Source organism: Aphis gossypii, chromosome 2, assembly GCF_020184175.1.
Source record: "Aphis gossypii isolate Hap1 chromosome 2, ASM2018417v2, whole genome shotgun sequence".
Taxonomy (NCBI): Eukaryota; Metazoa; Arthropoda; class Insecta; order Hemiptera; family Aphididae; genus Aphis; species Aphis gossypii.
Window position 1 is genome coordinate 63,181,220 of NC_065531.1, and position 118,699 is coordinate 63,299,918.

The 118,699-nt window shown below is 26.9% G+C and overlaps 8 protein-coding genes and 2 long non-coding RNA genes across 19 annotated transcripts; 3 read left to right on the top strand and 7 right to left on the bottom strand.

Annotated features, from left to right (window-relative positions):
* The first annotated feature begins 2,603 nt into the window (after nt 1-2,603).
* On the top strand, nt 2,604-7,577 carry LOC114120297 (longitudinals lacking protein-like). Its single transcript, XM_027982166.2, has 4 exons — nt 2,604-3,237; nt 3,338-3,532; nt 4,349-4,495; nt 7,020-7,577. The coding sequence occupies exons 2-4, from the start codon at nt 3,347-3,349 to the stop codon at nt 7,062-7,064; spliced, it is 378 nt and encodes a 125-aa protein (XP_027837967.1). The 5' UTR covers nt 2,604-3,237; nt 3,338-3,346; the 3' UTR covers nt 7,065-7,577.
* Nucleotides 7,578-8,717: 1,140 nt separating this feature from the next.
* Nucleotides 8,718-16,451, bottom strand: LOC114120303 (AN1-type zinc finger protein 2A). Of its 6 annotated transcripts, none has more exons than XM_050202340.1 (6): nt 16,300-16,451; nt 10,963-11,005; nt 10,704-10,878; nt 10,483-10,637; nt 10,337-10,412; nt 8,718-9,239 (listed from the first exon to the last, which is right to left on the bottom strand). In XM_050202340.1, exons 1-6 carry the CDS (start codon nt 16,433-16,435, stop codon nt 9,144-9,146), a joined length of 681 nt encoding a protein of 226 aa, XP_050058297.1. In that variant the 5' UTR covers nt 16,436-16,451; the 3' UTR covers nt 8,718-9,143. The 6 variants fall into 6 exon arrangements, with proteins under 6 accessions (XP_050058297.1, XP_050058298.1, XP_050058301.1 ...); XM_050202341.1 differs by having other exon boundaries at nt 16,329-16,432; XM_050202344.1 differs by having other exon boundaries at nt 10,704-10,901; nt 16,329-16,431.
* A 2,260-nt stretch (nt 16,452-18,711) lies between these two features.
* On the bottom strand, nt 18,712-24,084 carry LOC114120306 (enolase-like). 4 transcript variants are annotated; one of them, XM_027982175.2, is made up of 10 exons: nt 23,848-24,084; nt 22,644-22,730; nt 21,968-22,079; nt 21,727-21,906; nt 21,281-21,435; nt 21,096-21,220; nt 20,738-20,975; nt 20,468-20,660; nt 19,100-19,333; nt 18,712-19,002 (listed from the first exon to the last, which is right to left on the bottom strand). In XM_027982175.2, the coding sequence occupies exons 2-10, from the start codon at nt 22,712-22,714 to the stop codon at nt 18,871-18,873; spliced, it is 1,440 nt and encodes a 479-aa protein (XP_027837976.1). In that variant the 5' UTR covers nt 22,715-22,730; nt 23,848-24,084; the 3' UTR covers nt 18,712-18,870. The 4 variants fall into 4 exon arrangements, with proteins under 4 accessions (XP_027837976.1, XP_027837977.1, XP_027837978.1 ...); XM_027982176.2 differs by lacking the exon at nt 22,644-22,730 and having other exon boundaries at nt 23,848-24,083; XM_027982177.2 differs by lacking the exons at nt 22,644-22,730; nt 23,848-24,084 and adding an exon at nt 22,155-22,289.
* A 4,231-nt stretch (nt 24,085-28,315) lies between these two features.
* On the bottom strand, nt 28,316-29,029 carry LOC126549943 (uncharacterized). Its single transcript, XR_007603916.1, has 3 exons — nt 28,946-29,029; nt 28,802-28,871; nt 28,316-28,574 (listed from the first exon to the last, which is right to left on the bottom strand). It is a non-coding gene; the product is annotated as an uncharacterized LOC126549943 (long non-coding RNA).
* A 102-nt stretch (nt 29,030-29,131) lies between these two features.
* LOC114120286 (uncharacterized) lies at nt 29,132-73,287 on the top strand. Its single transcript, XM_027982149.2, has 8 exons — nt 29,132-29,291; nt 50,694-50,878; nt 54,470-54,640; nt 55,136-55,308; nt 57,805-58,118; nt 59,144-59,255; nt 61,045-61,424; nt 71,878-73,287. Exons 2-8 carry the CDS (start codon nt 50,743-50,745, stop codon nt 72,215-72,217), a joined length of 1,626 nt encoding a protein of 541 aa, XP_027837950.1. The 5' UTR covers nt 29,132-29,291; nt 50,694-50,742; the 3' UTR covers nt 72,218-73,287.
* Nucleotides 50,762-51,113, bottom strand: LOC126549944 (uncharacterized). The gene is made up of 2 exons (XR_007603917.1): nt 51,041-51,113; nt 50,762-50,897 (listed from the first exon to the last, which is right to left on the bottom strand). It is a non-coding gene; the product is annotated as an uncharacterized LOC126549944 (long non-coding RNA).
* Nucleotides 73,288-76,781: 3,494 nt separating the features above from the next.
* LOC114120302 (uncharacterized) lies at nt 76,782-78,445 on the bottom strand. The gene is made up of 3 exons (XM_027982170.2): nt 78,305-78,445; nt 78,090-78,211; nt 76,782-77,079 (listed from the first exon to the last, which is right to left on the bottom strand). The coding sequence occupies exons 1-3, from the start codon at nt 78,317-78,319 to the stop codon at nt 76,857-76,859; spliced, it is 360 nt and encodes a 119-aa protein (XP_027837971.1). The 5' UTR covers nt 78,320-78,445; the 3' UTR covers nt 76,782-76,856.
* A 1,365-nt stretch (nt 78,446-79,810) lies between these two features.
* Nucleotides 79,811-81,932, top strand: LOC114120280 (cytochrome c oxidase subunit 4 isoform 1, mitochondrial-like). The gene is made up of 4 exons (XM_027982144.2): nt 79,811-79,964; nt 80,051-80,314; nt 81,334-81,526; nt 81,624-81,932. The coding sequence occupies exons 2-4, from the start codon at nt 80,051-80,053 to the stop codon at nt 81,761-81,763; spliced, it is 597 nt and encodes a 198-aa protein (XP_027837945.1). The 5' UTR covers nt 79,811-79,964; the 3' UTR covers nt 81,764-81,932.
* Nucleotides 81,933-83,258: 1,326 nt separating this feature from the next.
* Nucleotides 83,259-95,757, bottom strand: LOC114120279 (protein EFR3 homolog cmp44E). Of its 2 annotated transcripts, none has more exons than XM_027982142.2 (14): nt 95,181-95,757; nt 87,323-87,390; nt 87,114-87,241; nt 86,904-87,054; nt 86,679-86,831; nt 86,504-86,610; nt 86,097-86,246; nt 85,533-86,025; nt 85,277-85,449; nt 84,850-85,210; nt 84,622-84,778; nt 83,921-84,051; nt 83,674-83,835; nt 83,259-83,606 (listed from the first exon to the last, which is right to left on the bottom strand). In XM_027982142.2, the coding sequence occupies exons 1-14, from the start codon at nt 95,269-95,271 to the stop codon at nt 83,469-83,471; spliced, it is 2,463 nt and encodes an 820-aa protein (XP_027837943.2). In that variant the 5' UTR covers nt 95,272-95,757; the 3' UTR covers nt 83,259-83,468. The 2 variants fall into 2 exon arrangements, with proteins under 2 accessions (XP_027837943.2, XP_027837944.2); XM_027982143.2 differs by lacking the exon at nt 95,181-95,757 and adding an exon at nt 87,650-87,948.
* A 17,231-nt stretch (nt 95,758-112,988) lies between these two features.
* Nucleotides 112,989-116,063, bottom strand: LOC126549836 (E3 SUMO-protein ligase KIAA1586-like). Its single transcript, XM_050200224.1, has 2 exons — nt 115,878-116,063; nt 112,989-115,001 (listed from the first exon to the last, which is right to left on the bottom strand). Exons 1-2 carry the CDS (start codon nt 116,061-116,063, stop codon nt 112,989-112,991), a joined length of 2,199 nt encoding a protein of 732 aa, XP_050056181.1.
* Nucleotides 116,064-118,699: the final 2,636 nt, after the last annotated feature.

Here is a 118,699-nt window from a genome sequence, read left to right on the forward strand (position 1 = left end):
AAAGATAATTTAAAAAAAAATTATTTAGCTGTTAGCTCTAGAAATACAATTAATTTAAATCAATTTATTAAAGTTTATAGGGCCCACGTAGTAAAAAACTAGTAAACCAAAATGTAATATTTTAACATCAACATTTTTTTAAAAAAAAGCTCTACCTATAAAAATTCGTTAAAAACATAGTTGTTACTATTTGAAAAAAAATTGATTTTAATGTTGGTACAACTACTTACATAAACAATTTTAAATTGTTATAAAAAAAAAATGGCTATTTATAAATTTTAACTTAAAATGTCCGTAATAATTTTTATATAGGTAGTAATTATTAAAAGTTTCAGCCATATGAGCGTACCGAATTTTTTACTCGGTGCTATCATTAATTAATGATTATAAAAACAGTGGAACCTCGATAACTCGAACCTCTATAAAATTCAATTTTTTTTATGCCCCCAACCAATTGATCGAGGTTCCACTGTACTTGTATTTATAATCAATAGTGCTACCTATATAGAAACATGGCTACATTATAGATCATTAGTATAGGCCATACAGTGTCATTTATAGTTTTTAAGAAAATTAAAGTCATTGATTATAAAATGATTAAATTATATTGTTTAATCAATGAAATAAAATCAATGAAACGCACGGTTACGATATTATGCTAAAAAAAATGAATAATCACAACTCCGGTGTACCTCAATTGCCTATTCATCACGCCCTGTTATCATAAATGTATATTCGTATAATAAAATTGAAAGATTTGAAGCATATTGTTTAAAATATATTAATAGAATTACCTATAGGTAGGTATATTATATAATATATAAGATGCAAAATATTTTTACAAGCATAAATTATATTATACTTTTCAATAAAACAATAGAAATATATAATTTTGTATAACTGGTTGTACTCTCCTTAAACATATTATTATTATATAACTATTGACTTAAGATATAGAGTAGATATTATAGTCTAAGACCAACACATGAATATAATATGATTACATTATTATAATATTTATAATTGTTGTGAATCATACGTGAATCATGTCGCTAGATTATGTAAGTATATTCACAAAATTCGAGAATAATCATTAATCACCATATAATGGTTATTATTACATATTATATATATATTTGTCCTTCAGTAATTGATATAATTATTATTGGTTTTACTATTACATGATACCTATATTATTACCATTGTTGTACTCGTATTAGTAAACATAAATCATTTGAAACTGCGGTATAAACTAAATATGTATAATGTATAACAATAACATTATATTATATTATAGAGCTGTTTTTTTTTTCAGGTAGATGGTAGATGGTAGATGGTAACAATTGTACAGGTACAAAACTGGACACTTATTCATTAAATTATGTGTGAAGAGTCCAACTTTCAAGTTGTATTTGTTGTTAAAAATAATCCAAAGACACCAAGTTAAAGAAACAATATAGGTACCTATATTAAAATTCTATGAGTTTTTTTTACACATAAAATATCATAGACATAAATATAATTTTAAATTTTAAAGGAGAAGGGTCAATTTTTTTTACAAGTAGAGACACGTAGCCCGTTCACACTATCTCCTTTAAATTGTATTCCGAAAAACTTAAAATATTTTCAACGTGTAATAAATTAAAATCTGTAATCTGATTTTCAATCAATTTTCCTTAAAACTTAACTATTAAACATTTCGAAAAATTACTTCTCTAAAATATCAAAGTGAAGCGATTTTTTATTTTTTGAGATAGCTATAGATGATTTTTTGGGCTAGTATATATATCTACCCGAAAACGTTAACAAAGAATAAAAATATCAATATAAAACCATTGCTCTTCATTAAGAATCTAAAATACTACTTTGACTTAAATTTAATTTAGACAGATAATAAATACATATTATTTATTTATTTTTAAAAGGCTTTTCAGCCTTGAACAAATTATTTAGGCGAGGGGTTAATCCCAGTAGTCCAATTACTTTTGGCAGTTTAATGTAATTACGACTTCTTCAGCAGTGATCAGCTATTATAATATACTGATATCTGTTTTTCAAACTAAATTTTTTTCAAAATAATCTATAGATAGGGGAAGTACAGACATGTACTATACGTGTGTGGAAAATTGAATATTTCGTCCCTGTGAGGTTGTGAGTTGTGACCAAATTTGACGATAGCTTGACGCAGCGAAATTCAAATAGGAACTCAATTTGTGCTGCTTACAACTGGTATGTATGAATAGACAATGTATACATTATGTATTATAGTATAATAATTATAACAAAATTGTAAAAAATTTGAAAAAAAATTAGACCGCGGTGATAGATATAGCAGTGTCGCCAACGCAACTACGATAATGCAATTTTCCACGTGAAAAATCGGACGTCGTACAAAGGTCACCCGAAAACCGTGTAAAATATTAAACGAGCGATAATTAGGTATTCGTCCCGTCAATCTCCCAACAAGCTCGGCGACGCCTAATGGAAAGCACCCCCGCCGAACGCCGGAGTTCCGGTGAGCGAGAACTCAAACTCAAGTCTCGGCTGCCACGGCCCCCCCCCCGACGACGAGCGTAGTCAGCCGTCACGATTTCGCACGTCGCCGCGCCGTAACGAACGACAGGTACGCGCCGCAACGGCTACCTGCGGTGGCGGACGCTTTCGACCGGCTCGACGACGATGTCGCCGCGCGTTTTCCCCGTCCACGGCCAACATATGTCGCTCCGCCGCGCCGGTCGGCCATTCACCGCCTACGTCGTCCGAGGCAGAAAATAGCGCGCGCGCACCCGCAAACACGCGCACCGTCAGGCTCACGCACCCGCAGTCACCGACACCCGTAACGCGCTCGTCAACACGTCGGGTCAACGTTTTTCGCGTTTTGTTTATCTCTCCGCGATATTATAATATTACATTCTACACAAATAATATAATATTATTATTATTATTATTATTATGCGTTTCTGTCGTTTCTGACACGGTTTTTATCGCCGCAGTAGACGAGACACGTCCAAGTCCAACGTCGTCACAGTCGCGCGCGCCCCCGACGGATTTGGATATATTACGTTATCGCGCGTCGTCCATTATTCAAGTTCAAGTTCGTACATGTCCTGGTGCACCGAGTGACGTTTATTAGGGACAAACTGCGAGGATCAGTTCAGTCGTCGTTCTCGAGCTCGCTGATCCTTTGACCGTCGCACCGCCGTACTCGTTGTCGTCGAAGATTCGAACCGCAATAAGGTAATTATTATCATATAATAGCGCACGGATACGATGTCGGGGAATGAGCGACACCGATCGGTAATGATACGCCAACTGTCGGTGATTGATTGTTTTCCAGTGTGTTATAATGGCAGACCAACAGCAATATTTCCTGAAATGGAACGATTACCAGAGCAACATGGTGTCGTCCTTCAAACACCTGAGGAACGAGAAGAGCTTCACGGACGTAACACTTGCTTGCGAAGGACAGACGTGTAAGGCTCACAAAATGGTGTTGTCGGCCTGCAGCCCTTATTTTAAAGCTTTGTTAGAGGTAAGTCCCGTCGCTTAAGGTTATTGTGTTCTTGTGGTTCAATGTCTGTCTCTGTCCACGGTTCGCAATATTGTAACAGCTTACGATCACATAAGATTCATTAGAATGATAAACGATTAAATGATTAACGTAAAAATAATTCAATATTATGCATTCCATATTAAGATGATTGTGTATGGTTCTTTACAAATTGTCTTGATTAGAGTATGGTCTTATAGGTTTTCTGTTTATATCAGTTTTATTTCTATTTTAGATTATATCGTCAATTACGACTAAATTAGGTAATCTTTAATACCTATGGAACTCGTTGTTGATAGTATCCGGTTTTAATAGTTTTATAATATATTGATTTTATACTGTTAATTATTTTGAGTAGATATAACAATTTTTGACTAACTAAATTACTCTAATTTGAAATCTAATTAATAGGTACCTTCCATGGTAAACTAACTTAATCAAAATCTATTAAATGAAATAACAATAGTTGTTCATAGTATATAAATTGATTTAAATTATTATAAAAAATATTTTTTAAGTACCTATAGGCTATAATAATACTTTTCAAACCAAAGTAATATTTGAATTAGTGTTTAAATTGGCTATAATTTCTAAACAATACATTTGTATGATATTTAAATGGTATTGACATATGTTTCTACTTTTAATAGCCATACTATAATAACAATATGAAATACATAACATCAATTTGTGACATTATTTTAAAGAAAATTATATTTAAAGTATAAAATTAGTAAAAGTAAGATTTAACCAGTGTATAAATTGAATAATTTACACCTGTTTAAAAATTTTATTTAGGAAAACCCATCAAAACATCCTATTATAATACTCAAAGATGTACCATTCAGTCATTTGCAATCTATACTGGAATTCATGTATGCAGGAGAAGTTAACATAAGTCAGGAACAACTGCCAGCTTTTTTAAAGACAGCTGATCGGTTGAAGGTAAGTTAATATTTTTCATATAATTTAATGTCATTATAATAAAGAGAAAGTTTAACAACAATATATTACATTATAATAATTATTAATAACTAATAGTTAATTAATTATCATAACTTGTAAACACACATAAATACTTACATAATTTCGTCAGTAAATGAAATTTAAGTTTAAAAAGCATTTAAATCATATTATCTAATAATATTTTATTTTATAATTTGATCTAAAAATTTTATCACAAATTTCTATTATAATGTTAATAACCAGGAAAATCATTCTGCTATATAGTAGGTTTTGAGTGTACTTTGTCGTTGACCAGTTCACTGATACAGATTTTATTTTTAAATTCAATTCAATTATTAGATTTTGAATTTGTTTAATGAGTTAATTCATTATGTCGATTATCTATTGTTTCATTTCCATTATTTTGACTATTTTCGAGTACTGTCTGACTCATAACTACTAGCTCGATAAATAAAATAAAATAAACTATTTTTGTTTAGAATCTTTCCCTAAGTATAGTTCTTTATAATATGACTGTTGTTAAATTCATGGTAGCTTGAAGTAAATCATTTTCTTGAAAGAATTCAAAAATATCTTTTTCATTACCTACTTAATACACATAAATTCATGAGATTCATCATTTCAATTAATAATAATAAATAATAAAAATAATTTTAAATGTCAGTTAACCAAATATCAATTGTGATACCACAAAAATCAGCTGACACGTTTTTAACAACTTGGACGACTGAATTGACAAATTTTGTGGTATCAGGCAATAGTTGAGATAACGGATAAGTACCAATAATAATTGTATACAAAAAATGATTCTGAGTATAGATGGTTTGTGCTATTATCTATTTCTAAAGAGAATTCTTTATTCTTTATTAAATATGTTACTCTATTAATTATTATGTTATTAAATATATTCAAGAACTATTTCAACCTCTGATGCATTACTTCACTACTCATGGACACATCGGTAATATTTTTTCTGCTCATTTCAATCGGTACATTATTCTCTAATAGTATGCCAAGTCAACAGTTTTCGTTCAGTATTGTTCTAATAGTTGTTGTAACAACATGGGAGAGTATAATTTTATCTCTTGCTGCCTGTGAGTTACAAAGCGTAATTCATTTAAGCGTAGCTCAAATTCATCGTCAGTTATGTACTGTTAAAGTAATACAGTGATGACTGATGAGTTATGGTTTAGTGTGTGTGAATGTATGACTGATGTAGACAATTTAACAGACACATAAATGTACATTATAAAGGGGGAACCAAGGGTGTAAATCAATAGTGACTGAAGACGTGGTTATCAAGTTGACCAGTTTGTTCGATTTTAAATCTTTCAACATGATTTTCCGAAATTCTTCATCACTGTATTGTGATATCCTGAAAAATGTCGCCGAAGTGCCCGTGTGTAGTGAATTGTAACATAACAGAGGTTGATTTTGAGACAGCCCTCTTATTTAATATTATTATAAATAATTGTTTTGAATTTTGTATCAGTATACCAATGTACCATAATATAGAATGGTATGAGTAGGTTTATTATATAAATAGCTTAAAATAGTTTACTTATTGACTGTACTTTTACCCCTTAAGATGTTGTTATTCATTTATTTATTGAGTACATTAAATATTAAATTTCCACGACATTGAACTTTAAATCCCCATAAAAATATGTGTATATACTTCCAATATTTTAATATTTTATATAAAAACTATTTATAAGGCACTTAATATTATATTTTTTAAATAATTTTCATTTTTGAATTACTGCAAAAAAAAAAATGTTTTTGGTCTAAAACTAGTTTTTTATAACTATTTCTGATTTTCTGTATTTTTTTTTCTTTTTCCAATTGTTTTAATAAGTATTGAACATTTTTCACTCGTAGGTATTTGATAATACCTGCTAATCAATCTAATATTATAAATAGTTTATTGTGTGCGTAGAAGTGGATAGGTTTTGTGTTAGTATAGATCAGTGGTTTTTAAACTGGGTGCCGTGGTACACCAGTGTGCCGCGGCTTTTCTATAAATTATCTATTGCATTGAATTGTGATATAAGAAAAAAAATTAATGATAAATTCAAAACAATATTGTTCATCTAAAAAAGGTTAGTGTGCCGTGGAAATTTTTTGAAGTGTACAGTGTGTCATGTATAATAAAAGTTTGAAAACCACTAGTATAGATAGACACATTTTATGAAAACAGAAAAAAATTAACAATATGAAAAGTGTGTCATAAATCAATTTATTTTCCTTTTACCATTTTAATACTGTTCAATTCCTAATTTTTTTTCAATAATCTACCAAGTTTATATTATAATCGTCATAATAAATAAGAATTTTATTACTTCTTTTCTTATTATCCTATGTATAATTTCAAAAATTAAAACAAATGGTGCTATTCTATATTAAATCTTGAAAGAACCATTTCTATTATAAACTATAATAAAAGCTAAAATATTTATTTTAATAACTTTGTTATATTAATATTATTTTTTTTTTTTTTTAGGTCAAAGGTCTTGCAGAAGCTCCACAAACTATTAAAAAAGATTAGTATCTACTCAACATTTGCTAAATATGTTTTTAATTACTTTAATCTTTATTAGCATATTAATGAAGAGCCCAAAAATTCGCATTATTTTTCCTTTCCTTTTTTAATGAATTATTATTTTATTTGTATTTACTTATATTATACATTTGTCTATACATTTTACAAAAGTACAATTAAAAGCCAAAAATAACAACAAAAATTAAAATATTTTAATAACAATATTTATTTTATAGGAATAAACTCATAAGTATAGACATTATGTGTTAATATGTAGTTGCAATATGTAATTTTTGTTTTTACGTATGAAAAAAAAAAAAAAAACAAATCAACGAGTTCTGTAAATATTATACTTGTCTTGTATATTTATCATGAATTACAATTATTATTATATATTATTTTAATAGAACATTAGTCTATGTTAATAATTGAAAAAAAAATGTATAAACCTTAATTGGACATTTTATAATGAACACAATAAATTTAGGTAAAATATATATGTGGTTGACGTCTTTGTAATTTTGTTTATTTTTTTTTTTTTGTTAAATAATTGAAATTTTAAATTTCATATATTTAAAATAAAACAACTTGCAGTGTGCCTAATTTCTATTAATTATTACTAGTTGGACACCAGTAAATAAACATACCAAGTTACTGTATATTTGTGTCCTCTTTATCTTGGAGAATTTCAAAACTATTATAGTTTTAACATCATTTAAAAAAAAAATGATTGAAAAATCACAAATGTTTTTGTTTGTATCGTTTAAAGAACTATTATTGAACTGATTTTTAAACTTAACTTTATTTTCTTAATATTTAAATGTTATACTGAAGAAATTAATTAAAAATTAAAATTAAAAAACCGGGACGAACATCTTAGTTTAAATTTGTTTGAAACCCAACTAAGTTACGTCTCATGCCTAACAATTCCCAAGCACCAAATATCCTGTCTAATTAACCGGAACAAAAATCCTAGATTTAATCAAATTGGTTATTAATATGGTTCAGAAATTATCTTTCTTGAAATTAAACTAATATTATATAATTTTGTTTGAACAATGGAAGAGTAAATAAAAATAATCTTCTATTAAATATTATTCATAGTTTAGTGTAAAGTAAGAGAGTTAAATACTTGTCAGAGTATGTACTAAAACTCGTCAGTTTTAATTTAAATAACATGTGTCATTAAAAATATGTTAGTATGTATAAAAATTGGTCAATCAGTTGTGTAGTTAAGATTTTTTTAAAAATATACATTTATAAAACATGATGTATTCAAGATTTTTAATATTATACATGAAAGGGAGTTCTAAATGTTCAGTTGTACAGTCGATAGCTATATATTTTTGAGATGCATTTTTTTCCACTAAATACTTGATTCAACAATGAAGTAAAAACATTTTTGTATCTCGTGTACCATTAAAATTTGGCCAACATATCTTGGGTACGTTTACTGTAGGGTTCTTACTCCTATTACAGATGATAGCCTTTAATTTAGATTTGTTTACCTAGACTTAAATTGTAATAATTTTTCAAAACATACATAAAATATATTTTATTATATTATTCAAAACATTCAGAGAATGTTTCAATTCAATAATTAACTTCAGAATTTTGTTAACAACTGTTGCCTTATGCAATACATTTTTAACATAGATGTAATTTTAATACCCGTTTAATATTTGTAAAAAGAAAAAAATACATATTATATATACACAAAAATACCATCATATTACAACATTTTCAATTATTTAAATTTGTAAGTAAATTAATAATAAAGTAACAATTTTATTCATTTTTAATATTTAATGTATGGTAAATTTTAATTGAAGAAATTTAAAATTAAAATATGAACACCAACAAGGACGGAGTATTTTTTCAGGTTATTCAGTTTTATGAAGTGGGTTGATTTTAAATGGTACAGCTTAAAATACACAATCATAATATTAACATATAAATAAAATATTTCACTATGATACATAAGATAAATGTCTGGAATGTATAATAATCTTATAAAATTTAAAGTTTTAAAAATATTAATAAAAATATGATATTTTGTGCTTAATTTAATAAAAATTAACAATTTTATGCGACAGAACATCTTGCTTGAGGACTAGTGGTATTTTCGTTAGTCATACGTTCAGACTCAGCTAAGGCTTTAGCTAATGCTTCATCTTCACTCTGAAAAATTAAATATTCATATTATATATTTATTTGGTATTATACAGATAGTAATGTTACAATTGTTTTATTAAGGAAGTTATTTTAAATTAAAGGGCTGGGAATACGCATTTTCACCTATTAAATGTAATACACATATTGGACATTGTTATACACTTATTATTTAGAATAACCATAAAAGTTAATAAATAATTAAGACAAAATGTACTGTGTTTGTTATCACCAGATGATTGTGTCGTACTGTATGATATTTTTTAATTACCAAATACAAAACTTTAAGATAAAAATAAATAATAATAATTTATTGTTTAAAATTATTAGAAATATAATCAATAATAATTATTGTTTTATATTTACATGTAAAAATAAGATAACTTTCTTAAATTCCAAAACACGTTCAAGACTACAGCTTAATTTGGAAAGTTGTTTAAAAAATCATGTTATCATAATATTTATTAGATAGATAAACCGGTCATAAGAAAATTAACTTAGTCATACATTTTTAAGGATTACAATAAATTTTTATTGTAAAAATTGAATGTCAGTATTTAAATATTGCGGGAAATAGAATTTATTCAAGTTAATTTATACTGATATTCTTAAATAAGCTAATTACATTAGTATATATCATACTAAATTAATCTACTTATAAGATATCAACATACATTGATAATTAATATAGACATTCTAGACTACTGACATAAAGAGATGTCTAGACATCTAGTTTAAAATTGTATACAGCATATTAGTGAGGAGATAACAAGTGCCAACCAAAATGTATAGAGCAGATAAGTAATAAAATTAAAATTGTAATTAATGATTATTCTTAAAAAAATTGTTGTAATTAAAAAACAAAAACTTGTTTCTTTAAAAAATTTAGTTCTGTGGTCTTTCATTTCATAATATTTGGTAAAATATATCAACTATATTGTTAAAGAAAACTAAAATGTAATTGTAGTTTTTAGAAAGATAAATAATTTTGAAAAAAATAGAAAACTAAAAAAAAAGAAGGGGTGACTATTTTAATTTTTTAATCGACTGTGGTACATTTAATTGAATAATCAGTACTATTATGTAATAATATCCTTTCAAGTTACCATATTTCCCTGTATTGCAGATGCAGTGAAAGCTTTTTTTATGATTCCACTGGTTCCAAATATATTTTTAACATCCCTATAAATAAATAGTAAATATATGATTTAAAAAAATATTAATTTTAACATAAAACTAAATATCTACTTACGTCACTTTTCTTTGGACAGATTTTGCACTACCAGTGCAACCATGGTCTAAAGGATGACGATGTTTAAAACAATGATTTTGACGACATTCACTACATACTAAAGGCACAGCTTCCTTGCCTCGACATTTTGTTACCGTGCATCTATTTGTGAACACCTATAAAAACAATTATTTGATCCTAGTAATTTATATTTATTTAGATGAGCAACTGTAAAAAAATACCTTTCTACCCTCAGTAAACCGACAGTCATTGTCAATATGTTGCCCAACAGTAAAATCTGGTTCTTGACCCCGTGGTATAGGTACTGGTTTGTTGCACAAAGGACACATGGGTACTTGTACATTTTTTTTGTAAGCAGATTGACATTGATGGCTGCTATAGCTCATGTGATCAGAACTGTGGCATCAGAGATAAATCATCTTATAAAGTTAATCATAGATAAAAAAAATATATACTCAACATTTCTAGAATACTACATACCAAAATATACCCGAACAGGCATCGCATTTAACTGGCAGGAAATCTAAATTAAAATAAAAAAATGTTTTTATACAAAATTAGAAAAAGATTCAATTACATTTCATAATTTTAAATTTATGATTGCAATGTAATACCCATAGATTTTAAGCAGTAATATGTTCTAAAATATGTAACACAATGGTAAAATAATGTATATTAAATCACAAGTCTCTAACTTCTCAAGTTATATTTTTAAGAAGAATTAGGTAGATCCGCTTATTTTGAATAAAATAAAATAATGTTATAAGGTCGTTACACACATTGTACAACTTGAACAGTTGATTTTTGATTGACACTTAGCTACAAAGTTAAACTACACAAAGAATTTTTATTAACTAAAATATTAATGGCGAACATGACACTTTCGAAGAAGAATAAGCTTACTATATTTATAAACGATAAAACTATGGACAGAAGTAAAACCAAGAGAAATTAATACCGACATTGGCAAGATTCTATCAAACTAAGATATAGATGTTTATTAAATCAGAGAATTACGATTTCCTTTATGTTAATCTTTGACTCACCAAAACGTTTACACGTCTCTTTGCTGCAGTTCTGACCTAAGTGTGGGAATTCCATAATGGCACAAACGAAAAAGTTACAAATAAAAAACAAGAACAAAGATAGTCGTCAAACAAGGAACTCCGAAGCACTATTCCGCGTTTTTAGTGAACCCGTACAGCAATATGACAGAATGAGTATTGTGCATTTGTATTTGGTGCGCTTTATATCAACCGAACATTCCCACTACCCCAGTTCTTATGAGTCATAATATTATTATTGACTAGCTACGGAACTAAGGAAGGAGACTATTCAATACCGACTGAACTGAATGAAGTACCTATTTACTACTTACGACAATACGCGCAATTCGCACAGTCATTATCATTAATATGTTGAATCATGATACCGCGCAACACGACATACAAAGATTACAGGCATATCAGCAAGATAAACAAAATTCACTATCGCAATTTCTGCTGCTGACGTCACGTTCCCGCCGTTTTCGTATTATGGTTCAGTAATTAATTTTATGGAATCAAATGCCGTGCTAACCGTACTAAAGACAGTTCTAAATTCATTTTTCTTTAATCAAAACAGCCGAATCAAACTTGCAAAATATATATCGTAATATTATACCACAATGAAGTTCCAATGCAATGTAGTATATCTAGCTTCAAATAAAGATACCGTGATCGAATATTGTGATATAGGTACCGTGGTGTAAGTAAAATGTTGTGCTTCGTTGACACTCATTAATTACACGAACCGTACGAATATATCTATAATATATATAAAGGAAAGTGTACTTTAATTAGGGTTGCCAACCGATCAGTTTTCGCTTGGACAGTTCAGATTTTCTGGTTCCTGTCCAGTGTACAGTTATACCTTTCAACTGGACGCCATAAATTATGAAATGTACAAAATTTCAACTACAGTTTGTCTTGTCAAAAATTTTGTGAATTTTTGGAGATAAAAAGTGATCATATATTTATAAAGGCGAAAAAAGCGAGAAAAAATACAACTTTAAAATATCAAAGTAGCACTTAATTAATACCTATATTAACTTAATTTATTATATTATATTAATTATTTATTTATTCATTTATTTAATTAATATACATGTTATATTAAATACTTTTATTTATTTATTGTATTACCTATCAGAACTAGAGTAATAAACTAATAAAAAAATTATATTCATGATAATAAATATTTATATTAGACTAAAAAAAAAAAAAAAAGTCGGCAAGTGGGTACCGCTCTGCTGTACATTAGAGGTTGGGGTGGACCTCGGACTAGGGTAGGTTAAATTTGAATGCAATGATAGGAATCATTGTATACGAAAAACGATTCTGAACGAAGATGATTTGTCAGCCTAGGATATAATTTCTAGTGGTTGGTGAAAAAGGTGGTTTATGTTTTAATGGCCTGAATACAACAAAATTTAAGTTCTTTTATAATAATTGTAAGCTAAACTTATGAAAAACCTTGTATTAAATTTTCAACTCTTAGCTACGTATACAAAAATTTTTATGAAATATACCTACAAAATAATTTGCAAATATTCATAGTTTTGACGAATTTTTGTCAATATTTGAACTTCAAATGCTAATAAAAAAAAATTGTGCCTATGTATTCTTATAATTCTTTAATCACTATAAGAATAACTTATGAGGAACTTTGCATTAAATTTTCAAGTATTTTGATAAGGCCAAAAAATTTTATCGACTTCAAAAATATTTTTTCAGAAAAATTGAAAATTTCAGTTGTCTATAAATAGCTCAAAAAAAGTCAAAAATATCAAAAATCGTTTGAGGTTAAACTGTTATTTAACGCGGTTTTGTAAAAATTTAAATTTCAAACACTCATAAAAATTTTTTGTCTGAATCCGGTAGAGTTTTTTTTACAGATATTTGAAGAAAAATGTATGGAGAACCTTGTACCAAATTTTCAAAACTTAGTTATAAAAGATAAAAAATTTATGATTTTTCAACTTCAAAATTACTTGCAAATTTTGCGTTTTCGACGATAGGTAGGTACTATAAATATAATACTATGATGCAGACATGCAAAGTAAAATTACAAAATATAAAACAATATTATTCAAAAAATCATAAAAAATGCGTACTTAGGTGTATACATAATAAAATGTATACCAAATCAAAAAAGCGAGCAAGTAGTTAACCGCTCTGTTATATAATAGCTAGATGACATTTGGAAATTTCCATATTTTCAGCATATTTTTTGTTATAAATGTTGATGAACAATTATTCACTCATTAAAAATTATTGAATATTTAATACAGAGCTGCTCGTAAGTTTTTCATTTATCAATAAAAAGTTTTGAAAATTTAGTGTCATAATACCTTTTTTTATAAGCGATTAAATTTAAAATGTTGATAAAATTCGTCTTAGTGAATAGTGACCAAGGTATACTCAAACATACAACAAAAATTGTATAGCTATTCATTTTTTGGAAATAATTTTCAGGATAAAAAGAAGATAGAAAAACTATCTTTCACTATGGTGAAAATGATATGAAAAATTAATACCTAAGAATAAAAATGTATATAAATCACATGAAGATACTATCAATTTATTATAACTTCATAATTAATATATTATAAATAGAGCTCGGATAAGCAACAAAAAAAGCACACGATTGTTTTAAAAATATACAAAAAAAGAAGCATGGGTATTAATTTATTTTTTTAAAAAAAAAAAACAAAAAAAAGTATGACCAAAAATTAACATGAACTAGGTATAAAAATGAATAAGAAAAAATTTGAAAAATTAATTTAAATTAAAAAAAAGTCGGCTAGTGGGTACCGCTCTGCTGTACATTAGGGGGTGGGGTGGACCTCGGACTAGGGTAGGTTAAATTTGAATGCAATGATAGGAATCAATGTATACGAAAAACGATTCTGAACGGAGATAATTTGTCAGTCTAGAATATTTAACGTTAGATATAAACATTTTATGAATTTTGAACTACAAAATAATTTGCAAATATTCATGATTTTGACGAGTTTTTGTCAAAATTTGAACTTCAAAGGCTAATAAAAAAAAAATTATGCCTATGTATTCTTATAATTTTTTTATCGCTATAAGAATAACTTATGAGGAACTTTGTATTAATTTTTCAAATATTTTTACTCCGCCAAAAAAATTTTATCGACACTTCAAAAAAAAATTCTTAGGAAAATTGAAAATTTTATTTGTCTATAATTAGCTCAAAAAAAGTCAAAATATTTTGAAAATTAAATCACGTAAAGAAAATGACAATTTAAATAACTGGTAAAATTTTTAAGTATTTACGACTTATACTATTTGAATAACAACAAATATCAAAAATCGTTTGAGGCTAAACCGTTATTTAACGCGGTTTTGTAAAAATTTAAATTTCAAACACTCATAAAATGTTTTTGTCTGAATCCGGTATTAAAAAAAAAACACCCACATCATTGTAAAATCATACATCCATCACTCCGTTCAGAATCTAAAAGGTTTTCAGTCAGATGTCCAGTTTTTAAAATTAAAAAAGTTGGCAACCCTAACTTTAATAATAATCAACGCCTATAGCCGGAAACGCTGAAGCTATAAGTATGAAATTTGGACGGTAGGTTTCTTTTGTGATGTAGACACCCACTTAGAAAGGATTTATCAAAATTTTGATTTTAAAAGGTTGAAATTGGTAAAAATATGTTAAAAATAAAATAAGTCAGCTCCATCTATAAAAACCACGAAATGGCACATTATTGTATCTTATCGACCGTAGAAAAAAAAATTAATATAACTGAAACTTAAGGATTAGAAATTATAAGCTTAAGTACATCTCGCGAACTCTGCAATCTACCATAGAGAGCACGGATTTTAAAACGATAAAAAAACTAAAAATAAGCAATAAAGCTGTCTAAAACTTCCAAAAAAGCTATGAAAAAGTATCAAAAATAGGTTTTAAAAAATATATTTATCACAAAAAAAAAAAAAAATATTAAAATTATTTATGAGTTAATATGATTACTTTTAAAAAAAGGTAAGTATTATAATAAATTTACTTACAAGCCTGCTTCTATAAACGATTTCTACTGTATATAAATACTTAAAATTAATCAATTTAATATTTTAATAATAAAAATCCAACAACTGCAATAAAAGAAACATACATTGATTATTATTTATTCAGTAGCAGGTAATATTAGAGATCAATTAATTCTTATTTGAAATGCTAAATTGAATATTTTAATATAATATAGTGTAGAATGTATTAAAAATGTCCAAAAAATCACAAAAAAAGCAAATAAATAAAATAAAATGTCGTCTATAGTAGTATAGTAGAATAAATCAAATTTGTAGCTGACATAGCTTCGTTTTAAAGTAATAAAGGCAAATGCCTTCAAAATACGTACTCTAATCATTAAAGTCTCACATTCAACGCCAAGCTTAATGGCTACAATATAACCTAACTAATAAATGTAAAATCTGAACAACGATAGATCGAGGCTTGCAATTTATACATTGTACATTCGTACCACAAATTAAGTGTGCAATAAGAAAGAATTTTACAAAATTCGCATTTAAAGTGGTGCTTGTACGAGTTTTTTGAGATTTAAAATGGTCAATGTGACAATGTCTAAGTTCTGAACACCGTTAAACCCAATATTAAATAACAAATTAAACAAAGTTTGAATCATATTACAGAATTGGCACTTTTAACGGGCAAAGAAGTGTATAGTACGGGGTAAGCTAGTATATAATAATATATTAAAATAATTGTTTAGAGTGTACTAACCTATACTTAAGTAATCGCCCACGACCCACCTCAGTAATAGAATCGACGATGAATTAATTATTATTGTCGACGTACATGAGATGTGACAAGTGACAACGACTCGGTGCTTTGAACGGTTCCGCGGGACTTGAAGCATACATCACTGCGTTCAAACTACGACTGACGAACTTAGTCTTGAGACTCGAGTAGCTGAGATAAGTTAAAACGCATTTAATAATAATAATAAATTAATAACCAATAGAAAAATAGTATAATAAGTCTTCAGCGCGCTGATTGGCTGTATGATGCGAAAGCCCACAAAATACCATACCCAAATGTTATTGTTTAATAATCATTATATTATTATTATTATTATTATATAATAAATATATATTATTTATTTATATTTTATTATAATATATTTCACGAGTGTAAAAATAATGATATTAGTGTGAGAAAAAAATTGTTTTTATTATCTTTAAGTATATTTATGATAATTTATAAACATCTTTACTTACTAGATATTATTTTACTTAAGTATAACTTATATCTTATACCGTATAAGGTATGTAGTTAAACTTTATGTCCTTAGGGCTTAGAGCATTTTATGATCGAAAATAGCTAAGCCTATATTATGAGACATAGAAACAGCCCCACAATTTACAAACAACTATCCAAGGGGGCAGAGCACGCGGGCGACAGCTAGTTTATATAGGTATATTACCATTCATATAATAGAATACAAGACAGTAGTGTAAAAAGTTTGGTGGTGTTCCAGAGCATTAGAGCAAAACAGACTACATGGGTGAGGTGGTTGTTTTAAATACTTAAAAAAACTTCACTTCAGTTGTATAGTTCGAAAATATTTCGTCGTACATCACCATCAGCATCAGTGTCCCCGACAATCTACAGTTGGTGGTAGAGACAATATAGGTACCTATACAACATAGGTGTACCTAACAGGTATAATCATGCGTCCAAGACTGAAATTGCCTTCCCGCGCGAGCCACACATACTATTTTTTGTCATGCTAAATTTATGCGTCATGCAAGGAGGTAAATATATATTTAGTCATGATCAAAAGTACCTATATGTTTTGTAAGGATCGTGGTATATATTTCAGTTTCTGATTGTCCATTTCGGTGCAGAAGTGACAAAAAAGACTTTCCGTTAGTTATATGCACTTATGCGTAACGGATAAAAAGTAAAAACAATGTGGAACTTGTGAAAGACTTGCCGGCCAAGGATATGGCGGAAATCAATATCGTGGTAGAAGACCTGGAGGTTGCAGAGCTTGACCCGTCGTACCGAAACATCAAAATCACTCGGAGAGTGGTTTGCGGCTGCGTGGGAAAGCGTTAAAGCGTCTTGCATTGCGCCAAGGCACTATAAATGTATATATTCCATAGTGTCTTAGTTGCGCTTGTGCTACGTACGTTGAGACGACATTCGCAGGAACTACCTTTCCTCCTTCTCTTCACCGAAGACAACTGACAGGACAACAGCGACACAGAGCGAGCAACGGGAAGTCAGGGGCGAAACCTGATATGGGAAAAGGTACGTCGAACTCTATTTTTCATCCAGAGGCGGCGAGGCGATCCGTAGTCGGCCGTGTCGTGTTTCCGGTGGTCGCTGTCAATTCCGCAGCTTCAAATCTTGGCCTCGCCTGCCACCTGGTGATTGTCGCATTGGGCGCCCGAGCCAAACGAGCCCACGGTCCTCGTCTTCCCGTGGGACCGGTCGTGAGAATGCTACAGACCAGTGATCTATAGTATACTCGCATCTTGCATCAAAACCTTTCTAGTTTATTGTGTTGTCCTGCCGATGTACTTTTTTACCCCTTTGTTCTATTTTTATTACTTGTTTTTCTGTTTTTCATTGTTTAAATTACCTTTTGTTCATACATGTTTTTTTTATTTATCAAAATTATTAACCTTTGCGTTGAAAACGTATTTATTTATTTATTGTCTTTTATTTTAATATTATCAGCAATAACTACTAAATATTGTTCAACTCATGTTTGTTTTCAAAAAAGGAATTTATTTTTTATTTATTTATTTCCTGAATGTTTTGATTTGTTTGTTAAAATGTTAAATATACATGTTATAATTGTGTTTACAAATAATTATTGTTTTTATTTCATATTTTTGAGTATATAAATCAGTTGTTAAAAAAAAATGACTTTCAAGAGATTAAAATGAAGAAGCAGCTAAAGTAGGTTCAATAGTTTGTAGTTAACTAACTAGTACAAAGTCACTGGGAAAACTGTTTGAAAAATGACGTTTAAAGTTTTTTTTTTTTTTTAGTGGACATACAGATATTATTGGTCCATTATAAAATCTAAATTATTCATTAATATAATATATTATTATGAGCTACAAGGTACTGGGTTAGATTAAATTCGACCTATTAAAAAAAAAAAATAAATTTAAATTCATTATAACATTTTTTATAATCAATATTATATAAACTTAATTAAAATTGTTTTTATACAATATGATTCTATACAGACAAACTGGTTTTTTACAAAAATAAATTTTCTACATAAACTTTAAGATAATTGGTTGAACATTTTACAAATATATTTTATAGTTAATTGCAAGCTTGTGGATTACGGAAATTCTTTCCAGCATACTTGGCATTGCTGCCCAGTTCTTCTTCGATACGAAGTATTTGGTTATACTTGGCAAGACGTTCAGAACGGCAAGGAGCTCCAGTCTTAATCTAAAATTATTATTTAATTATGAATAATAAAAATATAAAGGATAGTATAGTCAGATTCTGACAGTATAAAACCTTTTGTTGATATTTAAAAACTTACTTGTCCTGTACTCAATCCCACAACTAAATCAGCGATGAATGTATCTTCAGTTTCGCCTGAACGATGAGATACCATTGTACCCCATCCATTATTTTTAGCTAACAAATGTGCATCAATGGATTCAGTAACAGTACCAATCTGGTTGACTTTAAGCAACAAACAGTTGCAAGCTTTTTTTTCTACTGCTTCAGCAATACGTGTTGGATTGGTTACAGTTAAATCATCACCAACAATCTTTAATATCCACAAATCAAAATATATTTAATATTGCAAAATAATAAATATTATAAAACCTAAACAATAATACATTATTAAACAAAATAAAGGTTTAATTTATTGCATTTAGAATAAGGTATAGAAACTACTACCAACAATTATTTAAAACAAATAATTATTTTTCCATAGACCATACATGTACATACTACATTTTATCAAACATTTAAACTTAACCCCCCCCCAACTTATTTTCAATTATGTTATATTATTTAAAGAAAATTATTTTAAGTTAATATTAATTATACCAAAGATGTACATACATTTATGCATTATAAATATTAAGTATTTTTTCTGCATTTGGGTTTGTCATTCTCTTATTAAAAAACATGTGATATTAGGTTTCAGACTGGATCCCTTCAAGTTTATGTTAAGTATTTACAACTGAAATACTGAATAGGATTTTGTTTTTATTTACTGTCAAACAGTATGATGTCATACTAATACGAAAATAATGATATTTAATATTTATTAATATTATTTTGTTTGATAATATAAAAAATTGCTAACAGTTAGTTAATTAAAGTTAGTAGGTACATTCCAAAAGAGTTAGTCATGTACTCAGGTCAGAAGACAAATCTGTGATATTGACTAATTTTAATTTATATTATTCTTTTCATTTATAAAAGTGAGTTACAATAATGAGAAGAGAGAACTAAGAAATGGCTAAAAATATTATTTATAAATTTGCACAAATACCTAGAAAAATATATTTAAAACCATTCATTTTTAATTTATATTTTTTTACTTGATAATACATATTATTAAATCATATTATTTAATAATTTATTCCATTGTTACAATATTACTATTAACTATATATTTATATATTGATGTACCTATAGGCTATTTTATATTAAAACCATAAACATTTTTGTTGATTGATTTCATATTGTTAAAATCAATTATCTTTAATGTTGTAATTTATAATTATATTTTATATTAAATTAACATATGACTTGTAGATATGGTGTGCAGGTAAACAATTTAATGCTCCCCAATTTAATACTAAATGTACTAAATGTGTGCCTATGCTTCTTAAAAATTATTTAAAATTGAAATCTAATCTTTTTGAATAATACATAACTAATTTACTTGGATGTCAGTAGAAGAAGTAAGAGTAGACCATGCTTCCCAATGATCTTGATCAAATGGATCTTCAATTGAAACTATTGGAAACTCTTTAATAAATTCTTTGTACAAGTTTGTTAAAGCTTCAGTTGAGATGATTTGACTTTTATCTTTACTGTCTGACTTATTTTTGAAATCTAAGTCATACTTTCCATCACTGCATTTATCATAAAAGTTAAATAGTATACAATTAAAGAAATAATAAAAAAAAATTAACAACATTAATTGACCTACACATAGAACTCAGAAGCAGCGACATCCATTCCAATTACAACTTTTCCTTTGTATCCAGCATTTTCAATAGCTGTTTCGATTAAGCGCAAACCTTCTTTATTTTCAAGAATATTTGGAGCAAAACCACCTTCATCACCAACTGCTGTAGCATCCAATCCAAATTTTGCTTTGATAACATTCTTAAGATTGTGGTATACTTCAGATCCAATTTTCATAGCTTCAGTGAAAGAACTTGCTCCTATTTATAAATATTTGTTTAAAATTAAGTTAATTACAGAAAATGAAAGTTGAACAAGTTAATATATAAAAATAATAAACTTTGATGCTTAGTATTTATATTAATATTTTAGTTAATTACCAGTAGGCAAAATCATAAATTCTTGCATAGCCAACTTATTTCCTGCATGAGAACCACCATTAATAACATTAAAAGCTGGAACAGGCAAAATAATTTCTTTGTTTCCAGCTAAGTCAGCAATATGTCTAAAAATGTCAAAATAATTATGATTAATTTTTAAAATAATTGAATATTTAAATATTTACTTGTAAAGAGGAATGCCTTTCTTGAAAGCACCTGCTTTAGCTACAGCTAATGAAACTCCCAAAATAGCATTGGCACCAAGCTTAGATTTATTTGGAGTTCCATCCAATTTTAACATAATATCATCAATAGCTCTTTGTTCAGTAACTATGAGTCCCTATAAAAAAAATAAATAATTATACTATTAGTTAATAGTAAATTATTAGTTTATAGGTCTATAGTAGGTCTATATTCCAGGGGAATGAATCTGGTAGGGGAAGGTTGAGCATATGATAAACATTGTTTCCATTTATTATTACTATTATTAATAATAGTTGTAATTAATTAAACAAAACTATATCTTTAAAAAAAAAAAAAAACACAAAATTTAAACTAATTTAAATTAACTCAGCTACATGAAGATGTTATAGTAATATGTTAGTTTAATAATTAAATAATCTTTAATTACCGCTTTAATGAGAGCAGGAGCAATGATGTTGTTTATGTTATTAACAGCAGTATTTACACCTTTACCAAGATAATTGCACTTCTCATTATCACGAAGTTCTAATGCTTCATATATACCAGTACTAGCACCAGAGGGTACTGCTGCGCGGAAACATGGTCCATTGTCAATGGTTAGGTCAACCTATTTATGAATTATTAAATATATTCAATTTGGTAATAGAACTATAAAAATAAATATTTACTTCGACAGTGGGATTACCCCTGGAATCAAAAATTGAACGAGCCACAATCTTTGAAATAGGCATGTTGTTTTTGTTACAAGAAACTTGGTTGCTGTTTGAAGTTTGCAAATGTCTAAGTACAATAATTAAATGATTGGTTAATACAATTTTTTAGGTGTTCAAACACTTCAAACTGATAATAAATTACACATTTATACTCTGTTCAAAATAAGAAAGGCTTGTGGTAGCCAGCTTCTGCACATGGGTGTAGTTTCACTAAAACTGGATCGGTTGAACTGAGTCGGTAGAGTAGGTAAATAATGGTAAAGAACGACCGCTGGCAACAAAAATTGGTTGCCGCCGCAGGCGTTTCTTATTTTGAATAAAGTATATATAGTAATATTAGAATGGCCAAATTGCCATATATTGATATAAATATAATATTTATCATTGATACAAAAAGTTATAAAAATGAATAATATAATTTTAATTTCAATATACTAAAATTAATAATTATGAAGTCATAAATTAATAATAATCAAAATAGGAGTCCATTTTATTAAAAATTAATTAATGCTACTATGAAGATTAAACTAAAACTATGTGGTGAATAAAATTGATAAATTTAATTTGATAACCAAAATAAAAAAAAAAATAAAATAAAGGACTATTATTTAGGAAAAGGAAACATACAAACCTAGAAAGTATTAATTTTAAATAAGAATAATTCTGCTTGAAGTTCAATAAATATTTACAAGGTGCCATCATAAATAAATTTTGAATTCTGAGGACAAAATAATGTAACCATCAAAATACATTAATATTTTAATTTTTAAAGGATTAAAAACAACACAACTTATGTCATATTTGATATTATATACATAGGACATAATTTATAGGCAAGTTGTAAGTGGTATATTTTATTTTGTAAAAATATTGCATACTTGAGAATAATTTAGTACTCAATATTTAGATATTAAGTATTATATGTTATTTTTTGAATCAAACTGAAGAAAATGTTACCTATATTAAATATAAATAAAACAGTATATTATATTATGTTGAATTCCATATTGCAACAAAGCCTCTAATAACATTTCTAAAAGCTTATAAGAATATTTTCTTTTATTGTCAAATAAATAAGATTGATTTTATTTTATCAAAATATTATTATTTAATAGTAGAGTACTGGATGTCCTTATGTCTCCTAGCAGTCCCTTTGATACACACAAAAAAAATATTGGAATATTTATAAATTATGTGTATAACTATTACAAAATTTGTATTTATCATTTAGATATAACTTGCATTCAAATAGATAGAAGGTTTAATTTTCTTGTTAATTTGTTATTACTTATTAGTAATCATCATGTACAAATATCAACTACAATAACAAAAAATCTTAACATCAAAATATAAATTTATACTTAGGAGTTAAATGAAGATCAAAAATATGAACTCCACAAATGAATCGAGGTTGAATCTAATAACCTTAAATCATCTTATTTTTCTACCTGTAACTATACCGCTCAACAAAATTAACTAATACTATTAAACTTATCATACAACAATACAATCTTTAGAATTTCAGTGTAATGTATAAATACATAATAATACATAATCGGAGTTTAAGCTATAAATATGACCAAAACTAGACACAATAAACTATATTATAATAATATACCTATATGAGAAATAAGATAAAAGCTATATCACAATACATATATTAAAAAAGTTTGAATAGACAAGTATTGCAAGTAAGTATAATATGCATATCATTTTTATTTATTAGACAATTTGGACAAGACTGCAGTGACTAGTGATGGTATTAAAATATAAATAGTCTTAACTCTTAATAATACTAAAAGTAGGTACTTTATTTATATTATTTGGATACTTACTGGTGGATGGCAGTAAATAGCGACTTGCTGATGAATGAAATAACGTTAAATCTCAGTGTCGGGTGGAAATGTAATATATATATTGTATAATACTTAATACTATAATATGGGAAATTGAGAAATGCTCTGGCCGACTTTTTATCTATTTTTTATGATCTGTATCAACCTTCGGCCATAGAAACTATAGACTTATAATATTATAAGTCTATGGATATAATACTAATACACGCGCCTTATCAGTTATCATATACTTGTACGCACGAACTACTACATATAGTAGTTCGTGCTTGTACGTCTTGTACACTGTACAGCATGTAGCCCACATGTTTAGTTCTATGACGTCACTTTTGGTCAAAACAAATAATTTTTAATAATAATTAAGTACGAATATTAAGTAGGTAATAACCGGTCACCCGGTTTTTGTAAATTTGTAATTTACTATTTTTATAATGGTAAAACGGTAAATTAAATATGTATAAAATATATTATAGTATAATGTAAATATTAGTTGTAGATATAATAAATATTAGTGTACCTATGATATATTTTAATACCTACTTAAGTATTTATTTATTTAATTTTTTTTTTCAAAATTATATTATACAGTTTTAAATAATTATCCAAAAGTTTTAAATAGGTAATTGACATTGACTTCTGGCGTTTTTGCAATCATCAATTCTATTGTTCTCTATTTTTTACCGTTTTTAGCAGTAAATGCAATTTTTTGATCTTAATGTCATTATTTTATATTTTAAGATCATTTAACTAATTTTTAGTCGTTTTTGTACAATGTGGGGCGTTTTCTGGAATTTGTTCAACAAATAGTGAATTTTAGCAACACATATTTCATGGAAGTTAAAATAAAATTTTTAATAATTTTAGAAATAGGTATTATATAGCTTATTTGTGCATATTATATTAAAATTAAAAAGCTTTTAAGAATATTTTAGTCTTTTAATGGCATAATAGTGTAGGTACTATTTTGTGATTTTTAGTAGGTACATGTGAAACAGAAATTATATTACCTGTTATAAATATATTAAGTTTGTACGTATAGTACCTAGTTTAATGTTTAATAATTACTACCTATGAAACAGCCAACAGGGTATTCTGTATCAGAGTTTTCATTTAACTTTGAAGTTTGAAATTAATTTTGTCAGGAGTGTATTCCGGATCCTTGCCGCTGTCGGCTGTCATAATTATCTACATCTATCTGATTCTGGATTGCATTCAAAATCGTTATCTGCAAAAATAAGTTCCACCGATGTATAGGTAATTGTTTTAAAAAGGGATTTTTATTATATAAATAGGTACTTAAAAATTATAATATTTTTCGTAACCCTTGATAATACTACAAATAAATGCAGTGGCATATTTTCAAAATGTTTCTGGTCCAAAACCCCTGAACCCCCTCTCCCTAAATACGCCATCGAATAAATGAATATTTACTAACAAATTTAATATTAATCTTTTATATTATTATTATCGGATTTATTTTTACATAAAAAATGAACTTTTTATAAAAAGAATAATTAATTAATCTTATCTTACAATATTGTTTTAAATAAAATTAAATAAATGCAACGAGGAGCTGTGCTCAACGTTATTCGTCACGCGCATATGTATCCTAAAATTTTAATAAAGTATCTCTAATTACATTAAGACCGATAATAACATTAAGACATTAAGGTACCGAATTTAAAGGCGTCATATCATATGTATCACAATATGCCCATCAAATGAATAGCAAGTCAAAATACAATATTAAATCTGCTGGTCAATATTTATGAATCATACAACATCAATATCTTTGAAAAATAGCTTACTTAACTTGTATAATTGCATTGTAATTTTCTAATATTTAAGATAAAAAAATTGTAGCAAGACATGGGTGTTTTGATTGCCTATATCAATAAAAAACACAACGATGTATTAATATTATTCATTACTAGGGTTCGAATTTTAGAGCATAATAACTAATAAGCAACTAAAAAGCACAAGATTGTTTTAAAAAAGCAAAAAAGAAGCATATTTTTTTTTTTTAAAAAACAACCAAAAATTAAATTATCTAGTCATTAAAATGAATAAAAAAATTAACTACCGTCTACCACGCATTTCTCTAGATTTTCAGTAGTTAAACTGACTCGATTGTCTGACAGAATATTTTTATACGTAGAAACCGAACTTCTATTTATCTTTCAATTTACTTAGTACCTATATAAAATAATAAAACATAAATTAATATTTTGAAGTTAGGTATAAGTAAAAATTAAAAAATGCCCATTTGATTGACGAAATAGGTATACAGTAAACATTTTTATAAAATGCAAAAATCATTATTAAATCATATAGGTCCTTACTCCTTATATACATGTTTTTATTTAAAATTTAAAATATGTTTATATGTTTATGTTAGGTACGAGGAAAGTGGAGGAATATACCTAAACTAACATTGTCCGGGCTCTGTAGGTATTGAATATATTTAAAAATTAAATAAACCTATTGCTGAAGAATTAATATTTTTATCTAAAAGTTATTCGACAATTTGACAATTCGTCATGAATAAATTGAATATTATTTATTATTATTAAATTATAGTTATTTTAAAAGTAATGTTATAGGCACACAGGCCACAGGGATAATATTTTATTATTTTATTTATTATCTCATATACATGATACATTATTACGTATAATGGCACTATATGAGTTACAAAATCGACCAGATTTTTTTATTTACACAGGTTGGTCTTACATAATGTTAATGTATTTTTGTATATTTGTGTTTATTGTATTGCAAGTACACCTATAATAACATTAGCCAATCAAATTAGAACATTTTCTTGTTAATTTTCTTAAAGAAATTTATACTGATGGTACCTCATTAGCCTGGATAAACACATGGGCGCCCATTGGTAAAATTTTAGGGATGAGGGTCAAAATAAAAAAATTCTCAAATGTAAGATATAGTCAAGATTTAATGCTATTTTTTCATATAAATGTAAATATGCCATTTTTTTTAACTACACTTTTTACTCAGTAAGTACGATAATTTTTTTTTTTGCATATTTCCATCCATCATAAAAAATATATAGGTAATTAAAAAAAAATAATCAAAGAGTATTTTTTTTGATGATTTTTTTGTGATCGTGGATATCACGTATTTTTTATGTATTTATACTTTTTTATAAGATTTTTTGGAATAACTTTTTAAGAAAAAAAATACGAGAATATTCGAATTAACTTTTGTATTCAGTGCTTTAAAACACACATTTCCGGGAAAACAAATTTAAACTGCATTTTCTCTGAAAATTTAAAACACAATAGTTGTTTATATATCATTTAGGTAACATAAGTATATTATAGGAAATGAATAACATTATAGGTACATATTATAGTAATTAATCAAATAATTACTTACCAGCGTTATCAATAAACGAGAACGATGTCACGCTTGCACTTGTGAAATAATTCAAATAAAATGTCAAAATATTAAAATAATGTGGTCATCATGAGCATAATGCTCAACGATGAAATGACTGCGAAGTGTGCATTTCAATTAGACCACAGATCTATGAATTGGTCAAAGGAAATCCACGGATGTTAATACTTAATTTTATATAAAAAATTATATTATTATTCAATGATAACAATAATACTCGTATATCAATATACCATAACAGTAAAACACGTATTTTTCATAAGCCGTATAGTTCTTTATTATAAATAGCATGCTAAATAAAAACACGTAGTAATTAATGAAAAAATAAAATATTATTAGATAAATATTTATTACGTATGATAGTAACTATATAATATGAGTATTCTGAATCGGATGCGTTTTATGGATATTCAAAAATGTATAGGTAATGATAAAAAAAATATGAATCTATTATTTTAAATAGAATATTCATTTCATCAGCTATGTTAGAATAAGTAACAAATATTTTCCTACGAATATTCTTTTAAGATCAATATTTTACCATGAATATATTGTTATAAATCTTCTACGAATGCGGAATGTTCACGAAATAATTACCTATATATGATTCAAATGTAATATTAATAGAATTAACAAAATTGAAGAAAGATTGTCCATGATATGAATGTTACTTGGGTTAATCCCCCCCCCCAATGGGCACTTATGGATAAACACCTTTTTTACATATTGTGAATTGTTTCCGGCTGTAGAGTTGATGAAGTCTACCCTCTTTTATTCTAATTTCATATAAATTATTTTTTACTGTAAAAAAAAAAATAAATACTAATACAAAAGGTATTTTATAATTTTAAGATTAATTACCATTTATCAGAAAGTATTTCTCCTAGTATATTGACCAAAGATTACATCTAACTCAATTCACATAATGAATTTATATTTTTACATTTTTTTCTTATTTTACTGTAAAAGTGATCTACATTTAAATTTTTTAAATTTCTTAACTTGAACTTTAAGATTTTTAGCAGTATTTTTGATCGATTTAAAGAAATTGATTCTATTCTCGATTTTATCATTTGATCGTTTTCATCTTTTTCAAAAAAAAGTTGTTTTGTACTATCCTGATCATTTCCATCAATTTTTTCGTTTATGTTTTCGACAACAGATCCACAGCAAAGAGCTTTTTCTAAGTCTTCCTCTTATTTTAATGTAGAGATTAAATCTCTTGGAATTTGGATTGATTTTAGACAATTTTAGATGATGTTCCAAAATTTGAAGTTAATATTTTGCTATTTATTTAAATAAAGAATAACGATTTTAGTTATTTTGTTGTAATTCAAAATTATAATCTGCAGGGGTATACAACTTTTAAATATAAATATAAATAAATATGAGTGACCCACCTAGTTTTTTGAAAAATATCATTGAATTATTAAACATTCAAAAATATTTTTTAATTATTTTGTTTCTACTATACGTCTATACGCTTCTACTATTTAGTTATAGACATACTTACTAAGCATATCAATTTGTTTGATAAATATTAGTTATTACGGCGTATATCAAGTGTCAATTGCCAAGCTAATCTATAATAAATTAATAATTTTAATAAGTACAAGGTACCTTATAATACACATCAATTAGGTTTTCGGTACTTAACTAGGTAATATTTAAGTCTGTCAGCGAATTAAATCGCGCAATTTTATTTATTCCAGCATTATCTTGCCGGTTGGCAGTACTGAGGTGACCGACCGGTTGTATGTGGCGCGCATCCGTGCCCCGTGAGCCTTTCGACGACGGTCTCTCCCGACGTCATCGTTTTGGCTGCTTGGGCAGTGGCACGGCTCACTCCCGGCACTCAGTCAGTTGTTTTCCAACGTTTTTCGCGCGTTGACTGTTTTTGGTGTCCAAACGGTTAGTTGTGACGAGTGCGATATTAATATAATTTTTGCCGAGTGCTTAATTTTCCGATTAGATTTCAAGTATTAAAAAGCTGCATACCAGACGTAAGTTCAACAATATTTACTCATTTTTTATAATATTTAGGTATTTTATAGTATAATATGAATATCGATTAGGTACATTAGTGTAAATATTTTATATATATTTGAAACCCAGTAATGTAGTAAACTAGTAAGTTATAGTAGGTAATCTACAATTATACACGTCAATGTAACTTTTTCATAAGATGCTGAAATTGATGTATATATTATAAAATATTTATATATAATATATATTTATGAAGAGACGTTAAATAATATACTTATAAATAATAAGACTATATTTATATTATATAAATGTAATGTTGTGTGTTTTGGAGGTACCTACCAATAATTATAATATAGTTATTACCTACTTAAGACTTTTTTTAAAAACATAAAAATACTAGGTAGTGATTACTAATAGGTACCTACTTATTAGTTATTAGTTAGGTACTAAATTTATAAAAATTTTTTAGTGTACAGATTACTTTTTTACTATTTAATGTCCAAGGAATGTAATTCTATTTTGATAACATAATCTTTTTTTTTACAAAAATTGTCTCGATTCATCCATCATTATTTATACCGACGAGTGTAGATTTTAAATGATAAATAAATTATCTGGGTAATAATAAAGTTTAAAGTTACATTACATTTCATAACTTATCTGAGGAATAAAACGCAAAATAGATTTATTAGGATACTACAGTATTACATTATTAGAGCAAAGAGCATCGATGTAGGGAAAATTTGTGCAAATTGAAGAACAAGACATTTTAATTAATTAGGTATGTTAAAAAAGAGAGATCAGGCTAATTAAATAACAAACGATTTAAGTGAAAAGATGAAGTAGGTAAACACCACCAACGATGAAGTGTAGAAACTGTAAATGAACTTGAATGTGTGATTTAGTAGCGATATTGGTTTTATTTAATGGTTCTCAATTAGCGAATAAAATCATTAAGCTTTACAGGGTAGATAACATTAATACATATTCATTTTCTGTAAGTAAAAATTTAAGTTTTTAAGAGTTAATTAATTTTGTTAATAACATTCAAAATAGTTATTAGTTTATCACCAAATAATTGATTAGTAAATGTATTAGACACTCAGTCAGCAGCTACCATCCACTATTTTTTGGAGGTTTCGACCAACATTCTTATATACGCTTATCGTGTGTGCGATGTGCCACTGGTAGACTGATATTTTTTAATAGAAACGAGTATAAAGTATAAAGCCTTGATCTCTTACGTGTTATTTTTGTAATTTTACTTGACTATATCTTTCTATTCTGATACTTTATAAGGAATTATTGGAGACCTTTAAAAATAAATATACTTATACATTATGTATGTCTGAGTTTTATATGCATTAGGTAATTATTTGATTTTTATTGATTTCTTTGATGAATAATAATTTAATTAATAAAAATTTCTCAAAACTATGAGTATTTGAATAATATGAATTTATTTGTTCTCTAATACACCTATTAATATTATAATACATAATTATAACATTTAAATTAAAGTTATAAATTTAAGTACAATAATACATCAACCAATATTATTTTTGTTTTTTGTTTAAGATCCGAAACTGATATTTATATATATATAATATTAATATGTATAATGCTTTATAGTACTTTTGCTGGTGGGTTGGTGGCAGTCAAGCAGGTTATTTTGTAAATATTACGTACCTATGTAACAATAAAATAAATAAAAATATTCATGTGTGAGAATACGACATTGAACTTGCCAAAAACAATCAACATGATTAGTTATTAGTTATTACGTATTACATATTGTTATCGATTTGAAATTTTACATCATAGGTAGATGATATTTATCTGAAAATAGAACTGGGAAGGCTCCACTGGTATATATATATATATTATTTACAAAAAAAAAAAAATCTAAACAATTAAGTTATTATTTGGTATTATTAATTTTGTTCACAATAATAATGTAAAAACAATTTGGTTTCAAGTTTTTATTTCCATGGAAACGTGTAAATGCCCAGGTGTTATATAAAGAGGGTTACCTAATGGGCTACTATTACTATTACTTATATTCATATAGAAGTAAATTAATTCTAAACAAAGGGACCATAAAAACGCGTGTTTTATATTTTTTGATTAAACATGTTTGGTTATAGGATATTTTTTCAACTTGTGATCTTAGAGGTTCTCAATCATTAGCTGCCAAATATTTAGAATTATAAATAATTTTGTAAAGTTTCTAACAAATTGTTGTTGGTCTTAATACATTTTGGTTGAATGCTTGAAGTACCCAGTCGCGTATTTCACGAAGATGTGGGACAATGTGGGGCTATATGGGCAATCAAACCCTCCCAATCATGGGCCAAGTAATTTGTTTGCATATAAATATAACGTATAATTTATGTAAAGACAAAATTACGAAAATGTATAAATGTGATCGTATAATTTATAAATTTTAACAAATTAATGGAGAAATATTGATTTCATAATTTAGTAAATATTGTTAACTGTTATTTGAGTTGTATAATTTTACTTACGTTTCTCAAGAGGTGTAAAATATTTTAGTACAAAATGGATCAGTAGTTATGAGTCAAAAGCATAAGCTGATTTATAAAAAAAAAACCAGTGTACTTATGCGTAGAGTATAATATCTTAAATATTAAATGTAGTATCTTACCCCTTACATAGAATTAAGTCAAATACGCCACTGGAAGCAGCTAGTAGTTAAGCTTCCCCTATAAAAAAAGTGATTCACCAAGTATGCTTTCTTTTCAATAATGCAGTTATTCAAAATCTTATTTTAATTGAATGTATATTAAATATTTTTATGTATTTTAAGACCATATTTTCAAATTCTCGAAATTGTTTGCACTACATAAGAAGTGTCTTGTGAAGACTGAAGATACAAAATTCGGTTTTTCTATTGTAAATTATTTACTTAATTTGACAAAGTATAATAACAGCAAGTTCAGTTAAAACAATATAGGTTCTAATTTTTATACATTTAAAATTTAGGTTGATAATTAATTACCTTTTACATATAATAAAGTGTTTTTGATATTGAGAAAAAAATGTATGCCCTAATTTTGTTATTATAAATTCTCAAAATATTAGTGCTTATTACTGCTAACGAAAATATTTTAAATACTTTTTAAGAAATTATATTTTATAATTAATTCAAAATATTTAACAATTTTAATTAAAGTAACTAAAATATAGTTGTGCTTAATCTTATTTAGGTATAACTATGTTGATATATGTATATATTATGTCCACCTTTATTTTTTACACACAGTATAATTTTCTAAATATCAGACAAATTTTAAGGTCGATTATCGCGAATCAATTCATATAATTATAATTAACACCCCTGAAACTCGCAAATGTTGTCTCCATCTTCATATCTTAATACGGTAACATATGCTAAATTGCTAAATATAATACCTTACATTCTATAATAACTCGCTTAAAAATTAAAACATCATAAAATCCAACGTGAAATTAGGACAATTTATTAATAATGTTATTCTTTTTAAATTTTATTATAGCTCAATGCTTTCTTAGCTACACACAATTGAGTTTGTTGAACGCGAATTTGCCATATTGTACGTTTGTAAGACGAAGATAACACATCATGCTGGTGTGACCGCTCTTTAAATAAATAATTGAATAATTATTATTAATTTTATGATCAACATATCTGGGAAATTTTTTTAATATATTATATTACTTTTAGTAATTACTACTTAAAAACTAGGTATTAATAGTGGTATAAATAAACTTTAAATAATTTCAGAAATAGGGGTTGACCCATCGTGATCTGTTATAAGAATCGTGTTCCGTATGCAATTATTTATCAATTATTATTATTGGATTTAAATTGAACACATCCATTATTACAATTACTTACTCAATATAATCGAAATATGCTACAACTTTGACGGTTTTTTTTTTTTTAAATATTTTGCTATTATTTAATTTTACTACAAATTACAAAAATTGCTTCATATATTATTATGTATTTTTTACTTATTATTCTTATATTTTCAATAAGAATAATTTATTGAATTATTAAATACTTCGATAAAATATCTAAAGTATATCTGGTATGTTGTAATATTGTTTTAAAGTAAATTATAATAAAAATAGGTACCAAAATCAAAATAATTATTAAATATTCTTTTAACAATTAATATATGTTTATTTTATAAGCTATTGTTCTATTATTTGTTGGAAAAAAAAATACCTAAAAACATTGAAAATATTAATAAAATGTATCAAATATATTAAGATATAATTTATTAATTACTATAATAATTAAATTATACCATGAAATTTGATTGAATATAAAATGGTAGAATTAATATATCTTCATCAATCATACAATGGTGGAGTCGGTGGAGATGGTGGTGAATATACGTAAACAGTGACCTTGCCGCGCCCTAAAGCTTTATTGATTTTGTTGTTAGAGCAAAATGAAAGCTGCGCCGCCACCTCCTTCCCAGAGTTATTTATTTTTTAATAGGGATGTTTTGCACATGTGATGCTGCTAACCGTTTCTTTTAGTTTATTGGTTGCTATTAAGTACCTACGACTTACTACATAGATTATTTTTTTTATTTTGCTATGGTAAAACATAAAATATCTATACTTTTTTTTTATTTATATGATTTTTTATTATTTATAAAATTAATTAATACCTACTTACATACTTTTATATTACAAGTTTTACATCGGTGATCTTATTTTTCAATTGTTTTTAAAAACTATTATACATTTATTTAAAGTATAATTTTAGTGTTCTGTCATATATAAATAGCTTAAAAATATATAATATCTAATATTATATACTATTAGGTATAGCTTATTTATGTATAAAAATAATAACCATTAATTTGTTTGAATATTTTAAATGTAATAATTTTAAAAGTAATAATTTTAATAAATATCTGCTAATGATGTATGTATATATTTTTTATATATAAGCTTGGCAAGAAAATAAGTAAAGTAAACAAAAATTTGTTGTTTGCAAAAAAAAAAAATCAAGAATCAAGGCTTTAATATGTAAAACTAAGTAGTTATCTACATTAACTTAACTTTAAGTTCCACTTATAAGTTACCATGTATTGTATACAGTACAATTGTATATGGGGGGTGGAGGGTATATTTATATTTAATATACAATTAAATTGTATACATTTTTAATTAGCTAAATATATTTTATGATAAGTTGTAAAAATATAACAATTTAATGATTCACTAAACTTTAATAGAAAGGTTTAGTCCACTAAACCATATTTAACTGTTTAAGTGTGTATTAGTTTACTATTCATTCGTTAAATAATTAGTGATTATTTATGCATCCCATCAATAGAAATGTTGACACTGAAATGTAGTTATAATTTTTAATAAACTTTTGGATACTAAATTCATACTTTTTTTTTAAACTAAGTCGTAATATAGCAAAATAATAATACAATTTATAGTTTACGTTTTCCTTGTAAAATATATGTTTGATGGAATCCCTTTTCAATGAAGAATTTCTGTTTATTTTCTGATTAAAATCGCACACATAATGACTTCTCTATAATAAAAAAAAAACTAAAAAATTGAAAGAAAGATTATAACTTGTCATTTTTTTTAGATAATGCATGTATAGAACTAATGAGTTTATAATGTGTTTTCTGTATAGTAGTAAATTACCTACGTTCTATTTGATTTTACAAGCTAGTGTTTATAAAATTTTGATAATTTAATTTTTATGTTATAAAAATAATAATTTAATTACGACGTGGTATATTGTGTATAAATTATATATAATATATATAAATTAACATTTACGTTTAGGTATATACATATCTTAAGTAGTATAAAAAAATCTCAAGAATTTAAAAAGATTACCTTAAAGTATACTTAAAAACATTTCTAAAATCAGAATTTGATTAAATTAATTATTAAAGGAAATAATACGAATGAGTTTGGTGAATCACATTATATAGAAAATAAACATTACTTCATGTAAACAATATACATTTAATTTTTTTTTTTCAGTATATTTTAATTGTTTTAAAATTTGTTTGTTTATTGAATAATTTAATAAATAATAAATATATTATTTATTATATATTTAATGTTTATCCTTATCATTAAGAAAAAAATTCCATATTAATTAGTAAGTACAAAATGAATAGGTAAAATAAATTAATCATTTTCCTATGTTAGTTATTAGGTATTATTCATTAGATAACATTAACTGCGTGATGTATGATCATCATTAGTGTGTAAACTATAAGAATGCGTGTATAGCTTATGGTTACTATATTTTACAACTGTACCAAAAATATACAGCTTGATGGTTTGCTAGACGAATTCGACCGAAACTAATTGTCGGCACATTATTACACATTATTATATTGTTGTATGTTATCCAAAAGGTATACGCAACGACAACTGTAATAGAATGATGAAATATAATGCGTTTTATATGCGCTATTATAACGAATTTGTGCTGATCTTTGTCAGCATCGAGATTTCTATAACATAGCACCACCTTCAGTGTCCGTGACACGATTCGTGAGAGGACAGTTGAACCATACTACTTATAGGTATTTATGTTTGTATGAAAACATGTACATAGGTACCTACAAGTATATGACAACGAACAGGGAATAACAAAGTGCTGAGAGAGATTAAAAACGACCAGTATAATTATCGACCGTTGGATGTATTATAATGTCCAGGTCATTAAAATCCTAGAACAATGCGCAAAACTGACTGTGTCGTTCCGGTGGATTGGACGTGTTCAAATAATGTAAAACCCAGCTTCAATGGTAGTAGGAGAGGGAACCAAACTGGTGAAAGCAGTGACATAAATGAGATTTCCCGTTGACTTTTGTGGTGCTTTTGATGAACATCTAATATCCTAGCATGAATGAATAGATAATGTACTATTAACTTATATTAATTATTATCTATATCATTTTTTGCAATATATTTTTAATATTTTTAAACAGTATGAATATTTTAAATAACTATAATACAAAAAAAAAAAAAAATAACTAGAAATAAATTATTGTTGTTAATTATTAAATATAGGTAGGTAATATTAATAATTTAATTTACATGCATTATATTTTATTCATATAATATTTATAATATTATGTATATTGTATAATATATACATAGGTTTTCGTACGTAGTTAGTAAATTAAATAATATTTTTTCACTTTAAGTATTTTTAAATATCCATCTACGTGAATTAATTTCAAAAATAATTAGAGATTCAAATATTGTTTGCAGCTGTTCTCGTACATAATATATTTCAGATAGTGTATTATATTATCTATGGCGCGACGAGACTCCGTTATGCTGTAACGGATATATATTATACCGTCGCGATGTATAAAAAAGTACAGGATATAAAAAATAGTTCCTGTTTTTGTAGATGTTATATTGTTGTTATAGTTTAAATATATTACATTCGATAATTGTTTTAGTTACTTGATTCAGAAATTAGTTAGTCATTAAAAAAATTGTTTCGTCTTCAAAATAAGTGTAGTATTTTTCACTTACGTTTTAAAACAAAATTAAATCTGGGTCACCGTTTTACTGTAATTAAAATATTAATTTTATATGCCAATAGATAATTATTAAAGTTAATTGAATTTATTAAATTTGATTGAATTACTGTTGAGAAAATATTAGGTTATGAAACATTATTCTTCCTTTGATTCAATACGAAATAGCATATTATATAATTATTAATAATCATTCTAATTACTGTCAAATTATAATTTATTGTCACACTATTTATTTTTGAATACAAAATAAATCGTCAAAATTATTTTGATTTTTTATTTTCCATTAAAATTATGATAGGTAGGTATACAATATACATTCTAAACTATTATTTATTAGGTTTACACTGTAACAAAGATTGATGTAGTCCTAGTAAGACTCCGTGTGGTCTTATGTATATACAACCTTTACGTATTCTCTTCCCACTTGAGATGCTTCATCAACCAACAACTACACAAACCTTGCGAGTATTCAACATTGAATTAAAATATTGTCGTCACCTTTTCTTCTTTCTTTCTTTCTTCTTATCCATTACACAAAGATAGTGCAAAGAATTCATAGCAGAATCATTATACTCTGAAATCGTTTTTGTGTTAATAATTTCCATTTATCTTCGTATTAGTTATCCACCTAAAGCATTTCAAGTGCATCTGCTCTGAGAAAAAAATTTTCCCATTGAAAATACAAGACGTGCATTATTCCCTTTGTTGGTCTATATTTGGTATTTTGGTCTGTTGATAATTGATTTTTTTTTTTTAATTTAATAATCTCATAAATGATATATACTTGTAGTATAATATTAACAGATACTTAAATTTTCAAATCAAATAAATGTATAATAATACTTGATGCATTGTACCTATACATAATTTTTATAATAAACAAATATACTTTCAGTTTTTATTAATTAATTCTATTCAACTTTAACATGTATAATAGGTATGTAAATTAAAATTAAACATTTACAGTAACACTAGTTCTTGAGTTCGTGATATTTTTTAAAATGGCTGTTACTGAAGAAAATATTGTGTACAATTTCAAACAAAGTGATCCAAACGGTAGAAAATCATATTTATTTAATTAAAATATTTTTAATACGTCATATACTCAAATAATCTATACAAGTTATTCTGTATATTAAGCATTAAGAATTTATAATAGAATAAAATTATGATAAAAAAACAATTTTATAATTTTTTTTTTGTCTTTTGGCGTTAATAAATAAATGTAAAAAAAACTAATAGTAAATAAGTATAAAATTTATATGCGCTGAAAATATTCGTTTCTATAATCTTGTGATATTTTGTTCATATATTAATTAAAAAAATGAGATGGTAAAATAATTAGAATTTAAACTAAAAGTTTAATTATTAATTATTTTTATTATTGTATTATTTAAGAAATTTTTTTTATCGATCGTAAATTATTAATAAAGTTATAAATATGTATATAATAAATATCTATAGATATTTACTAGTTTTGCACTACTCTTTAATTTCAATTATTTTTATTCACAATAATATGCTATACTTGATTTTTTTCAACTTCATAAGACATAAATTATGCTTAGGTCGTCATGATTCCATTATATAATGCTCTTGACAACGTATAACAGAAATATACCAAACAAAAAAATTCTTTTGTCTTTTTGCCCTTTCATTTTTGTAGTTCAGCGAAATCAAACAAACACATACGTCGTGTAATGGTTATATTAACTTATATTCTCAGTTAATACAATGTTTGGGCATATATATATTATACTTTTAGATTCAGATCTAAACTATATTATTACATAAAAAAAAATGATATAATTGAGAAAGTTTGTTTTTAAGTGTTTCTATAGTACAAAAATCAGAGAATGGAGATTTTTTTTTAATCTAAGTATTTAAGTGTATTTTTAATTGTTGTTTTAGTCATATCAGTATATCTTCCAATTAAAATAGAAATTTAACTGTTTTCCTATGAATATTTAATAAAAATAAATTTGAATTAAGATGGCGTATTATTAGTATTATTACAGCATTATAAATCTACAGTTTATATTAATTTATAACATTTAAATTTATTCTTCAAGTGTGCAAGTTCCCAATTTATTAGGTAGTATAAATTGATCATATAAGTCTTACATGTCACTAAGTAATTACAGTATATGTCCACCAAAGTCCCTTTAAACCTTTTATACTTATCATATGATGTATTCATGATTCATTAGTTATTTAATTCCTTCTATTCAATTACTTTCATATTTTAAAGTATTTGGCAGCTAAATAAATTGTTATTAGTTTATTATGAGTATCAATAAATGATAAACATCGTTTAATACAATTTACTACATAGCTACATCTTTCTTATAATGTATTATTATTAATTGAATATCTACCTACTATATAATTAACGATTGTATAATTTATTAACTACCTATGATTTATTTTTATCAATATACAATCATAAATTTAATATTGTTTGATCATATTCCTTTTGTTAATTAATTATTAATTTACTAAAAAATTAAAAGTGAATCAATTTGTTGATTATTATCTACGTGTAAAGAAATGGTATATTACATTATTATTATTATTATTATTTATTATACTGCGTATACTTTTTCCTGTTCAAAAACAATGTAGGTACTTACCTTTTTTTGGACAAATTAAGAGTACAACAATTGCCTAACTCAAACGCCGTGTCATTTTTTTTTTCAAAGTTACATGATGCAGTTAATTGGATCAATAACATTATTTCGATACGGTTGATGTTTGATTCCCAGAATTGTCCTTTATTCAAATAACATTGACATCATATTATACTTAAGTATAATATCTATAACATGTATATATATATATTTGTTGCTCACATATGTGTTTATTTTATTATTATCGTATCGTATAGTTAAAATGTTCACTGCAGATCATTAATTTTCGTCTTAATTAATTATACACGGTACTGGACGCGCATAATGTGTGCTCGTTAATGGGATGCGTTGTTTTGTGTGGTAATAATATCTTTGTTCACAGTTTGTACAATCGAAACGTTATGGCATGGCGCATTGGCGCACTTAACGGTTCTCAACACGATCAATTTTTACCGTGAACGATGGTCTATTTGTTATTTTATCCAAAAGATAGGTATAAACGTTATATTTTTATCTAAACTAATATCATAAAAAAAGTTTATTTACATTTATTTTCACGGCCACTATAGTTTTGGTCAAACAAAATATATTATATGCAAACGGTATGGATATATTGAGTTTATTTAATGTTTGGATACTGTGCAGTATATACCTATATAAATATACGTGTATTAATTATTAGTAAATACAATAATTAATATTATAGTTCATACAAATAACAAATTACATCACTTCTTATTCGCAATATTTATTTTATACTTGAATATAAAATATGTAAATATAAATGATAAAACATATTAAGTTATCGTATATTATAAATATATTCGACTATTTGAGCTAATAACTTGTACGTAATTATGATTATTTTTAATATTTTAGGTAGAAGTATATTGTACATTTTTTCAAAAAATTAATTAATATTTAAATTATTTGCAAATAATTTATACTATGATTTCTCTTTATCATTTAATTATTTTAATTTGTAAACAATGTAGGTACCTAAGGGTATATCAATCAAACATTTATTTTTATTGTAAAACAAATATATTGTTCTACTATAGAATACAGGATATTATGATGTTAATTAGGAACAAACTTCATAAAAATTAAAAAATGTAAATTAAAATAATTTTCAATAAAAAAGTGACAAATATTATACTTTTATAACATTAAACATACAATTAAATAATCTAAAACATGTATAGATTAATTAAATACAAATTGATTAGTGTCAACTAATTACCGTAGTGATTTGTGAATATTGTTTTTAAATTGAATTAGTGAAACATAAACAAATAATTATCTAATAAAATATACTTTCAACTTGGACTTTATGATAATATATACTTATATACTGTGTGCAGTACCTACATTATTTCTTATTGTTCATAGTATGTACAATGTACATATGTACATATTAAATAAAAATATGACTAAAATTACTTATGCGAAACCAGAAATAGAAATGAACACAGCAGGGCTATAATCAATCTACTATAAAGTTTTTTATATTATTTTTTCAATAGTTATGTGTACATACATGTACCCACGTCCTACACTCTATCTGCTAATGCTATGTAATTTTGTAGCACGACTATACGAGTATACATAGGTACCAGTATATATAGTATATATATAGCATATACCATAGTTTCAGTTTTAATAACGCTTGAAGTACTTGACCTATAGAAAGAAAAATAACTGAAAATTTAGATTAAAAACGTTGAAACATTATTATTTATTTCACACACAAATCTTCTTATCGGATCACGATAATCTGAAGAAACTAAATGTATATATTTTTGATTATTTTAATAAATAAATGATGTATTGTAGCCTGTAGGTAATGTAATATTATGAATTTTGATGTAGATAGTTAATTTAATTTCTTTAGCGTAACGTTGGTTGAAATTAAACGTAAGATTCCACCTTTTTATTCTTTTGAGAATATTAAAATATTTCGATTCACACTAGAAATATTATTTTATCGTGTTCAATATGTTTTTATCGGCATTAAACAGCTAGAGTTCGTTGCCACCAGAAACTCATTTTACTTCATGTCGGCATCGGTGTCGTTTTGCAAATTGTTAAAATTATATAGTAAAAAAATCGGTTGTTTCGTAATAGAAAAATATCTCATATGGAAAATGTGTAGTGGAACTGAACGTAATATGGGTTCGGTCATCCAGGAAATTAATGTGTTAGTATGAAAAAAATGATCTCAACTCAGTGACTATTTTTTTTTATATACAACGATTTGTTACATATATTTGTGAAGATAATATGAAGAGCTATAACACTTAACAATTCCCATGTTTATCGCATAATAAAATATGATATTTTATATTCATGTGTACTATATAAACGTATAAATTATATGACGTGATTAATTCATTAAAAATTATAACAAGTGGAACCGATTATTATTATAGTTGTTTAATTGTAGATAAGATAAAGCCTTAACATGCATATCATAGTTCACATTAAATATGTTTTATTATTTGTTTTAAAATATTTAAAATTAACTGCATTAAGAGAAACAAAATTAAATTATTATTAGTTGTAATTTGTATATTAAAATATTGAATAAAAATAAAATAATAACAATCTTTTATAATATCATGTGTACTTTCAATAATAATAATATAACTTCGTATATTTTTAAAGGAAGTTTATAGGCAAATAAAATAATTTATTAATTAAGGTTGTTCAAAATATGTTTTAATCTAAATTCTTTTAATACTTGTTGTAAAATATTTATTGTGTTATAAAATATAATATTACTGTTATTATTATTGTCTTCCGATATTTCCTTAATATTTTTTAGCTTTGAAGAGGCTTTATTAATACACTTATTACTTACTCTATTTTCTTTTTTTCTGTAAATACTTATACAGTTTTAGTAAACACGGGTGAAAATGAATGTTTAATGAATATTTTGGCAATCTCAACCCCCTTATTCATCTAACGATCTGTTCAGGACTTTGCTAATAAAATATTTCAATTTTATCTTTATTACTTCATTTAGGTTAAATAGCATTGTATGTATAATACTGGTAGTCTTATAACTACAAATTATATATTACCATCAAATGTTGATCTTGTTTTGCATCAAAAAATTAGAATTATTTTAATTGTTATAGTCCATAGGTGGCAAATTATTTGAATGCTATGTGTCAAAAATTTTCTTTTTTTTTTTATAAGTTATATACAGGGAAGTGATCAACTTGCGGCTCACGATAAAATGATCGTTATTTAGTTGTATATACTTAATTTATTAATACAACAAAGGTAAACGAATCTATATCTAATAAAATAATATATATATATATATATAGTTCGGTGTGGCTTTGTGGCAACACGACTAAGAGTAAGCAACTTCATATATATATATATATATATATGTATGTAATAAAAATATTTGAATTTTTTGCAAGCCCTAAAAATCATTTCGCGTACCATGGATTTTCCATCCCCGTAATAGGCTATTTGTATCATGATTGCCAATTGGTATTACCCTATTAATAATAAAAATAATACAAAAAAAATAATACAATGTTATTTTGGAATGGATATTTGTTGATTGGAATTTGACTATGAATATTTAATTATGAATGTTTTATGACGTTGGCTTTTTAAACAATTTGTATAATACAATATTAATATTAATATTTATTCGATTGGATAAACACTGTAATAAATTTAAAATGTATGAAATAGTATTGGTATTTTATTCAATTTACTGTAATCGAAAAATCGGCAAAGACTAGAATGACGTATACACATAATATATACTATATAGTATATATTTATTATATTGGTCATACTTCAGTTATATTTGCGTTTGTTTACACTCGTATTTACTCATGACGTATTTTATGTACTATGGATATAAACCAATGCGTAACGGTCTTTGTTGTACTTAAAAGGAATTCGGTTCAAACCACATAAACATACCCTAAAGACCGTATTTAGATAGGGGTGAATGAAATTAAATCTTTTTCATCTTAAGACGATATTTTGTAAATTGCGCTGATTGAATTGATGCATTAGGCATAGATTGAATAGTTGGGTGGATAATAGTATATTAGTCATTGTTTCCTTTCAAATAACAAAATAGAAAACATTTAGGGAAACATTAACGTAGTATACATTTTTTATAGGCTAGAATCTAGCTGCTGGATAACATAATTGTTTTTAAAATTAATCAATATTGTAAAGTCATCTATAAATCCTTAAAACATGATATCTTTTAATTTTTTATAATTAGTTTAATACACTTTCTCTAAAGTTCTGTTTATCAATACATATCAGAAAAAAACTACAAAGCCCATACAAAAGGTTAAATTGAGTTAGGTTAGGTATATGTATTGTATATATTATATACACATTCAAATTGATATTAACTATTACATAAATGTAAGTACCTTGGTATTTATTTTTTACTTTACTGAAATATATTAATTGTTTATTATAATATGATTTATATTAATTTAAGTTTAAATGTATTATTTAATATATATATATATATATGTATGTGTGTGTGTGTGGCTGTGCGTGCATAAAAATGTTAAATGTTTATGTACAATTAAAAAAAAAACTGTTATCTTTATTCTTTATCGATAAAATGTACTTATAAAAGATAAGCTTTAAATATAGTATTTTTATTACTTAAACATTTTCGATATGTAAATGTATTGTGTCCATTTATGAGAGGTATTTTTTAATTTGGGTACCAATTTTTAGTGTCCTCGTCCACTATTAAGAGTGTCCAGTGCCCATTATTAAGATGTTATAACCCCTGTTATTTACATATATTTTTAGCGAGGAATGTAAAAGTGCCCACTATTGGGAAGTGTCCACTGTTGTGAGATGTGTATTAATAGAGGTTTTAATCTATTAATATATTTAATAATTACTTGTTCATTCGTTATTGTGTTAAATAATATTATTAATAAAAATTCTCAGAAAAAAGCAGTTTATAAAAACTATAACAAAATAAAACAACTTTAAATCCCTCTAAGCTGACCTTTTTAGTCTTTATATTAAACTAGGTCAGAAGGTCCTTAGGGTAGGTCATAGATTGAAGTATTAAATGCTGGTTTTACTTTGATCAAAAATCAAAACATTACCTCAATAATGGTTAGATTTATTTATAAAGTAGGCCACAGATTTTACAATAGGTAATAAAAATGTCTATTTTTAATGAAAATATAAAACCAAATATAGTTTTAATGGTGGTTGTAGTTTTTTAATGTCTGCAAGACATTATAGAATAAAACATTTATTTTATTTAAAATAGAAAATGTATAACCTGTACAAATAAATTTAATATACAATAGTTAAATGCGATATTTGAGGCAAAGAGTTGAGAGGCGTAGATAGAAAAGGCGCCCAGTGGCAGCACCCCAAAAAGGTGAAATATTAATATATTATTCAATAATTTCTATATATCTATAGTTAAATAGTTATACAAACAGTGTAATTAATATTTTATGATTATGATTTATGAATAAACATGTTCTGAATAATGTTTTTAACAATGCACAGTAAACATTAATTGTTAGACAAGCATTGTACTTAAAATTGTCAAATTAAAAAATATAGATTACTGTTTTAAAATTAAAATTTGATAATAATTGAACTAACTAACAAACAATATAAAATATCTACCTACATTGATTAAAATTTATATTTTTCAAAATAATGCATAATTATTATTCACTCTTAAAATAATTAGCTTTTATTATTTATAGCAAACGCTAAATAGTTAGGTAATTTATTTTGTTGATTATATCTATGGACGACTACATGAATCATAGGTATTTATAGTGTCCATCTAGTTATCAGTAGAAAGGGACTATCATTACGCTAAAAAGTATAACAATACGTATAATTTTTAAAAATTATTATTAAATTATATCATATAGATTTCTAGCTATCCAAAATCCAAATGTTTCTAAGCCGATTTTGTTTGTTTTTCGTTCGAATGAAAAATAGCGAAAATGAGGTATATGATATACATATTATATAGTTTTATATAATTTTACAAGAACGATTTAATTTTTCATAATTTACCGTTAGAGAATATAGTAAGTACAGGAACGACGACGACAACGATAATAATAATAATGACAACATCACGAGGAAATGTAATTGTTATTTATAATAATATTATACGATTTATGGCGTGTGCAGTTTCTTTTTTTATGCTCCTCGAAAACAACGACAAGAAATCCTCACCCAGCGCGCTGTATAGCGATGTGCGTATATATGGTACAGGATATCCGGAAAGTTTGAAGGTTTTATATTTTATAATATACCCATCTGTAAAAGTACGCGAGGCGTTTCCTACTATATAAAACTCTGATTATGATGCGTGCCTGTCTGACCACGACGGCGGATAGACGGATTATAGTATATAATATAGGTAACAAGTAATAGGTATCTGCCATCTGGTAAATGTATTATAATAATAAAATTGTAGTGCCATTCGCGTCTGTCGACTCGTCGTGAACGTCTACGATCGCTGTGGCGGTGTTATATCTGTCGTCGCGACGGCTCGTCTAACTCTGACGGAATACTACGCGTGGGCTGGTGAAAGACGGTTAGTAAAGGTCGCTGCGATGTGACCGTTGACTTTTGTTGATATTATCTAAAACTGAAGAAAACGATGCTCGTTCGACCCGATTTCGAAATTGGAGGGCCTAAATATAATGATTGCCACCGTCGGTACATCTGCCACCGCGCACGACGTCTCACGACCATGACGGAGGTGTGTATATAGGCTACACTACCTAAATGTGTATATTATTATTTGGTATTATACAGGGTGATCCACCAACTATGTATTCACTCTAGTGTTGTCCTAGATAATGCATTTTTTCAAATTAGGATTTTTGGAAATTTTAAATATATATTCAAATTTTTTGATTTTTTTTTTCTACATAAGGAGTGACCGGTGATAATATCAATATTGTTTTCAAACGAGGACTCTCTTTTTTATTGTAAATTATTTACTGTATATAATTAACAGTAAAAATTATGATGTATATATATATAATACATATATATGTATAAAAAAAAACTCGAATGAGTAGTTTTAAAGTTATTAAAATGTTTATGTTAAGGACAATAATTCTTAAAAATAATTTAAAAAAAATGAAATAGATGTACTTAGTACTATACATGGATTATTTTTACTAATTATAACGATTTAAATAGATTATAATGAATAACTAAAATCTTCAAATCATCACATATCGTCCATTGCTCGCATATTTTCCAAATCCATTATCATGGAACTATTATTAGAATCTATAAAAAGTGTATCTAAAAAAAAACTCTTTCAAATTTCGATTTTGATACAACATTTTTATATACATTATTCTCTTAGTAATTTAAAGTCAGGTTAGGCTATACATTTTGAATTAGGTAAATTAGCAATAAAAAAAGGGTAGTCAAGTGGGTTAGGTTGGGTTAAAATTAGTATTTACACAATACACTCCTTAAATAATATAAAAATCTCAAGAATTTTAAAATATGAACTTAAAGCATGTTTACAAAAACTTTGAAAATTTGAAAATTAGATTTTTAATGACAGCATTATTAAAGAAAAGGAGAGTAAGAATGATTGGTGAATTACCCTGTATAACTGCAGAGAAGCTGCTGGCTGCCTTGTATACGCTGACTTTTTACAATGACTGTAAAATTACCGCCGCAGGAAATGTTTTTATCTCACGAAGCATAAATATATTATACAATTTAGTTTGAAAAAGTCGTAATAGAAATGTGATGTCTAAGACACGATATCGTCGTTGTTACGTTCACGCCGTTCGTTTTTAAATGCCAACCACTGCCGCCGCGCCGCTGTTGTTTCATAATAATTTTACATGAATAATAATAAATAATAATAACCCTCCCTTAGCTAATGCACTGAATCATCGCTGAATTACTTCATAGGTTATGTATAATGTATATATAGTAAAAAATAGATGTGTACCACCCCTGGAAAAAAAAACTAATTTTAAGTCCTCTTTTACGACCTGCGTAATGTAAGCGGGCCACTAGGACGTATCTATTATAAAACATGTATAATGTATTATTATGTGTATTAAAACACGAGAAGCACGCAATGGCAGCAACGACAACCACGATATTATTCTGTATATGTGCATTTACCCAACATAATAATATTAAAATATAAAATATTCACCGCATATTAATTAGTTTTAATTATAGTGGAAAATCAAATAATTTTTTCTCCGACAAAGCTAAAACAGTTTTAAAAATAAAAGTTGGTTCGATAATATTCAGTTACATATTATTATGTATTATTTTATTTGTCAAAATAATTAAATAATATTATATAGAGTCAAATATTAATTTTACATTTTATATCTTTCATGAAAGTCGTAGCACGAGTATTCTTTTTTTGATATGGATCAAAAAAATTAACCATTGTAAGTTAGGTTAACGTTAACCTAACCTTTCCTCAAGTGGTATTTAATTATTACCCATAATTTTTTCAAGTAAAATAAATTAAATTAAATAAATATTTTTTAAATATATCGTGGTTTTAAGAATTAACTTATTTCTTTATTCACAAACTATACTATACATTTATTTATGCACAGATAAAAGTTTAAAGCGGATTAAAATTATCCGTGAGGTAGGAAAGTTATTTTTCAATGACTCGTGTGAATGATACTTGATTACCATCATATCCCCTCGGTAAAACAGTGTGTATATGTATAAAAATAATCCCATCATAAGACTTCCAAGCCGCCGTTAAACCTTAAAAGCGTTATCTGTTTTTGTGTATGCAGTCACTGAATTTGGCGGCGGCCATCATGTTGAAATAACAAACACATGTTACTTGTTGAATACAGTCGTGCAATAAAATACCACTCAGAAAAAAATTATAAAACTATTCAGTTTTCAAAAATTCATCGAAATTATATAATATAAGTATATAATACGTTATTATATTAAATAATAAAATCAAATAAAAGTGCATAATGAATAGTTGACGTAAAAGGATCGTTTGGACTAGATAAAGAACGTAAATAAGTATTTTTTTTTTTTAATATTGTTTTATATAACACAACAAAGATTTTGACCAGATGAGATATTTTTTCGGAGATATTGAAAATTTAAATTGATCACCAAAACGTTATTTTAAACACTTTATTTTTTAAAATTTTTCAAATTATGAAACAAACAACAGAAAGGCTACCACTAAAAATGGTATTGTTTATTTCTGAAAAAAAATAATAACAAGCGTTTTCAATTATTTTTACACATTCAATAACGTATAGTACCTATGAAAAAATTAATTAAAAAAATTAAATCACCCAAGTCGACACTCCACTGCTGTTTCGCTTAGTACTCGTACTACTCTATTGTTGTTCAAGTGTATGGTACGTAATAGTATGTATACGCAGTACGTAAAATGTATGGGTGGCAAACTACGCAGATCAGCAGCCCTACGAAGGCGGATCGATCGCCGTGGCCTATGATGTGCCACACGCATATAGTGCACATATATAATAATTATTCATAAATAGAATAAGAATAAGCGTATTACGTGTATGTATTATAATTATTATTATTATTATTATGTAGGTACTGTATTGATGTAATCATGTAACTTTAAAACAATTATCGTATTTTATTGACTGTATATATGTGGGACGGCGATTGGGATGGCGACGAGGAGATATGCGTGGCTACGGGTTCGACGCTTCTTTAACGCGCGGTTTAAAAATAATCTAAATAGTTATGTGACCCCTAAATATAAAAAGAATCGCAAAAGTCAGAATCGTATAAATTAATAATTATTTTAAAGGTAAAAATAGTGATTCGCCTCGTACAAGAGTCCATTGACGTGTACATACATTATATACAGACAGGTTTGTGTACAGCATGCCGTCCGACGTCGTGTGTGATGAATAATATTATTGTTCACAATCGGTGAACGGGTTAAAAACACGCGCTGCACAATACCGTGTGATAATCGTCTGAAGCGGTATCCCCCTCCCCTTCACCACATACAAGTTCATTCATTACTACGACCTTTCTATCACGCGGTTATTCGGTTCCCATAGATCATCGTGGTCGCCGTCGACGTCGACCGGGTCCGTTCGATCATAATTTCTGTACGAAGCGTTGTACAGGTACCTACCTACGTATAATAATAATAATAATAATAATAATATATTAATTGATCTCTGAGCTGCGGCGTACACCGAGCGAGTGTGTCCAATTCGGAATTATAATATTATAGCACGGCGATCCATCGAATGACCAGTTTTTAAAAACGTAACTACCTACCTTATATACCCAAGTTATAAACAGTATATAAAATATATTATACAATTTCACTTCTATTCGGGTACAAAGAAAAAATAAATCAGTTTAGTTACTTACACAAAACGTGCAGATAATATCGAAGTCGAGGCGATGAACCATACTGTGCGTATATGAGTATTTCTGCGGTTCAACTTCCAATTATAAAACAGGTTATATTTTACGGATTGCAAATAGATTATAATAATATAAATTAGTGTTAAATCTTTCACATATTATTATAATAGATACATGTAAAGCATAATATTACGTATATTACGGCGTGTGACTGCGCGGGTAAAATTTCGGTATCCGGAAACTGGAAAAACGTGCGACGGAAACAAACAAAAAAAAAGGGGGATTGTGTATATTAGATATTATATAGGAATAGAAGAATAACTCTATGCCCACCATACGATATGACGCGCTTTTACTGACGTACAAATGCATTTAATGTATTTAATACAATAAAAAAAACAAAAATATTATTTTTTAAGCAATGTCATACAAACACAAAAACAGAAATATAAAAATGAAACGTACCAAGGTACATTATATACGATACGTCCATATATTATATATATATGTATACATCGTACACCTCACGGTACTGTCCATTCTATATAGTCATTCGTTTCTATGTATAATGATAATAATAATAATAATAATAACGGATAGTACCCAACCTCCCGCGTGTACGACGTTAATGCGTATAAGTACGTCTACGATATACACTGCGGGCCATCGCATTATATATTACGTTATTATGACACGGCACGCAGGAGGGTGCGTTCTCCTTTTTTCGATCTGGAATTAACACGTTCGTTTTTGGTTATATTATTACATCGCCATGTGTGCATTGTTCCAGGTCACAAGTCCGGCGGCGATGCATCCGGCATTCCGTTTGAGCCAGTGACATGGCCACGTTGTCGTCAGCTTGCACCAGTTACGTACGCCAGCAGCCCGGACAACCTTTAAAAACGCTAAACGTCACGAACGCCATTCTCCGGACGGACAAAGGACAAGCGTCGTCGTACCGGCCACAATGCACCGGTGAGATTATTTTATGTACCTAATATTATATATTATAATGTTATTATCTTAACCATTAGGTACGTATATTATACATTAAGCCGTAGAAGTATATATAAATAATATTATTTTAATTGTTATTCGTTATTATATCATTTATATCACTACCGTTCACGAACTCACGTTTTTCTAATCTGTTCACTTCATCCCTCCTCCAATGGCTCCATTCTAACCACCGTCGTTTAACGAGCGAATTGCCTAATACATAAAAAAGGATACGTATATATTCAATAATAGACACTTTGGGCTAAAGTATATAGGACATTATAAACTACACGGGAAATGAGTTAAAATCCATAATGTCTAATGCTTGTTCAGCGTACCATTGTGTAACTTCGAGTTTGCAAGCAAAACAAAAAAAAGTGCAATATAATTGATATTTTGATTATAAACAACAACAGTGATAAAATAATTAAATGTCCATTTTCGTGATTAGGTATAGTTAATATGTTATTATATAAATAAGAATCTAAAAAACTAATAATTTTGAATCATATGTATTATAATACGTTTCGAGTTATTGGTATTGCTTAAATATTCATATAGTGTATAGTACTGTACAATAATAAATTATACAATTCAAGGCACTTGACGTAAGGTGAGAAAAAGTTACAGATAGATATCAGATAACAAAACCCTATTTGTTCAATAGTAATAAACTAATAAATAACTAATAATGAAATATAATAGTCGTTTTACTTCGTTTATTACCTGTTTCTAAGTAAATAGTTGTATATTACTTTTAAGTATAAGTACCCACTGCTTGTGAAAATAAAAAAAATTCTTAAATGCCAGCAACTCATTTGCCTGATTTAGAAATGGATGAAATAATATTATTAATGTTGTTACCGTTATTACTATGATTAGATAGCATAACATGATAATAATTGTATTGTTTAATAACCTTCAAAGACACTTTTACACCATCACTAATTATGTATCCATAATATTACGATATCTACAAGATAGGGTAGAGGTGGCTCGCGGTAAAAGTGAATAGGTTAATTTGAGTTGTCAAAATATAAGTAGTACTAATATTTTATGAATATAACTTGTATTTAAAAATTAACTTTAAAAGACTTATCAAAATTAAAATAAGAATCTTTTAATAGAATAATAGAGATTTGGAAAACATATACCAATCATAAAAAACTAAGTGAAACCAATAATAATAAAAAAAAAAAATGTACAGAGAACGATTCAGATAATGTTGGGTTGATGAAATTAAGGAAAACCTCAGGATTGTGATGGACCTTAATTTTCTTTAAGATGCCTTAAAAGATTATGAAGGACAATTTGAGAAATATTGTGTTAATTTTAAAATCTTAGATGTAATAATTAAAAGTTAAATTAATTGTCAATTATAAAATAGTTTGAAAATGTTCATTATTTTGATAGATTTTATTTAAGTTAAAAAATCAAACTCTTTTAAAAAAGATATGGCTATGTATTTTTGATAGTTTTTTTCTATGTAATTTATAATTTAGAATCCTTGTATCAAATTCTCATGCTGTTTAACTCGGCATAAACAAATGTTTTATCATACATAAATCGAATAATAAATTACTTTAATAAGTCATAAATTTAAAATGTTTACTAAATAGCTCAAAATCATTTAAATTTTATTTTATTTTGTTTAGAGAATACTAATAAAAAAATTTTTTGAACATTTTAAGTTTACGCTTATTCGATTTTTAAATTACAATAAAATAACAAAATCGACTTTATCAACTGATTTTGCGTAAATATTATTGTTTTTACAAATTATTTTTTGTTTTTTCATTTTTTTGAAAAATATTGATCGTTTTTTTTTTTATCAAATTCAATCTGTTACCAAAAATCATCTTCGAAGTTGAATATTGGTGTACTTTTTCTGCTATGTATGTAGAAAGTGTTTTTAAAAACAAAATAAAAACATACATCAATGAAAAACCAATATTTTTTCACTCTATGTAAAACCTAAATACAATAATATATTTAAATATTTTTATATTAATTTTAATTTTCTAGATTAATTTTTTGCTTAAATAAAAATATTTTTTAATCGGTTAAACATGACTTAGTTGAGATAATAAAAATAAATTATAGCCACTATAATATAATATTGAGTAAAATTCAAAACTTTTAAATAATGATAAATATATGTATGCATTTTAACTTAAATCTTTATTATTAAAAAAAAAAATTCACATGCAGCTCGATATTTGTGATACGTAAAATCGTTAACCTTATTTTACTATATGTATTTTGTTACAATGTCGCACATTTATATATATATAATTATTTATAAATTTATTATCATTGATATTTAAAATGTTATTTATATAATACACTTTGCCTGAAGTATTCACTTTAGGTTTCCCAACAATAACTTATATTCCTCAGATGCCAAAGAATAGTTTTTATATTTCAAAACATAATAATAGTACCTATACAATTATAACGAGAAATTTGAAGTACTTAATATATTACAATTTCATTATAAATCATTTAATATTTAGAAATAAGAGTATTAAATTATTAATTTATTGATTTTTAATAGCATTCCTTCTACATTTATACAGTATTTAAATATTAAAATATTGTAAATAGGATACCTTTGGAATATTGTATTACTACGTATAATATATTATAAACTAAAACATATACGTGATATATATACATAACTTAAAACAGATTTTACAGAATGTATACGGTAAACCTATTACCTACTTATCTATATTTTATAAGACTAATACACAGACTCTGTCAAGGGAATCTGACAATAGCATTCTAATTTTCGATAATAGATAAAATATAGACAATATAGTTACAATATAATATATCTGTTCTTCTGTTAATGAACTGCGAAATAATTCCCGGTGAAATTTAATCTTGGCTTTTAAACTATAGACACGATAAACCACAAAATGTGGTTTATTTAATTTCTAACGGTTCAATAAACGGTATCACTTTCACTAATGGTGGATAGGACAGGCAATTTGAAAAAAATCACTTTAATACATATACATACGTTTAGCTTCCGTATCAGCTGCTTTGTTTTCCCATCCAGAGAGGAAGTGCTCAAAATTAAGCACTCACTTTAGGTATTGCTTTCCAGTCGGGTGGTCCAAAATACATGGAGTTTACGGTCTATCAACCTGTACTTGTATAATCGTAATGTGATGTCCGCTTGTTTGTGTCGTTGACATGGGGAATCGATATGGCTCGTGCTGCAACACTGGATATGGAAACATTAGAATAATGTATTATATAATTATAGTAGCATACAATACCAAAAAATGTATACAAAATACAAAACAGGAAGGAAGTCGGAAGACTGATGTATAGCTTATATAAACATTATATGCATAATGTGTGAAGTATCGACACTCAATAAGCGGTGATCCAAAAACCTTTATACCTATACATAGTATTACATACATAATACAATGATATGTGCCAAATATATTGTATATTATAATGTGCTACATTAGTAGTATTAAATTCACGAAAACAAATTTATGAGTTTTAATTTTCAGACTGTTTATATTTTAAAATTTTTGATTTCAGCGAAACGAAAAAGCGCCGTCGAACTATTACAAGAAACAAAATCACTTTACGTCAAATCGGAAACAGTACTCGACAGGAAACAAGAACTCAGACGGAGTCTCCGAAGCAGCGGTTCTTCCGACAAGGGATCGTCATCGCATGACATAGCTTCCGGTTGTTATAACTATAAAGGTACAATACTAAAACATTTTCCAATTATTACGTTGAATAAAATACATCGATCAAATTTATAATTGTAATATTTTTTAAATCTCTGATTACGTTAAATAAATATTTTTTTTTATCAATAATGTACATACTATAGATTGTGTATATTGTGAATAGGTATACTTAAATAAATAATATATAATATATAATTATTATTATTTATATTATTAATAAGTACCTCTATAATAATATTTAAACATTTAAACACTTATAATTAAATTTTTAATTTCTGTAATTTCTATATTTTATTTCAAAATGATAGAAATAATTTTGAATATTATAAAGATATTTTAAAACATAAATCATGTTTACAAAAATTACATAATATATGGTTTGTTTTCATGATTTATATCTAAATTTGCTATAAAAACTTATGATTTGATAAAATCGATAAACTAAAATTACTGCTAAAAATCAAATCAATTAGTGACTTACTATTTATTAGAAACGTCTGCGTAGGTAACTGCTGTAATTGGTCGAGTGGAAGTTATACTTGTCTGCCACCACCTAAAAGCCCTCGACTAGTAGCTGGATGTCAAAGAAAGTCCACTGCAGATTCACAACAATTACAAAATGATCTCAGACGTCTATTGAATACTGATTCTAAAGAAAACTTATTCGACGCAACTTCGGTGAGCATTTTTCGATATTTTATTACGTAATGTAATTATTTAATTTCTTTATGCTTACCTATTATTTATTAATTATTAGCGTACAATATAGATTATGTGATTCTATGAGTTAATTGCAACTATTTTAAAATAATAATTTATAAATGCCTAATTATGAATGAAATTCAAACATAATTAGTAATCTATACTACAAAAGCAAGTCCCGATTTTTTGTCTCGCATACAAATCCACACCGTTCAACGTAACGTATTGTCACCAATTTTTTTACTATTACACAGTCTGCCGAAGGTTTTAGAATCACTTTTGTTACGGAACATGTCCAATATTTTGAAATTTTCAGATTTTTACAGATATATTTTATTTGTATCTAAACACACTATTTGATGTGAAAACGAAACATATCTACGTGCTCATATAATATCAACAGTATGTGTATCTTTATTTCATTTATTTCGAAAAGGGAACATAATAAGTTACACAAAATAATTTTTGTGTCTCTATTGTAAAATTAAAATTTCGACGTATATGTATTATACATTATAATAAAATAAAATAAAATAATGGTTTTAAGCGTATAGTTAAGCAATCGCCCACGACTCACCTCAGAATGTGTATATAAAATCGACAATGAATCAATTATTATTGTCAACGTAGGACGTATAGGTAATGAGATGTGACAAGGTTAGGTTAGGCTCGGTGCTTTGAACGGTCCTATGGGGTTTGAAGTACAGATCACTGCGTTCTAACTACGACTGACGAATTTAATCTTGAGACTCGAATAGTTAAGATAGGTTAAAACGCATCCGATAATAATAATAAATTAATAACCAATAGAAAAGTTGTATAATAGGTCAGTAGCGCCCTGATTGGCTATATGATGCGAAAGCCCACAAAATTCCATGCTCAATGTTTTTGTTTAATATTCATTATTACTATAATTAATAAAACGACGTTATAATATTATTATATAATAATATATACATAGTATTATATTGTAATATATTTTCCGAGTGTAATAATAATGATATTTATGTGAAAAAAAATCGTTTTTATTATCTATAAGTATATTTATGAGAATTAATTAACTATACACTTTATAATATTTTATGATCGAAATACCTATAAAACGACTAGACAGAATTTGAAAGAGGCCGATGATTTGCAAATAACTATCCACGGGGGTGGAGCAAGCGGGTAACGTAGCTAGTGTGATATATATTTAATTTGATTTATAATAAACAATTTTATTTCTGTTAAATTTCATACAGTTAAAGTATAATGATTTTTTTGTATAGGTGTGTTCATCGGCATACACATAACTCGGGTTTTTCAATATTTTATTTTTTTAAATCGTACCTAACTTTACAACGCAAAATTACTTATTCCATTTTAGCTGACCATCTAGATATTTTATAAACATAAAAAAAATATTGCGTGAAAAGTCAAAACAACTGATGCGCGAATTTAATAAATTCTCGTGTTAAAAAAATTCTATATCAAACAATGAAGTGCGAAATAATGACATATTATTTGCGCATTGCTGCACTTCAGTCGATTTATTTCATTTTCATATTATACATGACGAAATGCCGTTGCTAGTATATATTATAATTTATATGTACCTATAGGATAATGGGTGAGGTTACCAATCTCTGGCCTAAAATCTACAAATGTATTATTAAGAGTATAAACGATACACAAATATTATTAAAGAAAACTGATTTAATATTATTTTTTCTAAAATTTTAACCGATACTTTTTGATTACTACTCATATATATACATTATACATTTTAAAATATGTGTAACATAGTATCTATTATTATGTACCTATTAGTTATTACCCGTTCTGAAGGGGAACATTTAATATTTTATTAAAGTTAGCATATTAGTGAATAGGATTGGTGTTTGATTAACACACAGAGCAGATGCGCATGAGAAGGCTAATGAAAAATAAATGTAAAATAATTGCAGACATAAAATATCGAATAACTATTTTAATGAAAATCTTAAAATTTGTAGTATCCAATGGCATAAATACTAATTAAATAAATACTTACATAAATACTTTTAACTTCTTAGAGAGACTAATCTTGCCTGATCTTATACTTCATATAACACATAAATATCTACTTAAATAATTACCCTGCGGCCTGCAGCAAGAGAAATTAAAGATAAATGTGTACATTTTGTTTAATTGTATATGTTATAAACTTATATACTATACATCCGTTTATTATTTAATATTTGAGGGTGCTTTAAATTATGATATTTTTTTGGGTTTGAGGGGGTGCTAAGTCGCTTAGCCCCAGACCCTACTATTTGAGTCATTGATTACATTGGTATACATATTATTTATGTATATATTACTATTATTATCTATATTACTTTATAATACACACGTCATTCGGGGTATTAATATTGATAATATATTTAATGTTAAACAAGTTAAAATGGTTAACTCAAAATTAGAAAGCGTGAACTTTATTGTAAACAGGTGTTTCTTGACGATGTCATCGTTCCTCCACCGGTACAGTATCGCCGATCGATATCGCACGGCCAACAGCAGCAGCAGCAGCCGCATCAATCATGCTGTTGTGGATTATCAGCCGCTTGCCACAAATCACTTCCGGATCTCACGGATGCCGCGGAAACGATTACAGATGTGTCAACGCCGGCGGTGGCGGCAGGTCCGATCCGCCGTTGCCGACGTTCAGTGTCTTCGGGATCTGTAGCTGCTGGAAACGATGATGACGAAGATGGCGACGATGACATTTTCGAAACCTCCTGCAGCATACCATCTCCTCAAGGGTAAGACTCTAGAGCTCACACGCTGCACAAAATAGTACCTACACAATAATAATTTTGTAGTACAGTAAGCCATTTTACCCGGAATTGTATACGTTCCTGAACTTTCCAATTTCGTTCCTGTTGTCTGGTGGCAATTTAAAACTGCACCCAAATCTTTATCAGAGTAAATAAGTATATTGTAAACTACGGCCGAATCTTTATCTATGTTGAAAAGATACAACATTAAATTTGAGTTCGATAACTCGAATTTTTTTTCACCCCCAACCAATTTGAGTTATCGAGGTTCCACTGTATATAAATATATATATAAGCAATGCTATTTTTAAATTTAATAATTTATATAATAATAGTGAATAAATTGTTTTTACAATAATATATATCATTGAACTAAAATTTAACACATCCATCACATTGATTCATTCGACACCATCGAATACAAAGTGGTACCCTTTTGTACATTTTTTTTTTTATAAACATTTGTTAATAAAATTACATAAATTACAATATATAGAGTTTGATTTTAAGCATTTAGTAGAAGATATTGCATTCTTATCGAAGAGATAAGGGATATATATAGGAGATTATACTGAATGTAGTAGTCGTTAATAAAACCGTAACATTTGACTAATTGACTATTTATGAAAAGTAAGTACTCGGCAGGGCGGTATAGAAACATACCGTACTACTGTCCATGTACCTACCTATATCGTATACTAATTTTGATACCTATTTTGATAATATGAAAACTTTTAAATAAGGGATGTATTCGAGGGAGGGCTATAAAAGGTTCGTCCTTACTTTACTATATTTATTATAATAAATATTAATCAACCATTTATTCATTTTATTGAAAGTAATTAAAACCACGTGCATATTAGATACAATATAATTTTATAAATATTTAAAATAATACCTTTAATTATATATATAATAGTTATGACAAAAATAAATAAAATATAATTTATGTTTTAATGTTTTAATGAACTTTATTCCTTTTTATCTATAATAATTTTCTTTCCCTGCAGATTTGGAAACAAGTCCAGACAAGACGAAACGGACGCGGTCGCCAACGTAACCTCTTTCCCGGATTCATTGAGCCTAACCAGTTACAAAACGGATGCCAGATGGCAACAGTCTGTAAGACATTTTTATCCACTTCTCTTATAACGTATATAAATAAGTACATTCACATTTAAACTTTTCTTACTATATTTCATTCACACACACACACACACACACAACCGTAATTATTATCCGTAGTCGTACTAAGAATGCTAAGATTATGTCACATTACTGGTTTAGAATGTTTCGATCATTACTTTTTTTTTATTATCCAATTCAAATTTTTTTTTTTTAAACTTAATGGATGTTTTTTATCATCTGCTGTTCTGGTTCTTTCTTTGAATTTAAAGGACTTAAAAACATATTGATATGAAACTGTAGAAGTTGTCATCTAAATTCTAAAGTAATTGAAGTACGGATTTGCCATTAAAACTTCAATTTCATTGAAAATACGTACTCAAATCACAGATTATAGTCTATTTAATTTAATTATATTAATGAATACCAATTCAAAAATATCATTAACACTAGTTCATTGTACTATTAGACCACCGTCCATTATGTATGTTAAATAAATAAATAAACAATCGATCTGACATTAATTTAATTATAGAGTTGAGTATATAATATATTTATTTTTAAATCACTAATTTATATATAATTATAGAAACTACTTAAAAATATTTTCACATTTTTTTATACGGACTCTCATTTCTTAACATCAGATGAATGCGTTTTAAATTGAATTTAGTATTTTTAATTATAAGGTATAAATAAATTAAATTCTTTGTTTTTAATGTATTATTATTGGACAATACCAGAGATTCAAATAATTTTAATCTTGACGTTTTAATATTATTTTAATATATTATTGTGTAATTTACTAGTAATTTATTATTTACCTGTTGGTTATGAAAATATACACAGAACATACAGTGTATTATACATATACGTATGGCGCATGTTATATTGTTTGTTTTTACATGATTATATTGTTTTGGGGTTGAACAAATAAAGTAAAATAATTTGTCAGATTTTAATTTAGATAAACATCAAAATTAATGTAAACAATAGTTTATTTTTGTACTATTAGTAAACAAATAGTTAATTTTTTAATTATATTTTATATTTATTCGAGTAGGCGGAGTAATAATTTATTTTATATTTTTATAACATAGTACCTATATTGTATGTAATATTATTGAATATTTATTCTATATAATTCTCTCGTGAAATCAACTTCTACATATCTACTTCGATATTTGTCATTAATTAAAACTTTTTTTTTTTAATTATACTTATATATTATGCGTTGTACATAATTGAATAATAATCATCGCATGAGGTAATCCACATATACAGTTATACAGCTTTAACGTATGTATGGTGTATACAATATACATTTATAATAGCAAATATTGAATATGAGTACTACCTATATATATGTCTACGAAATTGTAAAACGTAATAAATAATAATAAAAAAAAACACTAGAAAAAAATCTATTACTATATAATATATCGTATCATTTACTATTACTTTAAATAAAAATATCATATATATGCAATATGTGATGTTTTGTGGTTGAATACGACTGGTTTCTCGATACATTATATGCTTGTATTTTGTGAAAAAATAAAACCTTTAAAAATGTTTATATATCTTACAATATATATATATATATATATATATATATATTTGTACATCATATAATAATTCTGTATAATAGGGGCCGTATGCAATTTTTTAAATTTTAAAGTAAAATATACACATATTAATGTACCTAAATATAATTATTATAAAGTGCAATATAAAATTATATTTAAGTGATAACATAAACGAATGCGTGTTTTTTCTTCAAAAGGCTCACGGAGGAACCGGAAGTTCGATCGAAGAGGAAAATGACGACGAAGTCGGTGGCGTTTCTCCGCGCTCGTCCGCATCGCCCGTCAAGTCTACCGTGTCGCATGGCCGCTGGCGGCCACAGACAGCTGGAGCGGCGACCGGTGGACAAGAACTGTCGCCCCCCGCTGTTCCGCTACGCCGGCATCAATTACCGACGACGACCGATGAGTTCCGCGGTCGGCCGATATTACGTAGCAAGTCGGACGTGGGTCACCGGGCGCCCAATTTGCTGAGTCTATTGCCGGCGGCGGTGGATAATCCCGACGATCGACACGAATACGATCCCGATCAGTTGGAGAACTTTTTCGGTCATCTGGGTCTCGACCCCGAGGAGTACAAGTGAGTGCTTAGGACACAGAAATTCAATAATAATATTATGCGATGATACAGCACACAAGTAGCTCTCTACATAACGACTATAGCGCAGGTAACGCGCGTATATATACCACAGTGGCGTAGGAAGAGAAAACTCGCCGCGGAATGCTAAAATTAGTTTTCATTTATTACTATACATAATATAGTATACCTATAGCTGTGGGAGTCGGAAAAGCCCCCAGCGTTATTTCGTGTTAATTTATTAAACCCATTTGGGCTCGGTAACGTGGTGGGGTTATTGGTTTGTGACTGCTGCAGGGAGTGTTATACATATAGACATATTATTATCATACGCTATATGTCTACAATCCATATACACTCTCCCCCTTTATACACACACACGTTTGCCTTCGATGCGGAACACAGTATGTTATCGTGTTTTTTAAGGATTTATACTATCGATACTAGTATACTTATATAAAAAGTCTTGCAAACATTCCTGTATGTACGTCGTGTTATACCCTACACAGTTTTCGCACAATTTTAATTCATAGTATGGTTATATTTTATACTATTACGTATATTTATAAACAACCAATACAGATATTAATATTAAAATACGATTCGGCTTCATATTAAAACAATTAGAGATGAAGAAATTGAATTACCTGTATTTGTATTTGTAATGTATTCATGTATCCTAAATAAGTTCTTAAAATTTAATGATGTACCTGTATTATATTATTATGATAATGATATCTCCATATTAATATAAATATTAAAATACATTATTATGTTTTGCTATTTATAATAAATAATATTGAGGGTGTTTAATTTTAGAATGCTCTGAGAATCCATGCGTCTTTATAAATATCAGACCACCCCGAAAAATATTAAGCCGCTTAAACCCTAAAACTATTACGTATATAATATATATATATATATCGACGTGATAATTATAATTATAAATATTTTGATCTGGATTTTTGTTCCTCTAAAAGCGACGATGTTCTAACTTAAAATTACGCCGGCTTACAAAATCTATAATGTGTACACCTACATTACAGGCACGTGTTATGACAGTGTTATTATTATTACCATGTACCTACCTATTAAATTACACTTAAAACTTACTGCAAACTCCAAAGTTATTAGAGATGCACCTCGATATACGCTACAGCAGTAAAAATAAACATGTAAGATCTAAGTTATATCATATAACTAATATAGTATAACACGGAGTTGCCCGGAGATAAATACAGCTGAGATGGGCAATTCGCCTGCGGCATATAATAAATAACTTTTTTTTCTGATATGAACCCAATTTAAAGCAAAAATAAACGAATATACGGTTATATGATTTTATTACTATTGATATCCCTAAAACAATTGGTTTAAAACCATAATCTATTATCTAAATCCTTCTTAAATCGCTAAAATCTGTCAAATACTTTTTGATTACATTAATCATACTATCCTAGTCTTACATTTTTCCTTTTATACATAATAGCTGATATCAGTGGTTGCAATTCGAATACTCTTATCCGGCTTATCCCGGAATCCAAGTTATATTATGTGTGTAAAATTTGGCACAATTGGTTAAAAACTGTAAATCTGCATACGTTATTTTGATATAAGCAAACTAATATTATCTGTATTAGCCGAGTATCAATGTTTAGAACTACAAATCCTTCGTGAGTTTCAAGGAATCTATTGATATAACTTTTATGTTTATGATTATCTTTAGTGAAGAAATCATTTGAAATAGTAAATAGAATATTATGAGAATAAATCATAGTCATGTATACCTCCTAATAGTGAATTATTAGAGTTTTATGATCTTTTTAAATTAATTAATTTAAAACTAAAAATAAAATCGGTTACTACTATTTGACACTATTTGTGGTTGATTTAAAAATTACAATAAATAACGACGTTTGGCATTTTGAAAAAAATTATTTTTTGTGGCTCAGATTGCATGTTGAGTTGTGGTCAACTTTTTTTTACCTCAAATTCCTTATATAGTAAATACTTTATATATATTATGTTATATTTTGTATATATATTATACATTAATACTTTGTGCATATCTGCATAGTTATTATAAACGTTATTTATTGTCCAAAAGATTAAATTTATTTTGTCAAAAATAATTTGACTTTCACAATGAGAACAATTTTTTAAAAGCCATTATATGGGTCATTTACTTTATTGTTTATATCGTTTATAAAATAATGAAAGCAACCATTTATTTTTTTCAGTGGGTTACATTGTTATAATATAGATATTTTGTACACAATTTTGGTATTGATTTTAAATTGAAAAATGATATCCGATAATCTGTTATTAAATATTCAACCATAATATAAAACTTTCAATGTCAATATAAATAAATGAAAATATTATGCATTTAAAAGGAAAAAATAAAATGCTTCTTTCTCGAAAAAAACTCTTCTTATTGTAAATACATCAATACACTTTATGAAACTATACAACTAGTCATACATAACAATGTACTTGTATAATAAATGCAAAATCCAATATCAGAAAAACTTAAGTTTTTACTTAGTGTATTTATTATTATTTATTATTGATTTATTATCTATATTAAATTTAAATAAAAACATACGACATTATTTCAATAAATTAAAATATCATATTGACAATTTCAATACTCGGTAATCTTGTATTGTGACATAATACACGTTTAATTACTATACAAATATTTTCATTATTAGCAGAAAATTTTAATTTTACTTAACCGTACGTGTAAGGTTTTCAATTATTTTCTACCGTTTAGAAACCTGTACAGATTTATACGCTTTTACCGTATCTTGCACAACACTAATTACTATACCTACTCGTTTTAATCGAAATCGATGGTTTAATTATAAAATAATTAATTTGTCAATAACGAGTAGTGAAAATGTCAATAAAATGCAAGTACAAGGTTTTCTATAAGTGTGGAGAACCAGTCAATATTTGTCATTGTTACAAAAAACTACTGTCATTTTTAACACGATAATAATATTGCCAACTCGACTGTTCATAAATTATTCTCTCTCATCTATTCAAACTCGGTTGATAATTAATATTATTGGAATTTGTAATTCTTTGTAATTTTTTTGTTACATCGATACAAAATATACTATTGTTTATAAACCTACTTAAAAATACGATAATTTACATAATTATTGAGAAATAAAATATAATATAGAAAGTATATATTGGTGCTCAATAATAAGTAGGTATGTATAATATACATTAGTACATTGTACATAGTTTTTATACCATTACTCCTTTATATTTCATTTAAATATAATTTAATATCCCTATGTATACTGTGTATATTCCAGTTTGTTGATAAAACCATATTTGTATAACACACATTATATATTATAATATGCCTGATAGAGATAAGTAATAATATTCACATACGAATGTATAAGATTAAATGTAATTTTAACCTTTATAAAATTCCTTTTTAAAATTTATTAGTAATATTTTAATATTTTAATTATTGAAAAAAGTTTAAAAAAAAATAGTTTTATTTATATTATGATAATTTGTTTAGTGCAAATACCAACTATGATTTATTAATCAATTAATTATATCACTTTTAAGTAGATATTAACTCGATGCTGATAGGTAGTGCATTATTAAGTACCTATATTGTGCATTATAAATATTTCAATATATTATATTTTTTTTTACATTTTTCATTGCAATTACTAACGTAACGAATCGTTTCAAACGATATACCGTGTCAAGTACTCAACTGTATTCTGTGTGACTATGTAGCTTAGTTATCGTAACTATCGACATAATAAAAAATTAAGTTTTTTTGCATTTGGTACATGTTTCTCATCATATCGAAAGTGTCTTCGACAAACACGATTAAAAAGTTTACGTTAATTCTCATTGAATATTACTCTGCGGTGCTATTTTTTACCCTTACAATATTTTTACTGTATCGTAAACAAAAATTAAGCCAACCCATTTTATAATGTAGATAAGTACTCGTTGTTTGCTTATGCAACTAAAACGCACATACTCTCGATTCGTTTGCTTTTATCATTTCCTTTGAACATATTATACATATTGTATAAATATATAACTGTACTCGTCTAAGTAATGCAAAACATGAGTATACGTATATCGTGTAATGAACACTATATCTGTATATATATTAAAATACATAAAGGCAGTATAATGTCTTTTTTAACCACAATAGAGTATATTCCGTAGTAATGATATAACTTCTTTTGTTTCGATTGCGGGACGACGCCTCATCGCCTTGTACACAGCTATATAGCTTTAGTAGGTGGGTATTATTTCGAGAAAAATCCATTATCGTTTTTAATATGGTGCCTTTCTATTATTTATTTTCGTATTATTCGTACAATTTTAATTATTCATTTCGATGTATACTTCAAAATATTGTTATTATATTTCTTATTGTAAAGCGCATGATATGTATATATGTATAATGTATATATATATATAACATTGCCATTGGTAGATATATATCCTATAATATTTTAACACTCAGTAAGAGAAATAAAACGATATTAATACAAACAATAATGACAAATGTTCTAATTAAATTCTCTAAAAAACGTATAATACCCTTCTTCTATCCCCTTTTTGCCACGTCTTACTTTATTTTCACTTCTTTAAACTTCTTGTTAGATTACTCCCTTCTCTTGTACTCTCAAATGGTAATATCTCCATCTTCTCTTCAACTTACCAATATTTTCACCATTACTTGCTTATACCTGTTGTCTCTTTTTAAATTTTCGAACGCTCTCTTCAATAATCAGTATTCAACGCATGTTCTCTTGTTAGTAACATTTTTCTCTCTATTTATTCTTCAATCATAATTTAATTTTTGAGTATTTATATTCCCAAAATTAATTTTATTATCTGCGGAATCCTATTCAGAGACTTATTTTAACTAACAATCATACCAAGTCTAAAAAACGATATAATAATAAGAAGAAAATCCACCTAAAATTATAGAAGATTTCAGTGTGACATTTTGGAAGTTATTGTAATGTATACTATACATAGTAAATAACTATCATATTAATATATTATCATACCTAGCTTTATCTATTATATAAAAATATATTATAATGTTCGAATTTATTATGATACATATATATATATTATCGATTTTGTATAAGCAGACCCTTTTGTCGTTTCTCGTGTCAGCTTTAATGTGCATATACTATACGTTAAATACATGCATATTATTATTTATTAGAGAATACTAGAATAGTGAAGAAATCAATAGGCCTTGGCTTATAATATATGTAAAAAGTAATGATTAATCTGGAAATGTTAGCTGTCATAAATGTGCGTAGCCGATTAACCGTATATACTATATTATATATATATAAAGTCTATACAACTGCGTAGTAACATTATTTATACATTAAATACGATACTATTACGTAACAAGAAACCCTCATAAAACTCATTTTGTTAAAAAAATATATTAATAAAGATTAAAATGTACAATCCAAGTTTTAGGAAAAATACTAAATCAAATTAAAAATACCATCGGTTTTTGAAATAATTCTTAATAGGTACTTAATAAACTTAACGTTTATTTTAAAACTAATGATTGAAATAATAATGAATTTTGGAATATATTTTGAACCCTAATATAAAAGAGCTCTGTTATTAATAGGTAGATATATAATTAAAATAGTTGTTAATTACATGCGTTGAATTTAAAATTTAAATAATATATACCTATATCTTTGTGTACATAATGTTGAACAATTTGCTTAGAAGTTAGACGTTAAGGAAAGTTATTTAAAAGACGTTTAAATGATGGAAAATTGAAAATTAAGTAGTTATAATTAGACATTAGTTAGTGATAAAAAAGGATCTATTATAAAGATGGGTGATTTATAGAATCACGATATTTGAAAATACAGTAGAACTTTATTATCGAAACTAATTGGAATCATACCTAGTTCGGATACTGGGAATATTAAAAAAAAAATTATAGATGCAATTTCATATCTAATTTGTGATATTAATGTATCATATTAAATTTATTGTTAGTATATAATATATAATATCTATAAATAGTAAATACATTATAAATATATAATTATTATTCATAATAAGTTGTAACAATAATGATAAAATCAGTGTTACAATTAATATATTTGGATAATAGAGGGTTTGTATAAAGGAGGTTCAAATAATAAAGGTCTACTATACTATAAAAATTAATGAAATTTGTTTAAAAGATATATCAACTGAAAAATGACCTAATAATCAATAGATCTAAACTAATTTTTTTAAATTACTTTCAAAATCATACGTTTTCATTAAAACATATTATTTTTGTTTTATTATTTTTATAGAATTATTAACCATGTATTATACCAATAGGCAATAACATGTTTAAAATTTAAATCTCTATTCTCTACATCCTTCTTTCTGTCATGACCACGCACAGTTCATAAATTCTAGTGAAAATATTTTACTTTTATTTAACTGATTTAAAACCTTATCTTGTATAGTTCTATTATACTCATATTTATTTATTTCTTATTCCACGTTCTGAGTGCTTTAGAAGATTTATCAAGTATAATATATATATTATTATTATTTTTGTATATGATTTATTCGGGATTCATTCTTCTTTATGATTAAATAAAAAATGAATGAAATGCTTTCAATAAGTTTAAATATTCAATACAAGATTATTCCATAGCAACTGAACGAATACGAATTAAATTAATTTGATTCTTTAAGTACTTAATAAAATCGATAATCAAATAACAATCAATTAAAAATACTCCGGTTCAACAAAATCGTATATAATTTCAAATTAGATTTTTTTGAATTTAACGTATTTATAATGTGTACCATAAATTATAAAAAAACGCTAGAGGGTTAACGGTTGGTTAAACATTATTTAAATATATTTCTAGATACTATTATGTAATTAGGTATAGGTAATATTTATTCCATTTTATTTTTAAAAGGTATTTGTGGGTTATAATTATTGAACACGGGATAAATCATGTTTAGATAATATAGGTATGCACTTGTCTATCTCTAATACTATACATAGGCCGTTATTAATAGTGTTAATGCGTTTTGCAATTTGGTAGGTATTAATGTATTGAAATTATTAAACTTAACAATTCACGTTGTCAAAATTTTATTGTCACAATCCTTCAAACGTTTGTAACGAAAAATTTGATCATCTCCGCGTATATTTAAGCTACCCGCAGTAAGCGTATATCTAGGTACACATTACATTAGCCACACCAATTTTATAGATTTTTTTAAAATAAAAAAATCCGTTCTATATTTTATTTACATAGTAGATAAGTAAGTACACGGGTTAATGTGTAAAATATGTAAACCACACAAATTGGTTTCACTCGAAAATTGTTTACCCGTTATACCTTTGCTTTCAAACGTCCTATGGTCTACGGAGGTAGATCGATGTTTATTATTATTATATTTATATTCGCGTCACGAACACTATTACGTAAATAGACGATTTTGTTGCTGTAGATCGTGAATTTCTGATGGCTGATGCGCTTTCGACTAACTACGGATCGTAATAATGTATTATATTGTGTTCGACAATACAGCGTTAGGTCGTCATCGTAATTGCTGAAATAATGATAATAATTCATAATTATACTATGTACCTATCTCATATTATAATATTGAATTCAAATCGCTGGCGCACGTTGCACGCATAATCGTGCCCGTTGGTTCAATTAGCGTTGGATGAAAAAGAGGAGTGAAATTCGGCTTGGAAAGACTTGGTTTTTAATTGCTATTGACTATAATATTATTATCTAACTTTATAGTAGTGCTTATATCAACCACTATCGGCACATTTATAGACGTATATAAAATAAGGATATATTCTATTTGACGCATAAGAAACAAAATAATATACTAGGTATTTTATAATTTATTCAATGAGAATCCTAGTTTTAATTTGAGTTGAATTTGGTTTTGTGTTTGATTACACTTTTATCGTTTTATCCTTTATTGACGTGCGTCTAAGATAGAGAGTTGTGCATAGGCGATTTTGTGTCTAGTGAGTTAGTAATGCTTTACACATTTTTAGCCGGCCCTACTGAACAATACTTTTTTAGGTAATCATATCTTCTTTTCAGTGGATTAAATTCATTATATTAATATATTACAAAAATTGAGTTATCTTCATCTATTAATGGGAGTTGTGTCACTGTGCTAATTTTAACGATTATCGCCTAAAATATAATAATGTATTAATGACTAATGTATAAAATTATTACATATATATATATATCATACTATTGAGTAGAATAAAGATTGTATACTATTTAAATCCGAAGATACGTCCATAAGTCTAAAGCCGATACTTATCTTCATAAGCGGATAATTGGTTACATTCGTGGGAGGGCTTAACATGTTTGTCTTATCTGTGTAAATACATATTTTTAGGCACTTCGACCGTCTGGTGTGGCTTTATTACGTTTTTGGGGGGCTTAAGCCGCTCCAAGTTCCCCTAATATCCGTCTATGCTTATCTTAGATTCTTGGCATTGATAAATAATTGTATAGTTATTCATTTAATCAACATTGAATATCCATATTTAAAACTCAATATATTTTTTTTATTATTCATATTATGTAAACTTTTTAAATTAATATTTGCCGGATTTCTATTCCCAAATGAATTGTTATATTCTTATCAGTATGCTTATAGTTGTAAAATAGTGATTTCTATAAAATATTGAAAATACGCACGGGTGATATAAATTAATTTGGAAACGAATTATACTCTTGACTCTATAGTCTGTAGGGGCCATCATGTTTTTATATTTTAATATGGATAATTTATGCGAAAGTAAAGTTGTTATTAAAATTATTTGATTATTATTTTTATTTATTATTATGATGATGATACCTACGCAATATAATATAATAATTATATGCGCCAAACGTGCTCAATTACGCACATGAGTTCCCAATTCGTGATCGAGTAAGAGCAGTCCGTGTGCCTTTCGTTTTTTCAATTATTTTGTTATAAATAATGAACTCGAATGATAGTTTTTTTTTTATTTTTCATGGCTGTAAAAATTTGTTGATTACATTTTTTTTTTTTGAGATAAATTAATATTATACCATTATACCTTTATTGACATTTTAAAAAAAATGTCTGAATGGCGCATATTATGCATTATTTATTTATATTATCACGATGAGCTTATATTTTTATACATAATTTATAATTTTCAAATGCTTTGATAAAATAAAAGATTGACGTATGCAAAACTTTTCACTAAACTTGTGATTTTTTCGTGATTTTTCGTGATACTTATTATACATTTTTTATTCTTATTATTCGTTTCGTTTTGTTTCGTTTTTTTTTTTACGTTTCATTAAAATTGTTTAAATCGTTTTTAGTTGTCTTTAAAATTTGTCCATTTGAATATTATTAACCATAGTACATAGTAGTTACATATACAGGGTGTCCCGTGAGGATTTACCCATTGCGATATCTCCTGAAATAATGGACATATCATAATTCTGATTTTTTAATAAGACTCACAGGAATAAGAACTACAAATATTTTATGTTTTAATTTATTTTAATGTTTTGGTAAAAAAGTTAAAAAATATATTTTTTATTTAATTATTTTCAAAAAAATCGAAGATAGCCATTTTGTAGAGTTAATTTTTTGAAAATATTGACGTTTCAACATTTTGATTTCATTAATTTCCTGATTTTTAATATTTTTTCTAGTTTCTAGAAAAACAGTGAATTATTTAATACCATAGTGGTAACAAATACAGATAACGAGATATCGCAATGGGTAAATCCTCACGGGACACCCTGTATAGGATGATTCACGCTAGTAACATTACTTCCTTTTTGTTTTTAATGGTTTATTTAACATTTGATTCTTAGAATATTTAGGTAGATACCTAAACTAAAGAACCATATTTTAAATTACTTAGACTTGTGCAGTTGTGCCTATATTTTTTATTATTCTGCACGTATTCACGGCTTATGTAGTAGAAAAATGTTTCGATTTTCAACTTCAATATTTTTTGGGTATGAAAGTAAATATAGTTAGTAATTGTAATAAATATTAAACATTTCTAAAAATAACATCTCAAGTAAATTTGAAAACGATAATATATGCTATATTGATTATACTATTATACAAACTAAATAGGTATATATTATTAGTGTTATAAATTAATAATAGTATCCGAAATGGCAAAACAAATTACAAATATCTAAATTTCGAGTGAATGTTAGGCAGATTTTTTCTCTTCAAATGTTGATGTATATTAACTAGAATTTGAATAAATTCATTATTAACGAAACAAATAATAAGGGTGGACATATTTTATGAATCGCTCTGTATGACTGTTATATTGTATTATATATTATAATAACGTTTGTGCATTTTTTTTCACCAGGTGGATCATAAAAACCGATTCGGAAACGGGCTCACAGGTATGTTTCGGCGACTCGAACAGCTCGGTGGGCTCTGTGAGCGGCGGCAGCAACAACAACAACAACGCAAACGCCGACGGACTTTGGGAAGGCGGTGACGTTCGGAAGGACACCGATGGCTGTGACGTAAGAACGGGTGGACCGATCGGTGCAGGTTGTATCGGGAAATCCGGTGGTGGATCGTCCTCATCCGAATTGCCGTCCATCGTCGAGCGGAACGCCAGAATCATAAAATGGCTGTGGAACTGCCGGAAAGCGAATTTGCAGCAGACGTTATTGCCACCGACGCCTTCCTCGACTTAGCACCCGGATTTAAATATAAACGCGAAAACCCAAGCTCCCTCCCCGCTGCACTTTTGTCGTATCCGTGCACCGAGCAATCGGCTCGTGGTTTCGGTTCTGACATAACTTGTACTACTTATATTTAACCACCAATAATTTCTACTTATTTACAAATCAACATATTGAGACCACGGTTTTAATATAATATTATTATTCATAATACAATATTATATTATATATTTATGTACCTAATTTAAATTTTACAACAATATTATATATTATGTATACGTGATATTAGAAAAAAATACTTTTACGGATTAACCGAGTACTTCCGTCTCATAACTTATTGACAATATATTATTATATTATATTAAAATATTAAACTATATATTATATAAATACATTTTGAATTAAATATTATATATTTTATTAATTTATTTTAGATATTTCGAATTTAAGTAAGATTTTCAAAACATATTTATATATATTATATAATATTATTAAATAGGTGTTTTAATTATTACTGTTATTATTATTGCTTAGTTATAGGCCGTCATCGTTATTTTAATATAATGTATAGCAATTCATTTGTGTACGTTTGTACGGCCTAATATTATGTACCATCAATGTATTTACTATTTAGAATTAGGACCAAAATATTCTAGTCTCAAAAGTTGAATTTTACTATGTTATCATGTTATTATTGCGTGCGTTGGATATTACTTCGTGTTTTTGAATTATTTTTAAATAATTTTTATTATTTTATTGTTGTACGTATATAGGTACTGTTTTAGATAGGTACACGGTACGCGAGATGAAGTATTAATTCAGTGCTCGAATTTAAAAGAAAATTAGGCGGGACATGCAAAAGTATAAAAAAAAATTGTACCTAACCCCCTCCAATTCAAGCACTGCATACTATAAAATTATTGTACGACTTTTACGTTATAAAAAAAAAATATAATACCTACAATTTACATTGTGTGATTCTCTTCGTGTAAACTATATAAATTTGATTCTTGTTAAAAATGTATGCATGTATACTTATTATTCTGTATAATATATTATGTACGATAGCAATCGATTACTTACGCTGGATGTGTTTTTTTTTACGTTTAGCAATTCCTTCAATTAAATCTTATATCGCATGCAAATAATGAAATAAATAATTAACTCTTCAATCCAATTAGCAGTGTGTCTGTGTCCTTAAGTCGTATTTCAGATTTTTTTCTGGACTGCGGTTGGGTGTGGAAAAAGTGCGTTTTTCATTCACTCGTTTCACGTTTGATTTATTAAACGCTCAAGTCCACATCGTGTAATTTATCACGAGGGACCAACTTACGGAGACAGTACTCACAGAAGCTTTACCAAATGTTCACAATACATATAAAAAAAACTTTATCTATATTGTAAAATTTTTCCCGATAACTTAAAAATTCATTTTTATTTTGGTTCTTTCCATTCGTTTGAAAATTCTCCAATACAGATTAAGTTCTCTTCTACGTACCTGATGTGAACATTTTTAAAATCTACTGTAAAATATAGTATTTGTAACTCTGTCCCGCTTGATATCTTTTTTTTTATATAATCTCGTTATCATACAACAATATCCTTGTTAATACTGATTACATCGGATCACTTTTAAAATATTTTGAATTCGTTTTTTATATATTTAGTTCAAATTATTTTAACAACTGCAATGTTCCCAAATCAGTACCATTGTGGTTATTGTGTAATAACAAGATATTATATAAAAACGGTTTCGGAATAAAATTAATCACTTCATTACAGTAATAAAATCAATTTATATTTAACTTAATAAGAAGACATTATTTGTTGTGTCAAAGCATCTGTGTGTCGTTATTTTTTTGGTACTATAAATATAAAAAAGTTATTATTGTTTCAAAACCAGTTATTTTCATGTTTTAAAATTAATGATATCAAAAAAAAAAAAAAAAACGCTACGATACAAAAAAATATTGTCATCTGTACCTATTTGTTTCGTGTACAAATTTTGTTTCTCAACTGTGGTCTGTGGTCTGTGGCTTGACTTATTTTTCGTGAGATACAGTTTTCACATATAATATTTATTGGCATCCTATTGTGAATAAATTACATATACTTATACATAATATCCTGTGTTAGCACTACCAACTCGACCAAAATGTTTCATCAATACTAAAAAACAATATTTTTTATTATTAACTATTAGGTAGTATTATACCATAACCTACTGATATACTACTCATTCCTAAGGTGCCATGTCTTAGGTATAGAAGGTATTCTGCAGCAGTTTTTAAATAATTAAAAACAAGGATGTGCTAAATGATCAAACTATAACGAAAAATCGAACCTGTCACTATAGAAAAATAAGAAAACGTACGCTGTTGACTTTCAGGTATGGAAAATTATAATCAAGGGACTTTGAAGATAGAGAGTTATGTTACGTTATTATCTACTTTAATAATATTTAAAATAATATAACTGGGTGTTAAATATGTTGATAGGTGTCAGCACTTGGCAAGGAAAATAATACATCGGACGCAATTCTAAGTAAAGTTGTTAAATATTATCGGGACGCAAATCGGATGAAAAAGGGATCTTGGGACGCAATTCGTTTACTGCGAATATTACTTACGACGCGTTAGTAACTAGTAAGTACCTACCTATGGACTAATATTGAATATAAATATTATTTGTTTATAATGAATGGCAATAATAACTAATAATACTCATATGTTTAATGCATTTTATTTTATGTCCGAAAAATATTGCAGTGATGCAGTTTTCGAAGTTAAATGATGAATGTATTTTCGAATAATTTTATACTTATATACATGCATACTGTTACATGGGCTTATTTCGTTAGGAAAACTTAAACAACATACATTTGTATAATGAGTGCTAATTGAATGGCGTATTATTTTATTTTTTATTATATTATAGTGCAGTTCATTGTATAATATACAATATAATATATTCTATAATGTTATTTGTATTATATTATAAACACTTGTCTATTTAAGTACTTATATTATTAATAATAATATCTACTCATGTTTATACCGCAGGCTGTGACGGCATACATAATAATTAATAACCTATTTGAAAAATGATAAATAGTTGTGCACGCCATACTTGGACGATTTCGTAGTAAGTTGCAAAATGATGATATACCTATTGTTTACTATTATGACTGTTATGCATAATACACATTTATTATAAACACTGCTGTTGTTTACGTAAGTATCAGACTTAGTGTATTTTGAATAATTATATGCAGTTAAACGACTTGTTATTTTAACGATTATTATATAATATGGATAAAACTGAATAAATTTCTAACAAAAGATGTTTAAAGAAGATTTTTGATGACAATTAAAAATTTCTTAAGTACAATAAATCAATTAATTAAATAATTTAATCACTTAGATATTTATTATTTATTTTACGGATTCTGATAGTGCTTATTTTCCTAAAAATGACGATGGTACACGAATAATCAATTATGAATCACTTGGTACTTTATTAACTACTACTATAGGTACTTACTCTTTAAATTAGTTAAGAAAACCCATTAAAAGTTTTAAGTGAAATAAAATAGGAATAAATACTTTTTGTGTACATATTCTTTTAAATATTATCTGCGTAGGTGGCTATTACAAAAAAAACATTAAGCATTATTTTCTCTACGCTACTTTAAGAATGTTTTGTGGAGAATTAAACTTCTATTTTTCAAATTATAATATTTCTTTTATAGGTACTATAAATTATTTAGCATTAAACAGGTATATTTTCTGAAAATTTCAACGTATTAATCGAAATTCGAACGAATAGTTTTTGAACAATTTAAGTTTAAGTACTTAAAACAATATATTTGATAATATTTACCACGAGGCATAATATAGTGATTTGAAAATCTATTAATATTTATAATTTATTAAAACGTTCCAAGTAAAATTAATAGATAGGTACTAGATCTGATATTTTATATCTAATTTATATTTTTGAAAACCATTGTTGAGAACTATTTTTCTCAATATCAATATGTTAATAACTGTAAAACTTAGAACTCAGAATCAGGCACATAGAAATTTTCAACCTACTAAATATTTTATAGTAAAAAAGGAGGGTTCACGTTTAAAATTCATATCTCCACGTCAGGTCAATTTTAAGTTATTCAAGCATTTCTTGCGCAATAGCAATAGCAATTGCAAGCTGAAAGTTTAATAAAATGTGAGCTCAATTTTAATATACCTTTGTTTTATGTATAATATAATATTTTTATAAGAGAGTTAGATTCCGATTTGAGTAGCAATGTATAGAGCTAGATAAATTATTGATTTTACAATTATAATGTGTGTATGTGGTTTTTTTGTTTATAAAAACTGGAACTAGTTGGTATATTAGGGCGTTAGAAGTAAATCATTCCCCATAAATTTCTTAATAACCTGAAAAACTTAAATGACGGTAAATAGGATCCACATGCATACATAACCGATAGATTAAAATTAAGATTCTACAGATATTGCATGGTGAATAATGCGTTAAAAATATAAACAATTAAACAGACGCAGTTGACCGCTTTTCACAGTTGAAATAAAATTATTATTAATTAAATAAAGTACAGCGGGAAACTGGAGACTTGATTTCCGAATTTTTAATCGACATATTCATCGTTGTCTGCTACTTTGACCGCTTCATCCTCATAGTCCTCAACCTCCAGTTGTAATTCAGTTTGAAATTGTTCCAGACGAACTTTGAGTTCATCCCTGATCTTCTGAAGCTTAGCTAGTTCAACATTGGCTTTCTGGATCTGGGTCTTCAATTCATTGATTTCTACAACGTCCGGGTTGTCCACACATATGTTCTTCCTCACATATCTATAAATTCACCCAAACAATAAAAAAAAACGAGTAGGTTAAAATTACTAATGTACATTTATTTATTACACATGAATATAGTTTTATTTTAATGGTGGGGGCAGATGGTCAATTTTTTTGTTCGAAAAATATTTATTACTTCATGTTGCTAATAAGTTGAAAACATTATTGTCATTATGATAATATATATCTATAGATTAAATATATTTAACCAGTACATATTATAATATATATTAGTATACAATTTGATAGTAATAAAATAAATATATTAGTTCGCTACCGAATAACATATAGAAATATATTGGTATAATATAGTGGGTATATAATATTATATGGTCTATTAATATTTATGGAGAAAATTGTTGGCCCATTTTTTTTTTTTTTGAATAAGATAGTTTAAGCCTTAAAGGTACTATAACATCTATAAGTATATTATACACTAAAGTGAAATTCTAAAGTGCACTTGTACAGATAAAAATTTTTATAATAGGCGCTTAGAATAATTATAATATTATGTGAATACAATAATTTTAATTTTCATATTTTGTAGAATTACAAAGCAGAACTGCAATTATGTGTACTTGAAAAAACATGCTAAAAATATTATGAAAAGTCTCATTATATAGCATATTATTATGAATAACGCATTTTATGTAATTCGATCCACCGCAAAAACATAGTTTTTAAAGAAATTTATTTTTTTAATCATTTAAATTGTTGTGTAATATTTTTGTAATTTGTATTATATTCTCCTATTGTTGTTATTAATATATTTCTGATGCCTAATAAGTAATAACTATTAAATTCTCTATTGCATTTTATAATATATTGATCCTTTTTTCTCAATAATTTAATAAAACTATAATTTATTCTTCAATAAATCGGTATAATATCTCAATACTTACTTAGATAATTAAATTATTGAATTACAATATGATGGTCATTGATAAAAATTTCAATAAATGAAAGCAAAAGTATAAAAAAAAAAAATGTATAGATTGTATAATTACTCGATGGGATCTGAAGGTGTTTCTTGTTCACTGTGCAACATGATTAGTACATCGGTTAGTTTATCCAAGATACCATTTTCGTCCAAATAAGTGAGGAATTCTTCCTTATCTTGTTCGTTAACCTGAAACAATTAACATGCGTATTCACAATGTATACAAATATCATTAAAATTGAAATATCATTAACTACAAAAACTCGTTGTGTACAAGCTCACCAAGAATAAACTCATAATTTTACAAAAATACTGTACACTGCAAGAGTCTATTAAAATTATAAGTTACAAGTATCATAAAAAATAAACACAATACAAATCTGATGAAATATCTGAATATTTATCAGGTAGGTATGTAAATAAAAAAAGTAAATACTAAAATAATAATTTAAAAAAATGTATAATCTATTGCGGCCAGTACTTGTAATTTATATTTCTTCTAATTTACTATATATAAATTGAAGTTAAAATTTATAAAATGTGCAGTTTTTATAGTTAAGATTTAAAAATTGAATATAAAGTTTTATATAAATAGTTTAAAGTGTTTATACCTACTGAAATCAAAAATTAAAAAAGCACATTTTTTTAATAAACATTTAAAGTTTAAATTTTGAACGGAATTGCATATTTAAATTATAATGGATAACGTTATGTTGTTTATTTTATTGTAATTCAAAAATATTATACATGGAAGCTCAAACATTTTACGTATATTATTATGAATTTTATTATACGCGTTCATAGTTTCAAAATATTTAGATTCATTTTAACATAACTTTTGATAATATAGTAGTAAATTAAAAAAAAAAAAAACTGATAGTTTTAACTTGTAAATATAGGCACTATATATTTTTTTATAACATTAGTAATTGAATTTTGAATTTTTATATTTTAATAATTGACAAAATATATAGATACCTACTTAAGTTTATTGTTTATAACTAAAGACCGGAAAATTCCGTGCAATTTCATTCTTTTATGGCGTGTTCTAAATTCTATAAAAACAAGCTACAAATCTAAATCAAGGGATTTAGATTTATTTAAAAAAAGTTTTACTTTGCACAATACCGCAAGTTTCTGTTTTATTTAAAAAAAAAATGTTTGTAAAAATTTTACTGCTGCACGATTTTGCACATTTTAATTGCACGGTTTTTAGGTGTAAGTCACACAAAAATCCGGTCTTTATTCGTAACATAGATTAACAATTTATACTTTATGTATACAATAGTATAAAATGTCCGTGTTCGGAAATAAACGTTTTTAGCCGATCGTACAAGTGTCCACGGTATGTATTAAAAGCAACGGACCGTTTCCTCCGTTACAGTGACCCGCTTGCCACTTATACCATCGATCCTGGTTTCTGCGTTTTATAACACTCATCACTGACCATTGGACCACTTGGTAGATACCGCTCCCTAGTTCTTACACGACCAAATTTTTGGCTCTCTTAGTCGTGGTCTCAGAGCTGCCATATTTTATCATTACACTAACTATTTAAGTATATTTAATCAATGCCTATACTGTAAAACCACAGATTTTTATATATAACTGTGTGTACGGCACGATTTAAATCGATTTCGTGATTTAAATATACCTTAAATCGTGCTGTACAGCAGAGTGCCGCCCGCTTGCCGATATTTTAAAAACGAAATTACCCGGGAAACGACTGATACAGTATAGCCAACGAAATATCGGATTTTCGTGTAGTGATTACAATACTGGACGGGTTATCATAACATGTGTTTTCTGATTTTCAAGCCCTTGACGATTATAATATTATAGCAGCAAAAATTTTCTGAAATCGTTTTTTTACCTTTTAACCTCTTGTACGATATCGGCGCTATAGCTGTTCGTTAATCGATCGTAACTACATACGACAAAGGTGAGTAGAATTAATGGTTTCTGTAACAGAATCGAAATGCGATTTAATTTTTCTTACAGTACAATATTTACATTATGTCGTTTCAGATGTATTCCCGTGCGGTAGTCCGTTCGTTTCTAGCGCGTTCGCCCGCGTACAACAAACTGGCGGCCAACAGCTCTACCTCAACGGCGGCCGTTTTCCAGGCCGAGCCGAAGCCTCCCGTACAGGGTGTGATGCAAGTGCGCGAAGACAAGATCGTCGGTCGCGACATTGTTGGCTACGGTCTGAACGGTGAAGCACAATACTTCGACACCATCACCTTCCCGTTCCCCAGCGTTAGGTTTATGAAGAACACCCCCGAAATATTGGTACGATATTCATAAATCTAATTTATTATTGTCATAGGTTATTGCTATCAAGTAATAATAGTAGGTATTGGTACAACTACATATTATGATTTACTGTTGCATCACTTATTCCTATGTTATAAATTCATAAAAATTGTATATTCTATGGTCGTTGAACATTCAATATAACTGTGTTCATTTCTGTTGAACTTTATGTACTAACTTCCAAGTACACTATGTTGGGAACTGGTAATTTGAACGAATTTTAACTTTTTTAACTGTTAATAAATAAATCATACTAATTAGTTTTATGTATGCCATTTAAGCAAATAAAATTGACTATCTGGCAGAGTATAATAAAATTATACTATCAATTATAAAGACATTATTGATTTGTGCTTTCGTGTAGTTAATATTATGTTAACTTAGCTACAGCTACTGTACAATAATATTTAATTGTGGTTGTCATATTAGGTAAAGATTCTGGTTTACTTAGACGATTTTAGTTATTTAAATTTAATTTAATAATAGGTATAAAATTGATATTATTGGGATTTTTTTTTGTTTTTGACCACCTTATATGTAGTGAGTCAAATAAACTTTTTTTTAAGCATTCCAATTTTTATAATCCTAAGTCTATTCAAATGTAAAATATCACTTAAAACATACACAACCTTTGTACAAGTTCTGTATATAAAAATTTGCTCTAATAGTACAGTTTTAAAATCAATTTTCCCAAACAGACTATGCCCACCATGCCGTTTATTTTATTTTCATACAATTATGATTGTTATCGATTTTAATAACATTATTCAAAATAACCGCTTGTTACTTATAATAATCTAATAAAATTAAAATGTAGAGTGACAAAATAACAGTTAATTTATTTAATATTTGTAAGTGTAGATCACTGGTAATATATAGTTAAGGGCATCAGTAGGTCATATATTATACCAATGTCTAACAATAATGTCTGATAGTATTGATTATCAAACAATAAGTGGTATATTGTGTATGTACTTTTTTCTTTTCATCACTAGGCTCTGCGCGAGAAAGAAAAAGGAGACTGGAAAAAATTGACTTTAGAAGAAAAGAAAAAATTATATAGAGCGAGTTTTTGCCAGACATTGGTTGAAGTAGATGCACCAACTGGTGAATGGAAAGCTGTATTTGGATGGGTCTTTGTCTGGGTAGCAGTTGCCGTTTTTTCTTTCGTTGGAGTCCGTAAATTCTGTAAGTATTTTCATTACTCTTTTTTTTTTATAGTTATCAAATATCATTACATTATTAAGTTTAGTTATAACATTTTAATATTGATAATCATTTCTAGTGACCAGCACTGCTGATGATCCGTCGTTGTCACTTGAGCATCGTCAAGCCCAACTGAAACGTATGATTGATTTACGAGTTGATCCAATTGACGGTTTATCCTCAAATTGGGATTACGAAAAGAACACATGGAAGAGTTAATTATTCCGACCTTTTGTATTATATATATTTTTTTTTTTTATTGATATATAGGTAATATAAATTCATAATAGTCAACTGTGAGGAATAAAATAAACAGACTATGTTAATGTAAAACAATCTGTGTGTAGTTTATTTAATAAAATACAAATAAATAATATCAGTGGTATTATTACATTGTTATTATTTTAATGACTTAAACTGTAGTCTATTCAAAACAAGATCGGTACAGGCAGTCATATACCTACTGCCCATGGGGGTGGTTTTGTACTGTGGCGAGATCTGATGCGTTGCCGCCAACGAAAGCATCACATTATTTCAGTATCGACTCCTAATGAGTTCAAATAATTTAAAATGCATAGTATTGTTTCGTTTGACTCTCCGTTGTGGTTGCCATACAAAAATAGCATGTCAAACGCACAGGCGACCAGAGCGTCCTATAAGAACATGACAAGTTGAATCAGCAGGTGGTCTGCGCACCACTGTGTACCGATCTCTTTTGAATAGACTATAATTAGTAACATAAATATTTGGTTCTAAGTTCTATTTTTCAAATATCCCAATAACTATTTGGGTTTACCCAAATTTACCAAAAGAAAAAACAGTGTTGAGTTTCTTGAAAAACTTAGTTAAACTGCATAGGTATAGGCACCTAAAAGGATTTAAGTAAAATTCAAAATAAATGTATAAATAATGTTTTATAAGTTATAAGCCATCTCTTAGTAGTATTCCAACTATATTTAAGTCTTAGAAGAAACCAAAACTTTAAAAAGGTTATCAAAACCGACAGATTTTTAGGTACAACATTATTTTTGGTATTATTTAAAATTAATTATAAAATCAGTTATACTCAGCTTGAATAAAGTTTCTTCTTCTTCAAAGATGATTAAAACTTAAACATTCTACAAAGCATAATAATTGTCAGTTTTATATCATTTTTGATCATTGAAATAATTGATAACATTTGTCGCAACATGTAACGAAAAAGTGCCTGCATTTTTGCCTTTTAATAAGTAAACAGTTTCAGTTAGGTTTTAAAAGTTTATAGGATAACATATTTACTATATAACCTCCAATCCTCAACAGGGTAATGACTCAACCACATCTTTATTGTCTATTGGGTTATTGGATTCAAAATAAGCCAAGACAATCTTTTTGATACTAAGAGTTGATGATTTTAAATGATTTATAAAAAATGTTTGGATTTTTTTAGTAATATAAAAATTTAATATTTGAACAGAGTAGAAAAGTGGAGAAAAAAAAATTATATTATACTATCGAAAATATTCTAAAGTGCTGGTTTACTGCTTATAAAAAACAAATTATAAATGTGGAGGGGGAGGATTGTCTGTAATTATTTCACAAATACTAATTTTTCAAAATGCATGAATGATGATAAAAAAACTTATAGATTGTTTTATTAATATAATTATATTTATAAATTTTAATGGAAGTGTTCATCACGAAATGCACAATGGAAAAACTTACACAAAATTAAAAAAACACCAAAATAAATAAAAATATATTTTTAAATGAAACATCACCTTGGTAACAACACCGATGGCTTATTATTATAAATAAAATACATACTAACAGCTTGGCCTAATATGTATTGATATAACAACAATAAAATGTAGTCCATTTTATTTTAAAAAATACTCAACCTTAAAACAATTCTATAAATATGTCAATAAAATATACAATTTCATTAAAATGCAAATAATTCTGGAAACAGTGTCTCATAGATAGGTATAGGCTGGTTGTTGGTTTCAACATTTGATAGCTTGTTCGATATATCTACTTTATTGAATACATCAGTTATTTTTGTATGCAATGTTTCTTCATCCTGAACATAAATAATAGATGTGTGAGTTTAAAATAAACATGATTTGTATGATAATAAGCTAAATTACCTTTGATGCAGTGGAAATAGCCACTAAGTCTTGGAATGACGTGTTTCTGAACATATCACACAGTTGAGTTTGTCTGGTATTTTGTTCAACTTTGATCACAGGGTTATCCAACAGTGAACGTTTCATGGCTTCAAATGACAGGTCTTCATTTGGAGAAAAACGCTATAGAAAATATAATTCAATATTAATACATAAAATAGTTATCATTTAATTATACAACACAATTTATTTTATAATTAATACTGACTCTTTGCATTGCTGGAGTGGAGTTGACACTATCTAAATCTAAATTACTCAGATCAGTAAAGCTTCCTTTCATTGACATATTGGTATTTTCAACCCAACTACGTCTATGAGTTAATACTGGTCCAGCTTCACCTATAAATATAATACAAATTACAAATTGATTATTAAAAATAATAAATATTAAAATTATAAAGTAAATGGAACAGCTTTTATTGGATGTAACAATCATTATTATTTTAACTTTTGAAAGAAAAAAATTGTTTTAGTTAAGTATATTTTAGGCTAAATATAATATATTATCACTATTTAACTAATTTTTATACAAAAAAAAAAATCTGTACATATTTTTAGTTTAATTTTTCAAATCATAAAATTATCAATAAAAGAATCAATACATACACTATAAATAAAAAATATTCAATAAATGTTTTTTAAGTATAAATGTTAAAACTATAAAAATAATTTTCTTTTTAAAATTAAAGAATAATGGATATCAATTAAATTTAGAAAGTTTGGTACTATTTTGAAAACAAAAATTTGTTAAAATACTTATATTTCATGTTTTCAAAACACTGATTCAAAAAGTAAATTTCAAAAACATAATCAGTAATAATAAGTAACTTCACAAATCTAGGTAAACAGTACTTATTAAAAACTTTATAACCCTAGATAAATAGTAAATTATATCAAACAAAAACAAACTTGTAATATCAATTCCTGAAGCCTTTAAAGCTTCGGTTAATTCTGGTTCTTCAATTAAGACTCCAGCTGGCAAGAGACTGGCAGATTTAACTTCGTTATGAATACTTATTTCTGGTAATAAATGAGTAGCACTTAATAATTTTCTTTGTTCAATTATCTGAAAAATAAATTTTCTTTATGTTATGCATACTACATTATTATTTTATAATTTATGTTTTTATTAATTACTTTTTCGACATAGTCCTTGAGTGGATGTAAATCTGTTACAACAGCTACTAAAAGCATAATACTAATAACCAAAGCATGCAAATGGAATTTTTGTTGCGTTGAAAGTACAGCGTTAGTAATGGCTAGCTCCTGTATACTTAAAATCAGTCTGATAAAGTCCAAAACTGTTTCCTCAGACAACAATTCAATACATATTAGAGCCAAAGTTGTGTATACAGCCTCGACATTATCAACAGTATTGTTAGTCATTTCTAAGCTTTCATATATAGATACATAAATATCTTGAGCATGTTTTCGAATAAATATTGTATCACTGCGAGAACATTTCTCTAGATTTATGTCAGATTTGGAGATATCTACCCTGTAAAAATAATTTTTAATATAATTAGTAGTGAATAATTAAAGTTATTTTCAATTGAAAACTTACGTAGCTTTAGATAGCTTAGATACATTATTGTGCCTGTCTAAGAGTGTGTGTAATATGCGTAGAACAATGAAGCGAATTTCATCCTCAGAAGCAGTCAATGTTTTTAGCAATAAATCCAAGAATGATTGAGGAAAAGTAGCATTCATTTGTACTGAACTATATTTGGTGCTTACCTACATAATAACAAAATTAGTTTAATAATATTGCATTTAAATTATAATAAATAGCATAGACAACATATAAAATAAATAATTACCATCAAAAGAGATTTTAAGCACATTCTCTGTACATGGAGATCATTGGGATTATTTGAAGATTTGAACTGTGGTACTTTGGACATAATAAACATCATAATTTCAATTTTCTGGTAGTCAGGCAAATGGGCAGCAAATTCTCCAAGTGCATGTATAAGTGCTTCTCTGTATTCATTTTCACCATCAGACTCAGACAGTCCAATATTGGATGGTGGACGTCTAGTGACTGATGTACGGAGATTTGTTAGCAGAGAATTTATTATTTCTAATACTGTTGGCCCAACACTTTCATTAGCTGCAATAGCAATAATTTTTGATAGTACGTCTGCAATACTGGTGCGGATTTTTGGAGATGCATTGCTGTTTTCATCTAAATGTGTCATCAATGTTTCCACAACAGCATATGAATATTGAGATTGAATAGAAAACATCAAGATACGGAAACACTGTGTAGCAAATACATTTGGCACCCACATATGATGAGCATCAAGATGTCTACATTTTTTAAATAAATAAAAAAAATTTATTACACAAATTTCATAAATTTTAAGTTTTTTTTCTAATACTTTAGCACAGGACGAATGACACTTTTAACATGGCCAAATGATGCACGTCCAATTAACTCTCTTAAACAAGATTCTGCTAATGAAAATGAATCAGTTTTATCATTGACCTCTTCTGAAATTCCACTTTCAACAACTAATTCAGTTTTTGATCTAAAAATAAATAAAATATTAAATAGGTAATATTAATAAAGTAATTTATTTTACAATAAATAGGTAGGTATAATTTTATTAACTGCATATACTTTCGAAATATATAACTTATTTTGTTATTTTAATTATCTGTAATTTATCATGAAGGCTAAACAAATAGACTAAAACACAACATAGCTTACAAAGCACATACAACAAGATAGGTCATAATATAACATAATACTATTAAGTTACTTAAATACTAATATAACACTTACTTCATTGTGTGCATATTAAATAATAAAGATGGAACAATTTTATCCATGTGAACAGGTTCCCAAATATTTTCAACCAAATCATCAGAGACTGTTTTTCTAATAACTCCCTTAATAAGAATAAAAAGTATATATTTAAATCAAGTATAAAATATATAATATTTGATTTGAATTTTACTTGAATGCCTTTTATGCCTGCCATTCGAATCATTTCCATAGTGACTAAATTTGGATTATTGTTGTGACACATAGAAGAAAATTTGGAAACAAAGAAATCATATCTCCTATGATATGATGGTGTATCCTCTTCAATATTAGAAAATCGTACAAACTATAAAACAAAATAATTGCTGTTAATTAGTGTTAATTTTATTAAACAACAAAATTGAATGAAGTTTGGTACCGATTGTGTGGCTAATATTTGTAAACTGGGTTCTGATGATTCAAGTAGCTTTTGCACAATGCGCAAGTAGCTTTCAACAAATAAATTTAGAGTTTGAGCATGACATGCTACAAGAAGCTGGTCCATAGCTTCCATAGCAATCATTACAAACCTAAAAATAGAAAATATTAAAAAATTTGATCATTTATTTAAATTTTTGATAAATCTTACTCATTTCTCTTGCGAGAGATATCTCTACTAGCTTTTTGAAATAGATATTCACCAATACGATCTAATTTTTCTGGTGACGATAAAGCATAGAATGTTAACTTTTCCATATTATTCTTTACCAAACCATCCTAGGTTACAAACACAATTAAATAAATTATTAAATTATAATCTTGTGTTAAGATTTTTTAAATAAATAATAATTAAAATACCTGAGGTACTGACGGGAAGATGTTATCAACAAGACGCTTATAGCGAGGGCGCATACGAGATAAACAACCTAGTAAAATAAAACATAATATCATATATCTTTATCAATTGTTATAAACCAAATTCAATTTATTTGTATATTATTAGTAGTTTTAAGATAAAAATAATTTAATGGAAAATTAATTTTGTATTAGAAATTTAGAAGATGTATGTATATTGGGTAGTGACCTTGGCAACACCCTTTTACTAGCTCAATATTTGTAATACTGTGACCAGTTATTAAATAAATGTGGATATGATTTTAATATAAACTATTCTATTAAACTCACCAACACACATTGCTATTTGTATACAAAAACAAATTTAATCTCGAAATGTTTGAGCAAATTTTAAAGAGCTCGTCAAGACTAGTAATATTATATAATAATATAATAAAAGTTTTTATTGATAATATTTGTAAAAATTAACGCGTTACGAGACATTCATAATATGATTATGATTAATAGATGCATTAAAAATAAATATATGACAAGTATTAAAAACGATTAAACGAACTCAAATACAAGTAAGATGGAATAATATTGGAATAATTAAAAAATTAATACTCAATATAAGATAAGTAGAAACACTAAGGACTAAGAAAACAAAAATAATGAATTTCTAATTAATCTACACTAATTCATTCTGTATTCCTGATAATTATTTTTTAGTGATAAGGGAACGATAACAAGTCACTTATTAATAACATTGAAAATTTTTATTCCATGAAGTAAAAGTTATTATTAATAGTAAAAATTTATAATTTCTATAAGTAAAGTTATCCTTATTTTACCTATCACTTATTAAGAATTATTGGTGTTACTTGAGATTTGGGAGAAAGGTTGCAAATGGTGTACTTGTCCATCTTACCCCGTCTAATTTTTAAAAACCTACCTAATTAAGAATTTAAGATGTTTCAATAAAACCTAACTGGTACTCGAAATTCAAAATTTGAATGCATTTCACCATACAAGAACAACAATTTACGAGGACGTCGTACACCTATGTGTTGTCTCAGTCTTATACTCGTATCGAACATTTTTGTTCACCAGTTTCAAATGTGTGCTGTTAGCTTAGACATAAAGAGTAGGTAAATAAAGAGTAAATCGACCTAGGTGTTATACAATTTTAAGGTAAGATTATTAACTAGGACCCCACGTAGCCTTTTATTGATATATATATTTTAAATAATGACCTTTTTGAAACTGTACATTTTAAAATTATCGTTAACGTACTTAAAAATAAATAATATCAATAAAAAACTACGTGGGGCTTAAGATAATAATCTTATCTTTAAATGTTATAATAGGTAAATTTACTTTAATGTCAAAACTAACAGCACACTAATAGAGTTAGGTTATACCTGTTTGTTCTTTGGTAAATATGTTGAACGTCATATGAAATGACTTTTAATTGTTGATAAAAATGCTACAATTCTGTACTCCGTTAAAAAGTTTACAATTGAATAAAAGGTTCCTCTTAAGTTAGGTAGTCTCTTTTAGTTTTCTGGTCTTGTTTGTTGGTTTTGTTAAGAATTATACCTATCTTTCAATTGTACCCCGGTACCCGTAACGACTGTATCCTATTTATAATTTTATAAATATCTAATAAATAATAACAGGTTCAGCCAATGCAGAACTTAAATTTAAGACAAGTTTATCCTTTTTTTGAGAATCATGTCTCTTTTCCCGAGAGACCCGTCTTAATCCTGTTAGATAGCTTCATTTTGTAATAATACGAGCGTTAAAAAAATACGTATACATGAAATAAATACGAAACAATTGCAGTCCTTATTTTTTTTTTTTTTTACAGTTGTTTATAGAATTATAACTTATACACAGAACAGTGAACAGTTTTTATTTGTGTGGAACGAGCATCGTCGACTGACGAGTGACGACTACCGACGAATGATATAGTCAGTCAGTGATAAACATGAAACAGACATATAGCATGATGTCGTTTATATAATATTATAATGCATACTCATTGGCACATTTTAACAGTCACACGTGTTATTATATAAGTATAATTACATTGCGACTTCATATAATAACCCGTTAGACTGTCGTACTTGTCAGTTGTCTGTTACCCTTTGGCCTCCCCCACTACACCATCGTATTTAACAAGTAAGCGAAACGAGCCGTTGTGTTCATAATATCTTCAAAATATAAAAATAATACTAAACAAACTTTTAGAGTTGAGCCAAAAATGTTTGTCCCATTATTTTCTTTTTACTAACATGGTTTCCATATTATTGCGCTGCCGAGAAATACCAAATAACGACGACACTACGACAGTCACCATACCTCGACGGTCGCTAGTGCAATATGAGACTGACTAATTAAGTTACCGGGGAAACCAATATATAGATTGTAAATTGCAAAAGTAAGCACGGGTGCCGAGAGGAACCAATAGTACCAACCAATAAAATTTGTAGAGACCTATCGATTCTGTCAGTAAGGGTAGTCTAAAAACAACATATCAATCTTGCCATCTACCAATTTGTATCTGTAGATAGTTATCGTCATGGCTAAATATATACAAAAATAAAAATATATATTTAGCCATGGTTATCTTATTTCCTTCTTAACTTTATTAAAAATAAATTTACAAATTTAACTTAAATATGTAAATAATATTTTTGGAAATAATAACTCAAGTACAATTACTTACATAAAAATAGGTATAATATAAATAAAATTTAGCAAGAAAATTGAACTGGACGATACTTGTAAAACAGATGATATACATAATAATATATTAACTTGATTACTGATTAATGATTAGTAGAGCTCGGATTTTAAAGCATAATAAGCACCTATAATAAAGCACACGATTGTTTTAAAAAATCAAAAAAGAAGCATTTTTATTTAAAAAAAAAGTAAATAAACATGAACTAGTTATAAAAACGAATAAAAAAATAAATTTAAATTAAAAAAAGAATTAATTACCATATATTTCTCTAGATTTTCAGTAGTAAAACTGACTTTACATTGCCCGACGGAATATTTTTATACGCAGAAAACGAACTCTCTACATCCGCACTGAAGTGATTGGTGCATACTTCATACAAGAGGTTTAAAATTACATAACTAAATCTTAAATTTTGAAATGGTCGATATCGATGTTATCGGCATACTGACTACTGATTACTGACCGTATAGGTACTGCAGGCTATATTATGTAAATCGATAATCTATACAGTTTAATACATTTTATAAACAAGCAGATAACGAAAACAATAATAATCCAATATCCGTATTCTGGGTTTTTACGTTTCTTATTTTCTTATTTTGTTTTTTTATTACAATAGCATAACAAACATATAAAAAATTCACAGCTTGAATAATTGAAAGAAAGGAACAAAAAGCAAAAAAAGCATTTACATAAAAAAACAAAAATAAATTGGTTTATTTGGAATCAGAATGTCGTGAAACGAATTTATGTATAAAAATTAGATTTCAATCTCATATATAAAAAAAGAATCAAATGTTTTAAAATTCGAGCCCTAGAGATTAGTGTAGGAAAATTAATATTTTACGCGTTGTTCTTTACGTGAGTCACTATATGATCAATAAAATTACTGATAAAAAGTCAATAAGTCAGAAGAAACTCTATAAAATGAATTTTTATTTAGGTACCTAGATATATTTCAAATAAAATTGTATATCTAAATATAGTATTGTATAATTTATAATAAAGTTATGTAAGTAAAATCAAAGTATAATTTTTGTTCTAAAAGATTAATTTTTCCCCTGCACCTATAGTTAGGTGGCGGGATCAATACTGGCGTAATCCGGTATACCTTTTCCCTTTGTATAAAAATTGGGTAAAGGGAAATAGATGATCTGCAGCATTTGTACTTAATTTGTAAACGAACTAGTAATTGACATATTTCCATTCCCAAAAAACTTGAAATGACACCATTCAGATTTAGGCACGCAAGGTAAAGTCATAAAGGTAATTTAAAAGTATATGAATAAATTATACAGCAACAATTTTTTTTATATAATGCTATATATGCGTAGTTATTTGAATTGTTTTAATTTTCAAGAAAATTCTATGACATTACTTAATACGCAACCAAGATGTTTATAAGTTTCTATACAGGTGTAAACGATAACATAATGATACATAATAATTAATAGTCCTATATTAATTTTCACGACAATTTTTTTTTCATATTTTAAGTATTTTAATTTAATTTTTAGGCTCACCATGTCCGAATTATTGATGCCAGTCAAATGAATTAATGATATTATCATAAGTCATAATTATTTGATGAATACAGGTAAAATAATTTTATGGTGCTATTTAGCTCATCTAAGCTGTAGTGTTACTGCAGTTATAATACAACTTTAAAAGAGGTCAATTAAAAATATATGCAGTACGTTTGTGTATTAAATATTTTCTTATACATTCTTTTAAAGTGATGATACATTAACATGTAATATGTACACTGTACACAAATCAACACATTTAATATTTTAATTGAAAGAATATTTTAAAATACCAATCACTGATCGTTTAATGAATCAATATAATGGGTGCTTTTAACATTAGGTAGATATTTATACTTTATAGTGACGCATGACTGATCCATTATACTTAAGTGAACCATGTATGTATATTGTATATAGATTGAGTAAGTAATTATTAAAAAAAAAAACAACAAAACAAAAAAGTATATATAATAACATAATCATACATGTTTAACACAGTCACATAGACAGGGTTAAGCCTATAAAAGGGAGAAAGAAAATGTACACGTATAAAAAAAAAAATTTTTTGGGGGGGGGACCAATTTACCATAAACATTTTTAAAATTTAGAACATAGTTCACCTCTCGAAAAAAAAAAACCCTAAAATGTATGAATATTTTTAATAAAAAGGTATGTAATAGCAAATGAATTATGTTTAAAATAACTAAAACCAAGTTGAAACATTGAGACATTCATTATATTTTATTGGAATCATAGGCGTCCGCAGACTTTGACCGTCGGGGGCCCTTAAAAAGGTCCGAAACAAAGATTCTTGTGTGATGATAACTGATTAATTAATAACTTTATCACATTTATTTTATATTTATACTATTAGATTAAAACTGGCTTCACTTTTTTCATGTAAAATGTAAAAATGTTCGCTATCTAGTATAATATAGATCTATAATATCTACGTATTTATTAAAGAAAAAGCCAGAGTCCGCAGGGGGGCCCACTCGGCCACCCCCGTTCGCACGCCTATGATTGGAATAAAACACAACTTAATAGTAAATAATATATTATAATACTTTTAACACTTATAATAAAATTTTTTTATTAATATTTTATCTTATCAATTACATAGTTATATTATTATTGATTTTAGAATTTAGTTGCGCATCTCTTATTATTTTATATTTTAAAACAACAATAAATGGATGTACTAAAATATTCGATAAACGGTTCTGAACGAAGTTTATTACTATAATATATTATAGGGAGGTTTAAACGACATTTAAGATATAAGCTATAAGCCTATAGAAATCTGTTATTGTCAGACGTAATTTGAATAAATTTAAATAAATTACTATGATTTTAAAATCGTTAGGTACTTACTAAACCTATTATCATGGACTCTATTATTATCCTTCTTGTATCCTTACATACTTGTGGTTATAAACTCGAAAAATAGATAAAAGTTAATATCGATTTAAATACAGTATAATAATATTTTTTTAAATAAATTATCTCTTTGGTAATTATTAATTATCAATAGAAATAGTATTATAAATAGAATTCACATTTGAAAAATATGTTTTTATCCCCACATTTCTAATATCATATAAAAAAACCAAGTATTTGAAAATAGATATAGGTAGTTCTTAAGACCTTAAGTATACGCTTAAGTATACAAGTTCTTATAATCAGAATTGTATTAAATTCATTAACAATAAATACAATGGAGGTGAAAATATTATACATGTATTATGTAAGTATATATAAGAACATAGTTCATTTGGGTTATGGTCGGACCACCATGTGTAACAACGATAGTATCTCACATATCCCTAAATACTACACGTTAATCAGATGTATTTTGTATTTACTAGCTACTATATACATTGATACACGCGTATTGTTCACATACACACAGAAAACACGTCTTATTTGGTGCGATGGCTTAATAGCTATATTGTCACACTAGCAAGTTGCGTCCTTGACCTGTATGATAAATTAATATTATAGGTATGGGTACTGGTAGAATGGCCAGGTGCAGTTTTTGCTGTTATTGGCCGTACGGCCATATATATTATCATTTCAATAAAACAGTGATTTACGATGTAAAACGAAATTTAATTATTTTTGATTTTCATACATGAAAAACTATCTGATATTAATATGAAATAATAAACGGGTAGAAACTTTAGACAAATGTTACGATGATTACATATTATTATTATTATCCTTTCTTATATTTTTTTTGCGAGTGACGAATGACGATTTTAAATTCCATCAATAATTTACACAGTTCTATTCAAAGAAACATGCAAAAAACTAGATATAAGACGAACAACTTACGGGAAGTAGAATTATACGGTTTGTTTCATCCTAATAGATATATTTAAAAATGAATAATTAAAAATGTATAAATTAAAACGATATTTATTATCATATGAATTACCTATATTATGTTGAAAATAAATTTTATATCACAATAGTTATGAATTATTCATAATAATAAAAAGTTTAATCTTTTATCTTTTTAAATAGAAGTTCTTAATTAATTATTGAATTACTGCAGATTTTAATAATTTAAATAATTGTATAGTTATCATAAAACGAAAAAAGTTCGAAGTTTATGGTTATAAAAATTAAAAATCGTAGGCATAGACGGTACTATACAATTATTAGATACTGCACGACTTTTCTGGCGTGACTCAAATTTCCCGTCCATCTTCTTTCACGCTATTTTACAAATGAACTAAATGATTAGTAAAAATACTATCTAATTTTAATTTTTAATACACTTATTGGAGTTTTTTTTATTTTTTAGACACAATTAAGTTATTTAAACCGAAGTAAAAATGCTTAAATAGTTTTGTATGTCTAGCATATTATATACCTAGGTTTAGTAATTGATGTTACGGTCAATTAACATAATAATATTTTATATTATTGATATTTATGTTATAATAAATAATATATAGGTACTAGTTTTGTATTAAACTATAATTTAGTATATAAATAAGCCATTATTTAATATTGTGATGATAAATTATTTGCTTAAAAAAATAGTTTTTGTATATTAATTTGTGTAGTAAAACATCGGTTTTAATATTAAAATGTGAGTACCTAACGGCAAATGTGTATGTTGTGTGTATATGTATATGTATATTCTATACGAATCAAATATTTATAATATCAATGAGACAATGAAGTTTATTTTTAAATTAAATGTTAAAATAAAATTAGTGTTTACCTATTAATTTATTTTAAGTACATTACCTATATCAAAATTATATTAAATCAAAGGGCATAAAGTGTTTATTGTACAATAGATGATTTCAAAGTTGTTAGGTTTTGTATAAGCATTAGTATTCAAATAGGGTTTAATATGTAATGTCAGAGATTAATTGTTAATGGGGTACGCACAACGTACGCTTAAAAGGAACGATTATAATATTTAAAGGAAATGATTGATTCACTCCTATTACATCGGATCAAACCTAATTTTCAAGTTTCTTCTATGACATTAAAACAAAAGTACAAAACTAAAATATATTATGTTTTAATTTTCCTTTATAATATGGTGAATAATGAGTTGTATTTATATACTCACAGCCTGGGTCTGTACACTTGTCCACAATTGTGTCGACGCACTTCATCACATCCGCCTGTTTGTAACAACAGCAAAAACCCATGGTGGACATTTTGTATAACAAACGACACGGAAAATTAAAAAATAAAAAAAATTGAAAAATTGAAAAATGAATTAAAAATAATGATATAATATTATTGGGAAGCTTTAGAACAATTTTCGGGACAAATCGCGCAGCGTCGTACTCGTTTAATAAATTGTGACATATAGTATTGTTATTTGTTTACAACAACAATAATATACGATTTACAGGCATAAAAATGTTCGTGACTGTCATTCGATTTAATCCGAACGTATACTAAAATGAAATTCGTCGATGCGAACCGAAATTTCGTAAATTAATTATTTTACAAAAAAGAAAAATACAAAAAAATTTTTTTTTTAAAAAACAAAATGTCCTACAGATAGGTATGTTTTGTTTTTTAAATTGTCAACAAATATCGGGTCGAATAAATTAATATGATTATCACACGAGATGACGTTGGCTTGACGACTGCCGAGCGCAATGGTATAACGTATAATATACCACCGGCAAAGCCGATACTACACTAACCGTGCGCGCGCGCTTTGGCCGATGCGCTCGGCGGGTGCCGTTTATTGTAAAAAGCTCATTCGCGAAACGTCGCCAACGCCTCATATATACACAGGCTGCAGCTCGCGACCCCTGTAGAGAAAATACGTACATTTTCTCGGCGCCAGTATTATTATTATTGTGTATGGTGTATCTTATCAACATATTATTATACACGTATAATATTTTAAACGAGACGATTTACAGAGTACGCTCATCCCCAATTATTATTCTTTAAATAATAATTAGTTTACTTAAATTCTGTTTTTTTTTATTAAGTATACTTAAGTGCTATATTTTCAAATCCATTTTATATCGTTTAAGAAATATCTCATGGTAATAGCAACTTTTATTTTCAAATGAGAATCGTAATTTTTTTCTATAAATTATTAAGTACATGATTTTAGTCGGGATTGGGCGAGTTCTCGAGTTATTTAACTTTGTGTATTATAAGAATGATATAATTGGAGAATAGGAAATATTAGTACTGCGAATTACGATTTCAAAATTAAAGTAATTGAAACTAGTCTATTGACATTTTATAATACATAATTTGTAAATATTGTCTGAATCTAATATAAATACTAGATTAAATATTATATCTGTTTTTTATTTTTGTAAAACCATTTTAAACTACTAAACCACTAAACTCGTTTGAATTTATATTTAGATATTCGCATTAAACTTTAAAAATGTATCCACTTAAATGACTTACACAAAAAATGTAAATTCTCATTTGAAAAATGATGTTTGTTTAACCACAGGATATCCGACATCCCTTAAATATTTAAAACATCTAAGTATTTGAGAATAATATAATTTAGTCCTTAAGGCTTAAGTTTATTTAAAAATTCCAAAAATAAAAGTTTGAACGAATTTATTACTAATGAAAAAAAATGGGGGTCGAGTAGGGTAGGTGAATCACCCTTTATATTCATGTTATACATTTATATAATTTGTTTAAACAGATTGATTTTTGCATTATTGTGGAATAGACTTAAGTTTCTTATTGTGAGTCTTTTTGTAATTTTAATTTAGCTTTAAACTTTTTAAAGATATAATTCACTTTTTGATGGATAGGGAAGTTAAAACAAAATTTAGCATTACATGTAGTCATTTATATTTATAACTTTATAAGCTATTAGGTTTTTAATTTTTATTGTTGTTTTTTATCGGAAGGAGCGTTATTTTAAACAATATAATATAAGTAGTAAAGTCATAGAAATCGTATAAAGATGCTATTTTGAATAAAGTCAGGAAGTGTTAAGTTCAGTAAAAAACTTAAAACTTGAAAAAGTTTCACTTTGCTAATATTTTAATTGAATGTTATACTGGTATAATTGTATAGAACAGTGCAGCTCTACATTTTTAAAGTAGAAATTTAAAGCCGCAAAATGTTTGAATAAAATAATGAATGTTTTAAGAATATAAGAACCGCATTTGTGTACACATTTTGTACATAAGTTGATATTATAGGATATAAAAGATATTATATAAATGCATACTACTCGTTTTGTAGGGTTTTTAACAAGAAATGTCTAGTGTCAGCAAGAGTATAAGTGTCACATATCCGTGTTTTATATTTGAAAAACAACGAAAAAAAAATGTCAATATCAGATTTGTGTGTCTTGCCTCTTTAAAGTATTTTTCTGATGGGGAACCTTTGCATATAGTTTTTTGCAAATATGATTTTTGTTTTGTTATGATTTTAAATACGATTTATCTTAGATATAAAATAATATTATATTTACGTGGTTTACTGGTTACTGGGTACTCATAGACTACATGGCAGAGATTGAGGATTATATTGTTTAGGAAGGCTATAAAAAAAAAAATTTTCGAATTTTTCTCTTTTCATTTTGAGCTGTACACTATACGTGATATGTCTTTATACAATCTTTCTATTTGATCATTTATTAATTAAATATAAAATAAATAAAGTTCGTGTATAAAGTATAGTTACTATAATTGATTTATTGTATTGAGTTGATAACAATGTATATTTCAAATGCGTTTTTCTGTTTTGTAACTCAAACAATGAAAGATTCTAACATCACTAGCTATATTATTATAGGTATTGTACTATTTTAGGTCTAAGTCAATACTGTAGGCACAAGTAGGTTCTACATTTTTCATTACGATTTCTAGTGAAATAGAATTTTATAATACTTGAGTAAGTGAGTATCGCGAATAATACAACTATATTACCAAAGTTTTATATAATTATTTTAATCAAAATATTATTTTATAGCATTACACATAATAAAATAGGTATATTTTACTAAAACAGTAAAAATGTAAATTTAAAATAGCTACAAAAAATTATATTATTTACCCTTTCCATTTGTTTTTTGTTAATTATATAAGATATTTTATTTTATGTTGATCATTTTACAACCTTGGTCTTTCTATTGGGTGTACAAACAACTCTTGTGATTTCTGAAATCAAATAATAGAAATACTTATGATTTTATATAGTATTTTAGAATATAATAAATAATAAAATATTGAATGAAATATTAAATTTATTAAAAAACTATTCTACATATAATTAAAATTATAAATATAAATAATGATAACTGATATAATAATTAGCTATTAGGTAACTATAATACTTTTTTCAACAGGTTTTAGAAACAAAAACTTGATTAATATTTTTATAATATTTAAAACCTTATTTTTACAGTAAGTAAATATTTAAAATTCTTTTGTATCCTTTAGGATACCAACTTTTAAATTTGTTTTTTTATTTGTTCTTTTTTGTTACACAAATAATAAGTGGAATAAAATCTAAAGCTTACAAAGAAGCATAAATAATTTTGTAAAAAATGTTTTATTAAGTATTATTTATTAGTTTATAACTATCTAATTTTATGGACTTTTATTTTATTTGTTACTTTATATTCATAATTAAAATAAATGTTATATACTAGACTGTAAACAATATACATGCCTCATTAAATAGTCATTATAAAATCTCAATATAAATAATTTTACTTTTTCATATATAACTCCAGACTATTAATTAAAATAAAATAAATAGTAAATTATTTAATTTATTTTAATACCAGTATCAGTATATCAATTTTTCTTCAAGATTTTAAAAATAATAAAGCTATGTAGTTATACTAAATTAATGAGAATAATCCTAAGTTCAAATTATAAATACATATTAATAATTTATGTCAAATATTTTGAATGTGTGTCCAAAATTAAAATTAAAATCAATTATGTCGATTGGTGCGGTGGTGCAGATCATTAATTATATTAAATCTCTACTAAATTTAGATTAAACGGTTTTAACAAAAAATATTTTAAATGTATGACAAGTGACACCCTGACACGTTGTATTAATCAGGAAAGGTTGATATTTATTATTTATTTATATATCATACATATGCATATAGCCCATTGTCCTAGTAATTGTATGACGTATAACTATGTATAGTTGAAATTTTAATCGTTTTTGAGTAAATTTAATGACATTCTTCGTGACTCACGAATACAGATTTTAATGCAAAAATATATTTTTAATGGATTTATGGAGTGTAATAATGGGAATAAGAATTACTTGCGTTTCATAACTTGTAGAATCTGTCAAAAAATTATTTTTTCGCATATAAGAACTAATTCCGGCCAAAAATATTTTGAAATATTTTAGTTTATGGTACATAATATAAAAACATATTACATCACAATATTTCCGTTGGTTTATATTGCATAGACAATATTCTAAATAATTCAGTTTAGTTTTAATATACATATAGTTACTGTTATTAAGTAATTTATTATTATACATTATTGTTTTTCATTATCTGCATAAAATCCAACCATATAGAAATAAGTACATGATATTTACATAATTTATATCATCCTACTATGTCGAGTTTTATGAATAATACTTCAAAAATATTATGGCCGGTAGGTAGAAATGATGAAAACATATTATTGATGTAAACAGATGCATTTCTATGTATGGTGAAAACTGATGATTATTTGAAAGTATTTTATATAAATATGATACGCGTAAATTATATTTATCATAAGCTAAATACGATTGCAGAAAAAGTAAGGGAGGGAAATACATTCCTCAGTAAACGAATTATGAATCAATTTTAAAAAAAGTTTTTTTAAAAGTTCCGAGACACTTATACGGATATTAATATATATAAAGATATTTTACCTGGTGTGTCATTAACCCTTGCTCCTGTATTGTCAATATGGAAAGTATAGCTAGATTCTACATTTTTATATTATATTATTTTAGAATTTAAAAAAGTGTTGAAATAATTCGATAACAATTTATAAATTATCATAGAAAAATGTAGTTACTTACTGATTTATTTTCCCTAGTATTGGTATAGAATAATTTAATATTTCTTAAATCACATTTTTTAGTATGTTATCTAGATAAATTATATAACCCTGGCTCTAATAATATGTACCTATTTACAATTTATAGTATTATTTATAAATTATAATTATATAATAGAATAATTTACCAAATAGTTTTATATCAACAAATTATGTACCTACATCTAAAATTTAAAATTAACAAGTTAGAAATTTATTAAGCATTTTATTACTGTTATATAATAGTTATTGTACTTGAAAATTAATCATGAAAAAGTTAAAAAAAAAATAATACTGTAATTAAGATAACATAACCTTCAATGTACTACTGTTTTCCATATATTCAAATACCCTATTGTATATATTTAAGTATTGCATAAAAACGACTAATTATAAGACATTATAAAGTTATTTTGAGCAGAATAATTACCTATACTACAGAAATTATAAATAAAAAAATTTCTTAGTAAAATTTTTTTTTTTATGATGCTATGGTATTATTTTTATTATATATTTACAATTTATAGATACTATTTTTATAGACTTATAACTAATAATTTGTTAATTATACAGTATTTTTGTACCTATGTTAGTCTCTGATTCATTTAGGTACGTCAATTAATTAAGTAATTTCAGTTGTGAGTTTTTAGCCCCTCGCCGTGATGGAAATTGTGTAACCTCACAACCTAGCGATCGTCCATCTTAAAATTAAAAAAGGCGGGAAAGTGGGTACCGATCTATTGTTTTGAGTAGATCATTGTAATTAATATTTTATTTGAATTTAATTATATATTATTGTTCATTGTAAATTAAAAATGACTCTTAAAGGAAACGATTATCTTGTATTACTTACTAAGTATATTTCACGATCAATTTTATGATTACGATGATTAAGCTAAATACACTGATCTCACTAATAATATTCCGGTAAGTTGATATAATTTTTTTTTGAAAACATTGAATTTATTAAATTATTAGTGTTTTTAATTATTTTAATATATAAAGTGTTGCACGATAAATGTGTCAAACTTCTAGAGGTGTTTCTAGACCTAAAATACAACAGAAAAAGTCCTTATGACCATAACTAAATTATTAGTAATAAAGGAGATATTTCACTGATTGTATTTTTTTGGTTAAACGTAAGTTTCATCCATAATAATGTTCATATCTGCTAAACCATAAGTACTAAAATTAATTTGAATATTTTGAAAATATCATTGCATATAGTTAAATCTATAATAAACGTTTAATTTTTAAGTCCTAAAAATAATGTTAACGAATATGAAATTTCGGAAAATAAAAAGCTTTCAGAATTTTGTGAATGTATTACGTAAGACGTAACAATATGTATTAAATTGTAACTTGTATTTAAAATGTGGCATAAGTCTAAAATGTTATAAACTTACGCTATTATAGCATAATAAACTTATGAAAGTTTCTAGTTAAGCATAGACTCTTTATGTAGATTTTACATTATAAATTATGTAGCCTCATCCAAAGAAAAGTTGTGACTTCACTATGTTGTATAATCATAATATCATGCATTATGTTCTGAATTTTTGAGTAATTAGTATTGCCTAAAAATATAAATAAATCATTTTCATTAAACCGAAAGAATAAAAGAAATTGTACTCATATCATATTATAATATATCGTAATTATCGTAATTAACAACCGTATAACACAGGATGATTTTTTTTCTATCATTAATTATTAATTATTTTAACACTTTCAACGTTTTTAAAAATATTTTTTTACATAACTGTAAGTAATAAAAAAAACTTTTTTAAAAAAATAATAATTTCCCTATTTGTTATCGTAAATTATCGTAAACTACCAAGTCTTAAAACCATACGATGTGTATCTAAAAAATTATAACAACGATGATATGTTAAATAAATAGACTGTACATTTTTATTTTATTAGTAATTAATATATATATATATAATTTTTAAGTTTGAAATTTCACTATTCTTTAAAATACTAATTAAAATTACTATAGTTAAAATTAATTCCATTTGAATGAGAAAGATATAAATATTAACTATGTGAATATTTAAACGCTTAAAAACTGAGTTCATTATCATGAATATAATCATCACTGATTAGGATGTTCAATTTGTTTGTAATTTGTATATGCATTGATTAAGTACGTATATTGTTTCAGTCTTACTAAAGCATAATATAAATAATTTTACGTTAAGAAGAATCTATTTTACACTTTTAATTTTAATATTAGTGTGAATTTATGTATTATCACATTTTTTGTTAAGGATATTATTTAATTTATATGATAATTGGTAGGTTAGTTTACTTTATAATATTAAAAATAACACAATAAAATGGGTTCTTCTTATAATGTACAATTTTTTATGTTATGCCTTAGTAAGATGAAGACAACATGTATGGGTATCCTAACCTCCACTCGGATAATAATTAATACCTACATGATGCAATAGCATGGTATGAGCTTATATATATATATATATTCTTTAAAATATACGTTTATGCACAACATAAATAACCAAATATGCTGGTAGCAACCATATTTAAAAAAAGTATTTATTTGGTTTATAATCAATATAATAATTATACAGTAATATTTATTTATTATTTATTATTGCAAATGATTTTAATTTCTGAAAAAGAAAAAAAAATGGGAATTAAAAGCAAATCTTTATTTTTATTTTATCGTAATTATACGCCGATTTTACTTTAATAACAAAATGATACAATAGGTATGCCATAAAAACACTTAATAGGACATAACAATTTTAAAATATGGTTTAACAACTGTAAAATGTTGAAATATGTACAAACAATGTGCTCTTAACTCTTAAGGAATTTGTAATTCAGAATTATTAATCACGCTCCGTGAAACATATTTTGTGCTTACTTAGCATAATATAGTACAATCAATCATTAAAAATGTGTAAATTCATACAAACCCGAGCACGAATGAATACTCATACATATAATATATGTACTTATGGCCAAGAATTAAATTATATACAGTCTATAATATAGACGATTAATGTTGAAGTATTCAGTGTATTAATACAATTGGAACTTGGAACACAGAAGACCAATGGAGTATGTATGCGCAAGCATAACGATATTGTCACTATTGTAAATATATTGTATTTATTTTAACGAGGCGAAAAAATTGGCGATAATATAATATAATTGAAAGGGATCTTAAATGCGTAAAACCACGCAGACAAGTGACAAAAGACGCAACGACGCATTAATTATCATTATATTAATAATATATTTATGGTTTTTGTATGTACACACATATTTATTCTCTATGTAATTTCTTGAAATGGACGTAAACACATCGACACGGATCAGAGTTACCCTTTGTTTATTTTATACCCAGTCTTTCCTACCAATATGTAATTATGATGTTAATCGGTTTTTCTGGAAACGAAATCGTTATAAATAATATAGGTATTGTCAATCATGGTGAATACGTTATTCGTGGGCGACGTAAAATATAAATAAGTAGTACGTACACGAATTAAAAACGTATAAGCTTCGAGTGAAGTCAAAAAATAATAATAATTATTATTTATTTAGCTATAGAGTATTTCCTTTTCACATAGCCTAAACACAAAATAACACAGCGATCAGTGATTTTACATTATATTATTGTGTATATTATGCAGATTGAGGGTAAAATAAAAAAAACAAAACGGACAGGACACAGGTGTATCACGGTCGTACTGTAGTGTGTACTCGTCTTGTCCGCAGTATCCGCAATAAATCCGTAGTCTTGGAATCTCTACGCCTCGCGCAACGTACGCGTTAGGTACGTTAATGTACGCGTCGGCGACGGACAAGGTCACATCGGAAGGGATCGATAATCGCCGCCGCCGCCGCCGCCGCTAAGGGTTGCGCGCGCACCGTTCAGCCTCGAAACCGGCCGCGGACGCTGGGGCGTCATCCCCGTCCACCGGGTGACCCAGTGATCCGGTTCCCGGGCGCTCCGCCGGCCCTTGGCGACCCCGTTTCGGCCGGCGACACCGTGACCCCATTTCGTCGACGACCTACCCGCCGCGGCGGACTGTGTTTTCGGGGCGACGTGCGTGCGTGCCCTACACACACGAAATATTATAAATCGTAAAACGTATAGCGATGCGTAGTGCGTAGGTCGGCCGACTGGTACGCGGTCGGCGAGGCTGCGAGTCGTCGGGGCGGTCGGCACATGTGGGTAACGGAGCGTATTACAGCATATATATGTAATATCGTTTAAAATGCGTGCAGTAAGCGCAGCACACATAACCGAGTTCGACCCACTTAAATATCGCGGCTCACTGGAGTATACGCATTGTATAACATTGTATAATTTACGCTCGTGATACGTATAATATTATATTATATACGCTAAATAATATATTATAATATCGTGATCGGTTCGATTCTGTAGGCAGAGTTGTACTCGGCGAAATTTAGGGGGGGGCTAGAGGGGGCGATCGCCCCTGGCGGCGTCAGATTTCTACTCGACCCCCCATCTTCTGTTAACGAAAATGAAAAATTACATAAATCGGTTAATATTTTTTTTTTTTTTTTTACTTTTGTTCTAAAAAGGATAACGAAAATAAGCTCCGACGCGTTCGTAGAAAAAGTCAAATCATTTTTTTTTTTGGATCCATGTGGGGGCTGGGGAAGGTGAAAAACATTAGCACCCGGGCTCTACTAAATGTTTGAATACGTCTCTGGTTGTACATACAGCTAGTTCCCACTATACAACTGAAAAAAACCTACCACCCCCAGCCTGACCTTTTTACATTCTGAGCAAAGCGAAAACTATTGTTTTTTTTTATGTTTGGTCACAGTGATTAATAATCACTGATTATACACAAGTGTGTTGTGTATATTATATAAGAGTGACATGGTTCAACTCAAAATTCTATACATTCATACCGCACTAGCTATTATGTATTGTCTTTCCGGTTTTTATAACACGAGAATAACAAAAAAAAACTTTTTCATAGTAGTATTTATTATTGTGGGGAGTTAAATTTCATTCAGGGACGTAAAGCTTCCTTAGTTACACTATTGGATGGCGCCTATACGCTAATTTTTCAGAAATTTTGTTGTTGTAATTTTTAGCACAATTATAGTTTGAAGAATGTATATTTGTTGCTGATAAAGATGGTGTTAGTGTTTTTGTGTCATTTGTGATGTTAAAGTTTTTGTTAGTTGTTTTTTTAAATGTTACTTTTTGACGTCGTATCGAAAAACGAAAGAATACTTTTATAAAACTATTGGTACTTACAATGAGTATTAAACGAATTGTTTTTAATCCTTTTCATCCATAAACATTTATATTTTTTTTTATGTAAGAGGTAAGAAATATAAACTATACTATAATATATATTACGAGCATGTAGTGTTTGAATTAGAAAAAAAGTAAGGTATATCTACGTGTATCCGATGACGTAAATATAGTACCGTGTTGTATAAACATTAATTTAATGAATCTTTAAACTTTAAGGTAGACGATACATGCACGATATTAGTCTGTTTTGTGTTTATGAACCGTTAAAATTTATCCTATTTTTGTGCAACCTTGCAGAGTTAATATGGCTTACTTGTAATATAAAAAAAAACTAAGAGTATACGTTTAAATACTTTTAGTAGGGTTTCATTTGTTCTTGCCCAATTCAAACTCGACTCGTCGTCGATATCATCGCTCGTTTATACTTAAGTAGAATATTATAGGCCATAGGTCACGTAATTTCAATAAAACCTAATAAACGCACGCGTCGCACGATTTTTATACACTGTGACATATTAAAAAAAAACGATGTTATGAATTATGATAATATTGAGATCATAATTTTATTATATTGACGCTTTTTAATTCTTACACATACGGAATTATTTAATTATACTTATATATTTTGTATAATATATTAATATCGTATACAAATTATATACATTATAGGTAATATCGATAAAGTAGGCGTACCTACAGCTATAGTGTTGTAGAGTACAATTTTCACAATGAAACATATTATTATCACGGACCAAGTAAAGTACAACTTTTTGAATACAACGTCATCGTGCTATTGTAGTATCACGCAAGTACGTATAGAAAACAGGAAATGTCATCATGAAGTTTGTTAAGAATTGATTTAAACAATATCGTTAAAATTGGTATTACGCACTGCTGTTACACAAAAGGTACTTGAAAGTTAGGTACCTATACCCATTTAATATACCTTTAGTGCCTGCAAATATTATACTATTTATATATTATATCAAAGAGTTATAAAAAATATACCTATTTCGAGAATTCTAAATATGTAACCGAATATATAACTTTAGGTATTTTATTATAATAAAAGGTAAAACATATACGGTCTTGACTCGCAATACTAAGGTAAAAGTAGAGATAATCGATATATTGCAGCGCATAACGTAAATACTACAAAAACTATATAAAAAACACTTTAAGTACCTAGTCTAAACCTATAATACTGTTATACAAATGTATATTTTAGATTCTGAACGGAGCGAGGAATGTATTGATTTTACAATAAAGTATTTTTTTTGTGTCTGTGTACACCATAACTTGTCGAAATAATTCTTCAATTTAAAACATCAGGGATGGTTTCCGATGGCAAATTGAATATCCTTGGTATATTATAGGGGTAAAAATGTTTCCAGCAGTTTTCAAAAACATCGGAAAAAAACAAAAAGAAAAATGACGAAAAAAAAACAGGAATTTTTACGCAAAACCAGTTTTTAAAATAATTGATATTTTTATATGGTTATAACTCACAAAAACAACCACTGTAAATATTTGAAATTTTCGCCAAATTTTTATACTAGCAATTTCTATACACAGTTAATTTTTCAAAATATAGGAAAATATTTATATTATAGACATATGTTTTTTTAAATAATTTTGTCCAAAACATTTTGACAATAGGTAGGTACTACGTTTATAAACCGTTTATAAACTATATTAAACAACGTATGTTTAAAATAAATTGTAACCATACATGTAGATATTTAATGGGAAAGAAAATATTTTATCTAAAATCAAGTAAAAATGTCGAGGCAATATATATCTGAAGTTATTGATAACATATGTTCTGGTTAATATAATATTTATATATAAATGTAAATAGTAGGTAAATTGCGAAAATATATAGAGAAAAAGAAAATCAACGGATAAACAATGAGCATAATTATATTAATGTTTTATTTAATTCAAACTTAACACATCTATGTATTATTACTTACTATATAAATGACAAGGTGTACATCTTGTATATGCCTAGGTACACTCGAAACTTATTATATGATATATGCGAATTCTTGGATTTCTATTATTGAATTGCATTAAATAATAAATATATTATGAGAAGATATATGAATAATTCATATTTACAGAAATAAAAGTTGTCAATAATAATGTATTATATCAAAATAACGTCTTAACTCCTATGCAACGTAACATTAGGTACTCACAGTAATCATAGAAAAAAGCCTCTGGGTGATTTGTCCAAGTTAGTTACACATTATTACGAAATGGTATTTAATTGATCATCTACCAAAGATAGAAACATGTTTGTCCGTTTCACTTATTGTGTGTTAAAATTTCTCTCGGTATTACATTAGGACGGTCAACGCACATATGGTTCAGTTGGGAAAAATATCATTCTAAAAATTACGTTTTAATATCTATTTTATAGATATCTCCTAATCCTTGTTATTAAATACTCGTACTATTGTTACTCGGTAATTTTTAGTCAGACGGTATGATGAATCTGTCGTCGCTTCCGTATTCTCTACGCGCGGTAGTCTTAAAATTATCTGTTTTCAATCGCGTCATTTTCAAGTCTTAGAGTTTCGAGAATGCTGGCGGCAAATCTCGACCTATAATCAACACCGTTGGCGAGTGCATATTAAACATCAGTATTCTGCAGTAGGTAGCGAAACGAGTCTTGCAGGTCACCACCGACGACGCGTGCCATTATTGCTTCCCGAGGATTACGGGCCGGCCAGCGCGATAAGGTAGGATGTACGAAGTCATATAATCACATTTTCTTATAATATTATTGTTTATAAGTTTTTTGTAGAACTAAGTACATATAGATTTATACACATCTACAGTCGACGACCACCCATTATTCATTATCAACCAAGAACTCATATTATTTATTTATTAAGTACCTACGCGTTGCAGTACAATGTACATATTATATGCATGAATATGTAGGGGTAAGTCTAGAAAATTCGAAGAAAAATCTTTGTAAAAACTACACGGTTTTTAGCACAACACTATAAAAGATAAATATATAAAAGCATAAAGTATTATTATCGTTCATCACCGTCTGTTCGTTTATAACCAGTCGAGGTATACATAGCTGGTACCTATTCATATTAATCACATATTTCGATGTGATGTAACCGTAATGATGCGAATTGATCCGTTGTTACTATGTATCATTGGGTTTGAGGCGCAGCCAATCCGAACGTTGTCGGTATTTTGATGAACATAAAATAATGTTTGGACGTTTGGGTACTGTTATAATATAGTAGTTGCGAGAGTCCGTCAGAAAGGAATGCGACCTGAAGGACCCCGTGTCACAACACACTGCAGCGTCAAATAAATGCATTATCATTTATCAATAATTAAAAAAGAGACATTTGTGTTTATACAATTACATGTGTTTACATGTACTAATCGGCTATCTATTAGTGTACAAAAATATATAATATATTAATGTTTCCATTAAAAATTTCCAAAGCATCATACGTATACTTATTCTCTAAAGTTAAAATATTAAGATATTATTTAATGACTAAAAATAGTGTTTAAAATAGTTATAATATTTTTATAGTTACAAATTATCATTTATAACACAAAGAATGTCGCATATGCATGGTAATATATGGTTTAAATGGGTTGTATTTTTTTTTTCATTAGTCCAGCTGGGTACCTACTATTCCTTTAGAAAAATAGGTATAATATAGATATTAAAGAAAAAAATGCTATGCTCAATTAATACAATATGTTCCTGTTTTTAACAATTAAAAAAAAAAAATAAAAATACTTTTCCAACAATATACTTAAATTCATTATTACATACAAATGCTTACTTTTATTCATTTTTTATTTTATTTTTATTTAATTACTAGAAAATATTATACCACATAGAACAGCTTTGCAGGTGTAAAACTTATTTTTATAAATTATTTAATTTAATCTTTACAAGTTACATTTATGTTTAAAAATAAAATGTAGATTACTGGCTTGTAAAAATATTAAAATGATAATCGGTATATTTATTTTATACGACTATTTATTAATATTGAGATAAAATATTAAATTATATTTTTGAGTAACACTCATTCATTTAATATTTATGTTTATATAAATATATAAATAAATAGTATAATAATAAATAGATAGGTAGTCCTATTTAGCTACCTAATAATATTTCCTATCTCAATAACAAACATTGTTATTTTAGATTTTAAAATTATAAAAATTACATTTATCTATTGGTATAAGAGTTTTAATATTCAATGTATTCAATAATATATAATAATGTTATGTATAAGTTATTACTTAATTATTTATTATACAATAAATAATAATAAACATAAAACTATAGTATCACCGTTATTATTTGATAACTATAGTATGTAATAAATATAATTCTTTTTAACTCAATAAAATTGAGTATATATTAAAAGTTGATCCACACATTTTATTATTCTTTCATTATTATAATATTTTTAATAACTACATTATTGGTTTCCACCCACGCAGGTTTCCACCTATATCTAGGCAACAGCAGTATAGCCGTATAGGTATATAGGTAGTTGTAATTAATACGCAACATTATAATATGGAATGAAAAAAATAAAAAGTAAAGAAAATGAATGAATAACATTTTAACAACAACATCCCACATATTATCTGAGGTAGAAGTTCAATTATTACTTTTTGATATAATTTATAACGTAGTATTTCAAACACATAGGTACGTACCAAACTATATTATATTAGCGACAACGCCCGCCGAATCGCGCCAACGCCATCATTAAAAATTCTAACGAAAATTAAATTGTGATACTACTAGATAGTACATTACTATCGTCTATCATGAACTTAAGCTGATTAAACTACACACGTGTTTACAAAAACTTATAATATTCTTAAATGTATTATTTTATTTTTATTAATATACTTTTTAAATGCATTAGAACAATAATATCGTACAGAGTATTATTACTTATTAATATGCAGTTCCTACTAATTTTAAATATAACACAAAATAATTAAATCCGGTACCTATTTAATCTTGAAATTGCCATAACTTAACCTTTTTATAATGTCTACGTATAACATATTATTAAACTAATTTTTACTATTTATTTCAAGCTGTTGAGACTAAAATTTTAAAGCTCAAACTTGTATTACTAATTTTCAAATATTTTCGTTTTAACGATAATTTTTGATAATCTTACATTGTTGATTAAATACCAATAACTTTTAAAAATATATATATATATATTTATAATATACAAAAGTATACAGACATACTTATATAGTAAATAATATTATACTTTGAAGTTTATCAACTATTTAAATTTAAAAACATATTCCGCATTGAAAATTTTTGTTTTATGTTTTTATAAAATATATTAAGTTGTATGCATAATTTTATTTGATTAGGGCGTTAGGGTTGTTATTATTATTTATTATGAAGAGATAATAATAATAATAATAATAATAATGAATTTGTATTATTATTATTAATATTTATAATTACATAGTATTATAATAATTACCATTACTCAAAAGCACATAATTATTATAAAGTTATAACAATACAATTAAGAGAGTGGAAGCGACTATTAGATCATTTTAAATGGTTTTTTAAAGAAGGCGAATTTCAATTATACATAATTATACTATTTATATTAAAATATAATTCTATTAGGTATAATCAGTACTAAAAGTGTTTTTTATAGCTAGAAAATAAATGTACCGAGTATTCCACTAATTTTAAATAGTAAATTGAAAATAATTAATTATTTATCATGGTATTTTTTTGTGAATATATTAATCCTACAATAACATAGCTTTAGAATCCAAATAAAAAATATTTTTGTTTAATTTTCAAAGACTAAATGCATGTCAATAATTATTGTTGTTTGTTTTACAAGTAGTTTATCTTCTACGGCAATTGGCTAGATAACATAAGTTTTAATATTTTATTTAAATTTGTAGTTACTCGTATAACGTAAAATGTTTATGTTTATTATTCTTGCAAAGAATATTGCAACAGCTTTTACAAAGCTTTTTTTAAACCAAGTAATTTTGCGTATAACATAGTATTATCCCATTAAAATTTAAGTAGAATTTCCATTTATTTTAAATGCCACAAGTTAGGTTATTAGGAAATTAGTTTTTATTAACTATAATTTAGGTAGTGAAAAAAATTACATCAGGTTTTTGGTGTTTAAAGTATTTTTAAGATTTTGAATAATTGTTTTTATATTTTTAATCCCGAATGAAAATCATTGAATACCGATTTGTTTTACAAATATATTATTTTAATTTTTGGAATTACAGTTTACAAGTGTAGCACATTGCCAATTACCTAAGAGTCATATTATACTTTTTACTATTATTATTATCTCTTATTTAACGGTAATCTATAAAATCATTAAAATTTAATATTTTAATATTTGCAAGTATTTAAAAGCAAAACACAATTTCAATAGAAAATTATACACAAAAATACAAAATAGCAATAACCAAAACGTTTTATTGAGTATATGAGTATAAGTGTGCATTAGTCTTAGCCATCTTTCTATATTTATATAAAACTAATGGTAAATTTTATCATATATCATTCACCTATTCAAGTCGTGGGAATCGTAACGTATGTTTAAGAAAAGTGGGTATAGGTATTACATATTACAGTAATAGGTATACTATTGAGTATTTTTACACGATTTCACCATCGTATATTATTTCAAATAGATACGAATATATTTTATCTATGTGTATTTCGAAAAATTTTCAATATAGAAAACCCAAAAAATGATAATATTTATAGTGTAAACTGCTGTTTAGGAAAATATCATTTTTTGATTAATATCACGATTAAAATGTAAATTTATTAACAACACATAATTAAGTTACGTTTCACATTCATGTGTGTAGTTTAATTTATTGACGGGTCAACAAGGAGAGGAAAAAATATTAAATATTCATAAACATATGAAAACCATATCAAAAAAAAAAATCGAAACTTTAATTTTTTTACGAGCAAAGGTTCTAGATGTATTTGTTAATTGTTTTACACTTCCTCATCTATACTCTAATATATATATATATATATAATACCCAGTGGTTAAAGTGGAAAAAATGTTGAGGGGGGACTAAAGTCACTAAAAATTGAGGAGCGTTCCCGAGTTCTTCCAAAGTCTATATCTAACCAAACTTTTTTAAGAAACCCACTACTCAGTACTCACTAGGTATAATTTGTTTCTTTCACACACCCTTGTAATTTTTTCACAAAAAGTTTATGTTAATAGTATGTAAAATCAAATTTTCTCCTAAAGAAATGATTTAAAATATATAATGCCTGCTAAGTAATGTAAAATATAAATTGCAATTCATTGCCTGAAATGTTAAAAAAAAAATATATTGGTTTACATTTTATTTTTAAACATTTAATTAAAAAAACAAATAATAAATAATTTATTTAAATTATAATATTATCATATCGCATAGGTATTATAAGTGACATAAGCTATGTAAATGTTATAAGTACAAGTATAGCCAGTATGTGTAACTATTTATCTAAACATAACCATAAAGATGTATAAGATTCTTCTTCGTCTTTCTTTTTTCTTTTTGGACAACATTGTTCATCTGCAGTTCTTTTCCCTGATAATATCCAAGTTTTAATATAGATGTTGGGATTGAATTTATTAATTGGTGGTCCAGTACAATTAATGAAAGCTAACGATGAAATATGATCACTAGTCAACACACTTCTTTTTGAAGAAACAATTTCGTTCATTGAACTAAAGGACCGTTCACATTCAGCAGAAGAAATAGCCAAAGTCTTTACAGCGGTCATTAATGGTTCAATGTCTGTATTTACTGAAGGATAAGACACTTTGTATTCACGAAATCCTCGTACACTGGCTCTTTGATCAATTTGAAATATTTTAGACAAACGGCTTACATTTATATCACCAAACTGTACATCACAGTTATCAGGCCAATTATCAGGAGAAAGCATGGTTAAATCAATCAATAAATTATTAAATAAATCTTTATAAGGATCAGCTTTATCTAAAATTGATACATGAGAAGATTGTGTAGTAAAAAGTCTTTGTTTTAGATTGTCAGACAAACTTCTAAAAAATTGGCCGATTTCAATTTTTACCACAGAATATTTATGTTCTAATATAATGCCTTTAAATTCTTTTTGTTCACAAGCAGAATTTACTTCTTTGGTTTTTTCACCATTTTTATTAGCCATAGATTCCAAAACGCTAATGGTCCGTTCAATTAATTTATGAGCAGCCATAAGAGATAGATCTCTTTTTTGGAGCTGAATGGACAAATCTGATAATTCTGTCAGAGCATCAAACAGTATGCCAAGGTTGTGAACAAATTCTATGGATTTTAAAGTATTTTTCAAACCAACATACTTTGCTTTTTCTTTAGAGCTCCTTTGATCATCCATTATTGCATTAGAAAAATGTTGAAAAAGAGATTCAAAGTTATTCCAAACAGCTTTTATTGTCCGAAGACTTGAAGCTACCCATCTAATTGTAAATATTTTACCTATTTTTAATAACTGTTGATCAATAGAATTAGCACATTCTTTCAACTCATTCATATTTTTTGGTGACATGTGATACAGTGAGTATAGTTTTTCAATAAATGATTGGAAATGATTAATTCCACTTACTTCTTTTAAACAATCCGCAACAGCAAGTTCTAGACGGTGATTACAACAATGCCAAAGTATAATATGAGGAAAACTTTTCTGTAATAATACACCAACTCCTGCTTTACGGCCTAACATGTTTGAAGCTCCATCGCTCACAAAAGAAATAAAATTTTTTTTCAAAAAATCAGTGTCCATACCATATTTTTCCAATACTTGTAATATAGAATCTTTTATAGTTTTAGCTGAAGTATTTGATACTTCAACAATATCAAACAAAAATGTGTATACTTCATTAAGTTCACCAACTGCACAACGTAAACATATAACTAACATAGATTTTTTACTTAATGTTGTGGATTCATCAACTAAAATACAAATTTTTCTATTATTTTTCACTATGTCCATAGCAATCTTCCTTCTCATTTCTAAGGCCAAGTGATCAATAATATTAGAACATGATACGTTAGTCTGAAGTATTCTTCCCATATCAAGTCCATTTAATTCTTGGAGATCTGTAAGTTTTGGCATATCTGTATAAGGGCGTTGATTTTTAGCTATTAAATAAGCTGTGCGAAATATTCTTGCAGTATTTTCTTGATCAGTCACCATCAACATTGAAATATGTTCATCAATAACTTTTTTTTCAGACAAAAATATAACTTTTTGTGCATTTAAATGAGCAGCAGAATTCTTGTGTTTAGAAATTTTTTTTCTTAAATTAGTTTTTTTCTTTTCTAATGTAGAACCTGATGAATAAACTTCTCCATTAGACCATTCAGATGCCACATGTGATCCTTTTTGATTTAATAAATTTTGATTTACATCTCTACAGATCTTACATCCAATATGTTTATTTTTAAAATAAATCCAAGGATATTCTTTAGTAAAATAAGTAATCTAAAAAAATAGAACAGACATTTTAACAGTTTGATAATAATATTTATTTAAATGTATTCATATGCTATAGCAGGGGTCACCAAATGGCGGCCCGCGGGCCGCAACCGGCCCGTGGATGAATTTTAACAGGCCCGCAGACAAGGAGAGAAAAAGCCAATAATTTAATATGTAACCTAACTTAATCAGCATACTATAATAAATATTATGTACTTCGAATTTGTATGGCCCTCAAACATTTTCTGAATTCTTAATGTGGCCCACGGAAAGTATTAATTGGTGACCCCTGTGCTATAGTATATATAGTATATTTTATCAATGGCTACAGGTACATTACCTATACTAATAATTAATATCAAAACTTAGTTAATATCTTAAAATTTTAAAATTTTAATTGCAAAAAAAAGGTATGTTAAATATCCTGATAGAGGTTTAGATATTTTTATATTATGTTTATATCTCGATACCATATTTTATCAAATACTCATCATTTGTTATATTAAATTGTACATAATAAAAGGGATTTGTAAAATAAATATTTTATATACCTACTTAACAATTTTAAAAAATATATTAATTTTAATTTAGTGTTAGGTGCTAAATACTAAATATAAAATAATTATATATAACTTGTAAAAGTAACAACAATTTTGAAATTTATAAAACCTAAACAATATTGTATAAAGTAAGTAGTTCATTGTTCATACATTCAATTAGTAAGTTTTATTCATAATTAATTAGATTTATTAATTTATTTTGTATACTTAAATGTATTACACTTAAATATACAAAATAAATAAATAAATTGGTGACTTTTTAGAGCTAAAACTACTATAAGTCCTCTACCCTATTCATATCAAATAACTTATAGGTATCTACCTGCTTAAAATCCCAGCATTCAGGAAACTCTGATTTAGAGTCTGGTATTATTGGTATTTCAGCGACATATTTTTTGACAGAAGAGACCGTATTTTCTGTACATGGACTTTGAATAATTTGTGCAACATTTTCACTACCATCAGTCTTTTTGGTCTTGGTAAATTTGTATTTTAGTAGGCCAGCCATGATACAATTCTGTATAAATTAAAAACTAGGTAACTCAATAACAATTAACAAACTTACCAATGAAATTAATTTAGAATATAAATGTGGTTTGGAATATATTTATTTTAATTATAAAGATCTTCAATAAAAATATAAATTATTAAAACTTATTAACTTACCAGTTACCAACTATATTATATCGTAATAACTTGTAAAAAGTACACTATAGGTAACACCAAAATCAAAAAAACAAAAACTTACAACTGTCAACTGATGGTAAGTATTAACTAATAAAATTATTTATTGGTCATTACTCATTAAAATCGTTAATCACACTATCACAGCTATTCTCAATATCATATCAATATTAGAGCATTAAATAATAAATATCAATAGTATTATGAATATTATGATTTATGTTATATTATTGACTATTGTGTGTCTCGCTAAACGGTATTCCCACGTTCTGGCGTTCGTATGTTTCTACGTACAGCCCGTGTACGTGTTATCAGGCTATCTACACGAGCGACCGTGTATCTATAATTAGACACCACTATACACTATATAAGTCACTATAGTTTATTATTTAATAATCACATATTGTACGCGCCCCTATCATTAGAAACATGGAGATTATTGACGCGAAATAAAATACGTTTAAATTCGGTGAATAATCGATGTGTGTGTGTGGATGAGTGAGCTATTTTATACATTACTAAAATTTAGTAGCGTCCCCCCGGACTTTGGAGACTTAAATTAAAGGGGACGCATAATCTTACCGTAAATAAGAAGGGGGACTCCGTCCCCCTCCGTCCCCCCTCACTTTAACCACTGATAATACCTTTAAAACAACTGACCGTAGTTTATGCCACGTAATCCTGTTTTTGTTCATATGTGACGGCTAAGGGGAGATATAATTTTTTTTGCAATTTCACTGTTAATAATTTGACGCGGCGGTGTTGTTTATTTAATTGTATGCCTACGTTTAGCGTTTGAATTTCGAAACTTAATTGACGATATAATGATACAATATTATGATAACGTATATTTATTACTGTCATATAACTGTAATATACAATGTACCACTCATAGGGATGTATACAGGATGACTCATCAAGTTCCTCACCCTTAATTTTTCCTTTACATATAAATCTAAACAAATTCTGATTTTCAATTAAATGACAACTCAGAAAAATTTGTCATATAAGAAATTAAAAGTTAAATAAGTTATTTAATTTGTATACTATGGATAATATAACTCCATGATAAAAAATTGTTTCCATTAAAATGGTCCAAATATAATAAATACTACATCAAATATTAAATTATTTTATTTATTTATTGGATATGTTTTATTAAAATTTAGATGCACCTATAACTTAAAATTCCAACGAGTAGTTTCCCAATTATTAAAAAGTTTATATTAAGGATAATAATTGTAATAGGTACCTACTTCATAACAATATAAAATAGGTAGGTGTAATACTGTAATATTATACTTGAACCATTTTTATAAATTATAATGATTTTGATAGATAATTAATTATTAATTACTAATGTTTTCAATTCACGACCATAGTTCCCACCATCTCTTCCAAACCAATTACCATGAATTTTTTATTCTAAGTTCACATAATTAAACAATTCAAAAACTAAGGTAAGTGACGCTGGCACCCGCCCATTCGCAAATTTACCCGAATCTGCGTCAAAGATTGTTATACCATTTGTACAGGTTTGTAACCACAACAATTTTATTTGTACACCCCCCTAAACCCAAGAACATCAAATTTCAAAATGCGGGTGCCAGCGTCACGTCACGCCAGCACCCCCCTTTTTAAATATTTGACTTACCGACCCCAAATCTGCGTCAAAGATTGTTATACCATTTGTACAGGTTTGTAACCACAACAATTTTATTTGTACACCCCCCTAAACCCAAGAACATCAAATTTCAAAATGCGGGTGCCAGCGTCACGTCACGCCAGCACCCCCCTTTTTAAATATTTGACTTACCGACCCCAAATCTGCGTCAAAGATTGTTATACCATTTGTACAGGTTTGTAACCACAACAATTTTATTTGTACACCCCCCTAAACCCAAGAACATCAAATTTCAAAATGCGGGTGCCAGCGTCACGTCACGCCAGCACCCCCCTTTTTAAATATTTGACTTACCGACCCCGAATCTGCGTCAAAGATTGTTATATCATTTGTACATGTTTGTAACCACAACAATTTTATTTGTACACCCCCCTAAACCCAAGAACATCAAATTTCAAAATGCGGGTGCCAGCGTCACGTCACGCCAGCACCCCCCTTTTTAAATATTTGACTTACCGACCCCGAATCTGCGTCAAAGATTGTTATATCATTTGTACATGTTTGTAACCACAACAATTTTATTTGTACACCCCCCTAAACCCAAGAACATCAAATTTCAAAATGCGGGTGCCAGCATCACGTCACGCCAGCACCCCCCTTTTTAAATATTTGACTTACCGACCCCGAATCTGCGTCAAAGATTGTTATACCATTTGTACAGGTTTGTAACCACAACAATTTTATTTGTACACCCCCCTAAATCCAAGAACATCAAATTTCAAAATGTGGGTGCCAGCGTCACGTCACGCCAGCGGGCGCATGTAAACTCCGCCAAA

Bases quoted from the DNA above. Each gene is read 5' to 3' on its own strand.
- LOC126549836 (XM_050200224.1), bottom strand. From the start codon at position 116,063: ATGGCTGGCCTACTAAAATACAAATTTACCAAGACCAAAAAGACTGAT. The intron at 115,002-115,877 runs GTAGATACCTAT...CTATTTTTTTAG, and splicing joins AATGCTGGGATTTTAAGCAG to ATTACTTATTTTACTAAAGA.
- LOC114120280 (XM_027982144.2), top strand. From the start codon at position 80,051: ATGTATTCCCGTGCGGTAGTCCGTTCGTTTCTAGCGCGTTCGCCCGCG. The intron at 80,315-81,333 runs GTACGATATTCA...TTTCATCACTAG, and splicing joins AGAACACCCCCGAAATATTG to GCTCTGCGCGAGAAAGAAAA. The intron at 81,527-81,623 runs GTAAGTATTTTC...AATCATTTCTAG, and splicing joins CGTTGGAGTCCGTAAATTCT to TGACCAGCACTGCTGATGAT.
- LOC114120286 (XM_027982149.2), top strand. From the start codon at position 50,743: ATGGCCACGTTGTCGTCAGCTTGCACCAGTTACGTACGCCAGCAGCCC. The intron at 50,879-54,469 runs GTGAGATTATTT...TTTTGATTTCAG, and splicing joins GTACCGGCCACAATGCACCG to CGAAACGAAAAAGCGCCGTC. The intron at 55,309-57,804 runs GTGAGCATTTTT...TATTGTAAACAG, and splicing joins ACTTATTCGACGCAACTTCG to GTGTTTCTTGACGATGTCAT.
- LOC114120306 (XM_027982175.2), bottom strand. From the start codon at position 22,714: ATGATGGCACCTTGTAAATATTTATTGAACTTCAAGCAGAATTATTCT. The intron at 20,661-20,737 runs GTAGGTCAATTA...TGATAAATGCAG, and splicing joins GCTGCTTCTGAGTTCTATGT to TGATGGAAAGTATGACTTAG. The intron at 19,003-19,099 runs GTAAGTTTTTAA...TAATAATTTTAG, and splicing joins TGGGATTGAGTACAGGACAA to ATTAAGACTGGAGCTCCTTG.
- LOC114120279 (XM_027982142.2), bottom strand. From the start codon at position 95,271: ATGTCCACCATGGGTTTTTGCTGTTGTTACAAACAGGCGGATGTGATG. The intron at 86,026-86,096 runs GTATTAGAAAAA...TAAAAAATGTAG, and splicing joins GTCATTCGTCCTGTGCTAAA to ACATCTTGATGCTCATCATA. The intron at 84,779-84,849 runs GTAATTAATAAA...TTTATTTTTCAG, and splicing joins TCAAGGACTATGTCGAAAAA to ATAATTGAACAAAGAAAATT.
- LOC114120303 (XM_050202340.1), bottom strand. From the start codon at position 16,435: ATGCTTCAAGTCCCGCGGAACCGTTCAAAGCACCGAGTCGTTGTCACT. The intron at 10,413-10,482 runs GTAAGTAGATAT...ATTTATTTATAG, and splicing joins TCTGTCCAAAGAAAAGTGAC to GGATGTTAAAAATATATTTG. The intron at 9,240-10,336 runs GTAACTTGAAAG...TTAATTTTTCAG, and splicing joins CTGCAATACAGGGAAATATG to AGTGAAGATGAAGCATTAGC.
- LOC114120302 (XM_027982170.2), bottom strand. The intron at 77,080-78,089 runs GTAATTATACAA...GTGAATTTATAG, and splicing joins ACACCTTCAGATCCCATCGA to ATATGTGAGGAAGAACATAT.
- LOC114120297 (XM_027982166.2), top strand. From the start codon at position 3,347: ATGGCAGACCAACAGCAATATTTCCTGAAATGGAACGATTACCAGAGC. The intron at 3,533-4,348 runs GTAAGTCCCGTC...AATTTTATTTAG, and splicing joins ATTTTAAAGCTTTGTTAGAG to GAAAACCCATCAAAACATCC. The intron at 4,496-7,019 runs GTAAGTTAATAT...TTTTTTTTTTAG, and splicing joins AGACAGCTGATCGGTTGAAG to GTCAAAGGTCTTGCAGAAGC.